This window comes from Mya arenaria, chromosome 1 (genome assembly GCF_026914265.1).
Source record: "Mya arenaria isolate MELC-2E11 chromosome 1, ASM2691426v1".
Lineage (NCBI taxonomy): Eukaryota > Metazoa > Mollusca > Bivalvia > Myida > Myidae > Mya > Mya arenaria.
Genome location: NC_069122.1, coordinates 26,870,417 through 26,995,089, shown reverse-complemented (window position 1 = coordinate 26,995,089; position 124,673 = coordinate 26,870,417). Strand labels below are relative to the sequence as shown.

The following is a 124,673-nucleotide window of genomic DNA, read 5'->3' as shown; positions in this document are numbered from 1 at the left end:
CTGTCATACCGTAAACGTGTACTCATACATACGATCACGCATACACATATGATCATACCAAAGTTCTCCAATATAGCATAGTTTACTTCACTAAGGTGAACACTGCATAACACCATGCCTTACTTCTCTAAGGTGAACACTGAATAATACCATACCTAACTTCTCTAGAGTAAAAACTGCATAACACCATACCTTACTTCTCTAAGGTGAACACTGAATAATACCATGCCTAACTACTCTAGAGTAAAAACTGCATAACACCATACCTTACTTCTCTAAGGTGAACACTGAATAATACCATACCTAACTTCTCTAGAGTAAAAACTGCATAACACCATACCTTACTTCTCTAAGGTGAACACTGAATAATACCATGCCTAACTACTCTAGAGTAAAAACTGCATAACACCATACCTTACTTCTCTAAGGTGAACACTGAATAATACCATACCTAACTTTTCTAGAGTAAAAACTGCATAACACCATACCTTACTTCTCTAAGGTGAACACTGAATAATACCATGCCTAACTACTCTAGAGTAAAAACTGCATAACACCATACCTTACTTCTCTAAGGTGAACACTGAATAACACCATACCTAACTTCTCTAGAGTAAAAAATGCATAACACCATACCTTACTTCTCTAAGGTGAACACTGAATAATACCATGCCTAACTACTCTAGAGTAAACAATGCATAACACCATACCTTACTTCTCTAAGGTGAACTCTGTATAATACCAGACCTAACTTTTATAAGGTGAACAATGCATAACACCATACCTAACTTCTCTAAGGTGAACTCTGTATCATACCAGACCTAACTTCTATAAGGTCAACAATGCATAACACCATACCGAACTTCTCTAAAATGAACACTGCTAATACCATGCCTAACTCCTCAAAGGTGAACAATGCATAATACCAGACCTAACTTCTCTAAGGTCAACAATGCATAACACCATACCTAACTTCTCTAAGATAAACACTGAATAATACCATGCCTAACTACTCTAGAGTAAAAACTGCATAACACCATACCTTACTTCTCTAAGGTGAACACTGAATAATACCATACCTAACTTCTCTAAGGTCAACACTGCTAATACCATGCCTAACTTCTCTAAGGTGAACACTGCAAAATGCCATTCCTAACTTCTCTAAGGTGAACACGGTATAATACCATACCTAACTTCTCTAAGGTGAACACTGCTTAATACCATACCTAACTTCTCCAAGGTGAACACTGCATAATACCATACCTAACTTCTCTAAGGTAAACAATGCATAATACCATACCTAACTTTTCTAAGGTAAACAATGCATAATACCTACCTAAGTTCTCTAAGGTAAACAATGCATAATACCATACCTAAGTTCTCTAAGGTAAACAATGCATAATACCATACCTAACTTCTCTAAGGTAAACAATGCATAATACCATACCTAACTTTTCTAAGGTAAACAATGCATAATACCTACCTAAGTTCTCTAAGGTCAACACTGCATAATACCATACCTAACTTCTCTAAGGTGAACACTGCATAATACCATACCTAACTTCTCTAAGGTGAACACTGCATAATACCATACCGAACTTCTCTAAGGTGAACAATGCATAATACTATACCTAACTTCTCTATGGTGAACACTGCTTAATACCATACCTAACTTCTCTAAGGTGAACACTGCATAATACCATATCGAACTTCTCTAAGGTGAACACTGCATAATACCATACCTAACTTCTCCAAGGTGAACACTGCATAATACCATATCGAACTTCTCTAAGGTCAACACTGCATAATACCATATCGAACTTCTCTAAGGTGAACACTGCATAATACCATATCGAACTTCTCTAAGGTGAACACTGCATAATACCATACCGAACTTTATGGACGATAAGTCAGTTCCTTATTCCTTATTCCTTATTCCTTTTTTGAATAAGGAATAGGGAACTGGTTCCATATTCCTTATTCAAAATAAATGATTGTAGATATGCATAAAGTCACTTCTTTGTGATATTTTCATCACAATTAAATAACTTTGTGAATAAAATAATGCACGATAATAGAAAAAAATCGACTTGGATTCATGTTCCACTTCTGTATAATATATATTACTATTGAGGAGTTTTAGGATTCAAGTGGCACTTCTATATAATATACATTACTTTTAAAGAATACTTGGATTCATGAGGCACTTCTGTATAATAAATATTACTATTAAAGAATACTTGGATTTATGTGGGACTTCTGTATACTATATATTACTATTGAGGAATTTTTGGATTCAAGTGGCACTTCTATATAATATACATTACTTTTGAAGAATACTTGGTTTCATGTGGCACTTCTGTATAATATATATTATTGTTGAAGAATACTTGGATTTATGTGGGACTTTTGTATAATAAATATTACTGTTGAAGAAAACTTTGATTCATGTGGCACTTTTGTGTAATATATATTACTGTTGATGAATACTTGGATTCTTGTGGCATTTCGGTGTAATATATATTACTGCTGAGTAATACTTGGATTCGTGTGGTACTTCTGTGTAATATGTATTACTATTGAGGAATACTTGGATTCATGTGGTACTTCTACATAATATATATTACTATTGAAGAATACCCGATACTTAACGCTAGTGGGTGTTATATCTTTCCCGGTTCTTGACATAAGAGGCTGCCCGGTACGTGACATGACAGGGTTTTATATTTCCCCCGGTAATTGACATGAGAGGGTGTTATATCTCGCCCGGTTCTTGACGCTAGAGGGTGTTATATCTTGCCCGGTACTCGACATGAGAGGGTGTTGAAACTTGCCCGGACCTCGGCATGACAGGGTGTTGTATCTTGCCCGGTAATTGACACGAGAGGGTGTCATATCTTGCCCGGTACTTGATATGAGAAGGTGTTGTAACTTGCCCGGTACTTGACATAAGAGGGTGTTATATCTTCACCGGTATTCGGCATGATAGGGTGTTATATCTTGCCAGGGCCTCCTCGACATAAGAGGGTGTCATATCTTGCCCGGTACTTGACATGCGAGGTTGTTATATATTGCCCGGTACTTGACATGAGAGGGTGTAATATATTGCCCTGATCGCGGCATGAGAGGGTGTTATATCTTGCAGGGCCCAATCGGCATAGGAGGGTGTTATATCTTGCCCGGTACTTGACACAAGAGGGTGTTATATCTTGCCCGGTACTTTACATGATAGAGTGCCCGGTACTTGACATGACAGGATTTTATATTTTGCCCGTTACTTGACATGATAGGGTGTTATATCTTGCCCGGGCCTCCTCGACATGAGAGGGTGTTATATCTTGCCCGGTTCTTTACATGAGAGGGTGCCCGGTACTTGACATGACAGGGTTTTATATTTTGCCCGGTACTTGACATGCGAGTGTGTTATATATTGCCCGGTACTTGACATGAGAGGGTGTTATATCTTGCCCGGGCCTCCTCGATATGAGAGGGTGTTATATCTTGCCCGGTACCTGACATGAGCGGTTGTTATATCTTGCCCTGGCCTCGTCAGCATGAGAGGGTGTTACATCTTGCCAGCCGGTACTTGACATGAGAGGGTGTTATATCTTGCCCGGTACTTGACATGACTGGCTATTATATCTTGCCCGGTACTTGACATGAGAGAATGTTATATCTTGTCCGGGCCTCCTCGACATGAGAGGGTGTTATATCTTGCATGGTACTTGACATGAAAGGATGTAATAACTTGCCCGGTACTTGACATGAGAGGGTGTTATATATTGCCTGGTACTTGACATGAGAGGTTGTTATATCTTGCCCGGTACTTGACGCTAGAGGGTGTTATTTCTTGTCCGGGCCTCCTTGGCATGAGAGGGTGTTATATCTTGTCCGGTACTTGACATGAGATGGTGTTATATATCGCCCGGTACTTGAGAGGGTGTTGTAACTTGCCGGTACTTGACATGAGAGGGTGTCATATCTTGCCCGGTACTCTGCATGATAGGGTTGTATATATTGCCTCGGCCTCGTCGGCAAGAGAAGGTGTTATATCTTGTCAAGTATTTGAATGAGAGGGTGTTATATCTTGCCTGGTACTTGACATTAAAGGGTGTAATATATTGCCCGGGTCTCGACATGAGAGGGCGTTTTATATTGCCCGGGCCTCCTTGGCATGAAAGGGTTTGATATCTTGCCCAGTACCGGACATGAGAGGGTGTTATATCTTGCCCGGGCCCAATCGGCATGAGAGAGGGTGCCCGGTACTTGACATGACAGGGTTTTTTATTTTGCCCGGTACTTAACATAAAAGGGTGTTATATATTGCCCGGTACTTGACATGAGATGGTGTTATATCTAGCCCGGGCCTCCTCGAGATGAGAGAGTGTTATGTCTTGCCCGGTACCTGACATGAGAGGTTGTTATATCTTGCCCGGGCCTCGTCTGTATGAGAGGGTGTTACATCTTGCCAGCCGGTACTTGACATGAGAGGGTGTTATATTTTGCCCGGTACTTGACATGACTAGGTATTATATCTTGCCCGGTACTTGGCATGAGAGGGTGTTATATCTTGTCCGGGCCTCCTCGGCATGAGAGGGTGTTATATCTTGCATGGTACTTAACAAGAGAGGATATAATAACTTGCCAGGTACTTGACATGAGAGGGTGATATATGGCCCGGTACTTGACATGAGAGGCTGTTATATCTTGCCTGGTACTTGTCGCTAGAGCGCGTAATTTCTTGTCCGGGCCTCCTTGGCATGAGAGGGTGTTTTATCTTGCCCGGTACTTGACATGAGATGGTGTTATATATTGCCCGTTACTTGACATGAGAGGGTAATGTAACTTGCCGGTACTTGACATGAGAGGGTGGTATATCTTGCCCGGTACTTGGTATGAGAGGGTGTTGTAACTTGCCCGGTTCTTGACATAAGAGGGTGTTATATTTTGACCGGTACTCTGCATGATAAGGTTGTATATATTGCCCGGGCCTCGTCCGCAAGAGAGGGTTTTATGTATTGCCTAGTACTTGACATGGGGGGTTGTTATATCTTGACCGGTACTAAGCATTAGAGGGTGTAATATAATGCCCGAGTCTCGGCATGAGACGGTGTTTTATATTGCCCGGGCCTCGTCTGCATGAGAGGGTGTTATATCTTGCCCAGTACCAGACATGAGAGGTTGTTATATCTTGCCCGGGCCCAATCGACATGAAAGGGTGATATATCTTGCCCGGTACTTGACACGAGAGGGTGTTATATCTTGCCCGGTACTTGACATGAGAGGGTGCCCGGTACTTGACATGACAGGGTTTTATATTTTGCTCGGTACTTGACATGAGAGGGTGTTATATATTGCCCGGTACTTGACATGAGAGGGTGTTTTATCTTGCCCGGGCCTCCTCGACATGAGAAGGTGTTATATCTTGCCCGGTACCTGACATGAAAGGTTGTTATATCTTGCCCGGGCCTCGTCAGCATGAGAGGGTGTTATATCTTGCCAGCCGGTACTTGACATGAGAGGGTGTTATATTTTGCCCGGTACTTGACATAACTGGGTATTATGTCTTGCCCGATACTTGACATGAGAGGGTGTTATATCTTGCCCGGGCCTCCTGGGCATGAGAGGGTGTTATATCTTGCATGGTACTTGACATGAGAGGATGTAATAACTTGTCCGGTACTTGACATGAGAGGGTGTTACATATTGCCAAGTACTTGACATGAGAGGGTGTTATATCTTGCCCGGTACTTGACGCTAGAGGGTGTTATTTCTTGTCCGGGCCTCCTTGGCATGAGAGGGTGTTATATCTTGCCCGGTACTTGACAAGAGATGGTGTTATATATTGCCCGGTACTTGACATGAGAGGGTGTTGTAACTTGCCCGGTACTTGACATGAGAGGGTGTTTTAACTAGCCCGTGCCTCCTCGACATGATAAGGTGTTATATCATGCCCGGTACCTGACATGAGAGGTTGTTATATCTTGCCCGGGCCTCGTCAGCATTAGAGAGTGTTATATCTTGCCAGCCGGTGCTTGACATGAGAGGGTGTTATATCTTGCCCGGTACTTGACATGAAAGGGTGCCCGGTACTTGACATGACAGGGTTTTATATTTTGCTCGGTACTTGACATGAGAGGGTATTATATATTGCCCGGTACTTGACATGAGAGGGTGTTATATCTTGCCCGGACCTCCTCGACATGAGAAGGTGTTATATCTTGCCCGGACCTCCTCGACATGAGAGGGTGTTATATCTTGCCCGGACCTCCTCGATATGAGAGGTTGTTATATCTTGCCCGGACCTCCTCGACATGAGAAGGTGTTATATCTTGTCCGGACCTCCTCGACATGAGAAGGTGTTATATCTTGCCCGGACCTCCTCGACATGAGAAGGTGTTATATCTTGCCCGGACCTCCTCGACATGAGAGGGTGTTATATCTTGCCAGCCGGTACTTGACATGAGAGGGTGTTATATTTTGCCCGGTACTTGACATGACTGGGTATTATGTCTTGCCCGATACTTGACAGGAGAGGGTGTTATATCTTGCCCGGGCCTCCTCGGCATGAGAGGGTGTTATATCTTGCATGGTACTTGACATGAGAGGATGTAATAACTTGTCCGGTACTTGACATGAGAGGGTGTTACATATTGCCAAGTACTTGACATGAGAGGTTGTTATATCTTGCCCGGTACTTAACATGAGAGAGTGTTATATATATCTTGCCTGGTACTTGACATGAGATGGTGTAATATATTGCCCGGTACTTGACATGAGAGGGTGTTGTAACTTGCCTGGTACTTGACATGAGAGGGTGTTGTAACTTGCCGGTAATTGACATAAGAGGATGTTATATCATGCCCGGTACTTGACATGAAAGGGTGTTATATCTTGTTCGGGCCTCCTAGGCATAAGAGGGTGTTATATCTTGCCCGGTACTTAACATGAGATGGTGTTATATATTGCCCGGTACTTGACATGAGATGGTGTTGTAACTTGCCCCGTACTTGACATGAGAAGGTATTGTAACTTGCCGGTACTTGACATGAGAGGGTGTACTATCTTGTTCGGGCCTCCTAGGCATGAGGGGCTGTTATATTTTGCCTGGTAATTGACATGAGAGGGTGTTATATCTTGCCGGGTACTTGACATGAGAGAGTGTTATATCCTGCTTGGTACTCGGCTTGAGAGGTGTTATATCTTGCCCTGTACTTGAAATGAGAGGGTGTTATATATTCCTCGGTACTCGGCATGAAAGGATGTTATATTGTGCCCGGTACTTGCAATGAGAGGGTGTTATAGCTTGCCCTGTTTTTGACATAAGAGTGTGTTATAATTTGCCAATGCCTCCTTTGTATGTAAGGCTGTATTATCTTGTTTGGGCCTTCACGGCATTAGAGGGTTTTATATCTTGACCGGTACATGGCACGGCAGGTTTTTTTTTTGCCCGGGCCTCCTCAGCATGAGAGGGTGTTACATTTTTTTCCGGACTTCTGCAAGGGAGGATGTATTAAATTGCCCTGGCTTCCTCAGCATGAGAGGGTTTTAGGCCTTGCCCGGTACTGGGAATAAGAGTATGTTTTAAATTGCCCGGTACGCTGTATGAGAGGGTATTACTGGCACATTTGAAGTACTCACTACTGGTTTAATGCAGGAATGATGCATTCCATGTATCGGTCTTTACACCGAATACGTGAAGGGACCACGAGTTATCTTCAAAAAGAGGTTTGGTAAAGGGAAAAGCCTAGTAGTCAAATACTTAAGTATAACATTGTAAAGAGGCACACAGCTAGGGTCCAAGAGGCACTGAACGAGCGACACAACACGAACAAAAACTACAAATAAGTTGATGTTTATTGAACAAGGGCATAGCCTTTTTAAAACAAGAAAGCTAAGATTGCCGCAAACGATTGTAAGTATAAGCAATTGTTTTTATATAATTTGTTTCGAGGAAATTGAGAATTTTGCCGTAAATATATGTGACGTTGTTTTTTTCTCTATAAATTGGCATTTTTAAATATAATTTGTGATCAGTGCGGTAAGAGGTACGTGCGTCAGGATATATGTCCCGTTTCAGAAATTTCCATCTATGATTTTACCACTCTATTATCAAAACATGATGAAAAACACGAAAAAATAGGGACATGCTTCATCCGAAAACTGAAGACTGATCACAAGTCCTGGTGGTGGTTTTTTAAACATATTTTTAAGCTTTTACCGTGACCGTTAAAATTGCGTACTCAATTCATTTTCTGGTTTAAAAAAATGAACATATATTTCTAAAAATAGAATCAATTACCACAAAGCCTCAATTTATTTTTTGATATGGAAACCTTGAATATTTTGACACAAAATATTATTGAGTTTGTAGAAAGACTAATTGGTGAAACTGCATATGTTAGAAAAATCAGGTAAAATCTTAATTCGTAATATTCTCTTTATAACACTTACACATGTTGCAGAAGAAGTTTGTATTATGCTTGTCAAATATTCAACCTCAAACTAGATAAAATAAATGCAATTTTGGAGCATTTCATGTTTCGGTCCTTCAAACCATTTTTCACTTTAAAAGACCGCGAAAACCAAATATGTTCGTTGTTTTTTGTTGCCTTCCTTATCCAATTTGTACTGTGGAAAGACATAGTTAACTATGTGCTTCTCTACTCTTGCAGTCAAGGGAGTTATTAAGTGTTCTTATAAATGACAAAACGACATTGTTGGAAAAGTAGTAACTTAAATAATCACGAAAACATTCACTCATACATAAGCTTATCACTACTTAACATCCGCAGATAAATCATAGATCATGCAGTAAAACTGCGGTCGTTCGAACAGGCGGTATTTCGAAAACTGGCGGTCAGTCGAGGACGAAGCTATAAGTCCCGAACATTGCTCCTTCTATTTTCATATGAAATATACTGACGCTGGATCGAAATCTATATATTTATACAATACTTTCTTAACACATATGCTACTATATATAGTAACACATTTGTACAGGGATTCCGTATTTTTGAATGACTCAGCGATTATCAATTTTGCGGCCCGGGCCGATTATCGATTATCATTTTGAGGCCCGTAGAACGTTCGAGCGTTGATTCATTTTTTGTTTTTAAATCAATTTGTCGACTGCAAAAAAAATGTTTTAACTCAATAATCACAATTTATTGATTTGCTTAAACAGATAATTTATTTAAATACTAAAGGGAGGCAAACGCGACCGAAGTTTAGGAAAATATGCTATTGTTTGATAACCAGTGTGGACTATTAGGATGGCGTTTTTATTTAGCGTTGACTAAAACAAAACAAAGAAAGCGGCAACATTGAATTTACTTGAAAAACAACAACTGTACATACATGTTGACATTAATAATACGAGGTATTTGTTTATTTAAGTATAAACAATCGTACTACTAGCTAGCTCATGTGCATGTTTATTGAATGGAATTGTGACATTCATGACATGAAAAGACAGATGTGATCCGTACTGAAAAAGTCAGATAGACGTGGTGTGGATTTTTCATTTTCAGGTGATCAATTGAAATTAGAATGGGAACATAAAAATGACAACAAAATGTTGTTTGCCTTCTCGGCCCATTCTCAAAAACTAAATTCAATTTGACAGTGAGATTACTCATCGAAGTTAAGTCAGAAGGATATAAGAATGCACAACTGGGTTGCAGGTAAACTTTAAAAAAGACTTTAAACTTACAAAATATGAAGAACAAACATATGTATTAAAGAGGTTAATACACGGCGTAGCCGGACCGTTGTGTGATAATTGACCCTCGTCTCGGGCCATGATGAGTCACTGTCACTGAGCCAAATATCACTCAAAGGCTAAAGCTATATTTATAATTTTATATATATAATGATATCATGCCTTTTCTTTTTCGCGTAATTACATATTATATGCCACGTGTTTGTTGCGTATGCAATCTTTTCTCTTTATAATTCCTTATGTAAATCACTGTGATAGCTGTTGCATTATTAGCTCGACTATTCGAAGAATAAGGCGGTTTTACTTCTCGCCCTTGCGTCTGCGGAGGCGCCCGCGATTGGCATTTTCCTTTATACCTCCAATACCCTTCATTCAATTCACCTAATACTTTACACAGTAGTTATGTAACATCACACTATAAGGTAACATAACTCTATATTATATAAATACAAATTATGGCCCGTGATTGACTTAGGAACTTAGGTTAAAGTTTAAGGTCACATTGTGTCAGGTTAAAGTTTTAGGACACGTTTGCGTTTTCACTTTTAACTCCAATACCCTTCTTTCAATTCACTTAATATTTCACACATATGTTAAGGACCATCACACAATGACGTTTCATTACTCTATATTATCCTTTTACAAATTATGGGCTCTTATTGACCTACGAACTTATATTTTTCACGAAAGTGAAATCTAGTTCTTGAGATAGGTGTCAAACTTACCAATGCTAAAGCATAATTTTAGTTAGGTTTGACAAATGGTTACCAAACTTGATATGTAGGAAAAGGTTTATGGATACCTTTCATGTGATTGCGTTTGGCGCCATAAGAGTTAAAGTCAACGTCACTGTTATTAAAATAGTAAAGTGGTTGCACTGAATAACTTTTGTTAGAGTTGAACTATTGCAACAAAACTTATATATAGGAATAGTTTTTAGAGACCTTTCATGGGATTGTGTTTTGGTTCAGAGCGTCATGGTCAAGGCATGTTTACTGCTACTAAAAATAGAAAATGGTAAGTACTGAAAAACTTTATTTAGTGTTGACATATTGTGACCAAACTTGGTTTTTAGAAAGAGTTTATGGAAACTGTTCATTGGATTTTTCTTACGGTCCCTAGGGTTAAGGTCACTGTAACTTAAAAATAAAAAACAAAACGGTTGGTACTGAATTACTTGTGTTAGGGTTGATATGTTGCGACTAAACTTGGTATATTGGAAGAGTTTATGCAGGCTTAACATAGGGTTGCATTTGGGGGCCCTAGGATGAAGGTCATTGAAAATAAAAGTAGATAAAAACAGTCGAAACTAAATCTAACAACGAAGCTTTGTGGCGTATCTTGTTTACTTTTTAATTTGTCTCTATTTATTGCTTTTAAAAGTCACATATTACATAACTATTGTATTCCATTCTAAGACAAAGCGGCGTTTAATCGAGCGCGCTGACCAACGACAGCTCTTGCTAATAAATACAGTACCATACCCTCTTTCAATATAATTTTTCTTGTCATTTTCAATTCTTGCAGATTTATGTTTTTCATTGTACATTTTAAGCATATCATAGCTCGAACTTTTTGTACCTACATATAAAGGCCATTTCATGAGTTTTGCATTGTGCTTGAAGGTTTTAGACCGAAGCATGTACGCTATACCTCATCTCAATGTGGTGAACTTTACGTCATTAACGTATACTATTGTAACGTTTGACGTTAAACAAACACCAACAGATCCCTTCCGAGAAAAGCATGTTCGACCCTGAAGGGGTCTGCTGGTCTTTATATACACTAACTGCTCTTATTCACACAGATCCCGGGCTTTGCTAATTTGCATATATCCAAGTTAACATACTTACTACGAACGTACTTCCGTTTATAACGGAATATTATTATGAACGCACATCCGCCGCCTGCAGCGGACCGTTACACTATGAACGCATATCCGCCGCCTACAGCGGACCGTTACACCATCATATCATTCGAATAGTTTCTAAAGGAATCATAGTTGGACGGACGGACATCTGAAAATTGTAACACGTTGGGAAGCATAGAAACGCTGATATGTACAACTTTTGCTATGGGACATGACTAAAACAGATTTCGGTTCGATATAGTTCGGGTTTGTCCCGTTCAACAATCAAGCTGTATGTGTGTACATTATCTAGCAAAGATCAGGAAGAATATTTCATCACAGGGGACCATGACGAAATAGCCGTGATAAACTTTCTTCTTTATTGACTCCAAATGAAATGACTTGGTGCATTTTAAACGTCAATTGAAACCTTATTTACGGTGTTAAATAATTGTGTACGTACTTGAACAAGTATTTACTTGTTTGACAAAAATAAAGTTTTTAATCGCATTCACACGTTTGAACTAACCCCTTGTTGAACATTTGAGGCAGTATCTATCCACGTTACACTGTAGGCGGTTAAACATAATTGCTTCCAGATTTAAACTGCAACTTCATTGTTGACAGGTCATGTTCCTGATTTAAGATATCATTGTTACTGCATTCTTGGTGAGGAGGAGACTTTGCAGTAAATGTCCTGTTTGCGTGACTTTACTTAACTTTCAAATTACTATAACTTAAAATAGTCAAATACATGTGGGTTTAAGACATCATTCTCACAGCTGATTTTATGAAATAATTACATATAATGGACCCAATGAGTTTTAGTTACTAGTATTAGTACAAGATGATACGAACGTTTGTTGACGTGTTCTTATTGATACACTCGTCGACATCTGATAATAACATATGTGAACAGAGATATTAATTATGTTCATAAAAATGCTTAGATTAAAATCATAACTCAATATTATGGTATGGTAAAACATGGCGGAATTATTGCAATACATTTTCAGGCCCAATTTCTCGAAACTTCTTACGTCTCTTATAACAGGATTAAGCTAAACCCACTATTTTTGTCTTTCAATATTTTGCGTTTTATATACTCCTTTGAAAGTTTTAATACTTTAGATAAAAGTTATCGTTACGATTATCGCAATAAACCATTCTTCATTAAAAAAAAATCACTATAACTATGTATTTTGGCTTATCGAAATAAGCAGCTTAAGCCTTTTAAGCTTAAGAAGTTTCGAGAAATTGGGGTCTGATGTTTGATCAGGCATTACAAGTAGAAACAAATTGTGCTCATTTAAGTTGCGTGCCGTTTGCATGGCTATAAAATGTCGAGACATTTACTTACACACTATGGCCACTACTCACGCGTATCTTATAGTATGTTTTGGAGGAGTATAAATTGAAATACTTTATAATTTATAACTAAAAAGATGAAACAGCTTTGTTCACTACATAGTCATACTGGTTTATGCAAAATTAAGAATACAACGCAAGCCATCTTAATGACTACATTTTATTTTGGAAATGCATGTAAGATGAACATTTCTATAAGGCGCTCCTCTATAAAAGACACGGCTAGTTTCATTTTATTTTGGTTTCAAAATACCAGTACTTTGATAAATTCAAACAAAGGTTACTTTATATTCAAACAAGATCTATCACAGAGACAGCGTGCTCGACTATTCGACTGTTTGAGTTTAAGAATTGCAAAGTGTTGGTGAAATATGCATGTATGACTGTTACGTTAGATAAAAAAAATAAGCCTCCGAAGATTTGTGTAAATTTTCAACACTGGCCATGCATTCAAAATAGGCTTTTTCGAAAGCTTACTTCTCGATTATTGCCGAATACGTAGCTTGACGTTGAAATATAAAAAAATCTAACATGATACAATGGTTTTTGCACTATTAACAATTAATGTAGATAAGAAATAATTATTTCCAAAATAACCAGTTTTTCTAAGTCAAATAACAAAGGGTGCTAATTTGCAAAACATGAAATTATAAGTATCTTCCATGGCTGAGAGTGTAAGATAGGTTCATCCCGACCCGGGTTGCGGAAACGAGGTTTACCGAGTTTCCGCAAAACACCCTGCGCGAGGGTCGGGATTTACTTATCTTACACGAGCGGCTATGGTAGATGCTTTTTCTCCCACCTCAGTTAAACAAAATTGTGTAAAAATATTTTTTTTGCTGGAACTCTTTTGTGCTTAGTGAAAATAAATGCGTATGAATATTTGATAATTCGTGGTTGTCATGGATATGCTCGCAGTGATTCAGGTTATGTTACAAGTCAAATCGGTCGTAAAAAAGTTCGGAGGAGAGTGGAGCATTAATTCTTGAAATATTCGTGAAAACTTTTTATGGTGACATTTGAAGCGAGAAATAGTTAATTAGCATTCTAAATATTGCCACAAGACAAGGTTTCTATGATGCTACAGACGACTGTCTTCAACAAGGGAGGTAATTACAATGGGGCGACAATTAAAAAGGAGTTCCATACGGGCATTTTATCTTTGCCCGTGGGCAAGATAAGAATTTCTAGCATGGTTAAATGATTGGATCTACTTATCTGAGGTGGTAGAAATACTTATCTGACTTGACTAGTTAAGTAGGCTAGATGTTAGTGCTCGAATACATTCTTAATGCAATACATCAAATAGTTGCTGAGATACTGACTTATGAACGCTATCATTCAGAACCTTAACCAGAATTCCAAAGTCATATAATAAAGGGCCATAGTTTACATTATATGCAAGATAGAGTTATCTAACTTAACTTTTAACTGAAAGATGTACCACAATTAATACGATTCTTTAATCTTCCGAAACAGATGATTTAATATTAAAAACAATGGTTCTTATGAAGGTTACCGAGTCAAATTTGAATGAAAGGTGCAGAAAACAAGTCATTTCTACGTTATGTGTTGAGAGTTGATCACCGTAAATATTTTATCACTCACTATTCAATTAATATTTGTGCGTTTTCAGCTATTAAATGCACAGTTTAAATCTTGTTATCAGTAATTAATATTTTCCATAAATGCATTATTTAGTAAATAGTTAAAGGTTTAACACTCGAAATTTAAATTTGTTATACATGTGTAATATTTGTGTTGTCTGTGTTGTGCCACTTTAAGGAAGTTAGTCGAAAACCTTTGTATATATTGTCAATGCAAAATATAAGGTATCTGCTGAGATATTGACTAAAATTTGCTAACATGCAAAACATTTACCAAGGGGTCACACCGACTCATTTGGTGAAAATGATAGCTCTTCCTGTTCTTCAAATAGTCGAACTAACAAAACACAGCTTAAATGGACATTTTGTCGCGATTTTAGAATGTGTGTATGTAGATTGACATAGTTGGAATCCTCAAAACGTTCTTTTCCACCGCACTTTAATTAAACAACCAGACAAAAAGGTATCTTTTGGAAAGTGTAAATGTCTCAACACATCTATAATAATATTTTCTGTTTAAATATTGGTCGAGAATACATAATCAGTCGTCAAAAAACTATTAAGTAACCGTTTGAAATGATCTCCTTAGACTTAAGTGTCGTCTGTTTACAAAGCTGAAAAAAACAATGCATATTATATACGTAGATTCTAAAGTGTCAACTAGATGGCAACAAAAGTAATCTTTAAAATACCTAAACAATAATCTCTTCAATCATACAATAGCTACTTAACCCGGCAACCTGTAGGAGGATATTGCTGGTACTAAATCATTTAAACACATGCTATACAATGATTTCGTCTGGATATCACCTTACCAATGCTCACTAACAGATAACCTCTTACCTTGTAAATTCTTTTGACTTTAGTATAATCGTTGGTAATATCACATATATATTACAGATCCTGTTATGCTTAGGCATGTGCCTTTATCTTTAAAGCAGCAAATATGCATTGCATGCTTTATGATAATGGATATTGTTATTTTTTCATGTGTTGACAATTTAACGAGTGAACATAAGATGTACAAGGATGTCAACTCGACATTTTTCATATTTGCAAATGTAAATTGTGCCACCTTCTTTGATAAAAACGTATAGTACTTAAATCTTTGTATTTGTAATAGAAACACCATTGTGCATTTTTTTCTCATTATTCGAAGCATGAATCATCAAAATATCGCTTTTGACCTAGAAGTAGATTAATGACTGAAATATTTTGTCAATTTTGTAATTGCTATAAAACAATTAAATTCACATTTTGATAATATAAGTGTTCTGCTCATAGAAGAGCAGATACCATTTATATGAAATAATATATCACAATCCAATAACTAACAATTCTAGTCTTTCCAAGCAATATCTTCCCTATGCTGAACCTTATTGTTGTTTTTTCTTCTTTTCCCTTTTCTTCATCTCTCTATCTTCACAAACTTTTTTTTTTTTTTTTTTTTTTTTTTTTTTTTTTTATCTTTTTTGGTCTTATATATTGAGCAAGGGACGCTGTTTTCTGAAATTAAATATGCATACATTCCATTTTAATACTGCGCGATGTTATTTGAAATCGTTTTAATCAGGAATGCCACAATTTTAGATCTGAATCATTTTGTATCTCAATTTTGTTAAAACAGATTACTAGTTATTTCGAGTGAAAAATTGAGAACAGGTGTCACTTTTATTAGCAAAGACACGATTTTGAATGTGTGGGGTGGGGGGGGGCTCTTTTCAACGAGCTGTAAAATATGATTCGGACTTTGTTTTTCTTGGTAGTGATATAATTGGCTATATAATAAAGTGTCATAAAAAGAAAAAGGTCTTTTAACCTTTTATAGCCAAATATTTCAGCCTGGGGAGGTTAAAGAAGCATTTGACTGCGCTGCAGTGTACATTCAAAATTAAGCACGAATGGAAGATGGAGTTTCTTTGTATTGATACGCAGGTGTTCATTTGAATATTCGACCAGGATATGAACATGTCAGAGTACATAGTTGTTTTGTGACATGGTGTATTTGCTTTGATGAATGATATCAAATAAAACATATACTACCGTATAACTTCGTATAACATGGAAACGTTTCTGGTATATCTTATATATGAAAATAAACAAGCGAGAACTCGTTCGTACATATTTTTCAATTTAAAGTATGTAGTCAATTATAGACTAACTAAAGCACTGACTTCAACACATATATTCTAGAACTTCAACTAACACCTCTCAGGTCAAGATTGCCCATGCCTATCGAGCTCAGCTTCATAAGGAATTGGGTTGAAGAAATAGTTCGTGCATCAGCATTACATAGGCCTTTGCTGTTTTTCATTTGCTTAGATGAGCGGTTCAGTGCCATAATGACCGTCTTGTTTCGTTGAACGTCGACAAGTGCAACTATTATATTTTATGTATGTAAATTAAGCAATGTACGGCTAACTCTTAAACCACAAGGTAATTTGGGCTTGTCCTCGAAAACGTCCCTTTCAAACATTAGTTCTATTTATCCTGCACTATTTAAGTTCCATACACTACTATCTCTATTTGAACAGAATGAAATTATGAATACTTGGGAATATGATTATTAAAGAAACATTCGTTGTACGTAATTGAATCATTAATAAAACAACTTATTGGTACAAAGTTATGCTGATTTATTTCATTGCCTTTGTTACGTAACTGTAATACTTGTTTTATTTATCTGATATATATAGCCTTTGAGCATAGCTTTTAAGTATATAAATGACTAAATGAAATATTTATAATATTTTGTGTCAATACTATATTTAAACAGAAATATATCAAAACGAGGTAAGGTTGTTAAATTTGAATTAACTGTCTAATCTATTTTATTTTATTTTCGGATTTAAACTGAAGTTACATGTATAGCTTTTCTAGATTAGGCAAGTTGACTGTGTGGTTCTTTGTTACGTTTTGTACCAAACATCTTTGCTTCATGGACAAGACTACAAATTAACAGCATTGCTCCACAGAGGGACATTCAGGAATACGACTCTTTGTATGTGTGTCCGTTCGTCCATTGTCAACATTTTAATGTATCATTTTAAGCACGATACAGTCATTTAAAGTCAATGTACGGTTGTGGTTATTTCAAAACAAAAACACATTATTCTATGCATAGTATATTAACGGAAATATAAACAATAAATTGGATAATCAATAATTTATTATGGTATTTTTAATGAATTAATTCGTGTTGAGAACAGTTTTAGACATTAAGTTATACTTAAAAAGTCATTTTTAAGAAAACACGTCAGTGTTCACACGGAATAACGACTATCTATGTATATGCTGAATTTAACTCAAATAAACAAATAAACCGTCATTGTTGAAATACATTTCTAATTATTTTGCCGCTATCTTACGAAATGTGTCGCAATTGGTTTACACTAACTTATGTTTTCGCTCAATTGAAAAGATAGCTGAAAGCAAGTTAATCAATCTCGCGTCCGTATCATCGGTAAAAGACCAGAACTGTGTCCTTTTTGAGAGGCCATGAGAAAGTACCCCTGGGGTCGAACCCAGAATATATTGGCTGAGAGGCGGACACCTATACCATTAGACAACTGTCAACCCCAATTGTGCTACAATCATGGATCGTGTGCGTCTAACATTGAATTCTATGTTAACGCTATTTTTTATAAGAATTATGAAATACAGAAGAAACGCACAGAAATGTCAAAACTTTCGAAACTTCCAATTGCATGTAGATAAAGTTATTTTGTATATCCCTTTTTTCATCCCTTTTTATATATATTATGTGTTCAAGTTATCTATGTGAAGCGTGAACTTTGTTTTAAATCGCTATCGATCCACGGATTTTAACCTCTGTTTTGCCCACTCAATGCTTACTAGATAAATTACCCACCTCCAAAATGATGGGAACTGTATAACCAGCCTTCGTTCGAAGTGCACATGCCCAGGGTATACCACAATGCATCGCTGCATATAGAACAAAACATGGTTTCGATGTCTTTGAAACATTTTTTTTTCAGTTTCCATCTACGACAATAATCATATAAACTATTGCAAACCATCCGCGGAATCAAAATATACAGCAATATCGTCAGCGTATAATAAAAAAACATGTTTGTCATGTACATATCAATACCATTAAAACCAGTTAGTATTAGATGCTCTTCAATGTCAATAAGATACATTGAAAACAAGAAAGGAGACAACGATTTATCTTGACGAACCTATAATAAGCACAATAACTCGTCGCTTAACTTGTTGAACTTAACACGGGATTAACACTTAAGTACATACTTATAAGAATTTTCATAATTTAACCGCGAATATCAAGTTTGATCAGTTTAGACCAAAGAAATTGCGTTCAACATAATCAAAAGCTTTACTAAAATCTATGAAGCTCCAAGTAACAATCTATTTTCATTTGAAGGGCAGCTGCGAACTCTGTTAAAAATGTTATAAACGTATCTCTTTTTTGACAGCATTCATCTGTAAACCAAGGATTATTGCCAGGCTGTGTTAGGTAGTAGGAATGATTAGCATAATGATAAAAAAGTTTTAAAAAGAACAAAAATACCCCAACACTCATTTGTCCTTAAAGTCGAATAACAGGCGAACTATATAATTAAAGCAATCGGTATGCACATTGCTTCACATGTGCATACAGGCACATCTAATATGTAAAAATCTTGAACAGTCGACTATGGTCAAGAAAATGTTTTCGCGTTAGTTTTTTAAAATACCACGGGACATTACTTGACCTTTATTAAAGCAAAGGGTATAAGGCCTGCTGTACATATGCGCATTGTCGATAACAACATACGTACCAATTTACATTTAATTATAATAAAAAGTCTCTAAGTTATGGCCAACATGCAGATTTTTTTACTTGGCGACGAAACCAAGATTATCACAAGAAAGAAATCTCGAAAAAAAGGGACGACAAAATAGAATGATGTATTTTTAAATAGTCACACAACATTTTCTCAAGACTGTCTCCTATGCAGTACGGAATACCCATACACTCACTCCAGTTATTCATATTTTTTAATTAACGTTTCAAAACGCCGAGAAAATGTATACGGCGATAGTCGTGTCGGTTCAGAGAGGTTCTGTATTTCACCAAACCCGTATTTAGGCCTCGAATCGATACTTTTGATAAGTTGTAAGAAAAACTTCCGATCATACAGCCAATATTATTTCGGCAAAATAAGTCAATAAAAACTTATTTATAATGTTATGAGCCTATTTCAGTACCATTTCATATTTCTACTGATGTTTTTTCGAATACGACTCGTTGCTACTAGATCCTTTTATTCCAGTTAACCGTGTTTGGCAAGGAACAAGTTTAATGTGAAGTAATTCTCATCGAGCATTCATATGATTTAGCTAAATCTAATTAAGAGGTTATTCCAAAATATCAATTGTCAGCGGTCAATCGGCGATATTAGTATTGTCATGGATATTGAGACATATCACAGATATGAGTGAATTATTTGTCAAGTCCAACTCTCCATAGAAGGAAGCTTAACTCCACTGAGAATCGCCAGGACTACTTCAATATGCAAAATGGTGTCATAAATATTTACTCCGAGGAAGAGAGCACTCATTGTTTAAAGGATTGGAAGCATATTTTGTTGTGTGGTGGCCAGTCTAGAACTTTTATTTTGTCACGAATCTGAAGCTTGCTGAATACAAGTAGAACAGACCGGAAGTTAGTGCTTCCTCGAACTCATGGAAGATCCGACAGACTGCAATTTAGATAATCATTATATTAATCAATATTGTCATGAGTAGAATTTTTGTTATTCTTTTTAAGATTAGTTGCTATAAGTGTGTATGGTTTGATGAGCGAGTGGGTGTTTCCATATAACATAACGTTGTTAAAAGATATGATGGGATTGGATAGTATGACTTGACCAATATGGTTCTATGGATTTTGATGGATATGCTTTTTGGGGCTTTTAAAAGTTGAAGTTTAAAACGTTAATCGGATGGCATTGGTCATTTAATCAGGAACAAGTTAGTTCGCACACAAAGTTGTATTCTATATAGTTTGAATACCTCCGGATGGTTCCCAATATAGTGATATTGATATTTTTGAAAGTGAAATATTATCCTATGCTTCTGATAACTGTCATTTATGTTAAACGGACGAGTGAATGCCGAATGTAGAACTTATTCAGACTTCATACAAATTATTAAAATCATAGCAAATAATAATTTTAACTTTGATAGAAAGTTTATTGGGATTATAAACAATACAGCAGAGTATTTTCTACAGGTTGCGTTTTCTTTGATGAAATAGGTTCTTATATTGGCTATATTTTGATTGATAGATGTAAGGCATATTGTTTATGGGATATTTGTTAAACGGTTCACTAAGTTCTTCTAAAAGTGGTCAAATTGATAATGTGGTCTGTAAACATATGCATTTACATTTATTCATTCATTTTTTGTTTCGAAGTTTGGCCCACTATTGCCAGATTTTCACAGAGCTATAGAGTTCTCATTTCGGGGTTTAAATATGTTAACGAATGTTGATGCTGAAAATAACCGTGAACTAAGTTATGAAAGTGCAGATGTAATACAAAGACCTATCGTGGACAAATATAATAATTAATGAAAATGAATACATAAAACAGTCAATGAATATGATGTTAAAAGTCCTATGTACCTATGTGAACTATTTAATATTGTATTGGACACAAGTTTGATTCATGAAATAAGCCATAAGTATTGACTTAGATAAGCCAAACAGCTACACGAATGATCCTGATGATCATAGAGGAATACTGATAAATAATTTTTTAAATCTTATTTTCACTTTTAAATTTTATTATTTATTTGAACCTGTTGCACTGCTGAAAAGCAATACTTATTGGCATTCAACATTCTTTACCTATGCATTAATCGTCTGAATATAGCAGTTTTTTGGTGCACATGACCATTAATTGCAGGACTATATATATTTGCAAACTAATGCTTAAATATTACAAAACGTCAACAACTCTTTTCGATAATTGTTTTCTGCGCTCTTTTCAGGCCGAAAACGATCTAAAAAAATCACTATGTCGATGTCGATGGTTAATTATTTGTGTATAACTGCTTAAAACTGTCCAGACATCAACGTGTATTGTGAATATTTACGTATTTTGCCAAAGTCATGAAATGCTGCAAATATCAATGCTCATTTATGATGGATACGGTGTCCTCAAGTTGGGAGAGGTTGTCCCTGACATAAACGGCAATCTTCACAAAGATTCTACCAATATGGCCAAGTAAAGTATGGAGTGATCATTCTTGACAGATACGACCTCCTATTGGATGGATGGATTATGCTTTTGACAGATAAGGACACCTAACGTAAGAATGGATTGTCCTTTTGACTTATATGGCCACCTTACGTAAGAATGGATTGTCCATTTGACAGATATGACCTCCTAACGTAAGGATGCAGCATGCTTTTGACATATATGACCGCCTAATGTAAAGATGCAGTATCCTTTTGACAGATATGACCACCTAACGTAAGGATGCAGTATTCTTTTGACTTATATGACCGCCTAATGTAAGAATGCAGTATCCTTTTGACAGATATGACCACCTAACGTAAGGATGCAGTATCCTTTTGACTTATATGGCCTCCTAACGTAAGGATGCAGTATCCTTTTGACATATATGACCTCCGAATGTAAGAATGCAGTATCTTTTTGACAGATATGACCATCTAACGTAAGGATGCAGTATCCTTTTGACTTATATGACCTCCTAACGTAAGGATGCAGTATCCTTTTGACAGATACGACCACCTAACGTAAGAAGGCAGTATCCTTCTGACAGATATGACCACCTAACGTATGGATGCAGTATCCTTTTGACAGATATGACCGCCTAATGTAAGAATGCAGTATCCTTTTGACTTATATGACCGCCTAATGTAAGAATGCAGTATCCTTTTGACAGATATGACCACCTAATGTAAGAATGCAGTATCCTTTTGACTTATATGACCACCTAACGTAAGAATGCAGTATCCTTTTGACTTATATGACCGCCTAATGTAAGAATGCAGTATCCTTTTGACTTATATGACCGCCTAATGTAAGAATGCAGTATCCTTTTGACAGATATGACCACCTAATGTAAGAATGCAGTATCCTTTTGACTTATATGACCGCCTAACGTAAGGATGCAGTATCCTTTTGACTTATATGACCGCCTAATGTAAGGATGCAGTATCCTTTTGACTTATATGACCTCCTAACGTATGGATGCAGTATCCTTTTGACTTATATGACCTCCTAACGTATGGATGCAGTATCCTTTTGACTTATATGACCACCTAACGTATGGATGCAGTATCCTTTTCACTTATATGACCTCCTAACGTAAGAATGCAGTATCCTTTTGACAGATATGACCGCCTAATGTAAGGATGCAGTATCCTTTTGACTTATATGACGCCTAATGTAAGAATCCAGTAACCTTTTGACAGATATGACCACCTAATGTAAGAATGCAGTATCCTTTTGACAGATATGACCGCCTAATGTAAGAATGCAGTATCCTTTTGACTTATATGACCGCCTAATGTAAGAATGCAGTATCCTTTTGACAGATATGACCGCCTAATGTAAAACTGCAGTATCCTTTTGACTTATATGACCGCCTAACGTAAGAATGCAGAATCCTTTTGACTTATATGACCGCCTAATGTAAGAATGCAGTATCCTTTTGACAGATATGACCGCCTAATGTAAGAATGCAATATCATTTTGACTTATATGACCGCCTAACGTAAAAATGCAGTATCCGTTTGACTCATATGACCACCTAATGTAAGAATGCAGTAACCTTTTGACAGATATGACCGCTTAACGTAAGAATGCAGTATCCTTTTGACTTATATGACCGCCTAATGTAAGAATGCAGTATCCTTTTGACAGATATGACCACCTAACGTAAGGATGCAGTATCCTTTTGACTTATATGACCGCCTAATGTAAGAATGCAGTATCCTTTTGACAGATATGACCACCTAACGTAAAGATGCAGTATCCTTTTGACAGATATGACCGCCTAATGTAAGAATGTAGTATTCTTTTGACAGATATGACCGCCTAAAGTAAGAATGCAGTATCCTTTTGACAGATATGACCGCCTAAAGTAAGAATGCAGTATCCTTTTGACTTATATGACCGCCGAATGTAAGAATGCAGTATCCTTTTGACAGATATGACCGCCTAAAGTAAGAATGCAGTATTCTTTTGACTTATATGACCGCCTAATGTAAGAATGCAGTATCCTTTTGACAGATATGACCGCCTAACGTAAGAATGCAGTATCCTTTTGACAGATATGACCGCCTAACGTAAGAATGCAGTATCCTGTTGACTTATATGACCGCCTAATGTAAGAATGCAGTATCCTTTTGACAGATATGACCACCTAATGTAAGAATGCAGTATCCTTTTGACAGATATGACCACCTAACGTAAGAATGCAGTATTCTTTTGACTTATATGACCGCCTAATGTAAGAATGCAGTATCCTTTTGACAGATAAGACCACCTAACGTAAGAATGCAGTATCCTTTTGACTTATTTGACCCCCTAACGTAAAAATGCAGTATCCTTTTGACTGATATGACCACCTAATGTAAGAATGCAGTATCCTTTTGACAGATAAAACCGCCTAACGTAAGAATGCAGTATTCTTTTGACTTATATGACCACCTAACGTAAGGATGCAGTATTCTGTTGACTTATATGACCACCTAACGTAAGGATGCAGTATCCTTTTGACTTATATGACCTCCTAACGTAAGGATGCAGTATCCTTTTGACAGATATGACCTCCTAATGTAAAGATGCAGTATCCTTTTGACATATATGACCTCCTAACGTAAGGATGCAGTATCCTTTTGACAGATATGACATCTTAATGTAAGAATGCAGTATCCTTTTGACAGATATGACCACCTAACGTAAGGATGCAGTATCCTTTTGACTTATATGACCTCCTAACGTAAGGATGCAGTATCCTTTTGACAGATATGACCTCCTAACGTAAGAAGGCAGTATCCTTTTGACTTATATGACCGCCTAATGTAAGAATGCAGTATCCTTTTGACAGATATGACCGCCTAACGTAAGAATGCAGTATCCTTTTGACTTATATGACCACCTAATGTAAGAATGCAGTATCCTTTTGACAGATATGACCGCCTAACGTAAGAATGCAGTATCCTTTTGATTTATATGACCTCCTAACGTAAGGATGCAGTATCCTTTTGACTTATATGACCGCCTAACGTAAGGATGCAGTATCCTTTTGACTTATATGACCTCCTAACGTAAGGGTGCAGTATCCTTTTGACTGATATGACCGCCTAACGTAAGGATGCAGTATCCTTTTGACTTATATGACCGCCTAACGTAAGGATGCAGTAACCTTTTGACTTATATGACCGCCTAACGTAAGGATGCAGTAACCTTTTGACTTATATGACCGCCCAATGTAAGAATGCAGTAACCTTTTGACTTATATGACCGCCCAATGTAAGAATGCAGTATCCTTTTGACTTATATGACCTCCTAACGTAAGGATGCAGTATCCTTTTGACTTATATGACCGCCTAATGTAAGGATGCAGTATCCTTTTGACTTATATGACCGCCTAACGTAAGGATGCAGTAACCTTTTGACTTATATGACCGCCTAATGTAAGAATGCAGTATCCTTTTGACAGATATGACCGCCTAACGTAAGGATGCAGTATCCTTTTGACTTATATGACCTCCTAACGTAAGGATGCAGTATCCTTTTGACTTATATGACCTCCTAACGTAAGGATGCAGTATCCTTTTGACTTATATGACCGCCTAACGTAAGAATGTAGTATCCTTTTGACTGATATGACCACCTAACGTAAGGATGCAGTATCCTTTTGACTGATATGACCTCCTAACGTAAAGATGCAGTATCCTTTTGACTTATATGACCACCTAACGTAAGGATGCAGTATCCTTTTGACTTATATGACCTCCTAACGTATGGATGCAGTATCCTTTTGACTTATATGACCTCCTTACGTATGGATGCAGTATCCTTTTGACTTATATGACCGTCTAATGTAAGGATGCAGTATCCTTTTGACTTATATGACCTCCTAACGTATGGATGCGGTATCCTTTTGACTTATATGACCTCCTAACGTAAAGATGCAGTATCCTTTTGACTTATATGACCACCTAACGTAAGGATGCAGTATCCTTTTGACTTATATGACCTCCTAACGTATGGATGCAGTATCCTTTTGACTTATATGACCACCTAACGTAAGGATGCAGTATCCTTTTGACTTATATGACCTCCTAACGTAAAGATGCAGTATCCTTTTGACTTATATGACCTCCTAACGTATGGATGCAGTATCCTTTTGACTTATATGACCGCCTAATGTAAGGATGCAGTATCCTTTTGACTTATATGACCTCCTAACGTAAGGATGCAGTATCCTTTTGACTGATATGACCACCTAACGTAAAGATGCAGTATCCTTTTGACTTATATGACCGCCTAACGTAAGGATGCAGTATCCTTTTGACAGATATGACCGCCTTATGTAAGGATGCAGTATCCTTTTGACTTATATGACCTCCTAACGTAAGGATGCAGTATCCTTTTGACTGATATGACCGCCTAACGTAAGGATGCAGTATCCTTTTGACTTATATGACCTCCTAACGTAAGGATGCAGTATCCTTTTGACTTATATGACCGCCTAACGTAAGGATGCAGTAACCTTTTGACTTATATGACCGCCCAATGTAAGAATGCAGTATCCTTTTGACAGATATGACCGCCTAATGTAAGAATGCAGTATCCTTTTGACTTATATGACCGCCTAACGTAAGGATGCAGTATCCTTTTGACTTATATGACCGCCTAACGTAAGGATGCAGTATCCTTTTGACTTATATGACCGCCTAATGTAAGAATCCAGTAACCTTTTGACAGATATGACCACCTTATGTAAGAATGCAGTATCCTTTTGACAGATATGACCGCCTAAAGTAAGAATGCAGTATTCTTTTGACTTATATGACCGCCTAATGTAAGAATGCAGTATCCTTTTGACAGATATGACCGCCTAACGTAAGAATGCAGTATCCTTTTGACTTATATGACCGCCTAACGTAAGAATGCAGTATCCTTTTGACTTATATGACCGCCTAACGTAAGGATGCAGTATCCTTTTGACAGATATGACCACCTAACGTAAAGATGCAGTAACCTTTTGACAGATATGACCACCTTATGTAAGAATGCAGTATCCTTTTGACAGATATGACCGCCTAACGTAAGAATCCAGTAACCTTTTGACTTATATGACCGCCTAACGTAAGAATCCAGTAACCTTTTGACAGATATGACCACCTTATGTAAGAATGCAGTATCCTTTTGACAGATATGACCGCCTAACGTAAGAATGCAGTATCCTTTTGACTTATATGACCGCCTAACGTAAGAATCCAGTAACCTTTTGACAGATATGACCACCTTATGTAAGAATGCAGTATCCTTTTGACAGATATGACCGCCTAATGTAAGAATGCAGTATCCTTTTGACAGATATGACCGCCTAAAGTAAGAATGCAGTATCCTTTTGACAGATATGACCGCCTAATGTAAGAATGCAGTATCCTTTTGACTTATATGACCGCCTAACGTAAGAATGCAGTATCCTTTTGACTTATATGACCGCCTAACGTAAGAATGCAGTATCCTTTTGACTTATATGACCGCCTAACGTAAGAATGCAGTATCCTTTTGACAGATATGACCACCTAAAGTAAGAATGCAGTATCCTTTTGACTTATATGACCGCCTAATGTAAGAATGCAGTATCCTTTTGACAGATATGACCGCCTAATGTAAGAATGCAATATCATTTTGACTTATATGACCACCTAACGTAAAAATGCAGTATCCTTTTGACTCATATGACCACCTAATGTAAGAATGCAGTATCCTTTTGACAGATATGACCGCTTAACGTAAGAATGCAGTATCCTTTTGACTTATATGACCGCCTAACGTAAGGATGCAGTATCCTTTTGACTTATATGACCGCCTAATGTAAGAATGCAGTATCCTTTTGACAGATATGACCACCTAACGTAAAGATGCAGTATCCTTTTGACAGATATGACCGCCTAATGTAAGAATGCAGTATTCGTTTGACAGATATGACCGCCTAAAGTAAGAATGCAGTATTCGTTTGACAGATATGACCGCCTAAAGTAAGAATGCAGTATCCTTTTGACAGATATGACCGCCTAATGTAAGAATGCAGTATCCTTTTGACAGATATGAATGCCTAAAGTAAGAATGCAGTATTCTTTTGACCTATATGACCGCCTAATGTAAGAATGCAGTATCCTTTTGACAGATATGACCGTCTAACGTAAGAATGCAGTATCCTTTTGACAGATATGACCGCCTAACGTAAGAATGCAGTATCCTTTTGACAGATATGACCGCCTTAAGTAAGAATGCATTATCCTTTTGACTTATATGACCGCCTAATGTAAGAATGCAGTATTCTTTTGACCTATATGACCGCCTAATGTAAGAATGCAGTATCCTTTTGACAGATATGACCGCCTAACGTAAGAATGCAGTATCCTTTTGACAGATATGACCGCCTAACGTAAGAATGCAGTATCCTTTTGACAGATATGACCGCCTTAAGTAAGAATGCATTATCCTTTTGACTTATATGACCGCCTAATGTAAGAATGCAGTATCCTTTTGACTTATATGACCGCCTGATGTAAGAATGCAGTATCCTTTTGACAGATATGACCACCTAACGTAAGAATGCAGTATCCTTTTGACTTATATGACCGCCTAACGTAAGGATGCAGTATCCTTTTGACTTATATGACCGCCTAATGTAAGAATGCAGTATCCTTTTGACAGATATGACCACCTAACGTAAAGATGCAGTATCCTTTTGACAGATATGACCGCCTAATGTAAGAATGCAGTATTCTTTTGACAGATATGACCGCCTAAAGTAAGAATGCAGTATCCTTTTGACAGATATGACCGCCTAAAGTAAGAATGCAGTATCCTTTTGACTTATATGACCGCCGAATGTAAGAATGCAGTATCCTTTTGACATATATGACCGCCTAAAGTAAGAATGCAGTATTCTTTTGACCTATATGACCGCCTAATGTAAGAATGCAGTATCCTTTTGACAGATATGACCGTCTAACGTAAGAATGCAGTATCCTTTTGACAGATATGACCGCCTAACGTAAGAATGCAGTATCCTTTTGACAGATATGACCGCCTTAAGTAAGAATGCATTATCCTTTTGACTTATATGACCGCCTAATGTAAGAATGCAGTATCCTTTTGACTTATATGACCGCCTGATGTAAGAATGCAGTATCCTTTTGACAGATATGACCACCTAACGTAAGAATGCAGTATTCTTTTGACTTATATGACCGCCTAATGTAAGAATGCAGTATCCTTTTGACAGATAAGACCACCTAACGTAAGAATGCAGTATCCTTTTGACTTATTTGACCGCCTAACGTAAAAATACAGTATCCTTTTGACAGATATGACCACCTAATGTAAGAATGCAGTATCCTTTTGACAGATAAAACCGCGTAACGTAAGGATGCAGTATCCTTTTGACTTATATGACCACCTAACGTAAGGATGCAGTATTCTGTTGACTTATATGACCGCCTAATGTAAGAATGCAGTATCCTTTTGACAGATATGACCACCTAATGTAAGAATGCAGTATCCTTTTGACAGATATGACCACCTAACGTAAGGATGCAGTATCATTTTGACTTATATGACCACCTAACGTAAGAATGCAGTATCCTTTTGACAGATATGACCACCTAACGTAAGGATGGATTATCCTTTTGACAGATAAGATCACCTTACGTAAGGATGGATAATCCTTTCTCCCTTTTGAGATGCGACCACCTAGCGTAAAGACTATTTATCCTTTTGTGAGTAAGGCGATACGGCCTTCATAAGTGATGTTGATCGTACATGAACAATATGACCATAGTGTAGTGTGTTCAAGACTGAATACTTCGGCCATCTTAAGTAATGGACGATCATACCTGACCGTACTTCGATAAGTATATACGTTATACTTGACCGATACGGCCACCTTATTTATGGAATAACCATGCCTCAAAAATATGACCATCAGCAGCAAAAGCCTGTTCATCTTTGATAGATACGGCCAACTTAACCAAGGAGATGTGATCCATGACAGATATGACCACTCCGTTTAAGAGAAGACTATCTCTGACCTGTACGGTCATATTAAGTAACACTGACCGATACGACAACCTTTTTGTTAAATGAGGGAAACCTTAGCCACAGTTTATGTTATATTTTTCACATCACAAGAGCGCAAAAAACTCAAATGATGGAAGAGTTTTAAGCATTTTGGCAGTTTAATTGAAACTTTTTAGAACAATGCATACTATTTCTGGACCCATTTCATTAACTAAGAATTCATTTGTTGTTTTTTTCATAGAGAACAAGTATGTAAAACTGTTAAACATTACCATATACAACAAAATGTTCAGTACATGTAATACATAATTGTGCTTAATCGCAAAGACAACAATTGCAGAGGGTATTTCTCTACATAAAGGTATGCGATATTTAGACTGTCTCTTATAAACCTGAATAGGAACAAAACAACAAAAAGCGTAAACAAATTATCTTATTCAAACATAAAAGAATTTGCATCGACGTTTGTAACCCGATACATTCGTTATTATGCAAAATACAAATGTTAAAACAAAGCTCACCTTCCAAAAGAATTAAAACGTGGCTAATGTGTTGCTATTGTGACCGTATGAGCATAATCGTTAAATAATTACAACAATTTTGCACGCGAAAGAAAATGGGATAGTGGATAAGTAATTCATTGTAAGTTGACATTTTAACTATATTTACATATATATTTCATTATATTTCACAAAACCATTTCAACAACCATGCGACATTGTTTATGATGTAAAATTTGTTAACTTCATGCCAACGAAAGTGACTTAGTATGTGTTATCATAACACTCGTCACAATTGTTGTAAAATATATAATGTTTAAACTAACTGAAGTTTGAAAACTTGGCGGTTGTGTTTGAACTTAATTAAACTGAAAATACTAGATTATTAACTTTATTTTTTATGTATTATTTAATAGTGGGTTAAAGACGGGATTGCACGTCTAAATCAAATTGTAATCCCCAAAATGCATACAAAAAATACTTAACACATGTGCATTGTGAGATGAACTTTTAATGGAATCATAAGCCACTTACTGGAAATATCTGATATGCCCAATAATATTTTTTTATATTTAAGCTTACATTAGCATGAAGTAAAATCAATCTAAAAGCATTCTGTGTCCGCCGTCATTTATAGCACTCACAAAGCACTGGTGTTCTGTATGAATGTAGCAAGGGTAATTTTAACATACCGTTGGAAACATTAAAATTGGAATTCCTGGGTGAGCTGGTAGGATAGTCAGCTACTAAGGCCCAAACATATACAAAAGTATACGTTTTCAAAGGAAAAAAATCGAACTCAATTTTGTCTATAATTTCAGGGGCCGAATTTTTATTATGTGGCAATTGAATTTACTGACGTTGTCATAAATGCGTCTATACTGATCCGTTGGCCTTAGTACTTGTACCACAGATCGTTGTCCTTAATGCCCGTATCATTTCCCGTCGTCCAAAGTGCCTGTATCATTTCCCATCGTACAAAGTTTCTGTATCATGTCCAGTCGTCCAAAGTGACTGTATCATATCCCGTCGTCCAAAGTGCCTGTATCATTTCTCGTCGCCCAAAGTGCCTGTATCATTTTCCATCGTCCAAAGTGACTGTATCATATCCCGTCATCCAAAGTGCTTGTATCTTTTCCGTCGTCCAACCAAAGTACCTGTATAATTTCTCGTCGTCCAAAGTGCCTGTATCATTTCCCGTCGTCCAAAATGACGGTATATTTTCTCGTTGTCCTTAGTGCATGTATCATTTTCCGTCGTCCAAAAGGCCTGTATCATTTCCCGTCGCCCAAAGTGCCTGTATCATTTCTTGTTGTCCAAAGTACCTGTATCATTTCTCGTCGTCCAAAGTGTCTGTATCATTTCTCGTCGTCCAAAGTGTCTGTATCATTTCTCGTCGTCCAAAGTGCCTGTATCATTCCCATCCTCCAAAGTGCCTGTATCATTTCCCGTCGTTCAAAGTGCTTGTAGCTTTTCCGTCGTCCAAAGTGCCTGAATCATAACTCGTCGTCCAAAGTACCTGTATCATTTCCAGTCGTCCAAAGTGACTGTAACATTTTTCGTCGTGCAAAGTGCCTGCACCATTTCTCGTCGTCCAAAGTTCCTGTATCATTTCTCGTTGTCCTTAGTGCATGTAACATTTTCCTTCGTCCAAAGTGCCTGTATCATTTTTCGTCGTCCAAAGTGCCTGTATCATTTTCTGTCGTCCAAAGTACCTGTATCATATCTGGTCGTCCAAAGTGCCCGTATCAATTTCTCGTTGTCCTTAGTGCATGGGTCATGTCTCGTTGCACAAATATATCATGACTCGTTTCCATTATGCTTGTAGCATATCCCTTTAGCTCTGGCTTCCTGCTTGTATGTACAAACTATTGTTGTCTTTAGTTCGGTAGCCATGTCTCGTTGTCCTAAGTGGTAGTTTAAAGTACCGGTGTTCTTAGTTCATGTATTACATTCCAAGTTTCGTCTGCCTATATGCTTGTATTCCCGTTAGTTCATGCAACAATTATCGTTGTCCTAACTGGCTATATCAAGTTTCGTTGGTCCTAATGACTGATCAAGTATATTTCATGTATCGTTGTCTTTAGGATGTGTACACAATCGCATTGTGGTCTCCATTCATACTGTCTTTTTTGGCCTTCGTGCTGGTACCACGTATCGCTGTCCTAAATACGTGTTCCTCTTCTTATTTCATGATTGAATATATGATGTTTCGAAGTGCGTGTACCATTTCACGTCGTCCTTATTGCGTATAGCATGTTTCGTTGTTCCTAGTGATTGTTTTATGTATCGTTGTCTTTGATGTTTGTTTCATGTGTCGTTTTACCTAATATGCATACAAATACGCGATGTCATGACTGCGATTATACTGTACACATACCTTTGGCCTTCGTGCTGGTACAAAATATCGTGCGTGGATTATGTCTTGTTGTCTAACTTAATGTCAATGCAGATCTTTTGTTGAAACTGTTTTTTTATACATGGTTTCAGCTACTTATTCTCTAACTATAACCATTGTTAAGTTGTATGATGAAATATCTCTTTTCAAAAGTTCTTATTTACACATTAAATTATTTAGGATACCCGATACACCGGCGCAATATTATTGCATTGAAGCGAGCAAAATATTTTTTAAATGCGCTGTTTTAATTACGAAATAAACTGTGACAAATCATAAGCAGTGTTAAAACAAAAATACCAAAAGCTGGAACCTTTCAACAAATGTTAATATTTGCTCAAATTTCGTCTTTGAAAACAACAATTTAATTACGGCTGTGGTGTTGCGTGATTGGTTGTCTGACATTACGTGATGTTATTATGTGATGATACCGTATCTTTAACAGGTCAAAATATCAACTACTTTAAAGTCCCAGTGGCCGTGAGAATTAACTGGTTGTATTCTACTTTTTTCTTGACTTTATCCACTTAAACCAAAATACTCTTTTTTTGCTATGACTGTATTTTCTTCTGCAATTTCGATAATATAGAGTAAAATAATGAAAAAATAAGTGTTTTCAGATGCATAACCGGGAAAACTATTTTGGGTCCAACAACATGAGCGAGTTACTTTAAAACAAATAATTACAAAAGATCTTAATTGTGAGGAAATTGTTTAAAATTCGTCTTAATAAACTATGAAATCATATGTCATAGTTAAGACAAAACAATAACAATTATTGCATCCATAATCTATGTAAATGTACATAACAACACCCAAATTAATTTTACTTTAAAAAATATTATATTTTCATTTTATATATTTTTATTACTTAAAATCATGTACTTTAAATCTAATATCATCTAAAGTAAGATAAAGTAAACAAAATGGTGAAAAACATCGTATGAGCATAATTTCATGAAATTCATTTTATATCAAATTGTAACAGAATTATATATGCAATGCCTAGCAATTAAATAACGTACATTGAATGTTCAGTTATAGTTTGCACAAAATGACAATTATGATAATAATATTTTTAGAGTAATAAGACAAAATAAATAATAAAAAACTTATTACATTTTAACAATCAAAGTTTTCATGAGCATGTGTAATATAAAATAGTGATGAAATTAAGCCAGTGCCTGGGTATCTTCAAGTTTACATAAGAGTAATGTGTGTTCGGTGGAGTTACTGTTTTTAGTGTGTAATATGTTATCAAGCTTACTGTGAAATACTTATTGTGCTTATCGTGGAATATTGCTGTTATTTATTCGCACACTACCGTTTCCAAGTGGTAATTAATGAACACGCGATAGCAATGAAATGCTACAAATTACTTTATACTGTTTTTTGTAGAAATAAACTGCTTAAAAACATTGCAGAGTAATTTCGATTGAAGTACAAAAACATTTGTGCCTTCAAGCTGCTATTGGATTTCAGCATTTTTAAACGAAATAGTTAAAAGTGGTTGTTATATTTCATTGCAAATGACATAATAAGGATTTGAAGACAAACTTTGAGGAAAGTTATTAAATACAGTTCCTTAGTTAAATTCAGACTTGAAGTTATTCACTAAGTAAAATGCTTAAATATACTTCTGAGTTAATAAAACAGATAAGTGGCAATAATTCAAAGCATACCAGATGTTTGGTAAAGTCAGCTGCATTTATGAAAAACAACCGTATTTTACTGTAGAAGTAGTAGTAGTATTTGTACTTGAACTATCGCGTTAAATCGTGCCAACGATAGTGATTAATAAAATGCTGTAGTAACTTGTTTCACAGTCGTTGTAAATAAATAAGTATACATTATTTTGTCGAATGGTAATACAAACAATTGTAGAGGATATTTCTGTATTATTTTAAAGGTTAAGGAAAATATTTCGTCCAAAAGCAATTTAGGTGGCCTTTATTGAAGGTGGTAGAGCAAATATTTAAACATAATAGAATTCATATATTTTGTTTCCCGATGCGTGCGCTTTTGAGTAAAATATACATGTTGAATGAGGCAAAGCGATGTCCTTAAAACAAATAAACATAGCAGATGTGATTATATTTGAAATCGCAGATGACAAGCGTACATAAATTAAAAACGTGAATGAAAATGGAATAGTTGATAAATGCTTAAATGTAAGTGTTAACACATTGATTGTTATTCGCATAGATATGTAAGAAGCATGCGACCTTGCTTTTTAATGATTCAATTGTAAAATATGTCGATTGTGTTTTGACTTTGAAAATACTAAATAAATTATAAATAATTTTTTTTTAAACCGGTCAAGTACATGTATAATTCGAGGTCGTAGGGATTTTATCACAAAATATTTCCAAATAATACTTGAAACATTACGTACGTGGATTTAAATTTAAAAATAAATGTGAGTATCCGTTGTGTGTCTTCCGTTAGATCACGTTGCAGCCGCCAAGTTCAGCTTTCCAGGTGATCAGATTTACAAATTCCTCAAATCTTTAATATTTTGTATGTGGTTATATTATTGAGTCCCGAAGTAACGCCCCCTCTAACGTCCATTCCAAAGGTCGCCCCTGATATTTTACTAAATTTAGCCTTTGGTCTCTATGAAGATAGATACATTATATATATATATTACAACCTTTGGTGGAAAGGCGTATTTAATAATATGTTGGAGCCGCCCCTGCACTGACGTATATAGAAGGTCACCAAAACTAGTAGCGATCTTAAATTATTGTCTTCGGCTCATCAGTTTCTGTTCCAAAAGTTTAACGAATTAACATTAAGTCATGCATGCAGGCATTGTCTATTTGTGGAATGCAATTGAACAACGTCTTCCCTTAGTGCATGTACCATGTCTCATTTTGCTTAGAGCGGATACCATGTCCCGTTTTGCTTCAAGCTGGTACTATGTATCGTTTTGCATGGAGAGGGTACTATGTCACGTTCTGCATAGAGAGGGTATCATGTCTCGTTTTCCTTAGAGCGGGTACCATGTCTCGTTTTGCTTAGAGCGGATACCATGTCAGGTTTTGCTTAGAGCGGATACAATGTCTCGTTTGGCGTAGAGTGAGTACCATGTTTCGTTTTACATAGAGAGGGAACCATGTCTCGTTGTGCAAAGAGAGAGTACCAGGTCTCGTTTTGCATAGAGTGGGAACCATGTCTCGTTTTGCATAGAGGGGGTACCATGTCTCGTTTCGCATAGAAAGGGTACCATGTCTCGTTTGGCATAGAGAGGGTATCATGTCTCGTTTTCCTTAGAGCGGGCACCATGTCTCGTTTTGCTTAGAGCGGATACCATGTCACGTTTTGCTTAGAGCGGATACCATGTCTCGTTTTGCGTAGAGTGAGTACCATGTTACGTTTGGCATAGATAGGGTGCCATGTCTCGTTTTGCTAAGAGAGGGTACCATGTCATGTTTATCATAAAGAGGGTACCATGTCTCATTTTCCTTGGAGCGGCGACCATGTCTCGTTTTTCATAAAGCGGATACCATGTCACGTTTTGCTTAGAGTGAGTACCATTGCTCGTTTTGTTTAGAGCGGGTACCATGTCTCGTTTTTCTTAGAGCAGATACCATGTCTCGTTTTGCTTAAAGTGAGTACCATGTCTCGTTTTACATAGAGCGGGAACCATGTCCCGTTTTGCATAGAGATGCAACCATGTCTCGTTTTGCACAGAGAGGGTACCATGCCACGTTTTGCATAGAGAGGGTACCATGTCACGTTTTTCTTCAAGCGGGTGCCATGTCTCGTTTTGCATAGAGAGGGTACACTGTCACGTTTTGCTTAGATCGGGTACCATGTCCCGTTTTGCATAGAGGGGGTACCATGTCTCGTTTTACATAGAGAGGGAACCATATCTCGTCTTGCATATAGAGGGTACCATGTCTCGTTTTGCATAGAAAGGGTACCATGTCTCGTTTTGCATAGAAAGGGTACCATGTCTCGTTTTGCTTAGAGTGGATACCATGTCTCGATTTGCTTAGAGCGGGTACTATGTCTCGTTTTGCATAGACAGGGTATCATGTCTCGTTTTCCTAAGAGCGGGTATCATGTCCCGTTCTGTATAGAGAGGGTACCATGTCTCGTTTTGCATAGAAGGGGTACCATGTCTCGTTTTGCATAGATAGTGTTCCATATCTCGTTTTGCTTAGATCGGGTACCATGTCTCGTATTGCATTGAGAGGGTACCATGTCACGTTTTTCCTTTGAGAGGATACCATTGCTCGTTGTTTTATTAGGCAGATACCATGTTACGTTTTGCTTAGAGCGTATACCATGTCTCGTTTTGCTAGGAGCGGGTACTTTGTCTCGCTTTGCATAGAGATGGTACCACGTCTCGTTTTGTTTAGATCGGGTACCATGTCTCGTTTTGCATAGAGAGGGTACCATGTCTCGTTTTTGTTTAGAGCGGATACCATGTTTTGTTTTCCGTAGAGCGGATACTATGGCTCGTTTTCTTATCAGAGCGGGTACCATGTTACGGTTTACTTAGAGCGGATACCATGTTTTGTTTTTCTTAAAGCGGGTATCATGTCTCGTTTTGCTTAAAGCGGATACTATGTCTCGTTCTCCTTAAGTCGGGTACCATGACTCGTTTCCTTTAGAGCGGGTAACATAGCTCGTTTTCCCTAGAGAGGGTACCATGTCTCGTTTAGAGCGGATACCATTTCTCGTTTCCCTTAGTGCTTATACCATGTCTCGTTGTCCTACTTGTATTTCATGTTTCGCTGTCCTTAGTGTGTGTACCTAGTTTCGGTGTCCTTATTGCGTGCACAAAGTCAACAGTGTGTGTGCTTAGTCTCGTTGTCCTACTTCATGTATCCTGTCTCGTTTTCCTTAGAGTGTCTGTCTTGTTTCGTTTCCTGATTGCGTTTTCCAAGTTACGTTGTCCTATATGCGTTGTCCCTACTACGTATACAAATTATATGTGTCCCTAGTGCTTGAAGTATGACTCGTTATCCTAGGTGTGACTAAAATGTCTCGTTAACTTTTTGTGTGTACCAAGTCTCGTTGTCGTAAGTGTGGGTGTCATTTCCTTTCTTAATTAATTTGTGTTCCATGTATCTTTGTCCTGAGTGCATCTGGCACGTTTTGTTGTCCTAGATGTCCTAAGTATGTGTGTTAATGTCCTGTACTTTGTATTGCTTGTCCATGTATCAAGGTCCCTGGTGCATATACCTCGTACCGTTGTCCTGAGTGCCTGTACAACGTCTTTTTGTCCCTGGGGAAAATGCCTCGTCTCGTTGTCCTTAGTGCACTTACCACGTCTCATTGTCCTTGGGGCATATTCCGCGCCTCGTTTTCCTTATTGCCTCCGAATTGAGATTATGGTTAAAGAGATGTAGAAATTTGGGTATGATGAGGCTATCCTAGAAATAAACATTATATTCTTTTGCTGCAAGAAGACTTATGGTTGTTTTTGTTTGCAAAAATTAGGCTTAAATACACCTTCACATTTTTTTCCTAGCCACATGATAGCCTTTTCTGTACTATTATTTGCGTTTGTTTGGAACTGAGTTGGATTTTGAAAAGCCGTCCAGTGGTATGCTTGACACAAGAAAACTGGATTTACTGGAGACTGAATTGACTTTAAAACCTATATAGAATTTACACTAAATCGTCTCAAATATAGCAAAACAATTGTGTTTTTTTGCACTTTATTGAGCTTGATTGGACCGGCTTATTGTATATTTGGCACACTGGGAACTGACAAAATGTTTTTGAACACACAGTTACTTGAGAATAATCAGTCTTTGGTAACTGTATGACAAATTTAAGTTGAAGGTAGCCAATATGCAGCTGAATGAGTTCTGGTTTGACGTTTGTGTTGCCAATCTCGGGCGTGTTTGAGTATGAGTCGGCTTGACTGTAACCATAACAGATATACGGAGGGTGGCTTGGAACCTGTTTTGTCTGCAAGAGAACACTCGAGATTTCGCCTCTATGGGTTTTGATACAATCAGTGGCCTTATAAAAACACGTTTTAGCTTTATGATTACTGATATGACCTGCTTGGAAAATGTTTCGAGGTTGTTTGTACTATAATAAACGATCGGTTGGAAAAACACTGTACGGACTGGATGACCTTTTATAAGAAGTATTTTATATGTAAACTGTAAAGTACTGGATGCACTTAAGATAATGCATTGTATCGTTAACACGACTTTTAATGTGGGAGAAGAGTTGAAATGAAGCAAAACTGTTAAGAGATTTCATAGTATGAGTGTTTCAATTAAAATGACGACGAAACAAGTAATGATGACCTAGTCGATATTGGTCATGTATGTATTTTAACATTCAGATTTTGACCTTGGTATCTAAATGATTAATTTTGAATGTCATTAGGAAGTACATTATAAAACTGTTCTAGCACATATTCCTTAAGACATATGATAATATGTTGCATTTGAATGCTACGTGTGCAAATTTTCACCTGGGGTATTTTTGACTCATTTATATGATAGTTGAGAACTTGCATTTCTTTTATAAAATGCCAATAGGTTGCGTTGAAAAGCACATTAGACAACTCCTATTCACTTAGCGATATTATGTTGCGGTAGCTTAGTTAGTGATAAAGCTATTTATCAGAAAACATTTAAACTGCACGCATCACGTTGCTTGATTCTAAAGAAATGGGGATAAAGATTTTTTAAAAGTTGATATCTTCTACGGTATCAGCTGAAATCGGACTGTGATAGCGATTAGAATTACATATATTTCGCAAATTGATATTCCATTTTTATAGCATGTGAGTCTAAAGGAATGAGAAAATAGCTTAAACTGATAACAAAATAGTAAAATCAGACGTACAAATGACATACAAAACATTTCAGTCCTTGTAGAAACAATCATTTGGGAAATTTAAAAGAAGAAAAATATAAGTTTGACAGAAAATGACAAAGAAGTACATCTAACAATTCCTATACTTTATTTGGTTTTTTTTCTCGATTATTTACTGCTAATCCCTGCCAAATATTAACTCCGCGAGGTCAAATCAATCGTTGTGTTCTAACGACATAAATACCAGCGAGATAGACACACTCCCTTTCACACAAGACCTGAGACAAAGTTGTCCCACTTGTCCTCTTCTTTGAGACCGCAAGGCGCAGACCTTTATATTCGGTATGCAGCCTCATGTTATAGTTTTCACAAAGAGTTCAAGTTGTGTCCCTTGAGTCAAAAGATAACAACCAATTACTTCTTTGACACCCAATAATAACCTAAGTAACTTCCGTTATTTGTAACAACTAATGGCATCATTAGAAACCAATGCAATTCATTAACAACTATTGACTTCATTAGCAGCCATTGGTTACCTTAGCAACTGACTTCTTCTATAACAACCAATGACTACTTTATCAATTAATGACTTTCTTAGCAAACAAAGACTACCTTATCAACCGATAACAAGTGGTCATTTATTTCCTTTGCAACTTATGACTTCCTAATTAACCAATGATAACCTAAGCAACTACTTTATCTGTACAGTCGATTTTTATGTTAGCAACGAATTACTTACTTAATAGGGTATGACTACCCTTCCTGTGTTATCATTTACTTCCTTTTATGTCCTTAGCAGCCGTTGACCTACATAGCAACTATTGGGTCCTTTGTCATTACAGAAATATTTAGCTTATCGATTAGACCGGTAGTGCCAGAATATACATCTGAAATAATGAGCAAAACTCAATTTCAAATTTAACACCTATATTTGATACTGCCTCAATGAGCACTTTTTTATGTTTTAAACTCTATTAATACAAGATGTAAGATACAAGTTGCAACAATCTTTACTTAAAGTATTGTATATGATAACAAAGACATTAGACAAATGAACTATTTTCCGACATAGCAATACCAAATATGTCTTCATGCAAAACTGCTACACTTATTCACATTTATGTCAATGATTAAATTGATCAGCTTCAGACCTACATTTAAATTTGTACTGAAGTAATAAAATAGATTAAGACTAATATATATTCAACAATCATCTCTAGTGCTAAGTCAAGTGTTCATAAATGTATGTATTTTCTGAATACACACATGTAGATTATTAATAACTATACGCTGTAAATGTGAACTGATGTTTGTTTTTATATCTGCATTAGGCTGATAAAAGATGGCGGCAACTAAGGAGATCGACAGCCCGGAGTCCTCAAACTGGTTCAAACAATGGATGGCCGTCTTCGTAACGAGGAGAGCTCTCCTGCCTTCTGTCAAGTCAAAGGCTGAACATCTGCGCGATGATTTACGTCAGAAGGCATCGAGTGAGCAGACTTGTTTTGCAGACCATGGTCATATATCTAACCGGCCAATACCTTGTCGATTTCATGAAAAAATTAGGAAAGAAATCAATGCCATACACAAAAGAAAAAACCCTTCCTGGAGGAACGCTTCGACTGACACATGGCGAGACTCAGCGTTTGCTGTTGCCAAGTTATTCATGCAGTCATCAGGGTATGATGATAAAACTTCATTTGATGAAATTGACTTCAACGGACTGGCAGCCTTTATATATAACTGCGGACGATTCACAAATACTGTGGAAACACTATCTGACAAGGTAAGATTTGTTTTAATTCCATCAGGTCCGTAAGACCTTAAAGATGATCGGCTTTGATTGAAATGATGATGAAATATATCATCCTCATTATCTTAAATTTAATCGTTTGCTTTATTATATGTAGTGAATTAATGCATTATCGGTATATGTTCAAATGCAATGCACAACAATTAACAATGATTTATCTCGCAATCAAAACAAACGCGCATGACAAATCATATTTGGTGTGTTCAAGCGAATTCATGCCATCATGAGAATAAGCATTATGTGGATTTTGTAGTTTATCAAACCAAAATTTACTTCCAGGCTCGGACGTACGTAAACAAGATCCGGCATATGCCAGATATATGTTCAGGTGCTCTGACAGACCAGGCCACCACTGAGTGTATAGACAGCATGTGTGCGCTGCTAAACGACCCATATTTTCAGGGTGATCTAGATATACAAGAAGCGATCGATCAACTGGATAAGGTAAAGGAAAAATACAAATTGTTAAATGAAACTTAGACGTTGAGGTTAAAGGATAAAAATAGCGACCAATAGATAAACGAGAGGCACTCGGGTAAAATGGCCAGAGAAATACGTGCATGTAAGGTGGTTAGTGTAATGTTGTCAGTGTAATGTATATAACAGACTCAAAACGGGATGGTTTAATATAGCTTTATTACATTCATACACATACGCACACGAACTTGAATCTAGTCAATAACTCAACTAACAACATACATGCAACTGTTAGCCAGAGGCGGGCTTATCATACACAGAGGCGGGTTTATCAATACTGGGCTCTGATTGGCCACTACAGTTAGAGAGACATTTTGGCGTGAGACCACAGTTATTTTTACTATATGTTTCATATAGACACTAACCTGGCTTTTGACTTTATACACATCCCAATTGAAAAACAAGGACATGGCATCTCTAGAACAATTTAAGACACAAAATATTATCACAAGAAAACACCATGTTGACCATTGACCTGACTGTCAAAATTGAGTTCAAATACAGAACCCTTCCGCCAAGGAGTCAATCGGCTACAAACAACTAATTTTCAGACTTCCACAAGCTATGATTTTTCCAATATTTACACTGAAAACTATCAATTTCTGCAATAAAGTGTCAAATTCAGTCAAGTTCTCTGCATAAACCACATTTTTTGCTTCTTTTTCATTCAATTTTAATAACATTTTGATACTTGAACACACTCTTTTTTCTGTATTAACATCCGGTTCTTGGTCAACGGGGGGGGGCAGATAACTGTGGTCTTGAGCCTATTTAAGCAATATTTTTTCAGAAACAGACTTCAAAACTCCTATAGTTCAGCTTCAGGCTATATGCAACACATACTGAAAGTTTGGCAATGATATATCAAACACTCAATGAATGAGACAAGTATTAGCACCTGTGGTATTTTCATAAAAAGCAGAAACAGCCATTTCCCTCAAATGTTAAGCCGCAAACCTTTGAAGAGCCATTATTTCCTTATGCATTGGAATAATTTGACCAAGTAAAGTTTTCCTTGTAGCTTTCAATGGTGTCTATAGAACAGCACCACAAAAATGGTCTGCCTACTCTTTTAAAAAAAAACATCTAAGCAAAATAAGGTTTTACCACTTCATCGGCTTAGTGTTTTATATAAAAAATGACATAGAGCCAAACTAAAATGCCGCAACTTGTCAAAATTTTGCTTTTCTGGTCCACTTATATACAAAGGTAACAGAACTGTTCAGTTTAACACAAGAAATTTAGTGATCATGTGTTAATAGACAGTCTAAACAACACTATATGCCAAATTGTTGGCTTCCGGGACAAATGGCGCAACAAAGAAAATGGCAAAAAACACACCAAAAAATAAAGATTTATGGCAACTGCTAGTGTTTTCATGTATGAGGTGGCAACATGATGTAGAAAATGCAGAGATAGCATTATTATGCCCTTTTTTAAAATAAAATACTTTAAGAATCTGTTTTGAAGGCTAGATTTGGCATTAAATTCAGAGTACAGCACTTCACTATTGTCTATAAGATGCTTATTTACACCTGATTTGCTATAAATCTCACTCATTGGAATCATTTACACACAAACAAGTACTACAGAGTTGACTAACATCTTCATTCTTCTGAAATATTGGATTCAGAGCTGCATCTCCTGGATTCAGATTGCAGGACTACCGCCTGGGGAAAAGGCCACAGCTAACTGGAGCTTATTGGCACATCATGATCTGCAAGCAAGACACAAAAGCAATGTTTTACACAAATAAAACTATCTGCCACTACTGTTAAAGTTTGGAAAAAGGCCTGTAAACACTCATTTGAAGCATACACAACCTTTAATATAGTCATAAATGTGATAAATATGCAGAAAAGTTAATGAATTCAAAGATTTTCAGGACAAAATTAATAAAAGATATAGTCTTTTGGACATTTTGCAATCAGTTTTTAACAACTTAAAGGCAAATCTCATCTTATTGAGTACCCAGATGCATTTTGAAAGCATTCAAACCAGACATGCTTAGAATTTCTTCTTACTTGGAGATGATATTCCTTTCTTGAAAATCCTTGCCGAGAGCCGGTATGGACAATCACACGAGACCACAGTTTTACCAGCACTGGTTCTTGTCCTTGAAAATTCCTCTGTGGCTACAGCAACCAGGCTGGCTATTAAAATAAGCAATAAATTAGGGTTTTTAAAACATTTATAATGTATTAAGGTTGTGTTTTTAATGCATGAAGGGAAAAGGCTCTATTCTTTATGAAAACTGCTCACTTTTTATTTCTTATATATGAATGATTGATAGAATGAATCAATGATTTAATGAAAGGTGGCATTATTTCTTTAAAATTGGGATATCATTGTTGAAGAAGATGTTTTCTTGTCCATAAGCTGAAAATCATATGCACACTAAATAAAACATCAGTCTGCATCCTATGTGCAGTAAGTTTTGTTAAATTGCTTATAGAATTTGCAATTAATGTAATGTTTGCTTAAAAGAACAAACAAAATGTGTGAATAGATGCACAATACAGACCAAAGACTGATACAAGTCAACAGTTTCATTAGAAAATAATATTATTATCAAAGCCACATCAGAAATGATTGACAACATGAAAGAAATTCATTTAGGAATGGGACAAACAAAGTTTGGATACAATTTTCAATTATATAATCTTGAAGTACTTATAAACTACAGCATGTTGGCAAACACCAAGTACAGCTCAGCCTGTTGGGCAGCCTGAAGGGGGGGGGGGGTGGCTGTCTGGCTGGTTCTTCAACAGTTCCTCTTGGGTCTGCTTCCTATTTTTTAAAATCCCTCCATTTATACTTTGGAATTGAAAGTGAGGCTTTCATTCATTAGTTACCATCATTTTAAACTATTTCCAAACATTAAATTGAAAGTGAAAGTAGGTTTTTTTTTCAAAATGTCAAAAATATATCAGAAAATTATATATTATTAATTTATATTATGTAATATAAGATTTTCAAATTTCATACTCAAACACCAATATTCTATGGCTAAGCACAGTCAACTGGCCAAGTTTCAATAAGATTGCTGTATAAATTAAGAATTTATAACAATTTAAAATAGGCCACCCCTCCAAAAGCTTCCTCTATATTTAAGCAACATTTTTTCAGAAACAGACTTCAAAACTCCTATAGTTCAGCTTCAGGCTATATGCAACACATACTGAAAGTTTGGCAATGATATATCAAACACTCAATGAATGAGACAAGTATTAGCACCTGTGGTATTTTCATAAAAAGCAGAAACAGCCATTTCCCTCAAATGTTAAGCCGCAAACCTTTGAAGAGCCATTATTTCCTGATGCATTGGAATAATTTGACCAAGTAAAGTTTTCCTTGTAGCTTTCAATGGTGTCTATAGAACAGCACCACAAAAATGGCATGCCTACTCTTTTAAAAAAAATCTAAGCAAAATAAGGTTTTTCCACTTCATCGGCTTAGTGTTATATAAAAAATGACATAGAGCCAAACTAAAATGCCTCAACTTGTCAAAATTTTGCTTTTCTGGTCCACTTATATACAAAGATAACAGAACTGTTCAGTTTAACACAAGAAATTTAGTGATCATGTGTTAATAGACAGTCTAAACAACACTATATGCCAAATTGTTGGCTTCCGGGACAAATGGCGCAACAGAGAAAATGGCAAAAAAAAAACACCAAAAATTAAAGATTTATGACAACTGCTAGTGTTTTCATGTATGAGGTGGCAACATGATGTAGAAAATGCAGAGATAGCATTATTATGCCCTTTTTAAAAAAAAAATACTTTAAGAATCTGTTTTGAAGGCTAGATTTGGCATTAAATTCAGAGTACAGCACTTCACTATTGTCTATAAGATGCTTATTTACACCTGATTTGCTATAAATCTCACTCATTGGAATCATTTACACACAAACAAGTACTACAGAGTTGACTAACATCTTCATTCTTCTGAAATATTGGATTCAGAGCTGCATCTCCTGGATTCAGATTGCAGGACTACCGCCTGGGGAAAAGGCCACAGCTAACTGGAGCTTATTGGCACATCATGATCTGCAAGCAAGACACAAAAGCAATGTTTTACACAAATAAAACTATCTGCCACTACTGTTAAAGTTTGAAAAAGGCATGTAAACACTCATTTGAGGCATACACAACCTTTAATATAGTCATAAATGTGATAAATATGCAGAAAATTTAATGAATTCAAAGATTTTCAAGACAAATTTAATAAAAGATATAGTCTTTTGGACATTTTGCAATCAGTTTTTAACAACTCAAAGGTAAATCTCATCTTATTGAGTACCCAGATGCATTTTGAAAGCATTCAAACCAGACATGCTTAGAATTTCTCTTACTTGGAGATGATATTCCTTTCTTGAAAATCAATGATTTAATGAAAGGTGGCATTATTTCTTTAAAATTGGGATCTCATTGTGTTGCTGTGATTGTTGAAGAAGATGTTTTCTTGTCCATAAGCTGAAAATCATATGCACACTAAATAAAATATCAGTCAGCATCCTATGTGAAGTAAGTTTTGTTTAATTGCTTATAGAATTTGCAATTAATGTATTTTTTGCTTAAAAAAACAAACAAAATGTGTGAATAGATGCACAATACAGACCAAAGACTGATACAAGTCAGCAGTTTCATTAGAAAATAATATTATTATCAAAGCCACATCAGAAATGATTGACAACATGAAAGAAATTCATTTAGGAATGGAACAAACAAAGTTTGGATACAATTTTCCATTATATAATCTTGAAGTACTTACAAATTACAGCATGTTGGCAAACACCAAGTACAGCTCAGCCTGTTGGGCAGCTTGGGGGGGGGGCTGTCTGGCTGGTTCTTCAACAGTTCCTCCTGGGTCTGCTTCCTATGTTTAAAAATCCCTCCATTTATACTTTGGAATTGAAAGTGAGGCTTTCATTCATTATGTAACATCATTTTGAACTAATTCCAAACATTAAATTGAAAGTGAAAGTAGGTTTTTTTTTAAAATGTCAAAAATATATAAGAAAATTATATATTATTAATTTATATTATGTAATATAAGATTTTCAAATTTCATACTCAAACACCAATATTCTATGGCTAAGCACTGTCAACTCCAAAAGCTTCCTCTATATCAGGCGTGAGACCACAGTTATTTTTACTATATGTTTCATATAGACACTAACCTGGCTTTTGACTTTATACACATCCCAATTGAAAAACAAGGACATGGCATCTCTAGAACAATTCAAGACACGAAATATTATCACAAGAAAACACCATGTTGACCATTGACCTGACTGTCAAAATTGAGTTCAAATACAGAACCCTTCCGCCAAGGAGTCAATCGGCTACAAACAACTAATTTTCAGACTTCCACAAGCTATGATTTTTCCAATATTTACACTGAAAACTATCAATTTCTGCAATAAAGTGTCAAATTCAGTCAAGTTCTCTGCAAAAGCCACATTTTTTGCTTCTTTTTCATTCAATTTTAATAAAATATTGATACTTGAACACAAGCACTCTTTTGTCTGTATTAACATCCGGATCTTGGTCAACGGGGGGCAGATAACTGTGGTCTTGAGCCTATTTAAGCAACATTTTTTCAGAAACAGACTTCAAAACTCCTATAGTTCAGCTTCAGGCTATATGCAACATATACTGATAGTTTGGCAATGATATATCAAACACTCAATGAATGAGACAAGTATTAGCACCTGTGGTATTTTCATAAAAAGCAGAAACAGCCATTTCCCTCAAATGTTAAGCCGCAAACCTTTGAAGAGCCATTATTTCCTTATGCATTGGAATAATTTGACCAAGTAAAGTTTTCCTTGTAGCTTTCAATAGTGTCTATAGAACAGCACCACAAAAATGGCCTGCCTACTCTTTTAAAAAAAACATCTAAGCAAAATAAGGTTTTTCCACTTCATCGGCTTAGTGTTTTTTTTTTAAAATGACATAGAGCCAAACTAAAATGCCTCAACTTGTCAAAATTTTGCTTTTCTGGTCCACTTATATACAAAGGTAACAGAACTGTTCAGTTTAATACAAAAAAAATAGTGATCATGTGTTAATAGACAGTCTAAACAACACTATATGCCAAATTGTTGGCTTCCGAGACAAATGGCGCAACAAAGAAAATGGCAAAAAACACACCAAAAATTAAAGATTTATGACAACTGCTAGTGTTTTCATGTATGAGGTGGCTACATGATGTAGAAAATGCAGAGATAGCATTATTATGCCGATTTTAAAAAATAATACTTTAAGAATCTGTTTTGAAGGCTAGATTTGGCATTAAATTCAGAGTACAGCACTTCACTATTGTCTATAAGATGCTTATTTACACCTGATTTGCTATAAATCTCACTCACTGGAATCATTTACACACAATCAAGTACTGCAGAGTTGACTAACATCTTCATTCTTCTGAAATATTGGATTCAGAGCTGCATCTCCTGGATTCAGATTGCAGGACTACCGCCTGGGGAAAAGGCCACAGCTAACTGGAGCTTATTGGCACATCATGATCTGCAAGCAAGACACAAAAGCAATGTTTTACACAAATAAAACTATCTGCCACTACTGTTAAAGTTTGAAAAAGGCCTGTAAACACTCATTTGAGGCATACACAACCTTTAATATAGTCATAAATGTGATAAATATGCAGAAAAGTTAATGAATTCAAAGATTTTCAGGACAAATTTAATAAAAGATATAGTCTTTTGGACACTTTGCAATCAGTTTTTAACAACTCAAAGGTAAATCTCATCTTATTGAGTACCCAGATGCATTTTGAAAGCATTCAAACCAGACATGCTTAGAATTTCTCTTACTTGGAGATGATATTCCTTTCTTGAAAATCAATGATTTAATGAAAGGTGGCATTATTTCTTTAAAATTGGGATCTCATTGTGTTGCTGTGATTGTTGAAGAAGATGTTTTCTTGTCCATAAGCTGAAAATCATATGCACACTAAATAAAACATCAGTCTGCATCCTATGTGCAGTAAGTTTTGTTTAATTGCTTATAGAATTTGCAATTAATGTAATTTTTGCTTAAAGAACAAACAAAATGTGTGAATAGATGCACAATACAGACCAAAGACTGATACAAGTCAGCAGTTTCATTAGAAAATAATATTAATATCAGAGCCACATCAGAAATGATTGACAACATGAAAAAAATTCATTTAGGAATGGAACAAACAAAGTTTGGATACAATTTTCCATTATATAATCTTGAAGTACTTACAAATTACAGCATGTTGGCAGTACAGCTCAGCCTGGTGGGCAGCCTGAAGGGGGGGGGGGGGGGGGCTGTTTGTCTGGTTCTTCAACAGTTCCTCCTGGGTCTGCTTCCTCTGTTTAAAAATCCCTCCATTTATACTTTGGAATTGAAAGTGAGGCTTTCATTCATTAGTTGCCATCATTTGGAACTATTTCCAAACATTAAATTGAAAGTGAAAGTAGGTTTTTTCAAAATGTCAAAAATATATAAGAAAATTATATATTATTAATTTATATTATGTAATATAAGATTTTCAAATTTCATACTCAAACACCAATATTCTATGGCTCAGCACTGTCAACTGGCCAAATTTCAACCAGATAGCTGTATAAATTAAGAATTTATAACAATTTAAAATAGGGCACCCCTCCAAAAGCTTCCTCTATATCAGGCGTGAGACCACAGTTTTTTTTTACTATATGTTTCATATAGACACTAACCTGGCTTTTGACTTTATACACATCCCAATTGAAAAACAAGGACATGGCATCTCTAGAACTATTCAAGACACAAAATAAATCACAAGAAAACACCATGTTGACCATTAGCCTGACTGTCAAAATTGAGTTCAAATACAGAACCCTTCCGCCAAGGAGTCAATCGGCTACAAACAACTAATTTTCAGACTTCCACAAGCTATGATTTTTCCAATATTTACACTGAAAACTATCAATTTCTGCAATAAAGTGTCAAATTCAGTCAAGTTCTCTGCAAAAGCCACATTTTTTGCTTCTTTTTCATTCAATTTTAATAAAATATTGATTCTTGAACACAAGCACGCTTTTTTCTGTATTAACATCCGGATCTTGGTCAACGGGGGGGGGGGGCAGATAACTGTGGTCTTGAGCCTATTTAGCGACCAGTAGATAAACGATAAACACACGGGTAAAATGACTGGAGAGAAACGTACATGTAAGGTGGTTAGGAAGAAAAAATAACGACCAGTTGATAAACGATAAACACACGGGAAGATTGACCAGAGCGATACGTACATATTAGTTGATAAGAGAGACAATCTATCGACCAATAGATAAATGATAGGCACTCGGATAAAATGATAAAAGATATATCTGCATGTTTGTTGATTAGGGAGACAACATAACGACTAATAGATAAATGATAGGCACTCGGGTAAAATGTTCCGATATATACCTGCATGTTAGTTGATAAGAGAGACAAAATATCGACCAATAGATAAATGATTGGCACTCGGGTAATATCATCAGAAATACACCTGCATGTATGTTGATTAGGGAGACAAAATAACGACCAATTGATAAATGATTGGCAATCGGGTGAAATGATCAGAGATAAACCTGCATGTATGTTGATTAGGGAGACAAAATAGGGACATAGTAATAGCGACAAGAAGCTATGATAAACATGCGGGCAAGATAGCTCGATAGACATGTTAGGAGTCTGAAAGATAGTGACCGAGAGATATATTGTAGACAAATGAAGAGAGAAAAGCGTTATCAGACAGCCAGATGTATAGAATAGTTACAGGGATACTAAACTATAGACACATACATATAGACAGATATACGATATATCATGTCACATAAATCAATAAGGTAAACAGATGGAAATCCTATCGACAGAAAGAAACAAGCTAGTGACACGGACTGAATAGCTACTTAGTAAATAATTTATCCGGATGAAATAGCGATACATATTAAGATAGACGGATGGACAGGAGAAGTAAAGTAGATAGGTCGATGGAATAGCAACTTAAATATTATTTAAATTAACAGACGGACACAATTGTGTAAGTAAATATGAGATATATAGACTGGGTTGAATTTCGAATAAGATGCATATTAAACGGATATAAACGAGAATGATATAGCAAAAAAATATATAACAAAACAGATAAAATGGTGACTGAGAAAGATGTGTTAAAATGCAACGAAGGAGTAATATGTTTGGACGGGTTAAATAACAATAAATATGCTTTACAAATATTCAGATCTTTAAAATACATGTGGGCTTTTAACAAATTATGACCTGTATTCATTTATATATTCCCTTTAGGAATATACAAGTCAAATAATGTTACAGTCCAGACTGATGCAGGTGGCTCTTAACAAACATATATATTCATTACACGTTACTGATAACAAAAATTGAGTTTCTTACTGTCTTTTTTCGCTCTCGTATTATATTTAACATCAACGTGTCAAGGGTGTTTCACCATGTAAGAAGCCTTGAACTCCGATTAAGAGACATTTTCGACATGTTACGCCCTGTTACATCCCTATTGCGACAGGGTGTAACAATCTGATAAAAACAGCAAAAATTCATAGTTGTTGCAGTTACTGCAATTGTTACACGTAACACGCGTAACAGGTTTTTTTGTATAAAATTACGACGTTTTTTATGTGTTGTTACTAATTTAACATCAACGTAAACTGGAAGTAACATCCAGTTACAGGTCTAGAACGCAGTTGTTTAGAGATTTTTGACATGTTACACCTTATTACATCCCCTATTATGGCAGGGTGTTACCATCTGATGAAAGATAAAAAATTGTGCTGTAACACGGAAAAAGCGTAACAGGGTGTAACATAGTTTTGAAAAGGTGATTTCTTTCTGTGGAACATCGGATAACGCGAATACATTTGGGGGTTTTAAAGTTTCAACCCTAAGTTTTTAAGCCAGTATATAACCAGAGTTATAAAGTATCATAAGTACTCCGACTCCGATAACATATTGTTCATCCGAAAACAGGTAATTATTAACAGATATGTGTCTTCTGTACACATGTAAATAAAAAGGAATATCTAGTAATAAAAAGAGCTTTTATTTACAAATCACACACATGCACACACGCACGCACGCACAAGCCCCCCCCCCCCACACACTATATATATATATATATATATATATATATATATATATATATATATATATATATATATATATATATATATATATATATTAGCAAAATACCAGTTCATAAGATCGTGTGTGTTCTATTTTTATGGTGGAGTGTCTTGTTTCAAACCTAGTCTAATAATATACCCATACACTACACATTGCAAACTCAACGTCTTAAAAACATCTGACTCGATCCGTATAGATTTTTTTTCTACGAGAAAAATTGCTGATATAATATCGTTTAGAAGCGTTCACGTTTGGCAGTGTTTGCCATCATGTTTTGCGTTTGCATGCTTAATAGGGAAAATATATTCACGTTTGCAATTTCCTCCTGTTGTTTTGGATCCGTTTTTATATAAAAAAAATAGTTTGCATAAAATGTCTATTTTTGGTGTTGACAAGAATATTTAACTAAAGATAACGCTACTATTACTTACATGTGGTAGAAATGTGCCTGTTTTGTATCACTCTTATTCAATTGCATAAATTTCAAGAGAACATATGTGTGACTTTAAGACCAATTATTATAAGACTGTAAACATATTAAAATGACGTGTTCATTTTTTGCGGATATAAATTAAAAAATGTATGTGTTTAAATTGACAACTTCCACGTACCAGCTGGGAGTACGAAAGCTTTAACTGAAATGTGACATGAACATGGTATTTCAAACATTTTTGTTCTTTGCACAAATATCTGGCTAGAAATTTCAGAAAAACATATGTAACAAATGAGTTTGTGTTAATAACAATTTCACTTCTTACTATTTTTATTTGTCAATTATTTACGGTAAAACCCAAAAAGCACCGAAGAAAACTCATTTTCGCCTTAATATGACATGTTATACCAACGGGGGCATTTTTACCCAACCCCCAGTCTTGGGCATATAAACACAACATATGGTCGCAAACACTGCCAACACGTAACGCTTTAAACCGATATGTATCACAATATTACAATTAATCGGAATATCTGTTTCCCATAAACTTAGTTATTTTACAATCATTGGATCAATTTAAATTATATTATTGTTAAATCAGTTTGCAGCATCTGCTGTGTATCATTATCTTATATTCTTACACTTTCGGTAACCTACAACAACGTTCACTTGGGGAAGCTCGAAACAAAGTTATCTTTTTCTAGCTAACAATAATGCAGACTTTCTTTAGCTCTCAACAAAGAACACTTATGTTATGGACACACAACGTTCTCTTTCGGTATCTCTCAACAATTTTTATTTTCTGTAGCTCATAATAGTGTTCACCTGCGGTGCTCTCACAATGCGTTAACTTTCGGTAGCTTATGACAACGTTCACTTTCGGTAGTTCACAACACTGTACACTTGGGGTAGCTAACTAAAACTTTCAGTTTCGTTGCCCACAAAATCATAACACGTATGCTTTCTAATAACAACGTTCACTTCCGGTAGCTCATAACTACGTACGCGATTGCTTTCTAATATCAACCTTTGTCTTTCGGTAGCTTACAACAACGTATACGTTTGCTTAATCATAACAACGTTTTCTTTCGGTAGCTCACAAAAACGTATACGATTGCTTTATCATAACATCGTTTTCTTTCGGTAGCTCACAAAAAACGTATACGTTTGCTTAATCAAAACAACGTTTTCTTTCGGTAGCTCACAAAAAACGTATACGATTGCTTTATCATAACAACGTTTTCTTTCGGTAGCTCACAAAAACGTATACGATTGCTTTATCATAACAACGTTTTCTTTCGGTAGCTCACAAAAACGTATACGATTGCTTTATCATAACAACGTTTTCTTTCGGTAGCTCACAAAAACGTACACGATTGCTTTATCATAACAACGTTTTCTCTCGGTAGCTCACAAAAACGTACACGATTGCTTTATCACAACAACGTTTGTTTTCGGTAGCTCACAAAAACGTACACGATTGCTTTATCATAACAACGTTTTCTTTCGGTAGCTCACAACAACGTACATGTTTGCTTTATTATAACAACGTTCACTTTCGGTAGCTCACAACCACGTACACGATTGCTTGTAATTGTATAGGTGAACGAGTTTAGTCATATATAATTATGTTGCGTAAGAATTTGACGAGTGCAGAAATAATATGTAGCACTTATACCGATTTTAATTTTAACAAAAACACTTTTTTGTCATGAAAGATTACATAGGTTATCATTACACGTCCGTTTTCAGTTAAAAAAAGAAAAATATACCATAACTGTATCTGCAGTGTATTTGTTGTTTTAGTAATAGTAATCAGTAGGTGATAACCTTCTAATGATAGGGTCACAATGCATCACAATTCATTATTGTCGCCAATGGTTCAATAAATGGACATACTTATTTACCTCAATTGTTTTAAAATTTTACTTGTTTTGTTATCAAATGAAACGTCAGCGCACATTTAACTAGACGTATAAGACGTATAAGACGTTATTTCCTGAATGACGTGACGTTCACAATAATTTATATATGACGAACTGTTCAGATTAAGTAATATTTTAGTTCCTTTTAACTGAGTGTGTTGCAGAAAATGAAAAAAATAACTTTAGATGCTGAGTCGATAAGATATTAAAAGACATGTCAATGAAACAAACAATTTGACGTTATTTCAAATGCAAAGAGTATTATGATAAATAGTCATGCATTAAATATGAAAATTACACTTTGATCACAGAAAAGAAGCAGTTGTTTAATGGCAGTATATTTTTTTACTTGGGACTTAAATAACTATTGAAAATGAAAATGAATGTTCTCATGTACCCGAGTGTGCAAAACTTTTAAAAGTGTTTGTTTCGGGAGAGATGTGGAAAATGATCAAACACAAATTAAAATCAAGAAATACACTTGTATTACAATTTAGTCTTTGAGAGCATTCTTATGTTGTCCACATACTTAATCAAATGTTGATGTGAATTAATATATAAGGAATGAATTTCGTTCTTACACATTCTGTAAATAGAACGACCCGATTGTAGCCGGAAACATTTTATCAAATGACGTCACCATAACGCGGTAAAATGATCAACCACTTGAATTCGCTTTTAAACGTAAAACTGAAACACTTATGGCAACAAGACATTTAACATATCATAAATTTACACTTTCTTTAATGTTGACTTATATTTTACGTGACCTGCTGACACGATACAAACAATAACAAGATCAAACCATTTCATGTATATTGTTATGCGATGAATTGCGATCCGAACATATCCGAAGATGCTGCGTTCATCGGGTGATAACCGCAATTGCTGAAAGGCAGTTCATTTAAGGAATGGAAGTTGAGGTGTAAATATTAATGTATGAAAAAAACATGTAAATTGTTTCTTAGACTAAACCTCGCAGAAATTTCAGTTTCGAAGGATTTTCTTTTTTTTAAATACATAAAAAGTGATTTTTTTTTTATAATTGTTCGAAGATCGAGTAAATTGTTTAATATTTCCAATTTATAAATTCCACTTCAATAGTGTTTCAGCTGGTTTGTCGCTCATAAATATTTTTTTAATCTTACCTTTACCTGAAATAAGGACATCATAATTGATTACGTCATGTACGTTTAAAATTACGTCATAAGTATCAATCAATATTTCCCCTAGATGAATGAAAACAAGTCGGTAAATATATTCAAAATTAACCAATGGGTTGTAGTATATGTTTGGATAGATGTACTTTAATATGTCATATTATTGGTTTATTATTTTTCTCGCTTCCGGCTGGTATTCCCACCTATGAACGAAACTTGCATTTTTACAGATGTGTATTGTGTCTAAGTAAGGCCCGTAGGAGCTGGGGCCGCGCGTCATTTTGTTAAGACTTTGAATAGGTATATACGAGGGGTTTCCCAGAAAGTCGCGGAATTGTATAATATCTTTTGCAATACTGGTTATTATGAAAAACAATCAGCATGACAATATATAATATTTCGAAACATAAATGTATTTATATCAAAAGCTTACAATGAACATAAATCCATAATAGGATGTACAGAAACTACCCATCTCGCAACACCCGAGCACAAATGACGTCGTGGACATCAGCTGACGTCACAATACAGGTTTCTTGTAAACTTTTTCAACGTAATCTTTGTCCGTTTCCACACATTTCCGGTGTCTGCTGATCCATTTCTGAAATGTTTCGACATACCACTCTTTGTCAAGGAAGGAATGATCCTCTGTGTCGTTTGCATAAGGTCATATCAAAACGCTGACCCCGTAACTGACCTTTGATGTCCGGAAAAGTAGGGAAGTCCATTGGGGCCAGGCCAGGACTGTAAGGCGGATGCTTTAACAGCTCAAATCCGAGGACACCGATCTCCAGTTGCGTTGATGCCTGCCTATGAGCCGGTGAATTGTTCTGATGCAAATCCGAGGACACCGATCTCCAGTTGCGTTGATGCCTGCCTATGAGCTGGTGCATTGTTATATGGTCAAGGTCTGTCTTCGGCCGATTCTTTCGGAAAGCTTGAATAAGATCTCTCCGTAGAACCTTAAAAAAATATCAAATGGTTAAACGACCAGACTTTTCAATTTTGTCATTATTGATATCTAAATTATTGACAATAATAAAACACTTAGTTTTCCACATAACGCAGAATCTTATCAAAATTTCTAGTATGCATACTAGTGTAACACATAACAAATACCTTTGAGTAATAATCCGCATTGACTGTTCTGCCATCAGAGACCCGATGTTGCAGGATCATTTCTTGCCGATCCATAAAAAGATAAACATCTCCTTGCTTAGGCTCTTCTGTATGCACGCTTTCTTTGGCGGTGGTGTGCGAGGTATTTTCCAAACCGATGATTGTACCTTTGTTTCGGTGTCATAATAATACAACCAAGTCCGGTCAGATGTAACAAAACGATCGAGAAATGCATCACCCTCTTCTGCGTAACGTTGCAGAAAGCCATTCGAACATTCATTCGTCGTTCCCTGTCGTGTTTGGTCAGTATCCGAGGTACCCAGCGCGCACTTACTTTCGACATTCCCAGTTCGTGAGTCAGAATGCGGTAAACAGTCGATCTCGAGATGTCCAGGTCATCTGAAGATACCAATCAAGATACCGATCAATGTTCGAATTCACTTGTGCTGGCCGGCCGGCCGGCCCTGGTGTCGTATTTTATAGACAATCTACCATTTCGGAGTCGCTCATGCCACTTTTGCCGAACGGTGGAAGCGTTGTCGACCTTTTCATCAACTTTCGGGTTTCTATTGGCGACATCTGAAGGCCTACGCACATTTTCACAGCACTCCGTAATTCGACGTCATCTGTTGACGTCATATCGACTTTGCTTTTAAAACAGTGATGTTACTTAAGTATTGAAACGGAAACAGCAATGACGTTGAAGTTTCCAGGAAAAAACGTCCAGACACGCTGTTAACGTTACGTCATTTGGCGGAATATTTACACACCTTAAAGTGATATAAAATAACGACATTTTACCAATATAAACGCTTGCTCCGGGCAAGGGTAGGTCAGTTGCTAAGGATACCAAATAAATCGAGAGTAAAAATTGAAAGAAAATAAAAAGATACCAGCGCTTAACCAAATTAGTTTAAAATACATTGTCAATAAATGTCAAGATAATAACTATTTGCGTTTGAGAAGAATGGCGTTATCACGCAAACTTTTGGGACACCCCTCGTAAGAGACATTTCATGATCATAAACGAGTTAATGTGACAAAGTGTCAGCATTTGAACGGCAACCACGAAACTATCACATCGTGTTTAAACGTGCCAAACGTGGAATTAGATAGAAGTGACTGCCTTTACCAGTCAAATCCAGATAATAAGAAACAGTGTGAGATACTAGAGGTCCTGGTGTGATACCCTAGCCCTTTGCGAAGAGACCTCTTGTTCTTTATCGTGCTCAGTGTTCTCATCGATACACGGGATATAACTTTCATTGGTACACCCTACCACTAAGCTTTCGGGGCGGTAGACTAGGCCAGTCAATAATCGTTGGTGATTTTTTATATTATACATTAGAACGCTTTATTTCCCGCAAAAGTTTGTATGCGAGACAACGTTATCCAATCGCCATAAATAGGGAATGTCATTCAGCCAATGTTAAAGCTGACTCATAAAGGAAAGATCTGCTAGATGAATTGTTGGAGGGGCTTATCAATCTCTGTAGTTTTTTTAAGGTTAGACATCAAAAGACGTACTTTTTTGTTTAAATTTGAAACCAAATGTGTTATTCACATATATTTTAGAGCTGAAGGGCAGTCTAAGAATTGTGATACCAAACACGTCATTCTTTTCTATTAAACCGCAATTACTGCATTTTTTTCCAATCAGAATAAATTACCCCAAGTAAATCTTCTAAAAACGTACATAAACATTGTCATTGTCGTCGTCCTCGTCGCCGTCCTTAACAATGTCATCGTCATCATTATCATTCATCTTTTCAAAATGTATCAATTTAACAAAAGGGAGAGTTGTATGGTTAAAAAGCGTCAATTGACAATTATGATATCCTGAAGGTTTCAATAATACTTGTGCTTCTACACAATAAACCATGCTATTAATAAACTGATAAAATGAACTATAACTATTAGTAAATTTACAAATTACTTAACTACATTTGATACATTTATGAATTAATGAATCCTAGGATGGATGGGTGGATAGGTTGATGGATGGATGGATGGATGGATGGATGGATGGATATTGATGGATGGGTGGGTTGGTGGTTGGGTGTTTGGATGAATGGATGAATGGATGGATGAATGAATGAATGAATGAATGAATGAATGAATGAATGAATGGATGGATGGATGGATGGATGGATGGATGGACGGACGGACGGATGGATGGATGATTGAATGAATGAATGAATGAATGAATGAATGAATGAATGAATGAATGAATGAATGAATGAATGAATGAATGAATGAATGAATGAATGAATGAATGAATGAATGAATGAATCCTGTTACTTGTTTAGTATCACAATTGTAAAACCTTGGAATCCTATGCATGTTACAGAGTGAAATATCCTTGCTAAGTTCATGTTATATGTGCTACGCTACAGTAGGCGTAAATAAAAGTCCCAATTTATTAAACTGTGTTTCATCCTGTTACGCTTGTTAGGTGTAACAATTGCAAAAACCTCCAATAGTCGGAATCCTATGTATGTTATAGAATTTTACACACTGAAACATCCTTGATACGGTCATTTTACATGTGCTACAGTACCGGTTAAAACGTCCGGATTTATTAAAGCTGTGCTACACCCTGTAACGTTTGTTACGAGCAACAATTGCCAAAACTTCCATAAATCGGATTTCATTGAATGCTACATTGTGTTAAACTTTGTTACGTTCATGTTACATGTAATAAGGTAGGCAGAACAAAACATCCCCCTATATTTAAACTTTGTTTCACCATGTTACGCGTGATACGTGTAACAATTGAAAGAAAACTACACACATCGGAACCCGATATATGTATGTTACATTTGTTTTACCATGTTACGCTTGTTACGTGTAGTAATTTCAAAAAATCCCCACATCGGAATCCCAAACATGTTACAGGCTGTTACACCTTGTTAAAATTAGTTCAAAAATAATGTCCCAATTTATTTTAAAAGCAAAATGATTTACAGTCAATCCCCGTTGGCTTGAACTCAATGAGACCGGCGAAAATACCTCGAGCCTCGGTAAATTCGAGCCAAGCGGGAATGCTTACCTTTCAGCAGAAGGAAATCGGTCCTCTACATGCAGTTCGAGCCAACGAGGAATCATGCCAAGCCAGTTCGTGGTTCGCCTGTAATCAATGCCATCTATCAATCATTACGGCCTTTCACCGAGTTATTGTAACAAATGTAGGCCTCGATTTCATTGCTATTGCACCAATCTCGTGCCCTACCTCACAATCTCAAATAGTTTAGTTTTTGGATATTTGTACCTTTGACGTGTCTATTAACCATAACACTGTACTGTGTGTATAGTGTGTTTTTGTTTCGTGTGTGTGTTATTATGACTGATATGTGAATTAGGCATAACATTACATTTACATGATTACTTCATTAAACTTTCAGTTAAAGACCCAAACTGAAGATTCCAGCTTGGACTTGCTGAAATATATAAAATACATTATCAGGGGCGTCCAAGAAATTACAGAGATTGCTTCTGCTAAAGAAGGCGAATCGAGCGAACAAGCAAAGACGATAAAGGGTGACGCTAAGAAACTCGGCGATGATTTAATGTCCTGTTTACAGAAACAAGGAGAAAACGCCATTGACGATGTCATGAAAACGTTTGCAAAGTTGGACACGAAGCTCAACACACTCAGAAAAGAACAAAGGGAATCTGAATTGGAAAAAGCAAAGTCAGGTAAGACATACTAACATAACAAACGAGAAACAAATATAATGAAATATTGTACTCAGTAGCAGCTTCAGGAAAATTATTTAGAAATCATTTTAATTTAGAAACAAGTGTTTTATATTACGACCCAAGTGGTATCAAATGTCCCAAATATCCACATAAACCACTATAGGGGTTATTTTGAAAGCAACATTTTTTTCGATTGCTGTAAATTGTTTTAATTGGATCGCGTCTTAATTGATAAACTACATTTAGTATAATTTAGGTCATTAAGCTTATGTCTCTAAACAAGATTTATTTTTGATCAATTTAGTACTTGGCTTGACTCAGTAGTCTTCATAATATTATTAAACTACTTTAAGATAAAGAGATGCAAAGATGTAAAACATATGTTTATTGGATTGCATGACGCATAGTAACGTATAGTAAGTTATGCATCTTTTTTTACAAAAGATTAATAGTAACTCAAATTCGAGGGTCAGTCGTAAAGTTCCTGGACTCTACTTATGATATCAAAACTGTTAACTTTAAAACCAAAAATATACAACAGTACGGTACATGTATTTGGCAGTGGTGTTGCAAATTTTGCAGGAAACAAACAACACACAATAAAATAGCATCAACCTATTATACATAGGAACCTATGAACAACAGGGAGCACTTTGCACAGGATAAATAAAGCGAATTCACGTTTAATGTTACGCCTTTTCAAAATATTCGCCACACGCAAGGACACATTTTCGGTGACTTTCTACCCACTTATCAAAAACATCTCTGAACCACATGGGTCGTTTTCCCAGATATGGATTCGTGCAGCAATCGCCAGTTCCTGTGGAGATTCGAATTTCCGGCCTTGAAGCTCACCTTGGGGACAATGCGAAATGCATAGCAGCCTTTTCAGTTACAGACAGCAATCTCGGCACCCAGCGCTCACATACTTTATTCATGTTGAGTTCATATTTAAGTTATTTATTATCTGTTCCATGGATAAAATCCGTGGTGGATGCTATTTCGTCAACCGACTTTCGTCTGTCGTTGCAAATTTCACGTGTTACAGCATGACCATTTTTGTTGCTGAATGTTGGACGACCAGCTCTTGGGTTGTCTTTTAGTTCATCTCTGCTGTCCTTGAAGCGCCGATGCGATTCAAAGACTAGCGTTGGGCTGACCTTCTTATAAGGGTCCTTTTCCATAATCGCTTCTGTAGGAGTCATTTCTGCAATTGAGCACACCTTTTCCACTACTCCGTACGGAATGACGTCGGTGTTTGTTTTGCAACTGTTGCGGGGTAGTGATACTCAACTTGCGATTTTTCAATTGTTATAACCGATATGACGTCAAAACTTTCCGTACGTATTAACTAGGTACGTTTCTGACGTCATGTTTAAAATTATGACTTTAAAGCGCCAAAATTTAAAGATACGAGAGAAAATACATTTATGTTTTGTTTTTAAGTATGTAAGATTTTAAACTGCTCCGTAACACCTTAATAACATTAAGAAAATTTAAATAAAAAAATAATATGAAATAAGGCACTGCCTTAGACGGGCTCTAGGTATGTTATCAACTGCAGAAACTGCTAATGTAGTACATATTTTCTTAGGTAAACAAGAGTCAAAGGCAAAATTTATTTTATATGACATACTATGACTTTGACTACACCAATTAGATTATTTAGGTGCATAACAAGTAAGGTTAAGGCAATGCAAAGCAAATTTCATATGTTAATGTTTGAAAAAACTCATAATAACAAACACAAGTATATTAATTCACCTAATACTGAATATCATGCAAGCATTTACAGTACAAATAAATGATTCCTACTTTAAACATAACAAGGTAAACGGAACAGATTGAGTTTACTTAAAACTAATTATTACAGTTATCTGACAATTAACCTGTACTAAACTATTTTAATATGTAAAACAGCATTGTATATATTTTAGACTTTTAATGTTCTGCAAATAACCTGGAAAGATGGTTTGACCACCTCAGCAGTTTGAAATGAATATAAATTCCCTGTAGTTGATGTTGTTAGCACCATTCCATCATTGAGTATAACAATGTATGCAGAAAGTATGAAAATATTTAATTATTTAAGTATGAGTCTTTAAACTGAATTATACATCTATTACATTTAAAAAACAAGAGGGCCCTGAAGGCCCTGTATCGCTCATCTGATCCAATACAGATCATCAAGAATAACAATCTGATCAAGTTCCATGAACATATAGTCATAAATGTGGCCTCTAGAGTTTTAACATGCTTTTCCTATTACTTGACCAGGTGACCTAGTTTTTGACTGCACATGACCCAGATTCGAACGTGGCCTAGAGCTAATCAATATAAACATTCTGACTAAGTATAATGAACATACAGTCATAAATGTGACCTCTAGAGAGCTAACAAGCGTTTCCTACGATTTGACCTTATGACCTAGTTTTTGACCGCACATGACCAAGATCGAACTTGGCCTAGAGCTAATCAATATAAACATTCTGACCAACTTTCAGGAAGATACAGTTGTAAATGAGACCTCAGGCCTTAATTTCTCGAAACTTCTTAAGTCCCTTATAACAGGATTAAGCTAAACTCACTATTTTTGGTTTTCAATAATTCGGATAATGTTTACTTCTTTTTAAAAGCGTTTTTCTACTTTAGATAGGAATTATCTATATGTTAGCTAAATTAAACCATTTTTCATTTATCAAAATTCCATTCAAGTATGTATTTTGAGTAATTGAAATAAGCTACTTAAGCCTGTTAAGCATAAGAAGTTTCGAGAAATTGGGGCCTAGAGTATTAACCAGCTTTTCCTTCAATTTGATCAGGTGACCTAGTTTTTGACCACACTTAACCCAGATTCGAATTTGACCTAGAGATTATCAATATTAACATTCTGACCAAGTTTCCTGAAGATACAGTCATAAATGTGACTTTTACAGTGTTAACAAGCTTATCCTTTAATTTGTTCTGGTGACCTAGTTTTTAACCCCAGCTGATCCAATATCGAACTCGTCCAAGATTTTATTGAGGGTAACATTCTGACCAAGTTGCATTAAGATAGTGCCCGAACTGTGACCTCTAGAGTGTTAACAGTCAAATTGTTGACGACGGACGACGACGGACTACTACGATGGATGACGGACACAGGGTGATCACAATAGCTCACATTGAGCACGTTGTGCTCAGGTGAGCTAAAAACCAGCACATAGATTATTCAACAAAACATTAGTTATTGATATTGATACACATATATATATATAAAACTACAAAATGTATATCCTTTGCCAATACACTTAATTGTTCAGAACGTATTAGGCTTTGTTTTAATTTTAACAATGTCACTGTATTTTAGACAAAGTAAATCCCCCCCAGCAAGAGTTTAGCAGCCTACTGATAGGGGAATACTCTGCAAGAAAATTGACACATTTCTCTGCATTTGATACATATGCAATTTTTGTCTCTTATTTCAATTGTTCATGATGATTACAGTACTGCAGTCATCGATCCAAGATACATATGCACTCTGGTATAGGGTACTGAAGTGATCGTCCCATATGCCAACTCTGGTATCCTGGATAAAATGTTACTGGTGAATACAGTTCTGAAGTGATCAAATCCTGATGTCTCTCTGGTATCCTGGATTAAACGTTACTGGTGAATCCAACTTACTGAGGAGATCAATCCCAGATCCCACTCTGGTATCCTGGATAAAACCTTACTGGTGAATACGGTACTATAATGATGAACTCCGATCGAAAACAAATTAACACCTAACTCAGAATATAATAAACAATGATCAATTTGTTTACATTGACGCAGATAAAGAGACTATCACACTAACAAATGAAGTCACCGTTGCTAAAAATATGTAAATATGGCCTAAGACAACAGTTATTCTAACTATAGGTTTCATATAAACACTAACCTTGAGCTTACAATGTATCTCTTCAAAACAATATTTTTTTGCAAAAACAGACTTCAAAACTCCTATAGTTCAATTTCACGCTGTATGCAACACATACTGAAAGTTTGGCAATGATATTTTAAACACTTTTAGAATGAGTATAAGCGCCTGTGGAGTATTCATAAAAAGCAGAAATAGCCACTTCCATCAATCGGTAAGCCGCAAACTTTTAAAGAGCCATTATTTCCTCATGCATTGGAATAATCTGACCAAGTAAAGTGTATATATATATATAAGACAACACCATAAAAATTGCCTGCCTACTCTATTTAAAAAAATTCAAAGCAAAATAAGATTTTTCCACTTTATCAGCTTAGCGTTTATATAAAAAATGACAGAGCCAAACTGAAATGCTTCCAGGGACAAATGGCGCAGCAAAGAATGGTAAAAAAACACCAAAACTGAAAGATTCATGACAACTGCTAGTGTTTTCATGCATGAGATGGCTACATGATGTAGAAAATGCAGTGATAGCATAATTATGCTAAGTTTTCATATATTTTTTTGCTTTAAGTATCTGTTTGAAGGCTAGATTTGCCTTAAAATTAAGATGACAGCTCTTAACCAGTGTTTATAAGTTGCTTATTTATACCTGATTAGTATAAATCTCACTCTTTGGAATCATTTAAACACAAACAAGTACTACAAAGTTAACTTACATCTTCATTCTGAAATATTAGATTCAGAGCTGCAACTCCTGGATCTAGATTGCAGGACCATTGCCATGGGCGAAAAGCCGCAGCAAACTGGAGCTTATTGGCACAGTTATTGCAAATCGTCCAAAAGACTTGAATTTAATATTTTTGTGATAATTTTTTTGGAATTAATGAACTTTTCTGCACATTTATTGCATTAATGCACCAGTCAATTGTAACCTTGGACCCTCCAGGTCCAGTGGTAAACCGGGGATAGCCGGGAAAAGGGCTGTTTTTTACCATTCAGGTGTCCCTGCAGTGCCGGGTGAATGCGGTGGTTTTGTCTTCGCTTTAAATATAGCGGGGAATGGGCCTTACCTAGGGTCCCTTGGGGCAGGGGCATTTGGCGGGGATTTTACCATTTGTTCGTCCCCACAGGGCGGGGATTTTACCGGGGTTGGCTGGACCAAATGGCAAAGTCTCCACTATTCCCCGGACCTGGGGGGGGGGGGGCGTGGTTACAATTGACTGGTACATTATCGCATTCTGATTTGAGTGAATCGCAGAGGGTGTTTACAGTATTTACTGTCAACAACACAAACTTCTTTACGCATCTCATTTAGACTTTTGTACTAATTAACAAGCAGAATATTTGACACAATGGCAATTTTATAACAAACTTGACCATGAGATTGAGTGTGAGCAAGCCAGTACAGTTTGACTTACCATTTGGGTGAAAAATTACTAAACGGCGATGTAAATTGAAAAAAAAAAAATGGAGTTGCACCTTATTTTTTAAGGTGCAAATCTAAGAAAAGGCTTGACGGTCTAAATATAGAGGTGCAGTTGTATATTAGAGATGTGCACCTCCATCTTAAATATAGAGGTGCAGTTGTATTTATGTAAAAAGTGCACCTCCATTTTAAAGTTTAAAATATATATAGAACAGAACGTATGAATAAAGAATTGAACAGATTAATAACATACAGGTGCACCTGTAAAGTAAGTGTATTTTAGTAACATTGATGATTCTCTCACAAAGCCATGTTGTTTCATGGAAAGGGTACGGCAACTCTCACTCAGTCATGGGGGTTGTTTGGCAGGATGGTTCGCCTTCTCCACACCCTGGACTGACTATTTAGTTACAATATTTCACACGATCTGTGGCCCACAGCAAAACCATCAACCAGCATTTGCCGATGTGTCTTTCAATCACAATCTTGCACTCTTATGGTGTCAGCCTTTCTCTCAACATATTCAGTCACAATCTCTCATCTCCCGTAGTGTTGCTTGCCACGAGTAGTCACTCGGCACTATTTAGTTACAATCTTTCACACAATCTGTGGATCAAACAAAACCATTCATCTTTACAGTCACAATAGCCCACAAAGCCATGGTGTTGGACCGCAACCGTCCATTTATCTTTTCAGTCATAATCTTGCGCTCCGCCATTGTTTTTTTTTGGTCCCCTTCCAAATTCTTAATTTAATAACATCTGTCACAAAACAGTGGTGTTGCATTTCAGTTACCTGTTATTTGGACTGCAGTTGTGGCCAGTCGAGCTATCTGATTGGGGCGATTCGGTCCCTTGGGTGATCTCTTGGTCTGAGAATTATAAAAATTGTGTCTGTGTACTCTGAAATACATATAATAAACAAATAATCCACTTTTGGTCGTATATTTTTACATATTAAATATTTTAATGTTACATACAATCTTTATCATTCACATTGTGTCGGACCGCAACGGTCCATTGATCTTTTCAGTCATAATCTTGCGCTCCGCCATGGTTTCACTTGGCAGGAGGGGATACCCCTCCCGCACCCTCACCGCCAAAGTTCTTAATTTACACAAAGGTGGTGTTGCATGGCACAAGAGTTCACCTGTCACACAATTCCTATATATATTTTTAGTTTCAATCTCTAAACCAGCGTGTTGGTAATTGAAAGGTGTTCCCATCCTTTGATCTCAGTCAAAACATCTCACTCATCCATTGTTGAGGCTCGCAGACGGTATACCCCATCCAACTTTTCAGTGACAATATCTCCCTCAGCCATAGCGATTTCTGAACTGGTCAACCGCATGTCATAAGTTTATGAAATTGATATCTTCATTGTATGATTTACTGAAAAGTGTTTTATACAAAATAATTATACTGACGTGACAAGCTCTGCTATGTGTACCCGTATAATCCATGGTCGTAATTAAATCGGTAATCCAACAGGAATTAATTCTTCGCAATTTCTATCCGATCAACAACTGTCAAACATCTAAATAGTAGCCTATCGATATTGTAAAGCCTAAAATGACAACTACTAACTGTCAAGTGTGACATTCGTATATAGAATGGTAAACAATGCGTATGAATAAGTATATATCTCAGACAATCTATAGAAATATGTTTTATTTGTCTTTGTGAGTTTACCAAAAGTATGCATAGTAATTGTTTATAAGCATATTTTGAATTATTTTAATAACTAGTGGGGCGCTATTTCGCATCTCATAGTTTAAAATTTCATGAGCCTGTTTTCTTCCGTGTCGTCACGCTCTGATGATTTTGGTGTCCCGCATGCACGCGCTCAATATAGTTTATGAAAAGAAAAATACTGGTTCCATCAGCTTTACGTCTTTTTTTCAGGCTGATAGTAAGTGCAACTTTTGAACGAAAGTAGTGCTATGTGTGACCGTGATAGGTCTCTGCCGAGCTTCGCTCGGTTTAGAGCCCGTATAAATATATATTAAAAATATGTAAGTTTTTGTTTACCTAACTATAACATGTCATTGTTTACTATTACTGAGTATTTAAACGATTGAATACAAATGCGAAATTTATTAGGACAGTCCGGGAACTTTACGACTGGCCCTCGTACAATACCTACTGGGTACGTTAGGGATGTTTATAACTGTCACTTTCATATAATGTCCGAACTTGAAAGCATATTACTAGCATGCTTCCAAAATCATGTTAAATACAGATTCAATCAATCATGTAGAGCGATAGAGAACAGGTTAACAATGTACAGAACATTTTCTCACATGACCAGAATACTATGTATAAATACTAATAAATACCATAAATTCACGTTCAACTACAAACGGACTATCAGACAGACTGGAAAGTTTCAGCATGGGAGGTAAAAGAACATTAAATCAAGCTAAAGTACGCATTTGCAGCCGGTACATCCGTTATTAAAATGGGCTTTAATTTGACGCGTGATATGCATCGCTTTCTTATGCCCCGAATGGATGTTTACTAGTAACACTGTCAACCCGTCCGTGTGTCCATCTGTTTCTATCATATCTCAGCTGTAATATACTCAGTTTTGTTCGAATACACAAAAATATGATAAGATAAATATGCCGCAGCTTGGAAGTTTGTCATTCGGCATTCTAACCGACTGGGTAAAATTGAAGGCATTGGTCATGTTCTTAAGACAGTTTGATTTGAAATTCAAAAGCTGAAATATTTATGTAAGCATTGCCTTTTAAACACGATATGAAAACACAGTCTCAAACATAATGTCTTGACCAATTTACATTACCGTCATCAGGGTGGCAGTGTAATTCTGAGTACGTCAGATAAGCTTGAATTAGTCGTTCTGAACGCTGAATGATCAGTATACTGCGTAATCAATTTCAACACGAAACTGTTGATTTGAAATCAAAATGCACTAACACGCGTTTATGACCTGTCCTGCCCTTATTTGTAATGTCAATGTCACAAATGAAGGTCAACGTTGCACATGGATATCATGGCAATACTTTGTGTCTCTTCCATAACGTTTAGCTTTTAATAGGAATTCAATCAAAAGTTCTGTGAATTGTGTTAGCTGCATTGGCATGCGTGTGGTACATAAAATTCGTGCTCTTACATGAAATGTCATGTTCACGCGATTTTATAGCTAAAGTTAGTATCACAGTCATTACTAATCTAATGAAGTCACATTAGTATCCAGTTGGGGAGTGTTGCTCATTACGTTTGTGATGTTATCGCAAATGCCAAGTTCACATCACTGGATGTCAATATTGCACAATAAGGATGTCTTAGCGATACTGTTTTCCTTGAATCTTCAAACTGATTTGCAAAGCACAATTAAAACGCGTTTGTTAAAATATATTTTGAATTGTTATGTGTGTTCATCATGACCATAAGAGTTGTCCCTATACTAATGGCTATACGTCCGGCAAGGCCCAACCGGAGGCATTCCGAGTTTAATGATTAATTACATTTTAACTAATTAAAACCTTGTTCATTATATTGTTCACTGTACATTGTTAATGAGCATCAGATCATAACACAATCTACGTACTATTTAACATCCCATCCAAACGATGTTATGTTGCAATGACAAGGAAACTTTATCCTTTTATTATTGCTTTACAGCATCGAATACCAACAAATATGTTGATTGTTATTTCTTATTTCTATTCTAATTTTGAAACACCTGATACGAAGTATAATAATTTTCCAGATTTACAGCAACAGTTGATCGATCATTACCAAGCAGTGTCTCTCAGAATGAACATCCGATTGGACATCGACGCAGCTGTCGAAGACATTTATGAAAACCCCAAACTTATATTGAAGAACAAGAAAGAAAAAGATGGTAAAATGAAAGATGTAGTTTTATCAGAAATAAATGAGATTTTTCTGAGCGACAATGGCACGATGGCTAAAACAGTATTCGTGGAAGGCGAACCGGGCACAGGAAAATCCTCGTTGTGCAAAAAGATTGTCCATGACTGGTGCAAACAAAAACAAGATGGAAGTGAAATGATAAAGAAAAACAACCGGTTAAGCCAATTTCGGTTTTTATTCTACATAAGGCTTCGTGAAGCTGATGATCAATGCAAAATCAAAAATATGATATTACAGTGTTTGATTGAACAGATTCATTCAGACGATAAAGAGTCAAAACAACTGTTAGCAGAGATTTTGAAAACAGAATGTTGCCTTCTTTTGCTTGATGGTTTAGACGAGTGGCATCATTGTAGCAAATGTAAGCGTGATGAACGAATTCCTCATGTTGAAACAGGTTGGTTGAACTGTACAACATTGATTACAACACGACCATACAAACTAGCTGATTTGAAGGTGAACCACTCAAAGATCGGCAACCATGTGCAGTTGGAGGGCGTTCAGTCACCATGGAAACTCGTTCGTAGAATAATCGAGGAGTTGGCGAAATATCAAGAAAGTAAACGTCCAAATGACGTTCAACTTCCCGATTCCTGCATTGAAGACCTCGAAATAAAAGGCATGTGTCATTTCAGCGATATTCCAATCGTGCATGTTCAAATTGTTTGGCTCTGGTATAAGGATCAGCTAAAGGCAAACATGTCTGTGTCTGAAGTTTACGCGAAAATAATAAAAGAAAGGTGGTTTGAAATGAACGACAAGAAAAACAAAGAGAACACCGATCTTCCAAAGGAATTTCTTGATTCTTTGAGTAAGTTAGCTTTCAATAAGCTGTTTTCAGCAAATGAGGAGAACTCCATTGTTTTTGGCATTACAGAGGGTGAGTTTGAGAAAAAGTACGAAAGGGCGTCTCTTGAATCTGGCATCATGTCCTGCAGTAGAAACTTAGGGGAAAGATCAGCGTCTTATCAATTCTTGCACAAAACGCTTCAAGAGTACTTGTCGGCATTGTATTTAGTGAATAGCAGCAGATCAGATTTGCTCAAGCATGGTCAACACGTTCAGGAAGTGTATAGACATTACAGAAGAGAAGGTATTTTGAGCATGCGTCAGATATTCCTGTTTCTATGCGGCATGGATGCAACTGCTGCTGAAATTTTTTCGAAGACATTAAATGAACTATTTACTGAATTCTTTGAAAAAGACGGTTATTCGATGCACGAAGCAATAGATTTCCAGAACATGATACTGCAGGGCTATGAGGAAGCAGAGAGAAGCGGACACACCGGGGCCGAGGTCTGCCTGCAGCATGTCGTCCTCGGTGCCTATCATTACAAGTCCACTCTTGATGAATTACCAAAAGACATGTCAGTGTTGACCATGTTCTTGGACAAAAGGAAAAACACTTTTGTGTCTTTGTGTATAATGGAGAAAAGCGAGCTTTCTTCTGTGTTGCAGTGCAAGAACGATTCAAATGTATTAGATTTAGAGATTTGCAAGAACCTAAAATTTGTTGTTTTAAAAGATGGTCTTTATGACGATATCAATCTACTGAATTTGAATGGATTAGTAGAGTGCAGCTTAACATTCAGGGACTACAAACCAAGAAATAAACTGGAATCTTCATTTCTGTCCTCAGATTTAACATGTTTGAAAAAACTCACACTAAAGAACGTTGGTTTGGAATGTAAATCTGTGAAAATCATCTCCAAACTTCAACGTATTGAAGAACTAGACCTCAAATGGAGCCAATGTCCCACAAATGATTCACAACTCGACCTTGAGCACCTTCGACATCTCAAACAACTTTGCTTATCGCAACTTGCTAACTCTGACGTGGTTAATCTACATATGCTCAGTCTCCAAAAGTTAGATGTCAGCTTTCAAACACAGACAAGAGCACCAGGGTTGATGGCGGCGTTAATATCACAAAGCGACGACTCACTCAGTTCAAATCTGGTAAGTTCTACAACAGAGTTTTGAATAATTTCATTAATCTAAGAGACATAAAACGTACACAAGTAGAACAAAAATGTGATAAACTACCATTTTTTTCAGTTATCTTATGTTAGAAAATGCAAAATACAAGCAAAGCATTTGAAATAAATACCAGACCACGAAGACTATATTAAGTAACTTAGCTAGCATGGATATAGAGACCCAACATCAAGTAGATGTTCCATAAAAATTGTTTTAATGTCAGTTCGCCTTGATTTTGCAACACGGCCTTACATCGGTTTACCATCGGTTAACAACATTAACTCGACTTCAAAATGAAGTTGTCCCTGCAGTTGTCATTGTTTATTGGACCGGAATACATCCAACTGTATGCATATTACAATCATTATTATCGATAATTTAATGAAAATCTGTTATCAGCGCCTTTATGTCTGGAACATTCATGTTAAGTAATATAAATGCAAAATAAAGGTAATAAACATACGTTGTGGAACTACTGATCTAATTACTTAGCTGATACGTATGATCAGATGTTAGATTTTCTTAACTTATATGATACTCAGATGCAGTGCAATAATTACTCCGTTTTTATGATTGTTTATTGCTTACGCTTACAATGCATTGAACTACGAAAGTTTTGTCCAACCAGCGGATTTGGTTGGCAGGGGCCATCCAACCCTGTTAAAATTGTTATTTTTGAATGTCACTAGCGGTAAAACAGAATAAAACACACCACAATGTCATAGTTCAGACTTTAAGACAAATATGTATTGGTTCTGAAAGAGGGTATGCACGACCAAAATTCTACACTCACTCACTCACTCACTCACTCACTCACTCACTCACTCACTCACTCACTCACTCACTCACTCACTCACTCACTCACTCACTCACTCACTCACTCACTCACTCACTCACTCACTCACTCACTCACTCACTCACTCACTCACTCACTCACCCACGCACGCACGCACGCACGCACGCACGCACGCACGCACGCACGCACGCACTCACTCACTCACTCACTCACTCACTCACTCACTCAATATTGCAACTGTTCTATTACTTATTTTATTATGTAATGTTTAAATTTAAGTTAATTACTGAACAGCTGTTTTTATTTTTCCTTATTTTGTCTTGAATTATGTTTTTTTCTAAAACTATTCTAAACTATTGAATTACTTCATCCTCATTATTGTTTATAGTATTGAGTGATAATGCATACTAGGTAAAGTAAACTGTAAATTTCTGGTGTTTGTTCGTTGAACAAGAAGCGGTGAGTTAAGTATCATTTGATATTAGTACAAGGTTATAACATGTCATTACATTTAAATTTATGCCAGCTGAGTGTAAGATTATTTTTTTTTTAATCTTGATTTTACGTTAAATTTACGAAATGAAATTTGACAGTGACACTTTATTTTTTTTAATCTAGATAACTTCATTTTTTATATAATCCTGTCTCATGGTTCTTTGAAAGAAAACAACAATAACAATTGACATAACATATCTTCATTATCTTACTACTGGCAGTAAGAGATGATGCAGATTTTTGTTACATCATCGAAAGGTTGGAATTCATTTCATATTTGGTTTAAAAAAAGGATAATTGTTTGTTTCACTGGGCACCATAATTGATATTTCACGATTAGCGTAGCCACGAGTAAATATATTCACTTTTGGTGATTACGAGGTGAAATATATTGCTATCCTACACTGAAATATACATTTTTTCATTTAATATATGCCTTCAATTTGAATTAAAAGTCATTTAATAACACCTTTTTTATAAAAAGGTGCCAATTTGTGTGCGCACGTGACGTCATTTCGGAAATGACGTCGTTAATTGTATCCCAGCCCTGTGCGCGCTGAGGTTTTATTATGAACTGAGAGCGGGCTTTAATTTCAAACCAGTAAAACATATCAAATTGATATTTTCACTGTTTCAAACACTGAAATATCTTCTTTTTTTTTCAATGATAAATCATTATAAGCCACCGAAAGCATTTAAAAAACATTTTATTCACTTCGAATTACGGTATGGAAAACTATTGACATGCCATCCTCATTATCTTCTATTATCCTTAATGCCAAGTATCATGAAATTATGCATATGGATGAAAAAAACGAACCAAAAGGTTTCGGTCAGGAGTTTATTATAATTGGTTTGATGTCAAAAAATGTCAAAACAATTTATTTAAGTTAAAATAACAATATGTGCCTTTTTTAAAAAATGCATTTTTAAATGTAATATTTAATACAAAATTATTTGCGCAGATCTACATTAACTGCACATTTTTATCAGTCAGAAAAGGAGGAAAAAAGCATTGATATGATGATATACATACTTTATTGCTTATACTAATTACTTTAATGCAAATAATCATATAGTTAAAACAATTTTTACGTGAAACAGCCACCTATGATTCTACATAGGCAAGGTAAAAAACAAAAGAGAACACTGCGGAAAATCTTCCCGAAACAGCTTAATAAATAGATTTGAGAAATTTGCAAAAAATCATTGTTTAAAAAAGTGTTTTGATTAAAAATCATTAATATTATCAATTTGAGTCGGCAGTTCGCATGAGACATCCAGTATTGATTTTAAATACATTTGGCACGTGACCGATTATCAAAATTAGATGACACTTGACCCTCGTGCATCCCGTAATTTTCCCCGCTGATGTATAGATAATATATGCACGGATATTTTTAACACTATCGGATGATTTTGCTTATACTACAAAGCGTATGTTTATAATGAGCACCAATAATGTAATTACAGTTATGCATATTCATAATATCATAAAATCAAAACTGAACACACGTATTTCCATGAATGAAACAATAATTTACGATCATAAATATTAAAAATAAAGAAATAATGTAAAATACAAAAGCAGACATTAAATTGACGGTTTTATTATAATCTTGCTATGTTTCATTAAAACATTGGTATCTGACGCCGATAATGACACCTTTAAGATATATTTCGACGTTACTTGCAAATACTGGAATTCGGTGATTCAAAAGTTTTGTGGTCGTTCTTTCCATAATTATATCACAGCGAAAATCGTTCAGTTCGATAAATGTGGATGCATCCTGTCCGATATCGCCAGCCATTGACGGCGAAGGTTGGATTGGAATAAGTCTATGGTAAAGTTTGAATAATTATAAAGTATTCAAGAAAACGCACAGTTCAATCGCATCGTTTTCCCTACGATTGTCAAACATGTACATGCTAACGTTCAATTTTGGCGACCTACAGAAAAAGAGCGTCGATTGTCTTTGACCCACACACAAATGCGAACACCAAATACACTTTTGAACATATGAGCGATTTCCACAACGCAATACATAATCGGTACCGAAGTAAACTGACGACTTCAAACTTTGACAATTCATTTTAAGACATTTCATAACATATGAAAATGGAAACTTGGGTCGTTCGAAACATCGGATAACTTGAGGTTTTAGCTTGGCCCCCGGTGTCCTCGAGCGACCGCAGTTTTACTGTAGTCAATGTTTAGTAGATATTTAACGCTTGAAATGTGTTTATGTTGCTTCATTTGAATAGCAGTATAGTTATGTGAACTGAACCTACAGTTGAGAACGTTCGATGTTTTGTAAATAATAATGTATCAGGTTCTGCAGTATGTGCGTCTTTCGGTAATGCTCGTTCCACAACGCTGGTTCGCATGAGAAGTGTTCAGTCAGTAGATTATTACTTAAACACTTTGCAGCGATTTAATAATTTAAAACAAAAACACAGCAAATGTTTATGTTGAAATAATATTATGGTTTATCTTTATTCACGCCGTAAATTTATTATAAAAACTACGTTATTACAAGGTTAAAATGCAGTGCAGAGAAAACATCGAGTACTGCTGTACCTACGTACACGTGTAATATATCCCCGACCTTTATACTTAATGTGTTATCTGCTGGATGTTAATATAACTTATGTAAAGAGTCGTAGTACAGACGTATAACATAACGCCACTGGGCACCTTTAGCGTCTGCGACGTTACGCACGGTAAAATAAATGGGAGCTTTGACGCCACTATGCCTAACATTTGAAGCAGTTTCACATCATCTGGCACATGTTTTTGGGCTGCCCTTACCTTAACATGATCATTTTACAAATTTGTGCAAAAAGCATACCAAATAGAAAATAAGATAAAACAATACTTTCACCGGTTTTGTTTCGAAATACAATAAATAGGATCATTGACGTTACTGTGCCTTCTGTTTGAAGCAGTTTGTCATCATCGGGAACATGTTTATGGTCTTCCCCCACCTTATGTGTGTATCATGAACATCATTTTTTTTACAAATAATTGCAAAAAGATGTTTTGATGGGCGAGAGCTTGGTTTTATAAAAGTTAGCACCAATTTACACGTATCCGATAGAAGGTGCTGCGATAGATAACGGGATCATTGTAAATATTCCAAACATCACGTTTAAGTACAGTCATCGACCATAGTTTGAACCAAGTTTTATGAAAATCGGCTGATTTTTCGTTCGGAGTACTTTCATGAGCCTTAAGTTTATCAAATGCAATATTTATAGTAGTGGCCTAGTGACAGCAAGACACATCGTCTGTATGCAGATTGTATAAAACCCTGTAAAAGATAGGAGCAATCTAACACTTACTTATTTACATCCGAATTAAGATGGTATCTTTTAGGAATTCGAATTGGATTTCGTCTTTGTTTAAGCCTTATCGATTTGGGATTAAAATAAGTTATTTTTAATTGCTATTGCAATTTAAGATTGTTATGAATCGGGTATACAAACTGACAATTCTTGTTAAGTGATATATTCGCCCTCTACACCTTGTGAGTCACATTCACAAATTCACAAACTGTAGTTTTTGAACTTATAAGTAGAATATGTACAACCATGTGCCGTTAGTGGCGGATCCTAGGTATTATGTGGTAACACCATTGACTGTTAATCACGGGGTCGCAGGTACGATTCCCCGCCGTACCACTAAAACATATACTAATTGTCATCCAGGATGCACGTTAAATGCGGGTTTCGGGTGAAAGTGCTATTCACTGGTGCACGTTAATTACCAGGTATTACATTCCGTATGTGCATAAGTGTTAATAAACTCAAAACCAAACCATAAGTTGTTTTAAATGGTTATTTTTGTCCATGACAACCTGTTTTTACTAGGTTATAAAGGCAGTGAATTGAAATTCATACTAGCACAAAGGGAAATAAGCAATAATGATATAAATAAATCGGTCTGTTGAAGTACTTTAATATGCATATGATTTGTATCAAAATTGGCATTGATGATTCGTATTAATCATAAATAATATAGAAACTTCGAATAACGACTTAAACATCTTGATGTCTAACTGCAAAACAAATAGTTTGTGCAATACAAAGTGATAATCATTGCTGGATCAAGTGAGCTGCTTCTTAAAGATATATACAAACATAATGGACAAAAAGATTTCTCGAAAACCGTACAACAATTTAAACACGGTTTTCATGAAAAGGTTGATGGTACGTTAAATGTAAATGCTAAGTAAGTCTGGCCTCCTGCAGCATGGACCCCTTGGAAAAAAATTTTTTTTGCCTAAACTGAAAAGGTACATTTGCCTCCTTTGGAGCATATAAGGCTAACGGCGACCTCCATCTATATATAAAAAAGTACGTAATATGCCTTGCTAGGAATAGCATTTTTTGCCAATTGAAGTTATTTTTCTATTTGAAATTTAAAGGGAGATCTTGTCCGTTGTCATGTCATCCAATTCATCGTTCAATATGTGACGTGAAGTGAATAACTTGTCATTTAAAAGCATGATAGTAATAGTACGGATAACTATGTTATGCATTCCAATATAAAATAGCAACAAAATAGCTAAGGGCCAATCTTTACCTTAAATGATTCTGATATAAACACATGCTTTAACTTAACATGGATGGATAAACGGATATTTACACACATCGAAGGGCATAAAGGGCGTGAAAATACATATTTGAAAGATTAGCTCAAAACATAAGGGAACACTGATGTGGCAAACGTGACACACAACTGTGACACCTTAAACATCGTGACGAATAGTCTAAGAGTAAATTATTGAACGTCTTAAATATCCCCTTTAAAAAAAAAAATATTGAGAAAAAAATAAAAAATAAATAAAACAAAAATAGAAAAGGCATGTAAATGGCATTACTAATAAAATCGAATACTTATAGCAAACACCTTTAGATAGGATGTACAGATGATCTGTGTAACGTTTTAACAATACAAGTGTATACGAAGTGAATTGCTATTCCCAAGAAATGTTGTTCACATTCTTATCTGAGGAAGCATTGGATCTCTATCAAATATTGCAATTTTATTTCGTCATTTCGCGAATTACAAACGAATTGATGTCATTTGTTACTTGAATATTTACATACTTTGCTAACATGACATTTCAGAATGGGCCACTTCCTCTCCTAACGGATGTTACGTTGGGTAACATTCTCATGTCAGCGGCAGTGTTCAGACGTCTCGTTTGTAGGGTGATACAGTCAAGACATTCTGTGAAATGTGGGTTATGTGAGTGTTCAATTAGGCCTGAGGAGGACGTGACGCAGCTGCACGTGGAAATGGAGAACCAGGCCGCTCTTCAGATAATGGATGAACAGCCCGTCTCAACTGACGTTACAATATCCATTAAATTAAAAAATGTGCCCCTGTCAGCGGCAGTGTTCAGACGTTTCGTTAGTATGGTGATACAGTCAAGACATTCTGTGAAATGTGAGTTATTGATCTGTAAAATAGAGCCTGAAGAGGACGTGACGCAGCTGCAAGTCGAGATGGAGAACCAGGCCGCTCTTCAGATAATGGATCAACAGCCCGTCTCAACTGACGTTACAATCTCCATTGAATTATCACAAGTGTCCCTGTCAGCGGCAGTATTCAGACGTCTCGTCTGTAAGGTGATACAGTCAAGACATTCTGTGGAATGTGGGTTATTGGAGTGTTCAATTAGGCCTGAGGAGGACGTGACGCAGCTGCAAGTGGAGATGGAGAACCAGGCCGCTCTTCAGATAATGGATCAACAGCCCGTCTCAACTGACGTTACAATCTCCATTGAATTATCACAAGTGTCCCTGTCAGCGGCAGTATTCAGACGTCTCGTTTGTAAGGTGATACAGTCAAGACATTCTGTGAAATGTGGGTTATGGACCTGTACAATAGAGCCTGAAGAGGACGTGACGCAGCTGCACGTGGAGATGGAGAACCAGGCCGCTCTTCAGATAGTGGATCAACAGCCCGTCTCAACTGACGTTACAATTTCCATTACATTATCACAAGTGCCCCTGTCAGCGGCAGTGTTCAGACGTTTCGTTATTATGGTGATACAGTCAAGACACTTTGTGGAATGTGGGTTATGGGAGTGTACAATAGAGCCTGAAGAGGACGTGACGCAGCTGCACGTGGAGATTGAAAACCAGGCCGCTCTTCAGATAGTGGATCAACAGCCCGTCCCAACTGACGTTACAATCTCCATTAGATTAAAAAAAGTGCCCCTGTCAGCGGCAGTGTTCAGACGTCTCGTTTGTATGGTGATACAGTCAAGACATTCTGTGAAATGTGTGTTATTGGAGTGTACAATAAGGCCTGAGGAGGACGTGACGCAGCTGCAAGTGGAGATGGAGAACCATGCCGCTCTTCAGATAATGGATCAACAGCCCGTCCCAACTGACGTTACAATATCCATTATATTAAAAAAAGTGTCCCTGTCAGCGGCAGTGTTCAGACGTCTCGTTTGTATGGTGATACAGTCAAGACATTCTGTGGAATGTGTGTTATTGAAGTGTACAATAAGGCCTGAGGAGGACGTGACGCAGCTGCAAGTCGAGATGGAGAACCAGACCGCTCTTCAGATAATGGATCAACAGCCCGTCTCAACTGACGTTACAATCTCCATTAATTTAACAAAAGTGTCCCTGTCAGCGGCAGTGTTCAAACGTCTCGTTTATACGGTGATACAGTCAAGACACTCTATGGAATGTGGGTTATGGGAGTGTTCAATAGAGCCTGAAGAGGACGTGACGCAGCTGCAAGTCGAGATGGAGAACCAGGCCGCTCTTCAGATAATGGATCAACAGCCCGTCTCAACTGACGTTACAATCTCCATTAATTTAATAAAAGTGTCCCTGTCAGCGGCAGTGTTCAAACGTCTCGTTTATACGGTGATACAGTCAAGACACTCTATGGAATGTGGGTTATGGGAGTGTTCAATAGAGCCTGAAGAGGACGTGACGCAGCTGCAAGTCGAGATGGAGAACCAGGCCGCTCTTCAGATAATGGATCAGCAGCCCGTCTCAACTGACGTTACAATCTCCATTAAATTAATAAACGTGTCCCTGTCAGCGGCAGTGTTCAGACGTCTCGTTTGTATGGTGATAAAGTCAAGACACTCTATGGAATGTGGGTTATGGGAGTGTTCAATAGAGCCTGAAGAGGACGTGACGCAGCTGCAAGTGGAGATGGAGAACCAGACCGCTCTTCAGATAATGGATCAACAGCCCGTCTCAACTGACGTTACAATCTCCATTAAATTAATAAAAGTGTCCCTGTCAGCGGCAGTGTTCAGACGTTTCGTTTATAGGGTGATACAGTCAAGACATTCTGTGAAATGTAAGTTATTGAAGTGTACAATAAGGCCTGAGGAGGACGTGACGCAGCTGCAAGTGGAGATGGAGAACCAGACCGCTCTTCAGATAATGGATCAACAGCCCGTCTCAACTGACGTAACAATCTCCATTAATTTAACAAAAGTGTCCCTGTCAGCGGCAGTGTTCAAACGTCTCGTTTATACGGTGATACAGTCAAGACACTCTATGGAATGTGGGTTATGGGAGTGTTCAATAGAGCCTGAAGAGGACGTGACGCAGCTGCAAGTCGAGATGGAGAACCAGGCCGCTCTTCAGATAATGGATCAACAGCCCGTCTCAACTGACGTTACAATCTCCATTAATTTAATAAAAGTGTCCCTGTCAGCGGCAGTGTTCAAACGTCTCGTTTATACGGTGATACAGTCAAGACACTCTATGGAATGTGGGTTATGGGAGTGTTCAATAGAGCCTGAAGAGGACGTGACGCAGCTGCAAGTCGAGATTGAGAACCAGGCCGCTCTTCAGATAATGGATCAGCAGCCCGTCTCAACTGACGTTACAATCTCCATTAAATTAATAAACGTGTCCCTGTCAGCGGCAGTGTTCAGACGTCTCGTTTGTATGGTGATAAAGTCAAGACACTCTATGGAATGTGGGTTATGGGAGTGTTCAATAGAGCCTGAAGAGGACGTGACGCAGCTGCAAGTGGAGATGGAGAACCAGACCGCTCTTCAGATAATGGATCAACAGCCCGTCTCAACTGACGTTACAATCTACATTAAATTAATAAAAGTGTCCCTGTCAGCGGCAGTGTTCAGACGTTTCGTTTATAGGGTGATACAGTCAAGACATTCTGTGAAATGTAAGTTATTGAAGTGTACGATAGAGCCTGAAGAGGACGTGGCGCAGCTGTGGGTGGGGATGGAGAACCAGGCTGCACTTAATCTGGGGCATTTCGAGAATCATTCCGGTTTCGGATGGTCCATTTTGTTCCACGTTAACAAAAAATGTACGTACTATACTCAAAATCACTTGAAATATATGAATAATACAAATTCAAAATAATTGGCTGAGATCTCTAAAAATGTCCTCTAGCATTAAGATTTTCTTGATCAATACATGTGTATGTGGACATGCACAACATTTCAATTAGCATTCATCACGATGGAAACTAAAATTTCAACAAGCAAAACGATACATGCTGCATTGTAAATAAACGGTTATAAAATGTCAATGTAGGGCTTTTATTTGCAAAATGTGTTTTCCTGATAAACGTTATGAGTTAAAGTGCATATATCATTGAAAAATTACAGCTTTTTTGCTAACATCACGCCGCAAGTCTTTCTGGTCGCTAGGCCGCGCACTTGACTTACATGTACAATAGAGTGAATAAACCACTCTGTTTTTGTTTTGTTTCACGTTTGGTTTGGGAACTGTTAAAACCCTAATTTCGTATTCGAGCTTTTGCAAAACACAGCAAACACATAATAAAAATAAAGGTTACGAAATGACTAACGGCCGGTTATGAAATGACTGCCAAAAGGGTGCGAAGTGATTAAAAACTGTAGGGTATCAAAGACGAGTGTACGAAATGACTATTTGCCGAATAGTGATGAATAACTTACCACTCTGTCATACAAAATGTAATATTCTAACACAATTATATTTCTTGCACAATTCAGATTAAATCAATTATTTGTTGAGGATTTTTAATGTTAAAGAATGTTAAAATGGTATAAATGGGCTCACGATATTACAAAGCTAGCATTTAGTTTCGTAAGCAAATTGTATATAGACACTAACCTGGCTTTTCACTTTAAACAGTCCAAATTTAGATATAAGTAACTGGTTGCTGTAGAATAATCCAAGACATCAATTTAAATCACAATAAAACATAAGGTTCACCAATGAAGTGTCTCACAAAATTGAGTATAAATAGATAACTGTGGTCAACGGGGGCAGATAACTGTGGTCTTGAGCCATTTAGCTGAGTCAACCCTGGCAGATAACTGTGGTCTTGAGCCATTAAGCTGGGTAAACGGGGGCAGAAAACTGTGGTTTTTAGCCATTTCGCTGGGTCAACCGGGTAGATAACTGTGGTCTTGAGCCATTTAGCTGGGTCAACGGGTGTAGATAACTGTAGCATTGAGCTATTTAGCTGGGTCAACGGGGGACAGATAACTGTGGCCAACGGGGGCAGACAACTGAAGTATTAAGCCATTTAGCTGAATAAACCCTGGCAGATAACTGTTGTATTGAGCCATTTAGCTGGGTCAACGGGGAGGGGAGCAGATAACTGTGGTATTGTGCCATTAAGCTGGGTCAACGAGTGTAGATAACTGTGGCATTGAGCTATTTAGCTGGGTCAACGGGGGACAGATAACTGTGGTCAACGGGGGCAGACAACTCTGGTAATAAGCCACCTAGCTGGGTCAAACCTGGCAGATAACTGTTGTATTGAGCCATTTAGCTGGGTCAACGGGGGGGGGGGCAAATAACTGTGGTCTTGAGCCATTAAGCTGGGTCAACGGTAGCAGATAACTGTGGTCTTGGCCATTTAGCTGGATCAACGGGGGCAGATAACTGTGGTCTCGAGCCATTTTTCTGGGTCAAACGAGGCAGATAACAGTGGTCTTGAGCCATTTAGCTGGGTCAACAGGGACATGTAACTGTGGTCTTTAGCTATTTAGCTGGGTCAACGGGGGCAGATAACTGTGGTCTTTAGCTATTTAGCCGGGTCAACGGGGGCATGTATCTGTGGTCTTGAGCCATAAAGCTTGGTCAACGGGGTCAGATAACTGATGTCTTGAGCCATTTAGCCGGGTTAACGGGGGGGGGGGCAGATAACTGTGGTCTTGAGTCATTCATCTGGATCGACGAGGGCAGATAACTGTGGTCAACGGGGGCAGACAACTGTGGTATTAAGCCATTTAGCTGAGTCAACCCTGGCATATAACTGTTGTATTGAGCCATTTAGCTGGGTCAACGGGGAGGGAGGAAGGGAGGGCAGATAACTGTGGTGTTGAACCATTAAGCTGGGTCAACGGGGGACAGATAACTGTGGTCAACGGGGGCAGTCAACTGAAGTATTAAGCCATTTAGCTGAATAAACCCTGGCAAATAACTGTTGTATTGAGCCATTTAGCTGGGTCAACGGGGAGGGAGGGAGACAGATAACTGTGGTCTTGAGCCATTTAGCTGGGTCAACGGGGAGGGAGGGAGACAGATAACTGTGGTCTTGAGCCATTTAGCTGGATCAACGGGCAGATAACTGTGGTCTTGAGCCATTAAGCTGGGTCAACCGGAGCATATAACTGTGGTCTCGAGCCATTTATCTGGGTCAACCGGGGCTGATAACTGTGGTCTTGAGCCATTTAGCTGGGTCAACTAGGACATGTAACTGTGGTCTTAAACTATTTAGCTGGGTCAAAAGGGGCAGATAACTGTGGTCTTAAGCCATTTTGCCGGGTCAACGGGGGCATGTATCTGTGGTCTTGAGCCATAAAGCTTGGGGACAGATAACTGTGGTCAACGGGGGCAGCAAACTGTGGTATTAAGCCATTTAGCTGAATAAACCCTGCAGATAACTGTTGTATTGAGCCATTTAGCTGTGTCAACGGGGAGGGAGGGAGGGAGGGAGGGCAGATAACTGTGGTCTTGAGCCATTTAGCTGGATCAACGGGGCAGATAACTGTGGTCTTGAGCCATTAAGCTGGGTTAACCGGGGCAGATAACTGTGGTCTCGAGCCATTTATCTGGGTCAACCGGGGCAGATAACTGTGGTCTTGAGCCATTTAGCTGGGTCAACTAGGACATGTAACTGTGGTCTTAAACAATAAGCTGGGTCAACGGGGGCAGATAACTGTGGTATTTAGCCATTTAGCCGGGTCAACGGGTGCATGTATCTGTGGTCTTGGGCAATAAAGCTTGGTCAACGGGGGCAGTTAACTGATGTCTTGAGCCATTTAGCCAGATCAACGGGGGCAGATAACTGTGGTCTTGAGTCATTCATCTGGATCAACGGGGACAGATAACTGTGGTCTTAAGCCAATTGGCTGGGTTTACGGGGGACAGATAACTGTGGTCTTGAGCCATTTATCTATGTCAACCGGGCAGACAACTGTGGTATTAAGCCATTTAGCTGAGTCAACCCTGGCAGATAACTGTTGTTTTGAGCCATTTAGCTGGGTCAACGGGGAGGGAGGGAGGGCAGATAACTGTGGTCTTGAGCCATTAAGCTGGGTAAACGGGGGCAGATAACTGTGGTCTTGGTCATTTAGCTGGATCAACGGGGCAGATAAATGTGGTCTTGAGCCATTAAGCTGGGTCAACCGGAGCAGCCATTTAGCTGGGTCAACGAGGACATGTAACTGTGGTCTTAAACTATTTAGCTGGGTTAACGGGGGCAGATAACTGTGGTCTTAAACCATTTAGCCGGGTCAACGGGGGCATGTATCTGTGGTCTTGAGCCATAAAGCTTGGTCAACGGGGTCAGATAACTGTGGTCTTGAACCATTTAGCCGGATCAACTGGGGCAGATAACTGTGGTCTTGAGTCATTCATCTGGATCAACGGGGGCAGGTAACTGTGGTCTTGAGCCATTTAGCTGGGTTAACGGGGGCAGATAACTGTCGTCTTGAACCATTTAGCTGGGTTAACGTGAGACAGATAACTGTGGTCTTGAGCCATTTAGCTAGGTCAACGGGAGTAAATAACTGTGGTATTGAGCCATTTAGTTGGGTCAACGGGGGCAGATAACTGTGGTCTTGAACCATCAAGCTGGGTCAACGGGGGCAGATAACTGTGGTCTTAAGCCATTTAGCTGGGTCAACGGGGCCAGATAACAGTGGTCTTAAGCCATTTAGCTATTAGCGGCAAACGTGTTACGTTATAGCATATACACGGTGATGATGCATAGTGGATTCTTTCCGTATTTGATATATTATATAGACTAGAGTTACACAACCAGGGTAGAAATAAGGTTTATAGCATATGCATTATCACATATATGTGTAAGATTATAATACAGCTACATGATTTCAATAGAAGTAGATCAAACAAGATTGCAACAAAAAGCAATGCAAGTGCATTTATCAATATTTAATTACAAACCTAAGGCCAATTAATTCACAACAGGCAGGTTAGAATTGATTGAAAATACATTAAATAAAATGAAATAAACAATCAAGGTGATTAAGTATCATTACTTAGATTGAAAAATTCAACTGCGACCCCCCCCCCCACGCCCCCCCCCCCAAAAAAAAATCGTCAGAGTTAACTTTTGTTTCAATATAGGAAAAAATACGCACGAAATACACCATTCTCGCTCGGACTAGAAATTGTTTCTTTTGGGACACCGAGACCACCTTGCCAATGCTTTAAACCAAATGAATTTCGGTTCTACGGGATAGGCGCAAGTCAAAAAGGTTACGACCTTAAATTAAGCCGCCTCAAACCTTGAATCCTGGATTGTTCCTGATATTGATCCCTCTGTCCTTCAATAGCTAATGGCTATAACGTTATTATACTTAATGGCTTTGAAAAATGAAATATGATGATGATAATTAAACAACAACGACAATGTTGATGATGATAAAAGATAATTCGACGAAGGCGACTTAAAGGATGCGTATTAATGATGATGTGACGACAACGACAATGATGAGGATACAAATAATGATAATGCGACGACGACGACAAATAAGATGATGATAATAGTAAAAATGATTCGACAACGACGACTGAGACGATGATAATAACAATGATAATTCAACGATGATGATTATACTAATGATAACTCAACGAAGATGACAATGATGCTATTGCAAATAATGATGATGCGACGACGACAACAATGATGATAATAAAATAATGGTGTTGCAACGATGACGACTAAGATTATGATAATAGACATGATGACGTGACGACGATAACGACTGCAATAATAATAATAATAATAATAATAATAATAATAATAATAATAATAATGCGACGACGAGTACTACGTTGTTGATGATAATAATGCCGATGGGATGACGGCGTCAATAAAGGTGATAATGATTATGCGACGACGACGACAAAGATCATGATAATAATATAATTTTGCGACTAATAAAAGATGACGGTACTAACAATTATGATGCGACGACGACAACAATGCTACTAATTATGATGCGACTATGACGACTATGCTGATGACGATGCGTTGTCGTTGATGATGATGATGATGATGATGATGATGATGATTTGACTGCTTTTTAATTCACAAAAAGACTTAGAGATGGTCATTTTGACTTATATGTGTAAAAATAATTTGAAGATCTGTATTTCCTTACTTATTTCGAGTTATTATTGCTCGTATATATCTTCAACATTTATGTATTTTGAATCAATAGTGTGGCAATGTTCAGATAAGTTGTCAATGAAAAAATAGCAGTTATTACAGTTCTTGAGCATAAATAGTATCAATAACAACAGCAACGACACGAAATTCATTATAATGATGAGTATTTCATCTTTAGCTAACACGCTTTCATAAGAGGCAATATATGCACAATTAAACATGTAGCACCTTTCCTACTTCCCAACAAGTCCATTTCCAATCGGACATTTCTGCCGAAATGTTCAATATATTAGGCACTGTTCTCTCCCACTTAAAGTCATGAACTTTCTAAAATAAACGCACCTTTAAGGTCAAAGACATGTTCCCGCAGTGTTTGCCTCACATGATCGATCTTATAACAGTAGCATAGATATGATCTGGCAGGCTTTCACACATAAGATGACACACTTCACAGTTGCGAGAGTATTGTCTCGTCATAAATAAGGCACTTAAGTTCATTAGAAATGAGCACATTGACAATAGTTTTGGAGAAGCCTTTGTCGCCAACCATAAATTTAAATATTTCCCCGGTGTGATAATGTTCGGGGTGAGATAAAATTTACTTCAGATGTATTATGAATACCAACCCTGGGGCGGTATTCATAAAACTTCTTAAGTCATTTCCTAACTTAATTCAATTTCTTAAAATTTCCATAGTCAAATTAAAATAAATATTTAAGTGTTTTTAACATTATGTTAAGTATGTTTTTTTCGATAAGGTCAATGACAATAATTATTTTTTGGAAAGTCTTTATTTTTCATTTCATTTAACTAAAGAGATACTAAAATTCGGAAAGTGACTTAAATTAGGAAAGTTACTCAAGAAGTTTAAAGTTAAAGCTACGTTTTGGAAATATTAAATAAAAGTCGGCACCGACCAATAACAAAAAGCTAATATCTGTTACAGTTAAAATGCTTCTTTTGGCAGCTAGGTGGAAATAGAACGTTATTGTACTGTTTTGAGTTATGTTTTAGATATTGTTTGAAAATTAAACATCGGCGATCGAGTTACACACACCATTTAACTTCAATGCGAACAATAACCTTGATAAAGAGAACATTTTCTTCCACCATCTTGATCTTTAAGATTTCGAGTGCCTCTAACTGGGCGTGGATTTACGATCAAAATTAACGATAAGGCATGCAGGTGCATGTTATGTCTCAGAAACAGTGCCGATCGTTGATATAGGTGGTACTACTCAAATTAGCTAACGATAGCCTTAACTTACGATTTCGGCCTGCTCTTTCTCGAATAATTGTTAAAATAGAAAGTTACGGCTCTAGACGAGCTATAAAAAGGATGGCCTATGTTTGGATACAGGCCGTGGTTGACATAGAGGCCGGAATGAGGATACAGCCAGGGATTGGGATATAGGCCGGGGTTGAGAGATAGGCCGGGAATGGGATAACGGCCGGGATTAGGAAAATAGGCATGGATTGGGATATAGGCCGGTATTAAGATACAGGCCGATTTTAGGTATTCGACGACTAACCAAAATCTAAAAACCTTAATTGAACAAAGAATTATGATTTACTAAATCAATTGTCATAAAAAAATAAAATGATCTGAGTGACTCCTTGGATATATCATGAACACCCCTGTTTGAACTTTTATATGTGTAGGATGCATGCTTTATTTTATTTCAAATAGAAGTACATACATCTGTTCAATTTTTCAGATGCTGCTGCTGCAGCTGCTGCTGATGCTGGGAAGGAAACTAAGGTGACGCGTTTTAAGAGTGTAGGAAGGTTTTTTAAAACCCTAGGTAGCAAGAAATCAAAGTGAAACGGATTTCAAAGGAACATTTATTCCAAAGAGTTCTTCAAAGGTTCAACGTTAACGCCTTTGACCAGAGAAATGACCGACAAGTATGTGTTTCTTATCGTTGTGTCCAAAATAGAAACCCGATGTAGAAAAGATAGAAGAAAAGGAATTTCAAGTTGCGGATTTATGACAAAAAACTGTTGATGGAATTATATTACAATTATTTCGATTCTTTACAGTGGCTTATGGAAAGAAATGGGGAATATATCGTGATAAACTCATTGTTTGAAAGTATGAGTTTTCTGTTTATCTGATTTTAACAAGTTCTCTTGTACAAATCAAAAGTTAACACACACAATGCTGTCAGAAAGAAAAGGCAAAGACGTTATTTTATATTAAATATCAATTCATTATTGTTTTGATGTATTAGAAACATATATTTAATGGTTATCAGTAGTGATTGAAAACTATCACTGGATTATATCACTGTTTGTCTCATTTATGTCCGATTTACAGTTAGAAATTAAACGCAATTGCACACAGTGCTGGGATGAAATCATTAATGACGTCACCGTATGATTTCATTTTGCTGCTAACCTTTGGTTAAACCAGTTTTAAAATAAAGATGTATCGATTATTATTTTTAATGAATAATAAGCATACAATAAAGAGAAAATGTGAATGTAGCAGTGTAAGATTGTCATATAGTTCACTCCGTGAACACCAAAGTAAATGTTTCGCTTTTGGTGCTCACTCGGTAAAAGATATTGCTTTTACACTGAAACACACAAGTACCCTCATCATGTCTTGTAAGTCATACGGATTCTAACGCGTACTGCTGTTGTATGTTAATTTTTAATCTGTTTGAATATGCCTTGAAAATTATAATGATTTCAAAGTAGAATGTTACTGTAACTAGAGCTTCATTTTATAGCATAGTCATAATGATTCTAAGGTGTGTTGTTGCCGTTTATAGAGTTTGATCTGTTTGTATGTGCCTTGCAAGTTATAGTTAATTCAGTGAACATTCATTTTGTTAATAGAGTTGCATTCCTTAACATAGTCATAATGATCTTAAGTTTACTGTTGTTGTATATATAGAGTTTGGTATGTTTGTAAATGCATTGCACGTTATAGTGATTTCAGAGTACATTATTACTGTAAATAGGTTTGAATTTTAAAGGAACTCTCTCACGTTTGATAGGGTTAGACATCAGCGTCAATTGTATCAAACTTTTAAAAGTTATCAACAGGTTATCTCTGCGCTAGATGACTCATTAAAACGATTTGATTGGTTAGTAGTTATTATTGGATAAATATTGACCAATTAAAAAACATTTTGGAAAACTTTGACCAAAGCCAAAACATTCACCGGGTTTTATACAATTGGCTACAGAAAAGAATAGTTCTTGTAAAATGTGAACAAAATGCTGGCTTCAAAGATTAAATCATCAACAAAAAAGCATCAGAGAAGAGCTCTCTTGCTAATATTTTTAAAGATGTCGCATAACAAACTATAGTTTGCCAAAAGGCACTAGTAACGCTGTTAATACCTTATTTATTTTCGGCTTGGATTCACAAAATTCTGCTTAAATGAGTATCTTTGAGTTGCGTTTTTGGTATTGTTCAACAAAGTAAATAACTAAATTCACGTGATTAGAAAAATTGTTGCCAACATAAAATATGTAAGTGAGTCCCTTTAACGTTCATTATTACTGTTATAATAGTTGTTTTTGTGTAAATATAATATATTGTACGTTATAGTGCTTTCAGAATATGTCAAATTGCTGTAAATAAAGTTTTATTTGCATAGACATGTTATGTGCATCTAAGTGATTTGTCTAATAATTCTGCGTCTGGTAATGCTTTAACTGTTTTTGTATCAAACATTGTTTATTCAGGGGTCACTGTTACTGTCAGTATACTCAAATTATGCTGATTCTCGAGTTCCTCGTCACTGCAAATAAAGGTTATGTGGTATTGAGGTTTGAAGCATTTTCACATGCAATAGTGTTAAACTTATTGTCATATAATACATAATTGTATTCAGCGTGTACAGGAAAAGTGCTAGGACGCGAGCCCTTAAAGAGTTTTCAAACAGATTTCATGAATGACTTGTGATTTCTTGTGTCTGATTATTTTAAAACCGGGAAAAATAACGGAAATGACCGCACATATTGTTTATTATATTGGACCCTGATGACTTACTACATTTGACACTGATGACTAACTACATTTGAATCAAATTGATTACTACATTGTAAACTATGGATATGTCACCGTTTACACTACTGACCTACAACATTTCACATTAATTACCTGCTACATTTTACACTTATGACTTAGATCATTTGAAATTTATCACTTACTACATTTTGAACTAATGGATTACTACATTTTTTCAATAATGACATACTACATTTTACACTTATGACTTAGATCATTTGAAATTTATCGCTTACTACATTTTAAACTAATGGATTACTACATTTTTCTATAATGATATACTACATTTTACACTTATGACTTAGATCATTTGAAATTTATCGCTTATTACATTCAACTAATGGATTACCACATTTTTCTATAATGACATACTACATTTTACACTTATGACTTAGATAATTTGAAATGTATCGCTTACTACATTTTGATCTAATGGATTACCACATTTTTCAATAATGATATACTACATTTTACACTTATGACTTAGATCATTTGAAATTTATCGCTTACTACATTCAACTAATGGATTACCACATTTTTCTATAATGACATACTACATTTAACACTTATGACTTAGATAATTTGAAATGTATCGCTTACTACATTTTGATCTAATGGATTACCACATTTTTCAATAATGATATACTACATTTTACACTTATGACTTAGATCATTTGAAATTTATCGCTTACTACATTCAACTAATGGATTACTACATTTTTCTATAATGATATACTTCATTTTACACTAATGGCTTACTATAATTGACACTGATGCCAAACTACATTTTACACTTATTCCCTTGTTCGTTTTACACTAATGTCTTTCTACATTTTACACTAATGACTTACTATACTTCACGCTAATGACATACTTCACTTCACACTAATGACTTACTATACTTCACGCTAATGACTTACTACACTTCATACTAATGACTTACTATACTTGACGCTAATGACATACTACACTTCACACTAATGACATACTGCACTTCACACTAATTGCATACTACACTTCACACTAATGACTTACTGCACTTCACACTAATTGCATACTACACTTCACACTAATGACTTACTGCACTTCACACAAATCACTAACTACACTTCAGACTAATGACATACTACACTTCACACTAATGACATACTTCACTTCACGCTAATGACATACTTCACTTCACACTATTGACTTACTATACTTCACGCTTATGACTTACTACACTTCATACTAATGACTTACTATACTTGACGCTAATGACATACTACACTTCACACTAATGACTTACTATACTTCACACTAATGACTTACTTCACTTCACACTAATGACTTACTATACTTGACGCTAATGACATACTACACTTCACACTAATGACTTACTATACTTCACACTAATGACTTACTACACTTCACACTAATGACATACTACACTTCACACTAATGACTTACTACACTTCACACTAATGACATACTACATGTAATGTTGTCAGTGTAATGTATATAACAGACCCAAAACGGGATGGTTTAATATAGCTTTATTACATTCATACTCATACGCACACGATCTTGAATCTAATCAATAACTGAACTATCGACATACATGCAACTGTTAGCCAGAGGCGGCTTATCATACACAGAGGCGGGTTTACCAATAGTGGGCTCTGATTGGCCACTACATCCCTCCTTTACATGGATTTGATTTTACTTATATGAAAAAAAAGATCAATAAATCATATAAACATATTTTCATGAATTATTCATAAAACATTGTATTATTTCTTTTTAACAGAAACTATCATTTTCTTAAATATCATTGCAATAATCAAATCACTTGCAACCATGTATTAAAATAAACAAGATTATTGTCTGTCTATAAATTAACCTCTTTTTCCTCACAAATTTAGAAAATGTCAGGTAATAAAACTGTCTAATAGCACGCACATTATAGATCATTAAGAACAAGAATTAAGTTCGAATGTTAGATAATCTGGCTTGTCTTTATAACATTAAGATGATATCATGTAAATGGTTTGACCGGGAACAGATTTCCCAGCAAATGTCCGTTTAATTATCATGATGTGGTTGTAAATCAGTTTCGGATCTCTGCAATGTTCTGGTCAATCGGACGCTCCCAGAATTTTGTAGTTAATTGTTATTACTCCCCTGAAATGGTTAACACACTTCACGGATTGAGTTTATTAGCATTTTGCATGGGAATAGTTGTGTGTGTGTTTTTTGCTATTAACACTCTATTATTATCTAGAAACTCATTTATACTATGCAGGCATTATTATGGCCTGGATAAGAAAATCACACAATTAACACTCATTCAATCACGATAACGTATCGGCTTCTGACGACGTCTGTCTGGTCGCCGTTGTTCGTTTTCGTTGTTTTGCTGCTCACGCGGTCCTGAACGCTGTTTATGTTGTTGGCTGTGTGTGGGCGGTACAGGTACCAACTTAAAGTGTGCGGCGTCGCGTGTCATTTCACGGCCATCATAGCGTACTGTGACCATGGATCCCTTTCGTCTGACGACGTATCCCCATTTATGACTGAATGGCGTTGTTAATTTATTTTGTTTGGGTTGTTTAACAAGGACCGGATCGCCTGGCTGTAATGTACACGGTTTTGCCTTCCGTTTCTCATCGGCATACTTTTTGTTCTTTTGCTTTGATTTAGTATCCCTTTTTCGTACATATATATCATTTCTCGGCACGATAAATGTTGGAAGCTTTGTCTTCATTTTGCGATTGAACATTATTTCAAATGGCGAAAGTCCTGTGCTTGGATGTGGGGTTGATCTGTAATTCATTAGAAAAATAGTAAGTTCAGATTTAAAGTTCTTTCCAGACGCTGTAGCAGTTTTCATTGTTTTTACTAGTGGCTTCATAAATGCTTCTACCAATCCGTTGGCTTGTGGGGCTAGAGGGGTCACTTTCCGGTGTTTGAACCCGATACTGTTTGCAAATTGCGTAAATTCATGGCTATTGAACGGCGCTCCGTTGTCGGATTTTACCACACTTGGAATTGAGAACATTCCAAAAATTCTTTCAAGGTGCGATATGACATTTTGTGCAGTCAGGCTTGTTAACTTTTCAACTAATGGGTATCTACTGTAGTCACAGATAACTACCATAAAATATTCTCCTGTGGGAAACGGCCCACAAAAATCAACTGACACTTCATCCCACGGTTTCTTTGGTAATGGGCTTGGCTTGATCGGTTCTACTGTCGTTTGTGGTGATGCGGACATGCATGGTATGCAATTTTTGCATTGTTCGTCGACTAGTTTGTCCAGATAGGGGAACCAGCAGGTTTCTCGTAAGAGCGCTTTTGTTCTGTTTCTCCCTTGGTGACCTTCGTGTGCTAGGCTAATTACTTTTGATTGCAGGCTGTTTGGGATACACAGCTTGATTCCTCGTAGGAGAACGTTTCCATGCTCTGTTGACAGGACGGTCAGTTCGTCTGCAAGTTGCTGATAACAGTTATAGCTGCCATCACCGGCGCATGTTTGCTTAATCCACGTGTTGTTTTGAAGCGCGGATATTATGCATGTCAACACACAATCTTTGGCTGTGGCACTTGCCACGTCTTGGAGATTTAATGACTTGGGCACTGCGGCATTGGCAATAAAATTCACATATTCCTCAGCTATGTTTTCGTGTGAGTAATTATTTATTGGATGTCGGGAACAGTAATCTGCTATCATTTTATTTCCAGGCATGTGCTTGACTGTAAAATTGTAGGTGGTAAGTCTCAATCGCCATCGTTCAAGTCTAGCTGACTGTATTTGTTTAGAGTTTGTGCATATTGAGAGCAGGGGTCTGCAGTCGGTTACTAGCTGGAATGCCTTTCCATACAAGTAAATGTGAAAATGTTTGCAGCCCCAAACACATGCAAGCATTTCTCGTTCTGTTTGGCTGTAACGCTTTTCCACTGGCGTCAATGATCGGCTTCCATATGCGATAACTTTGTTTTCTTGTATTAATATCCCTGATATTCCCTCGGGGCTTGCATCTACCCATAGTTCTGTGTGTTTTTTCGGGTCAAAATAGCTCATCACTGTATCGCTGCATAGCGCTTGTTTCAGCTGGTCGAAAGCAGTCTGCTGCTGATTTGTCCATTTAAAATCGCTGCTATCTTTCAATAAATCACGCAGGGGTGCCGTAATTGTAGAGTACTTGTCAATGAACTTTGAGAGGTAATTGGTCATACCTCAGAATGACCTTAATTCACCTGTAGTCTTCGGCTCGGCTATATTTTGAACTGCTGTGATTTTGGCCGGATCGGGACTTATGCCTTTGTCCGAAAAAACAAAGCCATAGAATTTGACAGAGGTTTTACCAAATTCGCACTTCTGCTTGTTGAGTGTGAGATTTTTGTCTTGCATTCGTTGCAGTACGGCTACGAGTCTCCGATCATGTTCGTCACGGTATGGTGCGTGTATTATAATGTCATCCGATATGTTCAATGTTCCCTCGAGACCTGTAAGCACTTGTCGTATTTCATTCTGGAATATTTCTGGCGCTACGCTTACACCGAAATTCAGTCGTTTGTACCTGTATAATCCGACATGCGATGCAAACACTGTCATGTTGCGTGACTCCTCGGACAGCTCAAGCTGGTGAAATCCTTTATTAAAATCCACTTTGGAGAACACCTTTGACCCGTTTAATTCCAGGATTATGTCATCAGTTGTAGGCACTACATGACGCTCGCGTTTCAATGCTTGATTTGCTTTTCTCATATCTACACAAAGCCTTATTTGGTCTGGAGCGTTTGGCTTTGGTGCTACAACAATGTTCGAAACCCAAGGTGTCGGCCCGTCCACCTTTTCAATGACATCTTGCTGTTCTAGTCGTATTATTTCCTGTTCCACTTTTTCTCGCACGTGGAATGGAATTCTTCTAGCTGGTTGTGCTATAGGCACGACGTTTTCGTCAACATGGAACTTGATTTGTTTGTCTTTTAATTTGCCTAGTCCAGTGAACACGGACTGATATTTGTCACATAATTCCTCGTATTTGTTACTGTTCACTGAGTTTATTACTGGCACAATACCGAGTTCAACAGATGTCTGGTAACTGATTAATGTCACTGATGATCCCTGAACAACGTGAAATTCTGCTGCTGTCACTTTTGATTTAGTTTCCACTGTAAATGTATATTTGCCTTTTATGGTTAACGGTTTATTTTGTGCAAATGCGAACACTTCTATGTTTGTTTTCTTCAGCATTGGCCTTGGTTTCATTTTGTTAACAACATCTTGGCTGATTATGTTTATTGAACTTCCGGTATCAATTAGAGTTTTCGTTTGAACACCATTTATGCTTAATATTATCTTTGGTACTTTGTTATCTGTCAAAACGTTGACTCCAAATAATGTGTCTGTATCCGACACCGAATGCTCCTTTTGTGCCTCATTTTCCACCTGGTCAATTCCATGAACCTGTGCCTTACGCGTTCGTTTTCTGCATACGCCAATAAAGTGGTTTGGTTGACGACAATAATTACATGTCGCTCCGTAGGCTGGGCACTTGGTCTGATGTGGATATATGCCGCCACAGTTTCTGCACGTTTGTCTTGATTGTGACTGTTGTTGACGTTTTCTTTGTGCTGAGGGTGGATAGCTATAATTTGCATGTTGCGATTTTGTGTGTTGCGGTGTGACTTTAATTTTGTTTACGTCGCTGTATTGCGGTTCCATTGCTTTGGCTTGTCTGTCCGCAATTTCCATTGTTCTTCCCATTGTTAAAATATCTTTAAGCGGCTTGTCTTCTTCCAGACATTTAAGTCGTAGTTTCTTTGACACGCAGCCTTGGATGATTTGGCTCTTTATTTCACCGTCTTTGTCCGAAAATTCACAATTGTCTGCCTTGTGGCGGAGGCGAGTTGCAAATTGGTCTATTGTTTCGGCGTGATGTTGTTTTAGGTTCCTAAATTCGAACCGCTCGAACTCTCTGTTTTTCTTCGGTTGGAAATAGCCTGTTAACCCTTGCTTGACGTCATCGTAGTTTGAATCGCTGTCTCCAAGATTCAATGTTTCGTATATTTCGAATACTTCATCTCCGGCATAGTGAAGTAATAGCGCTTTCCTCCGTTTTTTGGAGTCAATGCTAAGTCCTGTGAACAAATTTTCCAACTTTGTCACGTATTTAGTCCATCTTGTGCCAAGGGATGTTTCCTCCCCGTACACATCAAATTTCGGGAACGGCGCTAATCCAGCCATTGTGCGTTAATCCTGACACTGACGTATTTCATATGTTAATCTACTAGCACTTTAATCCTCAATCCTCGTCGCCAATGTAATGTTGTCAGTGTAATGTATATAACAGACCCAAAACGGGATGGTTTAATATAGCTTTATTACATTCATACTCATACGCACACGATCTTGAATCTAATCAATAACTGAACTATCGACATACATGCAACTGTTAGCCAGAGGCGGCTTATCATACACAGAGGCGGGTTTACCAATAGTGGGCTCTGATTGGCCACTACACTACACTTCACACTAATGACTTACTACACTTCACACTAATGATTTACTATACTTGACGCTAATGGATAACAACATTTTACACAGATTTCTTTCTTCGTTTGACTTTGTTTGAATTCGTTCGTATTCATATGTACATCTTTCTGTACTATTTCGGAATATTTCATATTCCCTCGTCAGGAAAATAAGGAATATAGGAAATCATTGTTATATGTTTACGAGTCTTTCCATGATTGATGGGAAGTTAAAGTCCTATTTTATTAAAACATGTATATAGCTGACAAGAATATATTTTATCTATACATATATGTTAATGCTAGCATTGATTTGTTTTCTTTGATGACTGTTCATATGTTTCTGTTATTTTAATACTATGTTTATATATTATATTCTGAAATCTCTGCACATATTGTAAGCTGCTTGTATTTTTTACGGTGTTTATTTGAAAAACGGTAGACCCATTGTGTTTTATAATATACAATGTTGTTTTTTTGTGTGTTTTTTATTTTAATAAAATGATTAAGAGATTAATATTTTATAGAAAGCATGAATGTATGTTAATGGTGTCTGCAATTATTTTTTTTCGATGATAATAATTGTATTGTTCATTTATTGAACTATGTAGATGGTACATGAACGTAAGTTAATGGTGTCTGCAATTTATTTACTTTTCCGACGATTATAATTATATTGTTAATTCATTGAACTATGTAGATGGTACATGAACGTAAGTTAATGGTGTCTGCAATTTATTTACTTTTCCGACAATAATAATTATATTGTTCATTTATTGAACTATGTAGATGGTACATGAACGTAAGTTAATGGTGTCTGCAATGCATTTACTATTTCGACGATAATAATTATATTGTTCATTTATTGAAGTAAGTAGATGGTACATGAACGTAAGTTAATGGTGTCTGCAATTTATTTACTTTTCCGATGATTATAATTATATTGTTCATTTATTGAACTATGTAGATGGTAGGTACATGAACGTAAGTTAATGGTGCCTGCAATTCATTTACTTTTCCGTAAATAATGATTATATTGTTAATTTATTGAACTATGTAGATGGTACATGAACGTAAGTTAATGGTGTCTGCATTATATTTTTAATTTTCCCATGTTAATTATAATATAGTTTAGGAGAGAGAGAGAGAGAGAGAGAGAGAGAGAGAGAAAGAGAGAGAGAGAGAGATTGAAATAAAATACATATGTTAATGTCGTACATTATTGAGTGTATTTACAAATGCAACATGTTGTGGACATACCAGTTTCAGCCCTTCTGGCATCTGTTGTGTTAAGGCTACTTGTTGGGCATACCGTTTGTGAATATGCCATGTCAACAATTAACAATATACAGAACAACACCATAGATAGGGGTAAACTATAATTGTTTACTAATTATGTTAAAATTTACGGAATTGTAGGATTGAAATAACGTAGGCTTAATGTCAGAATGACCCACAGAACTCTATAGCTTAGCGTCGCTTAGTGTCTTTCATTATTATCCCAAAGATGATACAAATAGTTTTCTCGCATTTTTTAACTAGTAAATGTTGAGTTTGTTAGGATAGGCGGCAACCTTCGTGTAACAAACTCCACCCCGCTCATAGCCATGTCCACTTTTTGTGCTCGGCACGTTATATTCGTTGAAATGACATGTTATACATAAGTACATGAGAACCACGATAATGAGTTATTGGTAAATATGTATGAATGTTTATTATTTTTATGCTGTTATATTGTTTAAAGTACGTATTTTTGTATTATTATATCGACGAGATACATTACGATAATACTTGTTTGTAATGGTAGAAAGAATTGTCATATTTGTGAATGAATGAATGAATGAATGGAAGTGAAAGAATGCAGATAAATCTTAATGTTTGAGGATATAGTAATTGTATTAAACAAGCGGTCAATATCAAAGATGGTGGAAATATGCAATCATTAAACCATTACATTAATTACTAAATTAATGGTATGGTTTAATAATTGCATATTTTCATGAGTTATTTTGATGGGGGGGGGGGGGGGGGGGGGGAGGGAGAACAATAGTGAAATTTGTTACAAATAAGAAAATGTGATGGATGGCAGTCTAATATTAAAGTGTTGTTTTTAAATTTGCTCCATGGAATAGATATTGTTGGTCGAATTTTTGTTTAATTTAAATAGTTGTGATAGAGGAGAGACCAATTGTTAATTGTAGAATTTGTTCAATAAAATGTGATGGAAGCGGATTAAATTGAAGAGTTTTCTTAATATGAATAATGGTGATTGACGTGAGATAGTAGAGTTTATTAGCTATGCATGAGGGTGATATAAGGGATATTAATCTTAAAGTGTGTAAGATACGAAAAAGTGTGATGAAAAATATATTGACCTTAAAGTTTACAACATATGTATGAGTGTGGTGATAGGGAGATTCATATTAAAATTGTGAAATATGAACGAGTGTGATGAAATTGAAACTAACCATGTGAGCGAGTTATAACCGTTGTGGGTGTCTTGTTTTTAAATTAATGTTTTATAAGAACGATTATAATAAACTTACCGTTTCCAAGTATTTTAACGAGGTACGTTTAAGAATGTCGAAATATGTTGTCAGGTATTAAAATAATGGTACAAGATAATGTTTTAATGATAAAATCTTATTACATTTATACTTGTTATTCAAAAATAATGTACGAATGAAATAAAAATGTTTTATTTTGCTCGTTTTGTTTTCTGCTATTGACTAACCTCTTACTTACTGTTTAAAATGTTTATCTGTACACCACTTGTTCTTCACAAACGGCGTCAAAAACGTGTGAAGCAGACGTAAGCAATGTTGTTTTCAAATCCAATCCGAACATGATTAAATTTTCAATAGCGTTATTGCAGCTGTTCGGCAATATAGAGCATTTTGTGTCAAAAGGTAGCGTTATAGCGTTACTGCAGCTGTTCGGCAAAGCAGATCATTTTCTGTCAAAAGAAAGCGTAAAAGCGTAACTCCAACAGGTAGGCAAAAGAAAACATGTAATGTCACAAGATACACCTGATATACTTCGGCTCGTTCGGATGGATAAGCCTGTACTTCTTCTGAAGCGGTCATTCGTATAGATCATTCGTTCGCTTATCCTATTAGCCTGTTATACCTTTGTAGTAGTCATTCCAAAGAAAAAGAATGTCCTCCAACCCTTAAAGTGGATATATAGTCGTTTCACGCATAAAAGGTATCACCCAACGTAACGTTCTCCAACCCTTAAAGTGGATATATAGTCGTTTCACTCATAAAAGGTCTCACCCAACGTAACGTTCTCCAACCCTTAAAGTGGATATATAGTCATTTCACGCATAAAAGGTCTCACCCAACGTAACGTTCTCCAACCCTTAAAGTTGATATATAGTCATTTCACGCATAAAAGGTATCACCCAACGTAACGTTCTCCAACCCTTAAAGTGGATATATAGTCGTTTCACGCATAAAAGGTATCACCCAATGTAAAGTTCTCCAACCCTTAAAGTGGATATATAGTCGTTTCACGCATAAAAGGTCTCACCCAACGTAACGTTCTCCAACCCTTAAAGTGGATATATAGTCGTTTCACGCATAAAAGGTCTCACCCAACGTAACGTTCTCCAACCCTTACAGTGGGTATATAGTCATTTCACTCATAAAAGGTCTCACCCAACGTAACGTTCTCCAACCCTTAAAGTGGATATATAGTCGTTTCACGCATAAAAGGTCTCAACCAATGTAACGTTCTCCAACCCTTAAAGTGGATATATAGTCGTTTCACGCATAAAAGGTCTCACCCAACGTAACGTTCTCCAACCCTTAAAGTGGATATATAGTCATTTCACGCATAAAAGGTCTCACCCAACGTAACGTTCTCCAACCCTTAAAGTGGATATATAGTCATTTCACGCATAAAAGGTCTCACCCAACGTAACGTTCTCCAACCCTTAAAGTGGATATATAGTCATTTCACGCATAAAAGGTCTCACCAAAATATCGTGTTTTGTAAATGATTTTGCGCTCGTGACAAGTGCATCATTGAGGCCAGTTAATGCCCTAAATCGCTCAATTATAATAATTTACGATATATTAAATTAAATTACTATAAATGCGGATACGAATAAGTTTGTGTTCCAAGAGATGCAATTCATGGATTTTTACGTAAAACGATCTATACGATGTAAGAATGTTTTTTTCTCGATTCAAATGACGTCGAATCAATCTATTTTCGTGGCATTCATCATTTTAATTCTAAAACTAGTGAATGTCCCTCAGTGACCGGTGTTTAGTTAGGGAATTAATTATTGATGCGCAATGTCGAAATATTTTCCTGGATTAATTTTTCTAATATTTCGATTCCATTTGTAGGGTGATCATCTACCATGGTCCGTTATGTAACTTTGAGATAAATGTATTCCAACCCTCGTTTTCGATAGTTTGCTTAATTTCGAAAACCTCTTTTCCGTTAAACATCTTGCACTAGGGTAGGTTTCTATTGGTATAATATGCTTTCAGGTGATATGTTCAATTATTTATTAATATAGTTGTATAAGTAAAATAGAAAATATATTTTAATGTTTTAAGCAATGCAAAAACAATTTATATTAATATATTTAACGCTTACCTAGTATTATATGCACAGTCTATCGAATGAAAATAAAGGTTATTAAATAGGCTTATCATAGCGTGCGGATAGGCGATCGGTGGTTGGGTTACCGGTCGTCATCCGGACGTCATCAATTCGTTACTTTGTTGTTGATTGTTTGATTGTTAAATGATTTTGCAGAAGTAATAAACATTGCATGACAGTGACCAATATCAGCATTCCGTAAAATAGTAGTAGTAGCAGTAGCAGTAGCAGTAGCAGTAGCAGCAGCAGCAGCAGCAGCAGCAGCAGCAGCAGCAGCAGCAGCAGCAGCAGCAGCAGCAGCAGCAGCAGCAGCAGTAGCAGCAGCAGCAGCAGCAGCAGCAGCAGCAGCAGCAGCAGCAGTAGCAGCAGCAGCAGCAGCAGTAGCAGTAGCAGTAGCAGTAGTAGTAGTAGTAGTAGTAGTAGTAGTAGTAGTAGTAGAATATCGTTTAAAAACAAGCCTGAATCGATACACAAGGTGTATTGCTGAAATTAATATTTCTTTTCAATGCACCGTTATCATACATGTTCATCCATGATAACCACGCCCACACTCCCTCTGGCACTGTTTACGGGACCGAAAGGCATTGTCCATCATGAGGACGCTGTAGCATTTAACCGGAAGTTTCTCGCATCTGCCGCGCCTATACGTCCACAGGTGATCCGCCCGGAAGCAGTTGTTGGCACGTGGCCGGCGCCCGTTACACTTACGGGAGGGGCGGTTGTGGTGGCCACCGCCTGGTCGGTGACGCGCCTGTTGTGAGAAGACAATGGTTGCCAGTACGGCGATGACCAACATTGCCACTAGTATCTTGGACATCTTGCGCTGAAATAAACACAACATATTTATTTTTTTCAAACCATGACACTAACACCACAGAACAAGATCTATTAAAGTTTAACCTTACTTATGACCATAGGAGAGAATATCACCTCCCCATTTAATTTCCGAATATTCCTTCATTTTCTACCGTAATCAAGCTTCACGAATACTATAATTTACAATTTTGAGATCAGAGTACAGCAAAGAAAGCAAAAAGTTTTATGCACTATAACAGAAGGGGTTCCTCCCCCAGGCAGATAAACAATACCAGTAGCTAACACTTTACGCATCCATGTACAGTCACGTGACACATGAGATCGAATTGACTCGACACAAGTATTTAACTGCATTCAACTTCTAATGGTCTGCCCTCGCCTTATATTGGCTGCATTATTGCTTAACGCCCCCCTCCCCTACCCCCCGATGAGGCTTTAACATATTTTCCGAAAGGGGAAAATTATCCCCACCGTTCAGAGTGGTATATGCCAAAGACCAAAATGCTGTGGGATCCTCCATGAAAGACATCTAGAGTGGTCGCACGGCGGTAACAATTTCAAAGGCTGGTCTTCGTCGAGGCTCCATCGGCTACCGACTAAACATTTAAGTCGACACCTTAGCGAGTCCCATGCTTTCATCGCGACATGCACATGCCAGCGCTTCGAAGAGGTTACCATTCAACCGACCAATAAAGGGGTTTTGTATTGCCTTCAAATATTTGCACATGGATTTAAAATGGCCAACATCCGACAAGTGACCAGCCGTGCAAAAATGAGCTCCAAATACCTTCATGTGAAATGCCAATTCATCAATAAATTAACTGGGTAACTGTCTTAAAATGATGTAATAAAAAGGAATATCATTGATTCAATAGGAACGGCTTCTCTATATCACTTAGCAGTGATTATCCAAAGAAACTCAATGAGTACGCGTTATAACCGGAATACGAGAATTGATTGGAACGTTTGGAGACTACGTTTATAAATGTACGATTTATCACTGGAAATTAAGAGTTGATCGGAACGTTTTGAGACTACGTTTATAAATGTACGCTTTATCACTGGAAATCAAGAGTTGATCGGAACGTTTAGAGACTACGTTTATAAATGTACGATTTATTACTGGAAATCAAGAGTTAATCAGAACGTTAAGAGACAACATTTATAAATGTACGCTTTATAACTGGAAATCAAGAGTTGATGAGAATGTTAAGAGACTACGTTTATAAATGTACGATTTATCGCTGGAAATCAAGAGTTGATCAGAACGTTTGGAGACTACGTTTATAAATGTACGATTTATCACTGGAAATCAAGAGTTGATCTAAACGTTAAGAGACTACGTTTATAAATGTACGATTTATCACTGGAAATCAAGAGTTGATCTAAACGTTAAGAGACTACGTTTATAAATGTACGATTTATCGCTGGAAATCAAGAGTTGATCAGAACGTTTGGAGACTACGTTTATAAATGTACGATTTATCACTGGAAATCAAGAGTTGATCTAAACGTTAAGAGACTACGTTTATAAATGTACGATTTATCACTGGAAATCAAGAGTTGATCTAAACGTTAAGAGACAACGTTTATAAATGTACGCTTTATCACAGGAAATCAAGAGTTGATCAGAACGTTAAGAGACTACGTTTATAAATGTACGCTTTATCACAGGAAATCAAGAGTTGATCAGACCGTTAAGAGACTACGTTTATAAATGTACGATTTATCACTGGAAATCAAGGGTTGATCGGAACGTTAAGAGACTACGTTTATAAATGTACGATTTATTACTGGAAATCAAGGGTTGATCTAAACTTTAGAGACTACGTTTATAAATGTACGCTTAATTACTGGAAATCAAGAATTGATCTAAACGTTTAGAGACTACGTTTATAAATGTACGCTTTATCACTGGAAATCAAGGGTTGATCTAAACGTTTAGAGACTACGTTTATAAATGTACGCTTTATTACTGGAAATCAAGGGTTGATCTAAACGTTTAGAGACTACGTTTATAAATGTACGCTTTATTACTGGAATACAAGAGTTCATCGGAACGTTTGGAGACTACGTTCATAAATGAAAGATTGCTGATATGATTCACAATGAATGCAACACATGGAAGATACAATTGACTTGTAGAAGATTACGGACAGTTTGGTTATGTGTCTGGCAAATAACAGACACATGGTTTTTATATATTATCGAATGGCACACTGAAGTGTAAACACCAAGATGATTTGCTCAATTAGCTCAACAACAGACATGGAGAGATAACGAAATAAAAATATTTTTATTTTAAAAAATATGAGTAAATAATTTGTAAATTTGTAAGAAGATTCCCTTAGGAATAATAAGTGATATGAATGCAAAAGATTTTGAATGTGAAAAAAAATTCACAAGCGACAATGAACTAAACGTAAGTATTCATGGTATACTCGTACATAATAAAACATTTAGAATAATACATACCCCGTCGATGATATATCGAATACGTTACAGTCGTATACACTGCTGAACCTTCTGGTACACGTATTTAAGGCTGCTCTAGAAGCCGCAAGGAACATGCTGTTACCAGAATTCGGTCCCAAACAATGGCTACAGGTGCGACCACTGCCATTTGAACATCCACAATATATATTAGTCTGTCATTGGTTCTACCCTCGGGCCGGCTAACTACCATACCAACAAATAGTTGACTACATATTTAAAATAATTTATCATAAGTTGTATTATGTCATGTGGTAGTGGAAGTCATTTGTGCTGGTCAGGTGATTCATGGTTGACAGTGATTTGACCAATACTCATCCAGCTGTTACCAGCTATACGCATGCCTATATAACTCCATATATCAAAGATTCTTCCTTTACACGTACAGGTATGCAACTTTTCCGGATTGCACTAAGATATATCCATTTTAAATGCATTTTATACGTGATGTCATAAAATAATAGCATTGAAAATTGTGCATTGATTTAACATGCTATGTATAACAATGTCATTGAGTTAATAATTTCATGGGAACTCTAACTTTATAACGTGTATGAATATTCCGGCTAGTCGTGCTTTTCAGAAAACTATGCAATTTTCAAAAAGAACTATGGAAAAAATAGGAATACGTACGATTAGCGACAGAAAAATAAACTCATAATTATATCAGTCTGAAAATGATCGGAGATGACATGAAAATGTATAAATTCTGTACTTTCTTTTGTCACTGATTACAGATTTTATGAAGTCCATTTTCAGAATGGTGGTTTATAATGTATCATCGGCATTCTTGTTCTTAGCAATATAATCATGTTTACTGTCACGCATTATAATATCCATTGCAGACATTTTTTGATATTCGAAATGAACAAGATATTCACTATTCTGCTCGTCATCGCCGTGCTGGCGTTAACCCTTATCATGGTATCAGAGTCTGTGAGCGAGCCGCTGTTTCGCCATCTCGCCAAGCCAAACTAATGGTTCAAGAGGAGGCCAAGGAAACAACGCTGCGAAAAGAGAGCCGTCTGGCATTACAATGGACGTTCGAGCGTAAAACTGAAGCGAGGTTGCTATAACACCCAGCCACGTTGATAACGCCTTCGACTCACGCCGTCAGTGTGAGAACACTTGTGACCGGATATAACAAAGTATAAAGTGTCTCCGAGCAAGATGAGTGAAATAACGTTACTTATAGAATAATTCAAGTTGTTATTTTTACTTTTTTATCATTGCATTCGCATCCGAGAAATCGTCCTCGGAGACAGAGAGCGAAGCAAAACTCGTGTGTCTGTACGTTGTTCTGGTGTGTTCTACGTGTATAATATTTCAATTATTTCGGGTCAAGTTGAAAATGAAGGATCTACAATCGGGCTTATGTCACTCATGACATTGGTCAATTTTAAATAGGGAAAATAATATTTTTGATAAAATGGAAAATCTCTAAAACAAGACAATTGTATTTAAAAGTATGAGCACTCTTAACCTGCCAAAAATAAAATAAATATTTGAATGTTGACATCTTTCACTGCAAAGTCGACAAAAGCAGATACATTCATAAAATGTGTTTATAAGTGTCTAATTACAGCTGCAACATGTTGGTGGTCAAGTGGTAAAGACATCGTCTTTCGACCAGGAGGTCACGGGCTTGCTGGCAATCAAGTGTTTTTTCGTTTTAATATTCTGTATGTTTATATTTTATTTATCTGTCAATGCATTTAAAAAAAACATATTTAAAAAGAAACAGAAAAAGTTTTACATTTCATGATTTTAATATTGATGCTGATATGCCTTTAACTTACTGAAATAAAACATCAACAAACGTGTTCTAAATGTTTTAATTTTTTATTTCGATACAAAAATATTGCACAGGTAACATTTCAAACATAGAATATAACAAAATAAATGTGCATATTGATGTTAACTGTCCGATGCCAATATAAAATCTAGCACATATTGTAGAAATAAGGTCCCTGTTCTGTTACATATCATAACTTAAACATGTACCAGAAGCATAGAGGAATTGGCATATGTTAACTTAACATGCACTCTGCTTGGTCCCCCACGAACATTCACTTAGCTACTGGTAGTTTATATCTGGCCGACTTTCTCTAGGCACTTGCAGGCATCCTTTAGTTTTCCCACCAAATCCTGCAATTTCAAACAAAAAACGTTCCGAACAATGAAGTCAGTGATCGAACTTAACACAAGCTCACAAGCCCTGCACTGGTAAAGTGACTTCTGGGCTTGCTCAAATTCTGAATTTTATATAGCAGGGCTTTTTGAAATTTTTGATGCCAAGCAACAGTATAATAATTCGGGCTTCATCCAAAAGTCTCATTTCGATGACTTTGAAATATGACATCAGGCCCCAGTAACAAGAACAAATTTAAGTCACATCTCAACCTCAGTCTCAACTCATTTAGAGTTGAGATTGAAATCTGAGTTGAGTATTTTTGTGATGATGGGGCCTGTTGATTTATATATATATATACATATAACTGGTTATGCTATGCTTAAGGTTTTTGTACTAAAATAGTTCAAATTTTCTTAACAATACTGATACATTAGGTTTTATTCAATTCCTTAAACATTTCTAATCAAGGTAGGTAATTGGGTGAGAATGGGTCACAGAGTTATGGTTATTGTACAGCATAGGATTAGCTGAATTTAGTTGATCTGCCACAATCTGGCAATATTGAAGATGCCATGTTCCAAAAGCCTAATATAACTTACATATATAACTGGTTATGCTATACTTATGGTTTTGTACTAAAATAATTCAAATTTTCTTAACAATACTGATACATTAGGTTTTATTCAATTCCTTAAACATCTATAATCAAGGTAGGTAATTGGGTGAGAATGGGTCACAGAGTTATGGTTATTGTACAGCACAGGATTTGCTGAATTTTGATAAGTTAATGTGCCACAATCTGGCAATATTGCCATACTCCAAAAGCCTAATATGACTTACAAGTGCGAGCATAAATTAACTCAAAACCACTCGCCACTTATTTGTGTTGACAAGCAATTGTTTCCGGATGCACAGACGACACACACCGTGCCATCGTATAAGCTTGAGCGGTATTTGACCAGTAGAGCATATAAAATGACAACAGTGGCTTGTTTTTCTCGGTTGATGACTGGGCACTACAATTAATTGAATAAATTTGTTGAATGTTTTGGCCGTGTCACAAATGTCACTAGAACTTTCATTATATTATGTGATTATTTTCCCCACCACACCATCTTCTCGTAATAAGAAGTATCACGGGACGTGATGATTGTTCCTTGAATGCCCATTTGTGAAAAGGCATCACTTAAGTTGATTGTGTTAATTTATACTTATTTATACACATTTATATAGAAATTAGGACTTTTGCTGTGAAATACAGCTTGAAATGTTTCTATTGAATTTCTTACCTCATTTCATAACAGTCAATATGTGTATGAAGTTTAATGTTTGAAGTCCATACCTCAAAAACATATTTAGTTATGGAGAAAAGTAGACTTCTCACAATTAATAAGAGTAAAATTATGATCAAAGGGAAGTAAATCTATTTTGTTATTTTGCACAGCACTTTCCCTCAGACAACACATTCATTATGTGTTAAAAGTTTAAAGTCAATACCGCAAACACATATGGATTCATGGACAAAAATAGACTCGTCCCTATGTCCCAGTGAGACAGTGTGATTCCTATATACAATGTAGCTAACACCACCCTCCCGACCAACGAGTGGTGGTGGTTTAATTATAGTGTTATATAATGTTATGCTCTTTGTTGTATTTGAATGCCTTGCATTTTAGACAATTATGCTAAGGCCCAGGTCAATGTTATCCACCAGGACGTCTTGGAATCATAAGCCAACTCCATGTAAGAGACCACTCAATTGTGTCTTTATCTCACCTGTAATTGCTCCTGGGTACAGGAGAATTGGACTTCTTTCAACTCGCGACTTCCCGGCACCTGGGGTTGGTAAAAGGAAAACGAGGAAGAGATCAAACATTGTGTCCTTTATATTACAGGTAACAGTAGAACGAAGGCTTTTGATGAAAGAAATCTTCAGATCATATTTGCTTACAATGAATTTAGATAATGCTGTGACACACATTCAAGTTTTTCAGTATGAGAAAAACTATTACATTATTTTTAATTAATGTGATGATGATAATAATAAGTTAACTTTGCAATATTAAATATCATTTTGATAACATGCTTATATGATTATATCATGATGTAATTAACTTAAGCAAATTTTAAAGGATAAATATTTATGTTTTGAGCTTGTTTTATTATAAGAAAAACTTTATTTCATCTTCTTTAATTTTTTATCATCTGTTTTCCTTTTTTAATGGGCTTCATCCTGTACATTTTCAAGTTTTGAACAAAATGATTTAGTGTTTTCTTATTTAGATTAAATGACATGATTTTCAGTCTTCAGCTGACTTTTTGGTGCTTTATGAAGTTTGATGAAGCTTACCTCAGTTTTCAAAGACACGAGATACACGGCTTCATTGACCCTCTCCAGGTGGTTATTCTGTGAAATGTGACAAAAGATTGTAGAGCAATACATCTACATTCACTACTAGCAAGTCCTTTCGCTTTTCGTAAATGATACTATGGCTCTATTAATAAATAGAAGATATGACACGAGTGGTCATTCAATACGGAATTTATTGAACAGGGTTAATGATACTATGGCTCTATTAATAAATAGAGGATATGACACGAGTGGTCGTTCAATACGGAATTTATTGAACAGGGTTAATGATACTATGGCTCTATTAATAAATAGAAGATATGACACGAGTGGTCGTTCAATACGGAATTTATTGAACAGGGTTAATGATACTATGGCTCTATAAATAAATAGAGGATATGACACGAGTGGTCATGTCCGCCCGGTTAGCTCAGTCGGTAGAGCGTTGGACTGTTAATCGGACAACCCGGGTTCGATTCCCGGGCGGACCATGTCACTTCTGTTGTGATTGGTTATGAAATCCTTTCTACGACCATTCGCACTGTACCACTGCCCCATGTACAGAAGTTGTCAGTTCCTTGCAGAAGTGAAGGCACCCAGTACTGGTTCAACGCCCAGGATAGGTGTGCGGTGGTTGAACTGTCACTCTGGGACCCTTCAATGTGCTCACGCCGGGACCCGGAGTATAAACTACTAACACCACCACCACGAGTGGTCATTCAATATGAATTTATTAAACAGGTTTTCTAAACTTGATAAAAATGAGCCTTGGGAATATTTCATCTTGAATGATCGCTCATGTGAGATGTTCTTTTTTACATCATAAAAACATAAAAGGTCGCTATATAGCGAGCACATTTTCAACTCTATACCATAAGGACATCACATCGTACCCTATGTTTAGTTAATTTACCTTAATATAATAATCCAAGCGCCAGTCGACATCTACAATGTGTGGTGGAGTATTTCCTACACTGAAATGTAAACAATATAAGATGTTCCAGGCTTCATGTTTTACTAGTATTAGGATAATAACAAAACCTCATCAATAATAAACATTTATAAATACATTAGAACTTATTATTAGTCAATATAAACCAATAAAGTAGGATTATCAAAATTTGAAACAACAACAATAAATAAGCATGATAAAGATGATGTTTAAAATGGATTTGTATATGCTAACAATAATAAACATTGCAGTATAAAGGTATTAAACAATGGTATACGAAAGTAATGGTACTATTTTATCACCAAAGCAAGAAATTGATCTCAAATACATTTTTCAGAAGTGTAACAAGGGCTGCCACAAGAGACATCACGCTCGACTATTTCCCCAACTTAACCAGAATTCCTTGGTCGCATAGCAAAGGGACATCACTTGCATTACATGCAAGATAAATATCTGCCTTGATTAGTTAAGTAGTTTGGATGGTTGGCAGCCCTTGTATAAAGTTTCAATGCAATTCATCAAGTACTGTAGTAGTTGCGGAGATATTGAATCATAAATGCAAAACATTAACCAGAATTTCAACACCAACGCTATGACAATACCATGCATTATATGGAAACCAGCATTATAAGTATTGTTAAACCAAACTACATGAGCGTACCTACTCAGCAGAATCTGCATTAACTGTTTTTTGGCCTGAAAAAAACACAGCATAAAATTAAAATGATTCAACATAAAAGAGCACTTTCAAGGATTCAAGTCAAAGGTGTTCCAAATGCAATACTATTTTTTTCACTTATTTAGCTCAATTACATGTATGATTGCATAACTTAATTTTATTTCTTAACTTCATAAGATTTCAACCAATGACTTTATTTCACGTTCTACTGTATGAGAAATATAGCATTGATTTTTATACACAATGTTTTTACCTAAAATATAGAAAACAAATCAATTGGAAATCAACTTTCGATAAGATTATTTCTACACATTTTTCATACAATACAACATTGCAACTTACTGTGTAAACAATACAACATTACAACTTACTGTGTCAACCTATACAGAATTGCAACTTACCGTGTTAACAATACAACATTCAGTGATTTATTTAATTATTTCAACCACATGTTCCTTCCAAATTGAGATTTTTTTCGATTTTTAGAAAATACAAAATCATGCTAAAATAGCAAATATTCATTTTTTTTACTTTTTTAAAATTGAATGCATACATTATGCTGTAAAAGAGCTGGTCTGGTCAAGATTTTGTTTAATTATTAATAAATTCATTGCTTTTGTATTCATTCACAGGATCTGTATTCAATTAATTGGTAAAAAAGTAGGATTGTCTGGGAAAAATGAACACTTTTTCGCAATGGGGAAACAGCCTTTAGAAGGCAGTTAATTGCACCAAACAATCACTGTCATTGCAACTTACTGTGTAGACAATACAAAATTGCAACTTACTGTGTAGACAATACAAAATTGCAACTTACTGTGTAAACTATACAATATTGCAACTTACTGTGTTAACAACACAATATTGCAACTTACTGTGTTAAAAATACAATATTGCAACTTACTGTGTTAACAATACAATATTGCAACTTACTGTGTAAACTATACAATATTACAACTTACTGTGTTAACAATACAATATTGCAACTTACTGTGTAAACTATACAATATTGCAACTTACTGTGTTAACAATACAACAATGTAACTAATACTTACTGTGTAAACAATACAACATTGTAACTTACTGTGTAAACAATACAACATTGCAACTTACTGTGTAAACTATACAACAGTGCAACTTACTGTGTAAACTATACAACATTGCAACTTACTGTGTAAACTATACAACATTGCAACTTACTGTGTAAACAATACAATATTGCAACTTACTGTGTAAACAATACAACATTGCAACTTACTGTGTAAACAATACAACATTGCAACTTGCTGTGTAAACAATACAACATTGCAACTTACTGTGTAAACAATACAACAGTGTAACTTACATGTACTGTGTTAACAATACAACATTGCAACTTACTGTGTAAACAATACAACATTGTAACTAATACTTACTGTGTAAACAAGACAACATTGCAACTTACTGTGTAAACAATACAACATTGTAACTTACTGTGTAAACTTTGTTGAAGATTTCTATTCTCTCATTAGTAAACTTGCAATCCTCCAGTACAGAACTGAAAATAAAACATTAAAGGTACATAGTTGAGATGGATCTACAAAAGAAACGTTTTAATTCTATGCATGATTTATATGTTTAACTCATTTGTCTTCACTGATTGAAACAAACAAAAAGCAAATGCTCAAGGCCACAAATTCTCAAGGTAAAAATAAAACAAAATTTTCACTTTATATATCTTTATTTGTACCCAAATAGTATGCTATTCTTTTGTAATTTACCTTAAAAACAAAGCTTGTCCTTAAAACAAATAAGTCATTTTTTTAAATCTGTAATAGAATCTATTTATTTTTCTCCAGCCGTACCCCAATGAAGAAACATCAAGGTCATATTTTGATGCCTCGGAAACCAAAGTGACCAGTGCTGCATACGCCTCCTTCACAATCGCCTGGTCTGTGCCTCGAAATGAGGGATCCTCTTAAAAAGCAAAGTTATTAAGTAGATTAATATTTTGTTATTATTTACTGTGGTTGAAAATATCAAATGAAGATATTTTTGTATAGTATTTCTAGTGCAATATTTAACCTTTCCTACTTTTTATATTCATTAAGTAAACCTTGGATAAAATAGTGCCATGTATCTGACTCAAACCAACAACAACTAGAATAGTAGCATAGAGTTCTATGAGACTGTAGTGGGTGTGGGTAAGAACCAGCCGACAGGGAAGCTCAATTGGATAGAGTGCTGTGCTAGTATTGTTCCGGCTGTTGTGTCTTAGAGCCTCACACTGGGGCATATTCCTCCAAGGATTACTAATTTACTTAAAGACTGAGCTAGTCCAAATAATTGTACGCTGCCGGATTTTTTTAGGGATTAGAAGAATCATGATTAACATGTCTTTTATTTTAGACTAACCGGATGGCTTGGTCTTTTATACCACACAACATTCCCGAGTTCTTCCACGTCAACCTTAAAGAAGATCCATGCAATATTGGTCTTATATTTCCGCCACAAGCAAAGTAGACCTTGGAGGAAAAGTTAACCAGGTGTGGAGCTCTAACTTACAACACCTTATAGTTGTAACATATCCACTTAGTCTAAAATAATATACGTTTATGGTTGAAATTGATCATAAAGGTTTATATTCATATTTTACCATGTAAGTGAAAAGTTATTTTGCACAAAACAAGCATTTAATGCATTAAAACACATTGTTTACCTTTCCAATAAAACGAAAGATGACTGACACAGACAACAATTATGCCAAGCGGAACAACCCGATCCAATCGTAATAACTCGGCCACCTCCGACAAGCTTCGAGATAGACCTCGTAAATACAATCGGAACATTTTGGCCATGGCCAAAATGTTCCGATTGTTTTAAAACTGTGTCCTATAGCCTTGCAGGTGCCCTTCATGTCTATATCGTTATGTTTTGACAGAATGAAATGAAGAAAACCCATCAAACTCATAATTATTTATGATATTTATTTTTTGTGTACAGAACTAATATAAAATAACTTTATCTGGTAATATTTCTTGTTTTTATGATATTTTAGAGACGCAATATGCTTTAACCCAGAATCCCGATTTTGAATAACTACCCACTTTTCGTACAAAACAATTTGTACGTGAAGAATTTGCCATATCAAAAATCGAAAAAAAAATCTGTTAACGTACAATTATTTGGACTTATATCCACTGCACCCCAATTTGTACTGACTGCATTGTCTTACCCACACACTACACCATTTTAATGCAATTTTTAGAAAATATTTATTATTTAATTTTATGACAAAACGATTTTTGGAGCGAATGAATTGGGTACGAATTTTGCCGTTTTCTTACTAGAAATCAGATTTTTGTGTCGATCATCAAGAAGTCCGTCGAATGCTCTGGTTACCAACACACTCAAGCTTTTATCGGACACATGCGCATTGTCTCCTGCTAATATCAAACCATCTAAAGTCGATTGTGACAGTTCCATTTCGCCCCCTTTCGGTCCCAAGCGTCGGCAATACCCTGACTTTTTAGTATCCCAAAGAAAAAAATAGAGGAAGAAGAAAATTAAACTGAAAGAAACTCAGGTTACGCTAAACTATTCAACTTAGAGTTAACTACAAGCAGCGTTTCTTCCCATTCTGTAGTTCACAATACATAGCAAAACGAATGATATATTTATTATTATAGAAATACTATCCATTTAAAACAATTCATTTAAAAGCCTTATGAAATACATACTGGTATACTTAGCAAAACTTCTGACTAAGCAGATTTTGATATCGAATAACTTTTTTATTAATCAATATTTCTACATGAAATTTTGTGTTTCGCGTATGAGCTACGTACCGTAGTACGACTTCCGTTTAATTATTACACATGTGTCAGTTGAGGAAATAGTCTTTGAATTTAGAAACTTATTCGGGATTTTACAACACTTTAATTTGTTCAATATTGATTTGAGTCGTTCATACGAATTCGATAATTGTCTAAAGATAAGAGTACCTTTATTTTATTTGGAAAACTATGTATTAGGGACAGATGTTTTAGATAGTCGTGTTGATTTATTTGATATATTGATTGAATACCATGTTTTTGATGGAAAATCAAATAGTTTCCATATAGATTTAATCCCTCCTGCATACCAAGCCTCATAATGTAGGCTTTCGTTATCAATTTTATTGCTCTCTTTATTAAAGCATTGTCCAATTTCCATACAAAAACTCTCGCCATTTTAAAAAGGATTTTTTTTTTATAGAATTCCTTCCACAGAGTTGCTTTTGATTCATCAATATAACACCTTTTTGTAAAAATCATCTGTAAACACCCACTTCAAGAAGTTTGGGACCGTCTTGTTTACATCACCTTAAACACCCACTTCAAGAAGTTTGGGACCGTCTTGTTAACGTCACCTTAAACACCCGCTTCAAGATATTTGGAACCGTCTTGTTAACGTCACCTTAAACACCCGCTTCAAGAAGTTTGGGACCGTCTTGTTAACGTCACCTTAAATACCCACTTCAAGAAGTTTGGGACCGTCTTGTTTATGTCACCTTAAACACCCACTTCAAGAAGTTTGGGACCGTCTTGTTAACGTCACCTTAAACACCCGCTTCAAGAAGTTTGGGACCGTCTTGTTAACGTCACCTTAAATACCCACTTCAAGAAGGTTGGGACCGTCTTGTTTATGTCACCTTAAACACCCGCTTCAAGAAGTTTGGGACCGTCTTGTTAACGTCACCTTAAACACACACTTCCAGAAGTTTGGGACCGTCTTGTTTACATCACCCTAAACACCCGCTTCAAGAAGTTTGGGACCGTCTTGTTAACGTCACCTTAAACACCCACTTCCAGAAGTTTGGGACCGTCTTGTTAACGTCACCTTAAACACCCGCTTCAAGAAGTTTGGGACCGTCTTGTTAACGTCACCTTAAACACACACTTCCAGAAGATTGGTAACGTCTTGTTAACGTCACCTTAAACACACACTTCCAGAAGTTTGGGACCGTCTTGTTAACGTCACCTTAAACACACACTTCCAGATGTTTGGGACCGTCTTGTTAAAACACACACTTCCAGAAGTTTGGGAACGTCTTGTTAACGTCACCTTAAACACACACACTTCCAGAAGATTGGTAACGTCTTGTTAACGTCACCTTAAATACCCACTTCCAGAAGTTTGGGACCGTCTTGTTTACATCACCTTAAACACCCGCTTCAAGAAGTTTGGGACCGTCTTGTTAACGTCACCTTAAACACCCACTTCCAGAAGTTTGGGACCGTCTTGTTAACGTCACCTTAAACACCCGCTTCAAGAAGTTTGGGACCGTCTTGTTAACGTCACCTTAAACACACACTTCCAGAAGATTGGTAACGTCTTGTTAACGTCACCTTAAACACACACTTCCAGAAGTTTGGGACCGTCTTGTTAACGTCACCTTAAACACACACTTCCAGATGTTTGGGACCGTCTTGTTAAAACACACACTTCCAGAAGTTTGGGAACGTCTTGTTAACGTCAACTTAAACACACACACTTCCAGAAGTTTGGGACCGTCTTGTTAACGTCACCTTAAACACACACTTCAAGAAGTTTGGGACCGTCTTGTTAACGTCACCTTTAACACACACTTCCAGATATTTGGGACCGTCTTGTTAACGTCACCTTAAACACACACTTCCAGAAGTTTGGGACCGTCTTGTTAACGTCACCTTAAACACACACTTCCAGAAGTTTGGGACCGTCTTGTTTACGTCACCTTAAACACACACTTCCAGAAGTTTGGGACCGGCTTGTTTACGTCACCTTAAACACACACATCCAGAAGATTGGGAACGTCTTGTTTACGTCACCTTAAACACACACATCCAGAAGATTGGGAACGTCTTGTTTACATCACCTTAAACACACACTTCCAGATGTTTGGGAACGTCTTGTTTACATCACCTTAAACACACACTTCCAGAAGATTGGGAACGTCTTGTTAACATCACCTTAAACACACACTTCAAGAAGTTTGGGAACGTCTTGTTAACGTCACCTTAAACACACACTTCAAGAAGTTTGGGACCGTCTTGTTAACGTCACCTTTAACACACACTTCCAGATATTTGGGACCGTCTTGTTAACGTCACCTTAAACACACACTTCCAGAAGTTTGGGACCGTCTTGTTAACGTCACCTTAAACACACACTTCCAGAAGTTTGGGACCGTCTTGTTTACGTCACCTTAAACACACACTTCCAGAAGTTTGGGACCGTCTTGTTTACGTCACCTTAAACACACACTTCCAGAAGTTTGGGACCGTCTTGTTTACGTCACCTTAAACACACACTTCCAGAAGTTTGGGACCGTCTTGTTTACGTCACCTTAAACACACACTTCCAGAAGTTTGGGACCGGCTTGTTTACGTCACCTTAAACACACACATCCAGAAGATTGGGAACGTCTTGTTTACGTCACCTTAAACACACACATCCAGAAGATTGGGAACGTCTTGTTTACATCACCTTAAACACACACTTCCAGATGTTTGGGAACGTCTTGTTTACATCACCTTAAACACACACTTCCAGAAGATTGGGAACGTCTTGTTAACGTCACCTTAAACACACACTTCCAGAAGTTTGGGAACGTCTTGTTTACGTCACCTTAAACACACACTTCCAGAAGTTTGGGACCGTCTTGTTAACCTCGCCTTAAAAACACACTCACAGAAGTTCGGGGCCGTCTTGTTAACGTCGCCTTTAACACTTGTTAACGTCACCTTAAACACACACATCCAGAAGATTGGGAACGTCTTGTTAACGTCACCTTAAACACACACATCCAGAAGTTTGGGAACGTCTTGTTAACGTCACCTTAAACACGCACCTCCCGAAGTTTGGGAACGTCTTGTTTAAGTCACCTTAAACACACACTTCCAGAAATTTGGGAACGTCTTGTTAACGTCACCTTAAACACACACTTCAAGAAGTTTGGGACCGTCTTGTTTACATCACCTTAAACACCCACTTCAAGAAGTTTGGGACCGTCTTGTTTACATCACCTTAAACACCCACTTCAAGAAGTTTGGGACCGTCTTGTTTACATCACCTTAAACACCCACTTCAAGAAGTTTGGGGCCGTCTTGTTTACATCACCTTAAACACCCACTTCAAGAAGTTTGGGACTGTCTTGTTTACATCACCTTAAACACACACTTCAAGAAGTTTGGGACCGTCTTGTTTACATCACCTTAAACACCCACTTCAAGAAGTTTGGGACCGTCTTGTTTACATCACCCTAAACACACACTATAAGAAGGGACCCTCTTGTTATCGGCATCTGTAAACACCCACTTCAAGAACTTTGTGACCCTTTTGTTAGCATCATCTGTAAACACCCACTTCAAAACCTACGGGATCCTCTTGTTAACGTCATCTGTGAACACCCACTTCAGTACTATGGGTCCCTATTGTTAACGTCATCTGTAAATACCCACTTCAGAACTATGGGACCCTATTGTTAACGGCATCTGTAAATACCCACTTCAGTACTATGGGACCCTATTGTTAACGGCATCTGTAAATACCCACTTCAGTACTATAGGACCCTATCGTTAACTGCATCTGTAAATACCCACTTCAGTACTACGGGACCCTCTTGTGAACGGCATCTGTAAATACCCACTTCAGTACTATGGGACCCTCTCGTTAACGGCATCTGTAAATACCCACTTCAGTACTATGGGGCACTATTCTTTAAGTCACCTTTGAACAACAACTTAATTAACTATTGGACCCGTTTGTTATAGTCACTGTAAATATTTACTACAAGAGCTACGGGGCCTTTTCGGGACCCTTCAAGAACTGTAGGACCCTCTTCTTTACATCACGTGTAAACACTCATTTCAAGAATTATGGTACCCTTTTGTTAACGTCACCTGTGAACACACACTTCTAAAACTAAGGGACCCTTTTGTTAACGTCACCTGTGAACACCCACTTCTAAAACTAAGGGACCCTTTTGTTAACGTCACCTGTGAACACACACTTCTAAAACTAAGGGACCCTTTTGTTGACGTCACCTGTGAACACACACTTCTAAAACTAAGGGACCCTTTTGTTAACGTCACCTGTGAACACCCACTTCTAAAACTAAGGGACCCTTTTGTTAACGTCACCTGTGAACACCCACTTCTTAAACTAAGGGACCCTTTTGTTAACGTCACCTGTGAACACCCACTTCTAAAACTAAGGGACCCTTTTGTTAACGTCACCTGTGAACACCCACTTCTAAAACTAAGGGACCCTTTTGTTAACGTCACCTGTGAAACCACTTAAAAACAAATATGTTTAAACGAATTATCTGCTCCCGTTTAAGACGCCAAAGTCTCGGAGGTTGAGGTTTCCTGTGCTTATTAAATAATATTAAGGCACATTTACTAGCGTTGTAGTCTCGAAACAAGTATTCGGAGATACCAGCAGTAGATTTATGAGTTAGTAGGTATTCCAATCATAAACCAAACGGACATGTGTCAATAATTGTTTGAACATGATCGGGAAGTACATAAACATGAGAGTCCGGCGCCAGCTCACTTCGACTCAAATACCTCGAGTCCTGGGAAAAGGTTCCGGCCCCAATTTCTTGAAACTTTTTAAGCTTAACAGGATTAGATAGCCTATTTTTAAATTAGCCAAAATATATTCTTAAATTTGATTTTAATAAATGAAAAATGGTTTATTGTGATAAGCATCAAGACATTTCAAATTTAAAGTTGAAAACTCGTAAATAAGTTGATAATTTATACGCATAAAAAATCTTGTTAACACAGACTTAAAAGGTTCGTAGAATCAGGGCCTATGTTAAAAAATGGCAGGAACATGCTTAAACGATAGAGATATATCATGAGTAAACATCACTATTAAATTATAGTCCATTGTTCTTTCAAAAAGACTAAATTGAGTCAGAAATTACCAAACCATAACTGATAATTAATTTGGATTCCAAAATGATAAATCAACAACTGACTGTATATCTGTCTTTAACGAACGTAAAACACATACATAAGAAAAGAAGAAATAATTGTACGTGGCATTTCTAGATTGGGAAAAAAATAATAACATAATTATGGCCAAAATAACGACGAAAAATGTAAGCTCCAAAGGTGTAAAGCATTTCTATATACATGTATTTATTCAACTACATGTATTCATTCAACTACATGTATTCAACTACATGTATTCATTCAACTACATGTATTCATTCAACTACATCTATTCATGCAACCATATGTATTCATTCAACTACATGTATTCATTCAACCATATGTATTCATTCAACTACATGTATTCATTCAACTACATGTATTCATTCAACCATATGTATTCATTCAACTACATGTATTCATTCAACCATATGTATTCATTCAACTACATCTATTCATTCAACTACCTGTATTCATTCAACTGCATGTATTTATTCAACTACATCTATTCATTCAACTACATCTATTCACTCAACTACATGTATTCATTCAACTACATATATTCATTCAACTACATCTCTATATCTATTCATTCAACTTCATCTATTAATTCAACTACATCTATTCATTCAACTACATCTATTCATTCAACTACATGTATTCATTCAACTACATGTATTCATTCAACTACATGCATTCATTCAACTACATGTATTCATTCGACTACATGCATTCATTCAACTACATCTATTCAATCAACTACATCTATTCATTCAACTATATCTATTCATTCAACTACATATATTCATTCAACTACATATATTCATTCAACAACATGCATTCATTCAACTACATGTATTCATTCAACTACATGCATTCATTCAACTACATCTATTCAATCAACTACATGTATTAATTCAACTACATCTATTCATTCAACTACATCTATTCATTCAACTACATCTATTAATTTAACTGCATGTATTCATTCAACTACATCTATTCATTCAACTACATGTATTTGCTTATTTTAATGTATGTTTGCTCGATTGAAAAGATAGCTGAAAGCTGATATAAATCACGTTCGAGTCCGTTTTCTGGACAGAAAGCGATAGTCTGTCCTTTTTGAGTAGCCATGAGAAAATACCCATGGGGTAGATAGAGACCACAACCCCTAGGGTGAGAGGCGGGCACCTTAAATTTACATGTATAAAACAGTTCTTACATATATTCTGAATATATAAGGCAAAATTTTGGCGGGAAACATGGTGCTTTAGCTGCATTTTTATATATATTTTCCTAAAACCATTACTAATACTACTACTAATAATAATAATAATAAAAACTTTATTTAACGAAGGTTACATAGTACTTATACACTCATTACAGACATACTACTTATTTCCAGCATGGCCTTCACACAAAAAGGATTACAAAAAAACATATACTAACTTACATATTAAGCAACATACAAAACATACAATCACACTATCACTATCATACTTTTCTCATGTAATTCAACATAATTAAACATGTATTCAACATTTCTTCGACAAACACAACTCAGTTTAATATGATGATTATAAATTACAATAATTTCATCCTGTAAGTAATGTAGATATATTCAGTAAAACCACATTCAATCAATATATTTTCAACATTTATACATTTGGTAGTAGCCATTACAAGTTGTTGCAAGAATGTCATATACGGACATTAACACAATTCATGTAAACAATGAACTATTTATTATAATGTGAATTAAATAAAGTGTCGAGATTATTGGGGGGTTTTCATAAGTGATAATATTGTTCTGCTAATAAGTAGCCTTTTAATGCACGTTTAAAGGCTGGTAGCTTATCTTGACATTTAATGTATGTAGGAAGAGAATTCCAAATTTCGTTTGCTTTATAGGCAAACGTAATTTTGATATAGTTTGTTCTTGGTTTTACAACAAAAAGATCCTTTGTTTTCTGAATTCCGTGAAGTACGAATGAGTCAAACATGTCATGCCTTTTGACTGTGTATATATATATATATATATATATATATATATATATATATATATATATATATATATATATATATATATATATATATATCCTTACTTCACTGGTTACACAAAGAAAAAAACAAAAAAACAACAACAGTACATGGAATTTTTAGATTTGGAAAAATACTTTGAGAAAATTGATGGAACACAATAACATGTATGGCAAAATTTACTGAGACAATGTAAGCTAGAAAATGGTATTTCTAGCTATGTATTCTTTACTATTAAATAAGGGTGAAAGGCCGAAAACTGTTCATTATGTCAGAGAAAGAACAGTCCAAGGCACGCAATGCCGAGGTTATTTTTCGCTGACATAATGGACAGGTTGAGGCGTCCCACTTTCTTAAAACATGTAAACTGTAAAGAGGTCAAACTCATGAATTTCATGGTGCTTTTGTCAACTTTTTGTACACTGTCACACCAGTTGATACTTATAATGCAAATATCTTAGGCAAAGCAAAATAACTGTGCGCTCATTTACGTGTACATAAACATTATAAATGTAAATAATGTTTTGATTATTATTTAAGATAATTATTTTAGAATACAACCTATATTTACAGCCAATGAAATTGCAGAAAGTAAATCAGTATGTACTAAGATTATGAGGCCTAATCATTAAGATTTTCAACTTTCGCGGGTGTTTAAAGATACACCTACAGCCACACATCTGAATCACAATCCCTTTATCAGATTTTGCGTTGACAATGTGTCAGCCAATGAGGTTGTATTCTAAGTCAGTTAGATGACCTGAATTAAAGTCTTATGATTAAGAAGGGCTTGTTAGCTACGCTCTCTCCGGCAATTCTTAATAATTTAAGATTTTAATTCATGTCATCTAACTTTTACTTATAATTCAACTACTAGGGATATAAAACAAGTGCATTAATCATGTAATACGGAAACTTTTTAAGTTGGAGATTTTTTTTTCTTCTCTTAAAGGTATATACAACTAATAAACATTTCCTTCGCCCTAACGGCTGCATAAACCTTAGTCACATCTTCAATGGGCATTGAGTTGTTACAATCTAAAAATCGGAGTTTTATTAAAATCAACATCTTATTATTTTTAGATCTACCGGCCAAAGGTCATGCTTATGCGATGGCGTGGTGTACGTCGTGTGTGCGTACCTACGTCTGTAAACAATTGCTTGTGAAAACGATATAGTCTTCAGTTTTGATTGTATCTCGATGAAACTTGTACAGTAGTTAGATATTCATAAGAGCTCGGTTCCTTTCAGATCCGCCCATGCATGACTAGAAAATAGCGCTTGAAAGTATAAAAAATGCTATTTTTAGCCAATATGTATGTGAAAAACAACAGAAACAAGCTCAGTAGTCAAAAATTTAAACATAAACCCCGTTTAATGGCACAGGATAAACACCAAAGACATAGAACACAGAAGCAAATCAAAGCGCTTAAAGCGTTGAATGGCATTCGGCCTGCAACGTTTTGTGAGTATGGTCATGTAATAGTAAAAAAATAATTATTAACATAAAAATGTAAAGATAGTATATATGCTCGCTCAAAAGTTTCCTTCGCAAAAACTTTTAGAGTTTTATGTTGATTCTCAATTAGATCATGTAGTATAAGTGTCACTTGAAATGTGGAATACGCCAAATAGTTACGTATAAGGTATGGAGTAATTCTTAATATCATATAAAACCTTATCTGGAGCTTTGGTTTCATAAACAATGCACTGCCACGGATAAAGTATTTAGGTTTTTTTAGTAAAATTTACTCTACAATTTAAACTTGACATAGGCGTATTTAATTTACTTCCAGGGTATGCCAGCTTAACCAAATGCATCCCAACAAAATGCATTGAACATATTAATTAGGTTTAAGTGTAAGGCCTCCTTCTACAACGACAAATGCCTCTGGATCGAATCACCCGAATACTATTTATTCCCTGTATTTTTGATGTACATGTATCTTAATAATGCCCTCAACCCATGTCACAAAATGAACAGATTACTCATTTATTTCAGTGGTTTTAAATATGCATATGCTACATGCTCAAGACTTTGGTCTGAAATTACTTAGACAAAGTGAGAAAAATTCACACACTTTACGTTTCATTCGGCATAACATGACTATGACACAAATTGCAGCAGGTCGTTAGCTTTACGCGATTTGATTTGAATGGTAAAAGTGTATAGTACTAATATGCATTTAGTACTAGTTAAATGTTGTTAGTATGTACTTACACAAGAGAATGGTCTTATGTCGACACACATTTTACAAACACAAGGACAAACTAACAATTTCAATAAAATGTCAAGTAAGAGCGATTTAAGCAATTTAAAACATAGAAAATATTCTTATGGATGAACTTCAATCACCAAAAATAATCGGATTGTAGGATAAAATGAAGTATTATAATTTAATTTAAAACATTATGGTTTGATATCTTACGCCTAAATAGCATTTAATTGCATCATAATACGATCCATATTTTTCCGGGTTTTAACGAGCTTCAGAGTTTATTTCCTGGAAATAAACCT

At 36.4% G+C, this 124,673-nt stretch overlaps 3 protein-coding genes and 1 long non-coding RNA gene across 4 annotated transcripts; 1 reads left to right on the top strand and 3 right to left on the bottom strand.

The window, feature by feature from the left end:
* The first annotated feature begins 30,475 nt into the window (after window positions 1-30,475).
* On the top strand, window positions 30,476-88,393 carry LOC128225844 (uncharacterized). Its single transcript, XM_052935744.1, has 7 exons — window positions 30,476-30,525; window positions 40,914-41,368; window positions 41,675-41,839; window positions 60,096-60,390; window positions 69,462-71,587; window positions 78,036-81,234; window positions 88,287-88,393. Exons 2-7 carry the CDS (start codon window positions 40,925-40,927, stop codon window positions 88,391-88,393), a joined length of 6,336 nt encoding a protein of 2,111 aa, XP_052791704.1. The 5' UTR covers window positions 30,476-30,525; window positions 40,914-40,924.
* On the bottom strand, window positions 43,391-48,743 carry LOC128240847 (uncharacterized). The gene is made up of 5 exons (XR_008262325.1): window positions 48,715-48,743; window positions 48,296-48,409; window positions 46,650-46,754; window positions 43,897-44,025; window positions 43,391-43,589 (listed from the first exon to the last, which is right to left on the bottom strand). It is a non-coding gene; the product is annotated as an uncharacterized LOC128240847 (long non-coding RNA).
* Window positions 88,394-94,817: 6,424 nt separating the features above from the next.
* LOC128225823 (uncharacterized protein K02A2.6-like) lies at window positions 94,818-96,830 on the bottom strand. The gene has a single exon (XM_052935723.1). The coding sequence runs from the start codon at window positions 96,828-96,830 to the stop codon at window positions 94,818-94,820; it is 2,013 nt and encodes a 670-aa protein (XP_052791683.1).
* A 10,048-nt stretch (window positions 96,831-106,878) lies between these two features.
* Window positions 106,879-114,667, bottom strand: LOC128233908 (COMM domain-containing protein 3-like). The gene is made up of 8 exons (XM_052947788.1): window positions 114,491-114,667; window positions 113,009-113,120; window positions 112,638-112,701; window positions 111,147-111,181; window positions 110,447-110,507; window positions 109,534-109,590; window positions 108,960-109,019; window positions 106,879-107,197 (listed from the first exon to the last, which is right to left on the bottom strand). The coding sequence occupies exons 1-8, from the start codon at window positions 114,627-114,629 to the stop codon at window positions 107,138-107,140; spliced, it is 588 nt and encodes a 195-aa protein (XP_052803748.1). The 5' UTR covers window positions 114,630-114,667; the 3' UTR covers window positions 106,879-107,137.
* Between the last annotated feature and the right edge of the window lie 10,006 nt (window positions 114,668-124,673).

What these genes read in the sequence shown, in the direction of transcription:
- LOC128225844 (XM_052935744.1), top strand. Translation starts at nt 40,925, where the DNA reads ATGGCGGCAACTAAGGAGATCGACAGCCCGGAGTCCTCAAACTGGTTC. An exon ending in ATTGGAAAAAGCAAAGTCAG is followed by an intron (nt 60,391 to 69,461) that starts GTAAGACATACT and finishes ATAATTTTCCAG; the next exon opens with ATTTACAGCAACAGTTGATC. An exon ending in GTTCCACGTTAACAAAAAAT is followed by an intron (nt 81,235 to 88,286) that starts GTACGTACTATA and finishes TCAATTTTTCAG; the next exon opens with ATGCTGCTGCTGCAGCTGCT.
- LOC128225823 (XM_052935723.1), bottom strand. Translation starts at nt 96,830, where the DNA reads ATGGCTGGATTAGCGCCGTTCCCGAAATTTGATGTGTACGGGGAGGAA.
- LOC128233908 (XM_052947788.1), bottom strand. Translation starts at nt 114,629, where the DNA reads ATGGAACTGTCACAATCGACTTTAGATGGTTTGATATTAGCAGGAGAC. An exon ending in ACACAAAAATCTGATTTCTA is followed by an intron (nt 113,121 to 114,490) that starts GTAAGAAAACGG and finishes TTGCTTTTTAAG; the next exon opens with AGGATCCCTCATTTCGAGGC. An exon ending in ATGCAGATTCTGCTGAGTAG is followed by an intron (nt 110,508 to 111,146) that starts GTACGCTCATGT and finishes TTTACATTTCAG; the next exon opens with TGTAGGAAATACTCCACCAC.